Source organism: Hevea brasiliensis, chromosome 5 (genome assembly GCF_030052815.1).
Source record: "Hevea brasiliensis isolate MT/VB/25A 57/8 chromosome 5, ASM3005281v1, whole genome shotgun sequence".
NCBI classification, from domain to species: domain Eukaryota; kingdom Viridiplantae; phylum Streptophyta; class Magnoliopsida; order Malpighiales; family Euphorbiaceae; genus Hevea; species Hevea brasiliensis.
This window is the reverse complement of record NC_079497.1, coordinates 7,584,616-7,726,882: the sequence shown is the minus strand read 5'-3', so window position 1 is coordinate 7,726,882 and position 142,267 is coordinate 7,584,616. Positions and strand designations below refer to the sequence as shown.

The window sequence follows — 142,267 nt, the reverse complement described above, 5'->3', positions numbered from 1 at the left end:
GTCTTTATTTTAGTTGCTTAATTAATTAGTGTTTTTAACTTGTTTAGTTAATATTTTGCTTGTGTGCTTTTCTTTTACTTGAAACATTTGTTTATTCCGTATATTTTTAGTTTCTCATTCGTATATTTTTCCTTTGAATCTTTAGTACTTTGCTCACTTGCTTTTATGTGCTACTTCGGATTTACACTTGATGGTTATATTTTTGAGCTTAACTTCCCTATTTCAACTTTTTGAGTTTAATTGATTTAATGGATTACATTCCACTGTTTCTTTTGTAATGAGTGCAGCAGCTGTCCAAATTTTATTTAATTAAATTGGCTGCACCTTCAATGAGGTAACAATTTTTATCTCAACTTGTGTCACTTTCAACACAAGTTGTGCTATCACTTATGAAACAGGGTAATAATTCTTTATGCACATATAGCCAAATTATCCCATTCCTTGCAATCTTTTAACATTGAGGACAATGTCCATTCTGAGTATGGGGGAGAGGGTAAATTTTTTGCAAAAATTATTTTTCCTTTTCACTTGCATATAGTGACATACTCATTTATACACTCATACTTGTACATATTCACTTATATACACTGCATATAGCTTCATATATACTTAGTTATGCATACTTAGTTGCATATAGATTCATTATACATTTATAAATTCCTGCATTTCATTTATTCATTTAAAATTTTTGAATTTTTAAATCAGTCTTTGAATTCCATAAGTTGCTTATTCAAGCAATCCAACTTGCCTTTAGATGGTTAGTGGAATGAAAGTTCTAGCTGGGTACAAAGTCTTAAGCATTATTCTTTCTTTTACTTAATAATTGAAAATGACAAGATGAATCAACAAGGGAAAATGACAATAATGCTTACAGCGGCCACAGACATGCCCAGGTCTTCCATGATTCCGGACCGAGCAGGTGATGAATACCCTGTCTGCAAAAATAAATAAATGAAATTACAAAACTACGGGTTCAAAAAGTGATGAATTTCTCTCAAGAACCCAATTTCAAGTTTTACTGCAGCCACACTTGAGATTCGTATTCGAATTCCCGGAGAAACTTAAGCATCAAAAAGTCAGGAAATGTGTTTATAGAACTTCATATACAGTACTTACAGAACACCCAACAGCAAAGGAGCCACAGATGGCGACTATGGTGCTGAGAACCACAGCAGGAGTGGCCAAAGAATCGCTGGATGGTGGGAGGTCGTGAATGCCATGAGCATTGGGCTGAGATCTTGGATGTAGCAGTAGCTCGTCTTTCCTCCATAGTTTCTGTGCCCGTATTTCATTATTGAAGAAGGAAAAAATTTTGCACGAGCCAGGAGGCATAAGACCGACGCGGAGTTAGTGCGTGGAAGCAAACAAAACTTCAACAGTAATAGATTATTGAGTAAAAATTTATTAAAAAAATTTTAATTTTTCTTACGTTGGTGTATTTTTTTAAAATGAACAATTGGAAAAAAAAAATTAAAACATTCTTCAATTTATAACTTTATCTTAACTTTTCAAAAAAAAAACTTTATGTTAAATTTAATTTTTATTTTGTTATCTTACATTTATTTTAACATTTTCAATTCACACTGACAGCAATTATATCTAAATATTTTAATTTTAAATTATAAATTATTAATAATATTAAAAATTATAGTTAGAGTTTAAAATTAATTTAAAAAAATTTAAATTTTATCCACTAAATTTATAATTATAAAGATTTGACTATAATTACAAATTATTATAAATATTTAATTTTTATATTCATTTAAAAATTTAATTTTAGAAATTAAATATATTTACATCCAATATTAAACATTATAATGTCCAAATTAAAATTAAAAAGTTAGAATAAAATTATTAATTAATAAAAGATTTTTTTTTTTTACAATTGGCCTTTTAAAATATATTAACTTTTTTAAATATGCTTCTTGTTTATATTAACTCTTCTATTTCATTTTAGGCTCATCCCTAAGTTGATAAATTATTAGGTACAGCCAGTGTATGTACACATTCACTAATAAAATATTGGGTCTCATTTTTCTATTTTTATTGTGTAACTATTTTGTGAGTATGCGGTGCACTATTTTTTAGTGTATCGGGTATACTCAATAATTTGCCCCCCAAGTTTCTCCATAGTGATTAGGCCTGGCCGCTGGACCAGTCCTATGGGCCAGAGTCAGTCGTTTTATTTAGCACACAACCAGCCGTCTACAAAGCCAACAATCTTAACAAAAGCTTATCGTTCAAGGTTAAACAAGCCGCGATACTTGGAAATAATATACGTTTGATAATGATGCGATGCGCAAGTTTATACCAAACCCAAAACTTGTATTTTCCTAATTTTACAGGATTTTTAATTTTAATTAGATTTTTTTTATATAGATTTTTTTTATAATTTTTTAATTTATTTAAAACTTTAAAATATTACTTTTATTTAATTTAGATTTTTAAATATTTTTTCTATTTAGATTAGGACTCCTTAATTCATTTTTATCTAAATTAGGATTTAGAACTCTATAAATACCCATTATATTTTCATTATATAAATAAATTTTCATATTTATTCAATGAAAATTTTCTTCTTCATAAAGTTATGTTTGCTTTATTTTATCATTAGATTCTAGATTAGAGAAAATGTAGGAGTGGTGCCAATTGAAGATAAGTTGAGAGAAGGGAGATTGAGGTAGTTTGGTCATGTGAAGCGTAGACATACGGAGGCTCCAGTTAGACAAGTAGAGCACATTAGGTTAGATGATATAAAGAAAAAAAGGGGTGGACCTAAATTAACTTGGAGAAGAGTAATACAACATGATCTAGAAGCATTACACATTTCTGAGGATTTAACCCAAAATCGTTTAGAGTGGAGAAAGCGAATCCATATGGCCGACCCCAAATTTTTGGGATAAAGACTTAGTTGAGTTGAGTTGTATTCTAGATTAATATTGTGTTTTTTAAGATATTAGATTAGATCTTATTTATTTTCAAGGGTTTAATCATGTGTCGATCCTTTTCTATACTACACACTGCGTTAGGAGCAGGGATTTTTACCTCATTAAGATGGCCTAGTGGTGGTGGGGGCAATCAACCTCATAACAGTGATCAGGGGTTGTACGCTCTTTGTTAAGCAATCAAAGAGTAGATGAACACTAAAAAGCAATTAAATATGAATATAGACCATTAATTTCAAGAGATTTGCCGCTTATTAGAAGTTTGTGATGTTAAGAAGAGAAACCATGAATTGAATCAAGTCGGAGGGATTAACTACGGTAGAGTCAATTATAATTTTGTTATCTTTAATCCTAAAAAAATTGATGTCCCAAAATATGTCCAAGAGGGGGGGTGAATTGGACTTTAAAAATAATTTTCGGTTCTTGCTCAAAACCTTTGAAAATTGCAGCTAGGTTCAACTAAATTAACTAATGTGAAAAATGAACAATATAGCTCTATTGACAAGTTGACTCAAGGTTAAGCTATATGCAATCAGTAAATATATCAGTAATCTGAATACGTTTTTAACACAGCAACCAGAGCAGTATACCAAATATTCTAACTGACAGCAGATCAAACAACATGCAGATTAAATCAGATATCAGCAGATTTAGCAGTAAAAGCAGATTTAGCAGTAAACTAATTTTCTCAGTCTGCAGCAAGGTTATCAGCAACTAATATCAACTTTCATATCAGCAAAAGCATATCAATCATAAAGTTAAATTGCATAAATGTAAAGAGCAAGGGTTGAGAAAATGAACACTGAAATTTTTATAGTGGTTCGGCTTTAACTAGCCTACATCCACTCTCTCAAAGATCCCACTTTGAGTCTTCTCTCCACTATTCTTCTCTTTTGAAGGCAAGAGACAAAGCCCTTTACAAATCTTCACACCAAAGCTTTTACAAGTAGCTTTACACTTCTACCAAGTGTTATCCCAAACAATTTTCACAACCAAGCTTCAATAGGTGCTTGAATGACCTCTCACAAATGATAATAATGTGTTTAAAACTCACTCTCACTCAATACAAAAGAATCTATAAAGAAGAGTTGAGTAAATAAGCCAATGAAGAGCAATAAATCACTTTGAGCACTTTGAATGAAAAGCTTTTATGATTTTGAACAGTAGAGGGACTTTCATTAAGTGCAAAATGGCTAAAGGAAGGTGTATTTATAGCTTTGGAACGTTTTTTACCGTTGCAGAACTCATTTGAACGTTACAGATACGAATTTCAAGAAAATAGCCGTTATTTTGTCGTTTTCTGCGATGTTGTACAGAGTTGAAACAGTTAGCATACTTGAGAAAATAGCGAACCAGTTAGCATACTAAAATAAGTAGCAAACCAGTTGGCATACCAGGAAAACTTTTCTTCATAACTTTCAAAACTATAAAGCTTTACACCAAATCATAGTCAAACACTTTTTAGGCCAATAATGATATTTAAAAGAAATCTTTTGAGGGATTGAAAATAAGCATCATTGACTTTTACTCCTCAATTCTTTTCACAAGAAATCCTAAAAGATAAAACTAACTCTAATACTATATGTACCTTCAATTCTGATTTTCAATGTAGTCTTGGAAGGTAACATTTTCTTTTTTGATCTCCTTTGATTCGTCCTGTGTTATCCTTAGAATGTCATCTTTTCTTCAAGAGCACGAATCCATCATGAAATCCTTAGTCTTTTTCACAACACTTAAAATAATGTTAGTTTGATTCTAGTTGAGCTTTGGTATCATCAAAATCTATGCTCCTTTGAGCTTGTGGGGTCAACAATCTCCCCCTTTTTGATGATGACAAAACTCAATTGAATCACCATGTAAATGTTAATAAGTGTGAGTATGTGTATGAATGTGTATGTGAGAATAACTCCCCCTATGTATGTGCTTATATCAACAATTAATCACAAATAACTCCCCCTTAATAATTTCAATAAGCATTTTCTTAAGGAGTCAAGTGTGACTAAAGATACTAACTAAATATGCACAATATACACACTAATCACAAACTGTATATCATTCACAAGTGATATCAACAATATGCACACCATAAAGTTATATCAACAATATACTATTCACAAACTATATCAACCATGAGTAATCACAAACTATATCAACCACAAGTAATATCAACAAGATTAATATCAACAAGATTACTCATTCATTACTTTTCTCCCCCTTTTTATCAGCATCAAAAGAATATGGGAGAAATCATGCATGTGTGAATAAGTCAAAATTCAGTTTAAGTGCAGTGAATAAACAGTCAAAACAGTAACTGATATAGCAGACTAATTTAAAGTTCAGAAAAACCAAAAGTAGCAAACTAAGTAGCAAACTAACAGACAGACTGTTAGACAAAATTCAATCAGAATTCAGTTTATCCTTTTAGCCTAGAACTTCTCCTGATTGGTTTTGGAGCAGCCATTTTCAGCTTTTTGGGCTTGACAGGTTTGTCACTCAAGGTTTGAAGAATTGCAGCAGCCAATTCAGTTCCGGGTGTCAAAGGAACAATAGGCCCAGCTGCTAGCTCGGATGTAGTACTGCACTCAGCTGTAGACTTTTTGCCAGTTTTAGCCTTTTTGCCAGAGGGTTTACCAGTTTCCTCTTTTTGTTTGCTTCTTTGGTCCTTTTGAGCTGTTTTTCCTTTTCCTTTTGCAGGAGCAGCAGGAGCAGGGGTCTCTGGTTCTGCCTCAGACTCTGAGTCACTCATATCCTTCCCACTACCTTCTTTGCTGCCTCCATTACCATTCTTATCATCAGAATCATCGTCATCTTTTTCAGCTTCAGCTTCTTCCTCTTCTTCCTTTTCTTCCTCTTTCTCTTCTTCATCTTCTGTTTCTTTCTCTTCCTCTTCTTCTGTTTCTTCTTCTTCTTCCTCTTCTGTTTCTTCTTCTTCCTCTTTTTCTTTCTCTTCCTCCTTTTCTTTTTCTTTCTCGGCTTGAGGAACAGAACCAGTAGCAGCCTTACTGGTTTCTCCAGCCTCAGTGGTTGAAATACCCAAATGAACTTTGATTTTAAACAATTCTTCCACAATCTTGTACATTAACATCAAAGTCCCATCAACTTTAGAATCAAGAGCATTCATAAGAACAGTTTGAAAACTTCTAAATTTCTGTAGCTCTCCAAGTTCCATTTCAACAAATTCCCTCAAGTTGTTTACTTCCTCCAAAATACCTTCAACATTAATAGTGCCGCTTGCACTATCTTTGGAACTAGCACCTTGTTCAAACCTAAGTTTTCTACCATCATCATCTTTTTGCAAACTTGTGATTGGGATCATATTGGTCCTAAGTTTCTCGGTTTCCAAAGGTATCCCAAAGTCTCTAAATAGACCATTTAGAAGATGGGCATAGGGTAGCTTGTAAGGTGGCTTCCATTTCATGATTTGCTTCAGCATAAAATAGGCAAGATTAAACTCAATTTGGTTCACAATATGCCAAATTATGCAGAGATCAAGGGTACTCAAATAGTTGGGACTACCAGTTCTAGGATTCAACACATAAATGATAAAACTATGAAGAATTTTAATGTGTTGATGAGCATGAGTAATGCTAGTTTTATCCTTCACTTCCCCTTTAAACACTTCACCCTCAAAATCTCTTTTGTTAAATCCACCAACAGCAAAAACATCTTTGTGGGAGCAGATTTTATTCCCACTGTTTGGAATTCCTAGGGCTTTAGCTAATCTAGCTACTGTCACTTCATAGATTTTCCCTTTCATTTTCACCTTAAAAGACTCATCTTTGTCAGAATCATCAACCCTCAAATTTTTATAGAATTCTTGAACTAAATCCACATACACTCCTTCAGTGTCAGAGCACAATTTATCCCATTTTTGATACTCAAACAAGGATTGTAAAGGAACAAAAACTTCAATAAAAGCAGGCCAGTGGATACACCTTGGCTCATGAATGGCCCTCTCCATATGTACAACTGGTGCTTTTGAAGTCTTTTTCTTTTTGGTTCCCTTTTCTTGAACTGGCTCACTGGTTCTTTTCTTGGGTGTTTCTTTTGATTTGCCAATTACCAGAGGAGCATCTTTTTGTGGAGGAGGAGACGCAGGAACACTTGCGTCAGTGGAGTCCGATGATGAATATGTGGGGATTTTGGCTTTTCCTTTTCCTTTGTCTCGCGCCATAACCAATCTTAGAAGCAAATTAGGCCGTAAGGACAGTGAGGACTGAGATTATAAATTCAGTGATGTGAGCAGCCAATATATATTCATATATATAATCAATCAAAGCATATCAACATTCATTTAGCACAACAGAGCGCAATGGCATAAAAAAAATTAGAACAGACAGCAAGAGATATTCGGGTTCTTACGAATCCATGGTAATCGATTTATTATTATATACCACATTTTACGAAATGTTAATGCCAAAAAAAAAATAAACAACTGAGTGCTAAAACAGAACAAACAAGCGAGAGCAAATCAAACAGAGTAAAAAAAAATTATCAGCATATTGCGAAAGCAAATAAAACAGGCATAGATAGAATGTAAAACACGATTCCATTAAAGTTTTAGATTTTATACCTGAGATATACTGAAACAGAGAGTGCGAATCGACTTAGGCAAAAGAAAAATATCCAACAGCAAATAATTTCTTTCTGCAGATTTAGAGAAATAACGGAAACGAAAAATTTTGGGGATTTTCTATCTGCAAACAATCGATTTAATCGATTCACTGCCAATAGGTTTCGAAAGTATTTAAAAATGATAAAGGGAGACGATTGCTTGGAATGGTGCGACCGAAATGGGTTTGCAAGTGGAAAGAGAAATGCAGCCGTTCGGGTTCTGAGATACGAAGCGACGGAAAGAGGAGTTTTGAATTTTAAAACTGAAAAGACACAACTGTAGGTTTTTGCAGAGAATAGGTAGCGTGTAGCAGAGGAGAGACGGTGAGAAGATTGATGGTTCAGAAAAAAAAATTGAATCCCGCGCAAATTTGAGTGTTAAAAGTCCATTTTGCCCTTAAATACATAAAGATGCAATACTCTAAGTAGAGGGGTATTTAAGTAAAATGGGCTTTAAACATGCAGAATAGGCGCTCGAAAATAATTTTAGAGTTTTAGTGCAATCAGACCTGACTTCCAATTTGCCAACGAAAAAGTAGGAGCAGTAGTAAAGCATTTAGCAATCAAGAAAATTAGCAAACGGATTAGTATGCCACTGAGATCAAATTCTGCAGATTACTGTTCATATCTGATATGATCCAGAATTGTTCAAATTGCACCAGAAATATCAGAATGCATTTTCAACACTGCAAATCAACATATATCACTTCATTTTCATATAGAAACATGAGAATGCATCAAAACTTAATCAAAAGCATCAATCATACCAAGTTCTCTTCTTATTTTGCAGAAAATTTCCTCATTAAGTGGCTTTGTGAAAATGTCAGCAAGCTGTTTTTCAGAAGGGACAAATTCGATTTGAATATCACCATTTTGAACATGATCCCTAATAAAATGATGTCTAATTTCAATATGCTTGCTTCTAGAGTGTTGAACAGGATTTTTTGATAGGCTTATAGCACTAGTATTGTCACATCTTATGGGAATGTGATCAAATTTAATTTCAAAGTCTTCAAGCTGCTGTTTCATCCACAAAATCTGTGCAACACAACTTCCAGCTGCAATATATTCAGCTTCTGCAGTAGAAAGTGCAACAGAGGTTTGCTTTTTACTGTGCCATGAAACTAATGCATGATCTAGAAATTGACAAGTTCCAGAAGTGCTTTTTCTGTCCAATCTACCACCAGCAAAGTCTGAATCACTATAACCAATAAGATCAAATGATTCACATTTTGGATACCACAAGCCAATATTGTGAGTGCCAATGAGGTACTTAAAAATTCTCTTAACTGCTACAAGATGAGATTCTTTTGGACATGACTGAAATCTTGCACATAAACATACACTGAAATGAATATATGGTCTAGATGCTGTTAAGTAGAGTAAAGAACCAATCATACCTCTATAAAATTTGTTATCTACCTCTTTACCTTTTTCATCTTTCTCCAATTTAATTGTTGAGCTCATGGGAGTTCCAACACTTTTCATATCCTCCATTTTGAACTTCTTTAGCATATCCTTTATGTACTTGGACTGATTTATAAAAATTCCATCTTTCATTTGCTTAATTTGCAATCCAAGAAAGAAGGTAAGTTCACCCATCATACTCATTTCAAATTCACTTTTCATCATGTTGGAAAATTTCTTACAAAGAGAATGGTTAGTAGCACCAAAAATAATATCATCTACATAAATTTGCACAATAAGCATGTCTTTTCCTATTTTCTTAATAAAAAGAGTAGTATCCACTTTTCCTCTTTTAAAATTATTTTGAAGCAAAAATTTACTAAGTCTCTCATACCATGCTCTAGGAGCTTGCTTTAAACCATAGAGAGCTTTAGTAAGCTTGTAAACATGATTTGGAAAGTGAGGGTCTTCAAAACCAGGAGGTTGAGCTACATAAACTTCTTCATCAATGTATCCATTTAAAAATGCATTTTTAACATCCATTTGATAAAGCATGAAATTCTTAAAACATGCAAATGCATACAACATTCTAATAGCTTCAATTCTAGCAACCGGAGCAAAGGTTTCATCAAAATCAATACCTTCCTCTTGGTTGTATCCTTGAGCTACTAGTCTAGCTTTATTTCTAACTACATGTCCTTTTTCATCCATCTTATTCCTAAATACCCATTTAGTTCCAATAACAGAGTGCTTTTTAGGTTTAGGAACAAGTTTCCACACTTTGTTTCTTTCAAATTGATTTAATTCCTCTTGCATAGCAAAAAGCCAATTTTCATCACTTTGAGCATCATCATATGTTTTGGGTTCAAATTGAGAAACAAAAGCAACATTACCAAAATATCTTCTAAGTTGAGCTCTTATCATCATTCTTTGTGATGGACTATCAAGAATGTCATCTTTGGAATGATTTCTATGGTACCTCCATTCTTGTGGAATATCTTGATGTTGAGGTTCCTCAATTTGTAATTCTTCCACATTTGGTTGGGAGTCTTCTTGAATTTTAACATTTGTGGAGCAAGGGAGTTCTTCTTCTTTGTCATTTTGGTCATCCTCCACTTGTTCTTTTGATTCAAGCTCATCATTATTCAAATTCTTTGAATTTAGAATCTGCTCAATTTCATCATCACAAGAATCTTTCCTTTGCAAGGAAGTGTTAGCATCATCAAAAAGTATATGCATTGATTCTTCCATGGTCAATGTTTTTCTATTGAAAATCCTATATGCTTTGCTATTTGTTGAATAGCCTAGAAATATTCCTTCACAAGATTTAGCATCAAATTTCTTGAGATTGCTGTCTTTGTTATTCAAAATGTAACATTTGCAACCAAAGACATGAAAATATGCAATATTGGGTTTTCTTCCTTTCCATAGTTCATAAGGAGTTTTCTTTATAATAGCTCTAATGGAAACTCTGTTCAAAATATAGCATCTTTGTATTTACACTTGTAAATATTTTGGTAAACTGTTATTCAAAGATTGTTCTTGCCATTTCTTGCAAGGATCTATTTTTCCTTTCAACGACTCCATTTTGTTGTGGAGTTCTAGGAGCTGAAAATGTATGATAAATACCATTTTGAGAGCAGAAATTTTCAAACAAATTATTTTCAAATTCTTTTCCATGATCACTCCTCAAGGATGTAATGCAATATCCTTTTTCATTTTGAGTTCTTTTGCAAAAAGCTTCAAATATATCAAAGGTTTCATCTTTATGAGCAAGAAAGAAAGTCCATGTGAATCTTGAAAAATCATTGACAATTACAAATGCATATGCCTTGCCTCCTAGACTTCTAGGTGTGATTGGACCAAAAAGATCAAGATGCAACAATTCCAATGGTCTAGACGTAGTTACAACATTTTTTTATTTAAAAGATGATTTTGTATGCTTACCAAGTGCACAAGCTTTGCATTGAAATTCTTTTTCAAATCTTAGCCTTGGAAGTCCTCTAACAAGGTTCTTTCTAGAGAGTTTAGCAAGTGTACTCATGCTAGCATGTCCTAATTTTCTATGCCATAACCAAGCACTATCATCTGAAGTCATAAAACATGTTTCACAATTTTCTTCAAGACTTGTTAAATCAAGTAAGTAAATATTATCTATTCTAGCACCAGCAAACATAACATTATTTCCATGAATTTCACAATGTGTAGAAGTAAAAATTACTTTAAAATCGTTATCACATAATTAACTAACACTTAAAAGATTATACTTTAATCCTTGAACTAATGCAACATTCTCAATGCAAGGATTTTTACCAATAGTTCCACATCCAACAATCTTAGCTTTGCTTTTATCACCAAATTTCACATAACCTTCTTCTTTCAAAGTAAGAGAGGAAAACTTGCCTTTATTTCCTGTCATGTGCCTAGAGCAGCCACTATCAATGTACCAATGTTCTGTTTCCAAAGATACTCCTTAGCGCACTGAAATCGCTTAATCGTTCTTAGGTACCCAAGCAACTTTGGGTCCTTGAATGTTAGTAACATTAGGTAGGGTTCCTTTAGGCACCCATACTTTCTTTGCCTTAAAGGTTCCTTTCCTAATAGGACAAGCATTAATCATATGACCATTGTGATTGCAATAAAAGCATGTAATACTCGGTTGAGAAAAGGATGTAGCTTTAACAAAAAATTGTTTGTATTTTCCATACTTCATAAATCCATCATATCCAATTCCAGATTTTTCATTTGTAAATCTTTGATTCCCAAGAAGTATATCAAGTGTTTCTTTTCCTTTTGTAAATTTAGATAAATCTCTTGTCAAAGATTCAACTTTTTCCTCAAGAATTCTATTTTTCTCAAGAAGTTGTTCACACACTTCTTTTGATCTTTGAAGCTCATTATTAACTTCCTTAAATAATTTCATTTGAGATTTATAAAATTCATTTTCCTTTGAAACCATACTCAATGAAATATTTTCTGATCTTAAGGCACAATTTTCATGAACTAAAATTTTGCATTTCTTTTTAAAAGTTCTATACTTATCATATGTCTTCACAAATGCAAGTTCTAATTCATCAACATTAGAAAGTTCAAGATTTACCTCATTTTCACTATCTTCGATGTGTGAGCTTTCACCTTTTTCTTCAATTGCCATCATACAAGTGTTTGCAGCCTCTTTGTCACTTGTTTCATCATTTGATGAAGAGTCACTATCACTCCATGTTGCCGCCATTGCCTTTTTGCTTTTGTCCTTTCTAAACTTATTTTTCTTCTTCAAAGTAGGACATTTTGGCTTAATGTGGCCTGGTTTGTTACACTAATAACAAACTATTTCACTTGAATGATTTGAAGTCTTTGGAGCATATTTCTTTGTGAACTTCTTGTATTTACTTCCACCTTTTCTAAATGCTCTTTTGAATCTTTTGACTATCATAGCCATATCTTCATCATCATCACTTGAAGCACTTGAATCATCACTTGAACTAGCTTTAAGAGTAACATTTTTCTTTTTCTCATCTACTTTTTTGGATATGAAAGCTATCCCTTTCTTTTTCTTTTGATCACCTTCATTCTCATCTTTCTTATAAATCATCTCATGTGCAATGAGAGAACCAATCAGCTCATCATAGGTGTATTTTCTGAAATCCTTGGTGTCTTGAATAACAGTAGTCTTTGCTTCCCATGTCTTTGGAAGAGACCTCAAAATTTTCTTTACAAGTTCTTGTTCTTCAAATCTCTTTCCTAGAGCTTTAAGTAGATTTACAAGGTCTGTAAATCTGGTACTCATCTCAGCAATAGTTTCACCAGGTTTCATCTCAAATAATTCATAATCACGGATGAGGAGGTTTGCCTTTGACTCTTTCACCACATCAGTTCCTTCATATGTGACTTCTAGTTTGTCCCATATCTCTTTTGCAGTTTGACATCCTGAAACACGATTATACTCATTAATATCAAGAGCACAATGAAGAATGTTAATAGCCTTGGCATTTGTAGAAATTTTCTTCCAATCATTATCATCAAATTCAACTTCAGCTTTAGGGATTTGTACAGTTCCTTCACTGGTTTTATAAGGAATATAAGGACCATCTTTAATTATTCTCCAAGCATCAATGTCAACAGATTGTATAAAGTTTCTCATTCTAGTTTTCCAAAAGTAATTTGTGCCATTAAAAAGTGGTGGTCTAGTGATGGAATAACCTTCAGCTAAGGGGCGGAGTATACAGTGAAATTTCTAGATGAACTAGCCATGTGTGTGGATCACTCTAAGGGGTTTAATCCTCAAGCAAGAGAGACACGCTCTGATACCAAATTGATGTCCCAAAATATGTCCAAGAGGGGGGGTGAATTGGACTTTAAAAACAATTTTCGATTCTTACTCAAAACCTTTGAAAATTGCAGCTAGGTTCAACTAAATTAACTAATGTGAAAAATGAACAATATAGCTCTATTGACAAGTTGACTCAAGGTTAAGCTATATGCAATCAGTAAATATATCAGTAATCTGAATACGTTTTTAACACAGCAACCAGAGCAGTATACCAAATATTCTAACTGATAGCAGATCAAACAACATGCAGATTAAATCAGATATCAGCAGATTTAGCAGTAAAAGCAGATTTAGCAGTAAACTAATTTTCTCAGTCTGCAGCAAGGTTATCAGCAACTAATATCAACTTTCATATCAGCAAAAGCATATCAATCATAAAGTTAAATTGCATAAATGTAAAGAGCAAGGGTTGAGAAAATGAACACTGAAATTTTTATAGTGGTTCGGCTTTAACTAGCCTACATCCACTCTCTCAAAGATCCCACTTTGAGTCTTCTCTCCACTATTCTTCTCTTTTGAAGGCAAGAGACAAAGCCCTTTACAAATCTTCACACCAAAGCTTTTACAAGTAGCTTTACACTTCTACCAAGTGTTATCCCAAACAATTTTCACAACCAAGCTTCAATAGGTGCTTGAATGACCTCTCACAAATGATAATAATGTGTTTAAAACTCACTCTCACTCAATACAACAGAATCTATAAAGAAGAGTTGAGTAAATAAGCCAATGAAGAGCAATAAATCACTTTGAGCACTTTGAATGAAAAGCTTTTATGATTTTGAATAGTAGAGGGACTTTCATTAAGTGCAAAATGGCTAAAGGAAGGTGTATTTATAGCTTTGGAACATTTTTTACCGTTGCAGAACTCATTTGAACGTTACAGATACGAATTTCAAGAAAATAGCCGTTATTTTGTCGTTTTCTGCGATGTTGTACAGAGTTGAAACAGTTAGCATACTTGAGAAAATAGCGAACCAGTTAGCATACTAAAATAAGTAGCAAACCAGTTGGCATACCAGGAAAACTTTTCTTCATAACTTTCAAAACTATAAAGCTTTACACCAAATCATAGTCAAACACTTTTTAGGCCAATAATGATATTTAAAAGAAAATCTTTTGAGGGATTGAAAATAAGCATCATTGACTTTTACTCCTCAATTCTTTTCACAAGAAATCCTAAAAGATAAAACTAACTCTAATACTATATGTACCTTCAATTCTGATTTTCAATGTAGCCTTGGAAGGTAACATTTTCTTCTTTGATCTCCTTTGATTCGTCCTGTGTTATCCTTAGAACGTCATCTTTTCTTCAAGAGCACGAATCCATCATGAAATCCTTAGTCTTTTTCACAACACTTAAAACAATGTTAGTTTGATTCTAGTTGAGTTTTGGTATCATCAAAATCTATGCTCCTTTGAGCTTATGGGGTCAACAAAGGAGAGATAAAAGAGAGGGAAATATTTCATTACCAGTATGCCAATGTACACTAGAATGGAAGTGGTCTCATTTGACTTGTTGAAGTCTTGCTCATACGAGAATTAAGATTTTCAGAGAATGACTTATATCTATAGGCATCAAATCGTGCCAAGTATCTATTTTGATTTGTTGTCAAACCTGCAAGCAAAATGCTAGTCTTATAAGGAAGCAGCTTAAGCACATGCTAGAGGCAGAAGCCTGCAAACATTTGAAGTAGTCTCAACACCTATTGTTTTATCAGCTGCATAGCAAACTTGAAATCAAATTTTGTGGTGTTCTAACCAAGAGATGTGGCTGCCTTCCAGCTCTATCTATTAATAGTACAGAAACAGCAGTAGCTGGAACCTGCAAAAGAAAGTCTAGCATGATGTCAAATGCATAAAACAGAATCCTTCCTTCATAGTTAAAATAGCAAGTACCCGGACAATGGCCATCGAAATTAGCCCAACATTACTTGAAAAATCTGTCATCAACCAGGCATTTATCTTAGTGTTCTTCAATTTTATGCATGGTTAACTATGGTGATGAATAAAATAAAGCCTTTAATTTTACCAGATTTTTTCAAAAATGGAGCTGGCATAAAATGCAATTGCATTGTTCCCTCCAAATTGTTGCAATAGCAATAGCTCGGCAACAGCCTAAAATAATCCATGGATTATCAGACCATTCATGAAGAGGAGACTTGCCAAACTTCAGAATTTTATTTTAAGACTCACAATGAGAGCAAGAGCATATCTTCCCTTGAACAAGTCCAAAAGTCTAGCTTCTGAATGTCCTTGAAAAGTCTTTGTATAATCCTGTACAACAATGAAAGTGAATCTTATGTCCTTATTCTGTGCCAACTGCCAACAATTTATACATAAAGAAAGAGAGAAAAAGGCATCCAAAGCCAGGAAGTTTACTCTAACATATGCTGCTTTGTGTTGAATATTGACATTCTTTCCTCTGAGGCACTGGAGAGCAACCTCCAATTGTTTTTCTCGACCAACCTTAGCCTATAGATGGTTGTACTCTTTAGCCAACCAATATGATGAATGTGCACCACATTATTTCTGCGTCAATAATTCTATTAAGGGGGTAAAGGAGTTTGCAAAGTACACTTTCTGTCTGTCCTCTATGCTAATGTTTGAATCGTCTAGGATCAAGTGAAACAATGAAAGCAGCAAAAATTTTGACTTTCTGTTTCATATACCACAACCAAAGAATTTTGACAAAATTTTAAGGGATTACCAACCATCTAGGAGACTCTGGAATGAAGAATACACCCACAACATGCAATGCACATGAAACATCACCTTAGAATCCGAAAAATAAAAGTTAGCAATCTTCATACTTTTCCAACACAAAAATCAGTGGAAATAGAGGCTGAGAAGATTTTACTAATTAGAGCGAAAGTGCGCCATGAAACAATAGTTCCAATGAAATATACTAGTGAAAAGCCACAGCATAGCATGAACTGCACAATTGTCAAAACATAAATGCAAGAAGAACGAGTTGATAGGATATAATTAAAGGTTTAATTAAAGTCATGGTGGTAGTATATTACCTGGTTAGCAGCAATAAATCCTCCACGAACGTTCTTAGGTGTTATTTCTGCAATATATACTGTTACCTGCTTTCAAGAAGAAAGGAAGCGATGTTACACAAAATATGTTCACACATAAACATTTGAAGGGTTAAATTCATAAAGCAAGTAGGAAGATGTTATTATTACCGCTCTAATCCAATTCCCATTGAAAGTCTTCCAAGATCCGGCAACCAAGCAACCTTTTAATAAGCATTTCAAATGAAGTCAACTCCATAGTTTTGAAATGAAGCCTAATTGTGGGGAAGATAAAGAAAAAAAAAAAAAAAAAAAAACAAACCGGTGCAAATGCTACGGCAAACCAACCAGTGATGCAGAAAAATTCTGATACCCACATAATCTACATTAAATTACAAGGTTAACAAATTGAAAAGTTGATTTTGCAATAGAAATTTTTATCAGCGCCAAGAGATAGTTTAAAGGGTGAAAGAAGATCCTACAAGTCTTCGACCAATGAGATCTGCCATCTTTCCATTTACTATCGAACCTATCACTCCTCCAATTGTAATTACAGAACCAAAAATAGAGTACTGCAAATTGAAAATTTATCATTAAAAAGATTAGCAAAACAAAAACAATAAATAATTTTTGCCCAAAACAGAAATGTTTTATGATTGCCGTAAAAGGAAACTAGGGCTTACTGATGCTACAGACATGTATGGGTCTTCCATGATTCCAGCCTCAGCAGGTGATGAATGCCCTGCCTGAAAAAAAGTAATAATTAAATCTATCAGCTTAGTCAAAGTTAGCTCATTTCGTGATCAAATGGTTATTGGGTACAATTTAATTCTTTAATGGGCGACAGCTTCTGGGCTGTGCTTTGCCAGTTCTTTAAAAAGGTGAAATCCAGGAGCGAACTAATCAACGCTAACAAGTTTACCCACTAAGAATATTCTGTGATTACGTAGAGTACTATTAATTATTAAACAAACTACTTTGATCTCTTGGGAAGTTAAGGTATAACATGTTTATTGCTATGCAAACTATCGTATTGCGAATTTTAGCCTTCGCTCGGCTTGGGTCCGCGTGATCCCTCCACTCCAGCTGGTCTGTTGCAGCTGATGGAGACGAATATGCAGGGCGTTTTCTTTAGCGTTTGTGTTTTGTAGGGTGCTAAGGTAAAAGGCCGACCGCCGACAAGCATTTCAATGGATTTGTCCTCAGAATCTATGACAAAAAGGTGGGCTGTGCTTAAGGCTTTGACAACCCCTATGGCCCATTCCAGCCCCGGAGACACTATTCCACATTATACCTGGCCAGATTTTGATTTGAAATCAGTCCGAAAGTGCTGGTTTTGATTCCTTGGGATATAAACCTGAATCAGCCCGTAGAAACCCTAAAATCTCGGTTTCAATTTTTATTCAGATTTCGATTTAGATTTTGGTTCAATCTATTTCCATCCAATTTTGATCAAATCCAACAGTTTTTTTTTAAATTTTTTAATTATCAAAAAAATTCAATTTTAATCTGGAGCCGAACTGTTCAATTCTGATTCATTCATCGTACCACGAAATTTAATCGATTTTAATCTAGTTTAAACCTGTCCGATTCTAATTCTCACCAGCGCGCACAAGGCCAGGTTTATTCTACAGGCCTAAATGAACTTGAAAACTCGTAAGTCAAACGCAAAACTGCACTAAAGAAGCAGCAGATGAGCTGACTGCGGAGCATAGAAATGAAGAAAATGTAATGGTTATAGAGTACTTACAGCACATCCCGTGGCAAAAGAACCACAAAGGGCGACTATGCTACTGAGAACAACAACGGAAGTAGCCCAAGATTGACTTGGTGGTACCAAGTCACTGATTGAATCAACTTGGAAAACAAGTGTAGACCCTAGTAGGAGCTCTTCTTCCGTGTTTGCTCTCTCCATAATTTCTTATTTCTTGAAAGAGAGAGTTTATAATGAAAACCACGGCTAGTTTAGTTAGAACATGCCCCAATATTGCTTTTTTTGATGATAATGATGGGTCAGAATCAATACAGTAGCAGCAGTTCAAAGATCGAGTAATTCAGCTAGTGAAAGTTCAATTCAGAAAAATTTTATTTATATATGTTTAATGTTAGTTTGGTGTGAGTGGCCGGTAAGTCTTGGTTTCATGGAATTTGCACACCCTTGACATCAAATTGTAGGGTTCAAATTTTTAGATTTTTTTTTTCTGATATAGTAAATTCAAATTTTGGAATTGTATTATAAAAAAAAATTTTAATTTTCTAACTCTGATTTAAATAATTTATCTTCAATTTAATGCAAAATTGAATTGATTTTGTTTGCCTTTGCAAAATACAATGTAATGGCCTTTTTTAAAAATTTTTTTATTATTGAAGTTATGTTTGGTCAAAAATAATTATTTTAGCTAATTAATCATTTTTAGGTCTATAATTAATTAAGTTAATTTTTTTAAAATTAATTTAATTAATTTTATTATATTAATTTAATTATGAGGCCTAAATATTAAATATTAATTATTATTTTGATAATTATCAGTTGTGGAAGTTAGAAAGTAATTGGAAGTTATTTACCATACGGGGAAGTTATTAAACCGCAAGAGAAGTTAATAGAAAGTGCAGGTAATAGATGGTAACTATTGAACATAGAGAATGTGAGCGTTGAGAATATACAAATATAAAATTCTCATATTTAAAAAATATGAGATTAGTGAGATACATAGAAATAAAAATTCATTCTTTTCACAAGGCTCATCAAGAAAGAATTTTCCTCAAACGCTTTGAGCTCTTCAAATCTCTAACAGTTGATATAGCTATAAATTGTTTAGTGCTTGCTATGGAAATACTCTCAATCACTCGAACAATAACAACTCAGCAGACTCCAACAGTTTTTTATCATTTATTTATTTGTGCTTAATTTTCCAAACCTTATATTTAATTTCTTTTAGCCTTGCAATAAAATATCAAGCAATCAATACAAGTTCATTCTAATTTATTATGAGGTTTTAATAAATTGCATTTAGTATATTCGATTTCCCATAGTTGTTTAACTAGAAGTCAAAAATATGTTAGAACGTCTGCACTTTTTAAGCTGTTAACTAATGCTGCCTAACATAATTCAATGGATTACATAATAATTTTATGATACATAATAAAAGGGAATTTTTCTCTTTCATAAATTTCATCATACTAATAAGTAGCGATCTTTCATCTGACACTTACTCTTTACTTCATTTTAAAAAGATAAAATAATTTACAATTACATTCAAAAAAAAAATAACTCATCATATGTCTTGTGGATTAAAAACCATTTTTGCTTGAATTTCTTCCAATGTTCGTCCTTTGGTCTCTGGCACCAACTTCCAAACAAATAAAACAGTGAAACCACACATAGTCGCAAAGATGAAAAATGTGCCTGCAGGGCATATATAAATTTAATCGTAATGTTCTCCAACTATAGCAAAACATTAAGGTGAGAGAGAGAGACCTGCAGAGCTCCATTCCATCATAAAGTTGAATGTGTAAGACACAAGCCAGGAGCAGGACCAATTGGTTAAGGTAACTAGGCTTCCGGCTGAGGCCTTGAAACTTACAGGAAATATCTGAAGTAAAAATTCATCTCTCAATTTAAGGTTCAAATCATCCGTTTCTCGAGTTAATTGATTAAAAAAAAAAAAAAAAGTAGAGTGACATCAAGAAAATTACATACCTCTGACATGATAACCCATGGTATTCCTGATATGCCTACTCCAAAAGCTGCGAGATAACCCTGCTCGCAGCAGTATCAATCGAGATTGTAATGTCATAACACAATTATAACACTTGAAATAGTATTTCTTTTTTTTTAAGATTTATTTGATAATATTTTAAGTTTTAATTTTCAGTTTTATCAAACACCAATTTGAGTTACCAATAAGCCAGCAAATGCCATAAATGGAGTGAGCTCCTTCAAATATCCATGTTCCTGGAGAGAGAGAGAGAGAGAGAGAGAGAGAGAGAGAGAAGAAATGTTTGTGATTCAGGAAAATGCCGATCAAAACCACATGCAAAATAATGGGAAGACGTATCTTAATTTGGTTAAACCTTCAATAAGAATGATAATCCAACTAGGCACAAGAACAAGCATGTTCCTCCAGAAGAAACCTACAAGTTTATATTCACCATCACCTCTCTATTTAACTACGTAAAATATTACACATTGAAGAAGAAGAAGAAGAAGACATTCTAACCATCAGGAGAGTTCGTCTTCCAAATATATCCATTAGGAGTAGACTCACAGTAGCTGCTACCAGCTGCAAAACATTTTCTGGGAGCTATAATATTTGAACGCGAGCTAAGCACAAAATCAAGTACATACCAATATAATAGCTAACGCTGTAGTTCCAAGAATTGTAGAAAAATCTGTAACAAACGAAAAAAAAGTCACCATTTTAAAAAAAATCTCCTAGTCATATGAATACCAGTCAAATTAATTAGTACCAATTCTCATACCAGCTTCCGCAAATATGGTACTGCTATAATATACCACGCCACTGTTCCCTCCAAATTGTTGCAGTAACATTAGCCCTACTCCAACCTAAGCCCAGTTCAAACAATCCAATGAAAATTCTAAATTAGTCATGAAACTGAAAGGAATTCAAAGAAATCACTTAAAGACTCACAATGATCGAATAACAATATCTCCTCTGGAACAAGTCAAGAGCATTGCCTTCTGAATTGTGTTGAAAGCTTTCGATAATATCCTATAAACAATGAAGTACATAATCATCTTCCAAAAAGATTCTTTCCATAAATCCTGTACATTCTTTCACTTTTCTGTGAGGTATGAAGGTTGAAATATTACTCTTATATCCATTGTTTCTACAGATACATCTGCATTTTTTCCCCAAAGATGTTGCAAAGAAGCTTCAAATTCTTTTTCTCTGCCACGTTTCGCCTGTAAAAATTTCAAATTTTCAACATTAAATATAAGAAGTGAATCAAACAATAACTAAGCTTTAATCTCATGAATTCTTTTTCATCATTATCCTTATTACACAATCACAAAAAAGAAAAATACCCTTGTTTTCAGTTGAACTCACCAGCCATCTAGGAGACTCAGGAATAAAAAATAAACCCAGAAGTTGCAACAGGCATGGAATAGAACCTGAATAATAATACAATAATTAATAGTAATAAAATTATATATACTTGAATCAATTAGCAAAGTAACTGATTAAAAGATAAAAAAAAATAAAATTACCAAGTAGAGCCAAGGTGCGCCAAGAAATTATATTTCCAATACAGTATGAGAATGCAAAGCCACAACTAGTTAACATCTGTGCAGTTACAAATTTTTTTTTTTTTTTAAATTGAAGTTCATGATAATATTAAAAAGAAAATTTTTTAAAATCTCAATTGGTTGTGTAGTTTCACCTGATTGGCTGACGTAAATCGTCCTCTGAGGCTCTTAGGTGTAATTTCTGCCACGTATACAGGTACCTGTCACTGTTAAAATTATTACCTCTGCCACATCAAGTCTTATTAGATCCACAGTCTGATGCTAAGATACAATTTTAAGTTGCCGGCAATTCAAAAAAGACATGACGTAAACCAGTAATCATACATTCTTGTAATAATTTGGAAGTTCAAGTTTCAAATCCTTTGAAACCAAATAATCTCACTGAAATTTTTAATTGGAAAATTAAATAAAATTAGTAAGAGAAAAGTGATATTACTTTATTATAGCATTCACACTAAACAAATGACCCAGTATTAGAGTAGTTTAATTGATTTTTATTTTGATAAATCTACAGAATTTTATTACTAGAAAAATAAAGAAAGGTGCTACCTTTTATTATATAATTCATTAATTATTGTTAGACCCATGAAAATTTTTCAAAATATTTTAAATAAAATTATAATGTTTAAATTCATTTTCTCGTAATAGATGAGACTGGGTGTTCAAACTCTGAAGATTTCCTTCATTTTAATAATTTTTAAAGCATCAAAGGAATAAAAAAGGGCATTACCACATAAGTAAGAAGCCCTACTCCAAGTCCAATCAACAGTCTTCCAATATCCAGCCACCATGCATCCTTTTGGACAAAAAGAAAAAAAATCAATCTATTTCAATGATTTAGTTAGTACTTGAATGTAGAATAGCAATTGCATGGGGAGGGAGGAAAATAAACCTTGGCAAAGGCTATTGCAAGCCACCCTGGAGTGCAGAATAATTCTGCTAATAACATTGTCTGCTTCAAATGAACACCAAATTAATTAACTGATTCAAGACTGCATGCAGATTTTAATTAAACTTAATTAATAGGGTTCTTGAAAAAGATTTAATTACTCGTCTCCGACCGACAACATCAGCTATCTTCCCACTTATAATTGCACCTATCATTCCTCCAATTGTCAGTATGGACCCAAAAACTGAGTACTGCACAGTTCACAGAAATAATGTTCATTCAATAGATAGGAGTACTTTTTTTATTTACATATGTTTTTAGTTGAGAGATTGGAGAGTAAGTACTTAAATTCGAGTTTCTTAATTGAACAATATGCCTATAGCCATTAAATTAAGTTTCACTAAATCGAAGGTATTTTCTTATCATCATCATCGGAAATGGTCAGTTACTAACTGCTGCCAAAGAGAGGCCTAAGTCTTGGATGATTCCAGATTCTGCCGGCGACGAATAACCCACCTGGGAAAGCAATTATATCACATTAAGTTAAACAATAATTTCCCGTTATCTAAAATATTCCGGCGACCAATAACCCACAAGCAATTCCGATCAGAACTCAGAATTCAAACAATTAAGTAATATACATATTACTTAAATTATTTAAAATAATTGGTGATGCAACATAGTCCTTCTATTCCAACCACCCCAACTCAAAGAAGTATATATCATTATAATATTTTATACCCAGTTAACTATTGTTCAAATTTCAGCTGCTTTCGTATCTGTGTTTGATGGAGAAATTCAAGATAATAAAAAAAAATTAAAATATAATAATACTTTCATTTCTTTTATTCCTTCTGTTGAAGAATCTAATAAGTAAGGCTAATACCTTTTATTTCTTTTTAATTTTTTATTTGTGAATGCTCAATAGGCCCAATCTTAAAAGTACTTCTGTTCTTGAAACTCCACTTTATGTCTCTATTAATAATTATTTCATTTGACATTGCAGATTAAATATATCTATAAAAAGGTGTGATGTAGAACTCACCTTCAATGCCCAACCTTCAAATTTCAACAAGTTCTCATTTATATTTCTCAAAAATAATTTTATTTAATATATAACACAATTATATTTGAGGCCCTTAATAATGGGGTTGGATTGTACGAGATTCCTTCAGTGATTGCTTATCGTACCCCAAGATATTAGAAATACTAAAATTATTATTTTTTAGGATATGTGATGTAAATATTTAACTTTTAAATATATCAGTAAATATTTGAGATCTTGTCTTCACTTGGAATCTAAGAAAACTAAAATACGAGGGTAAGTTCATATGAGATTTTCCTGATTTTTTGGAACTACATGCTAGACGTCCATGTTTTTGGGTTTTGATTAAAACTCTGCGTTTTCGACTGCATAAATCAACGGGACAAACATAATAATTATAGGAGTACTTACGGAACAGCCATAGCAGAAGGAGCCACAGACAGCGATGAAGGTGCTAAGGAAAAGAACTGAAGCGATGGAGGAATCTCTGGCCGCTCTGTTGAAGTTACTAATCTCATGAATAGTGTTGGGCGTCGGCTGTGCATCAAGAAGCAAAGGCCTCGTCGTCGGCAGCCCTTCTTCTATGCACCCTCTTTCCATATTTTTGTGTGTCTTGGAAGTGGGAAGAAACAGAGAAAGTGGGCGGCCGGGGCTGTGTGTTGATTCTATATCAGTGCACAAACATAATCTGTTTATGCAATAATTATATAGGTAGTAGAGAAGGGACTGTACTTTGACTTATTCATAGAATTTCATTTTGGAGAAATCATTGAATATAAGACCATGAATTTAATATAATAAATTAAATTTTAAAAAAATTAACAAAATAATATATTACTTTTATTTATTTATCTATAATTATATTATTATTATTATTTACAAATAAGAGGACAATTGTTAATGGACAAAATATATTTATTATATTTGTAAAATAACTATTTTAAATAGCGTTAATAATAAATTGTTTAAATAAACAAAAAAAATATAATTCTAATGTTTAAATATTAAAAATTTCAAGGTCACCAAAAATTATGGTTAAACTAAGATTTTTAATAAAAAAATAAGCAAAACTTCTAAATAAAAAACTGATACTTATAAAATTATTTATAAAAAAAATCTTAATATTAACTATTCAAATAAAAATATAATTCTGATACTTAATATTAGAAATGGGAATTATTATGAATCATGTCATAGGAATTAGGTTTATCAATTCATTCTATACAGTTATGGAAGAATCTGAACAATGGCCTTAATAAGAAAAAGAAAGAAATTATGCTATAAAATTCTAAATAAGAAAAAAAACACTTTTGTATGAATTTAAAAAAAATTAATTAATTAACTAATATAATATAAATACTGTTATAAAATTACTATTTAAATAACCTTAATGCTAACTATATAAAGAAACAAAAAAAATATAGAAATTTCAATCGAAGATATTTAATTATTATCTCATAAAATGTAATTAATCTCAATGTTTTAGTGTTTATTATTCCTTTCAATTATTATTCTGATAATTTTGACCTTTTTTTTTTATGCACATGAAACGCTATGAAGCCATAAAAACTACAAGTAAACCAAACAAGGCCTTACATGATCTGGTACTGAAATAAATAAATAAATTACAACCGTTCCTTTTCCCATCCATCGACACCTCACTATCAATCCACCGTGACCACAGCCTCGTCCTCCTCCTTAACCCTCACCTGTGAAGGACAATGACATAAAAAAAATAAAATAAAATAAAATATATATATATATATATATATATATATATATATATATATATATATATATATATATATAAATTAAAAAATATTGTATTAGAAGAAAATGACGTATTTGTAGTCTCTCTCAATTTTCCATTAAGATATAAAATTTGATAAAAATCAATTTACTTAAATTCAAAATCAGAATATTAATTATTCATTAATCTAGATTAACTAAATCGAAACCATTTTAAGAAAGATGAATAGTCTCTCTTTTTTGAATCTTAAACTTAACCAGAACTAATAATTTGGTTTTATTTCATACATTAATTTTTGAAAAAAAGAAAAATTTTTAAAATGTTTATAATAGTTAAATTATTTTAATTTAAAGTAAATTAAAAATATAACTAAAATCAAAATTTTCATAATCAAGACTTTGAGAATATTTAGTTTAATTTATAAATTAATTAAATTTATTTATAATAAATAAAAAGTCATGAATAAAATAATATTTGATTTAGCTTATAAGTTAGATAAACTATTTATTACTTAAAATAAGTAGAAGTTATGAGGAAGATGTCTCTAGCTTCTGATTATCTATGCATTCTAATTTTTTTTAGATAAGATTTGATAGTTTATTGATAAGAATAATAAGATGAGTACAATATAATGTTCTCATAAGAGAAAAATTATAAACATAAATAATTAAAATATTTTATTCAAATATGATTTGAATATAATAAAATAACCTTCCAAGTAGTAACATGTCTATTTTGATTTTGAACGATCAAATAAATATTCTATAATACTATTCTTTTAGGATCTTATTATCTTTGTAGTCCACAGGAAGTAATCAACCATTAAAAGTCAATAGAAGAACAGGTGCACTACTAGACTCCATTAATAAAAAATCTTTACCTATACCTGAATTTTCAACTAAAAAAAAATTAACGATCCAAGTTAACATTTTAATTATTATTTGATTAAGTAAAATATTATATTAATATTTTCCTAATACTTTTTAAAAATATTAACATTATCTCCATTTTAATAAACTCTCAACTACTTAAAAATTTAAAAAATATAATTTTTTTATCATTTTGAGATATTAACTTACATTTAACTATATATTAACTAAACACTTAAACTCTTAAACCATTTAAAAGTAACTTTCAAATAATTTTACTAAACACTCAACTACTTATTTATAGATTAACATATAAATTAAAAATTAAAAGATTTATAAATATTTAAAGAGTTAATCTACTATATTTTATAAAAATATCAAAATTACAACTGATAAACGATAAATTAAATATTTATCGGTTACAATTTACATCATCTTTAAAATATGAAATATTTTCTAGTTAATTTTATTTTATATTTTATTCATACTGTATTACTCTTTTAAAATTTATTATTTATAAAATTTTTGTCTTTAAATTATGTTTTATATGATTAAATTATTTATAATTATAAGAAATAAAAAAATATTAAAATTAATAATTAAACTAGTTATAATATTTATTATTATATATATAACTATATTTTTAATGAAAATTATTTTTTAATTCCTATATTGTTATATAATAAATTAATATTACAATTGATTGATAAGAATTACTCAATGTTCTAGAACCGCCAATTCCAAGAGAACAGGAGCGTAGGCAGCTGGACTACGAAAAAGGAGTTCCTCATGTCACGTCTCTTTCGAAGAAAACAAAAAAGTCACGGTTCTTGACGTGAGGGCTTGGATGAGGATTAAAGCAGTGATCTTGCTGTCCACCAAAAAAGGAAAATTGAAACGACGGAGTTTTCGTGCAAGCATGTTACCAAAGAATTCAGCACATGTATAATTTTAGCTATTAAATTTTTGAAAAAATTATTATTTAATTTTTATATATTAATAAAATTAATTATTTAATTTTTATATTTTAAAAAATATAATATTTAAAATATAAAAATTATACATGTTTGGCGGGTGCTTTCGATTCAGTTTGCTAGTGATATTCTTTTGCTAGTCTCAGGTACTAGCTTTGCAATGAACAGAACACCAGCACTATTAATGGCAGCATATATGATGAATGTTCCTGGAAAACAGAATAAAAAAACTTGAAGAAACATATAATATCATATACACGGTATAAAAGATGAAGTAAATTTGGCTCTGACTGTAGGAGTGGCATCACCTACTGGGCTCCATTCAAACAAAAAGTTGAAAGTGTAGGCAATAACCGAAGAACCAATCCAGCAAATTAAATTGACAAGACTTCCAGCTGAACCCTTTATGTTTATGGGTAATATCTGAAACCGTCACCAATTTTCATCAGAAGAACTAAATCCCCAAAATGAATGCAAGGCATAACATAGAAATCAAGAGAGAATCATATACCTCTGACATGATTACCCATGGTATCCCTCCCATGCCAAATGCAAAGGAACCTAAGTACACCTATTTAGTTTGAATAATTAAGCAACTAATAAGCAAGTGACCAAATTGAGAGAAACAGGACTAAGCTAGAGCAGAAAGATGAATAGGTACATTACCAATACACCCAAAAGCACCAAAATAGAAGTCAGATCCTTCCCCAGGTGGAGATCCTGTTTTGATTGCACACATATTATCATTGTTGGAAGAGCAATAGTTAGTCCTAGGAAGCTACTAAGATAATAGTTTTGAGAAAACCTGGAAGAAGTATGACAATCCTGTGAGGACGCAACCCAAGCAAGTTCGGACTGCAGATACCTGGAAACAAAGCAATGATTCAGTGTTAGTTTCTTGGTAATTACCATTACTAAAGAGATTTATCTTCCCTTTCTTACCAGCAATAACGGTCTTCTTCCTGACTTATCTATTAATATAACCCCCAAAGTTGTTATTGTAATCTGCAATGGTTCTTTTGCTGTCTTAGAACAATTAGCACCATGAATATACATGTACAACGCTAAACTCAATTAAGAACCTGAGCAACTGATGCTGCTATATTGCCAATTGTGCTCGAGAAGCCTGCCATTAGTCAAAAAAATTATGCCTTTATATACCCTTACTTCATTATCTGTTGCTTTACACTGATCTTCTCATCCAATAGACTATCCTATTATTTACCAGCAGAATCATAAATAATGGTTGTGTAAAATACAAAACCATTGAGCCCTCCAAATTGTTGGAACACCATCAGCCCAACTCCAACCTAGAAATGAATTCCTATTAGCAGTTTAGCACAGATAAAAAAAAGGCCTTCAATAGGTAACAGGCCACCACAGTTAATTTCTGAAGCTTACAATGAGTGAGTAAGCATATCTCCACTGGAACAGGTTAAAATTCTATCTACTGAGTTTTCATGGAGGTGGTCTGTGTACTCCTTGAAACAGAAAATCCGTAACTAATTGCTTTTTTCAAAGCCTATGATGGTAAATATATAGCTGAGAGATAATAGACTATTAGTATCTACATGTTCATAGTAATTGCACAAGATTTTACTTTGACATCTGCTGCTTCTTTTGATATATCAGTGCTCTTTCCCCTGAGACACTGCAGAGAAGATTCAAACTCTTTAACACGACCAATTTTTGCCTGCAGGAAATTACACTCGTTACTTCAGCTAATTTATTAACAAAATCTCATTTCACATTAAATCATGTCAGTAAGAATGAATTATATTTATTTAAAACACAAACAGAAATAGGCCTAGCACCATTAACTGAAGCCAAACTCACCAGCCATCTAGGGGACTCTGGAATGAGATATAAGCCTCGCAGCTGTACTGGACACGGAATAATTCCTGAAAATGTAATTACCCACCAGTCAATATGACTTGTAGGGCTAACTTTGGATTGTATCAACAATAAGTTATATTTCAAGAGCAAAAGGTTTGACCTTTTATGGCCAATGTTCGCCAATTGACAAGAGAACCAACAAGAAATGTAAGTGCCTTGCCCAGATTTATCGGCAACTGTAAAATGAAGCGTATGCTCAAATGAACAAAGATTTTACCACTAACACAAAGTCCATAATGAGTATGCGTACCGCGTTCAGCCGTGAAAATGCTCCCCTTGTATTCTTGGGTGTAATTTCTGCAAGATGTACAGGTGCCTGCATGGGAGTAGTTTGCTACTTTCTCAGTTTATTGCCTGGCTAGATCAATCAATCAGAAAGCAAATCTGAGTATGATTACCACATAAGAAAGAAGCCAAATTCCACAACCCAGTGAAAATCTTCCAAGATAAAGCCAAAAAGCATCCTGTTGCAGGCATTCAACTTTAAGTATCATTAACAAAGTAAAAGAAAAACAAAATAACAAAAGAAGCCTATTAACTCGGTTCAGGCTGTGATTTTTAATCAGCTTTTCTCTGTTTAACAGTTTGAACAAAATAAATACAAGGAGAAACAAAACCTTGGCAAATATAATTGGAAGCCATCCCAGGATGCAGAATATTTCTGAAATTGCCATGGCCTGTTCAACCAGGATAAAATAATTAAAATTTTACGAATTGGATAATATTTTCAATTGAAATTTAACTCTAAGCCATGAAAAATATAACTGTGACCTACTATTGCAGCTAACATTACTCCAATGGTTAGTATTGAACCAAAAATAGAATACTGCATCACAGAGCAAATAAATTTAGAGAGAAAAATTGAGTAGAGATATCAAAATGATATATTTTTAACTAAACTAGTTCGATTCAATAAACATTCCATTGTGTCAGTCTGCCAAGTCAATAATAATGGCTTACTCAACCATCATGTAAATCAAAATAATTAATTGAAGTCATGTTACTGTGAATTTGAAATAAGCTTAACATCTTTTCATTTTTTTTAAAATTTTTCTTTTTGAATATGTCTTGAATTTCCAACATTTCACTCGCTGAACTACCACATTTAGTGGCAAGTTTGTCTTCAAGATTTACTATGATCCACGAATCTAAAGCTTGGATAAAATCCATCACATGGCCTTGAAGAATGTGAAAATCATCTCATTCATTGCATACAAACATGTGCTTGAAGATTTGAATTAACCTTCCATGACCTTTGACTGAGATATGTGAGCAAGCGTGTGTTATTTGGGTGTAAAAGGAAACTTTGAGTTTGAGAGCTTCCACTCAACTATATAATTTGTACCCTTCACTTTGATAGTGTTACCTTCTATCTTCGTCCGTTGATGTCAGCAACATGCCGAACAATGCAAATTCCCGAAGAAAGTGAATTCTATGTTTGTCTGTGTGTTTTATTTTTATTATTCTTTAATCTTTTCTCAATCTAATTCCTAACATATTGGTATCAAAGCCATTCCTGTCTTCTTGTTGATTCATAATGGACTTATCAAATGTAGATTGAGAAATTTAACCAAACCAACAGTTTCAATTTATGGCAAGTCAAGGTAATGACCCCAAAAGGTCTGAAGAAGGCAATATTGGATATTACACAAAAACCAGAATCAACGTCCGCAGAGAAGTGAGAAGAGACAAATGAAAAGTCCTTAAATGCGGTACAACTTTGTTTGTCATATGCATTTCTAAGGAAAGTTTTGACAGAAAAAAAATCGTAGCTGACTTTTAGTCAAACTTTTTCACTGTAATAGTCAAAGTGCCATTCATTTGACTAAGGACAGATGTTTCGTGAAAGAATAAAATATATTTATTAGAATTATGATTCAAAATTGTAATAGAATTTGGATAGATTTTTTCCTAATTTGAGTGAGAAAATACTCTTATATAGAGGAATTATTTCCTATTTAGAGTAGAACTCTTATTGTAGTGTTATTCCTAACTTGAGTGGGACTTCTAATTAGATTATGATTGAGGTAATTAATACCATAAATAGGAGAATAATAAAAAAAGTTATTTAGCTTTCAGCTCATGAAATGAGGCTATCGCCCATTATAAAAAGGTGCTTTGCCAATTGCTTCGAATTTGGCTCCCATTGATGAGGGGCGCTTGCCCATTGATGAGGAGCGCTTGCCCATTGCAGTGGAGAGAGGCTTTGGTATAAGGTGGAAAAATCACATAGAATTCAAGAGAAAGGGATTCATAATAGTAAATATATTGGGTTATGTTTAGAGGAGATTCAGAGAGACAAACTAATGTATTTATTATGAGTAGTTTGATGTAATATAGGTTCTCTTTGGTGTAATTGGGTTTATGGGTAGTATAACTTTGAGTTTGTAATGATGATTTATTATTGTTAATAGTGGAAGATAGCATGACTGTAAATGTAGCCCTATATTGAGAGGGTGAACCACGTAAATATTAATGTTTTATATGTTTGTTTTCTTTTTTTGCAGTTTACAAGCTTCCGCGATGCACAACAATATTGATATATATTACCATTTTATTAGAGATACTATCATAACTAGCAATATAACTATGAAATAGATTTGTACTGTAGCTAATCTAGTTGATATTAGGACTACACACTATTTTTTGGAGAACTGAACCGAAGAACTGTACCGAACCGACAGGAACTATATTGAACCGAATTTATTTTGATACTTTGGTTCGATTCTGGTTCTTCATTAAGAATCGAATTAGAATCGTACCGAAACTGTACCAAACAGATAATCGAATTTATATATATATATATATATATATATATATATATATATATATATATATATATATATATATATATATTTTAAGATGTACTGTATACTTTAAATATAATTATATATATTTATGTATATATATATAATTATGAACTAAATATAACTTAATATTACATTTCATTCTTCTATATTTTCTTAATAATTTAAGTTATAAATACATTAAATTACTTTGTCATTCTTAATTATAAATATACTATTATCTTATATATATATATATATTAATTCTTAATTATATTTATATCTTATAGTTAAATATTATATGATTAATAAATAGTTAAAATGTATATTATATGATATACTATTATATTATATAATATATTTAATCCTAAGTTATATATGCACTTTATAATTAAAGATTATATAATTTAGGTATAGCTAAAATATATATATATATATTATGTATTATGTATTAATAACTCAATTCAAAACTTAAATGCTAATTCAAGTATGACTTTTAAGGAAATAATTACATAAAATTATTTTAAGAATCGAGAACCGAACTGGAATCATACCGAATTGAACCGGAACCGAAGAATAAAGAATTGTACATAACTGAACCGAAACAATAAAAAACCGAACCAAAATCGTGCCGAAATTTTGAAATTCTAATTCGATTCCAGTTCGTATGTAAATTTCGAATTGAACTGGAACCGAACACCCATAGTTGATATATTGACAAAACCGCTTCCATTGTCAAAGTTCAAGCATTGCTTGGACTTGATCAGTGCTTCTAGCAATTTTTTGAATTATCTCTACAAGCTTATACAGAGAAGGCGGAGAAATTTATTTTGGTTTAACAATTCAAGTTTAGGTGAAAATTTGTTGAGTAAGTCTTAGATTACCCACATTTCACTCATCGAAGAATCATATTTAACTAGTTATTTTATTTGTGCGTCATGCGAATTATTTATTATTTATTTTAATAATAATTTTGTATTTTATATTTTATTTTTTAAAATTATATTATTAAATTTTATTAATGATAAAATTTGTAATTAATTATGTTAAAAAATCATAATTAATGTGAAACAATCATCATATTGTGGCAATGCCATTATTAGAAATAGATGAGGAATGACTTTATATGCTATTTAATTTTAAATTTTAAAGTAATTTGATTAATAAATTAATTTTATTATTTCTTTAAAATTATATGCCATGTGGCGATTTTTTTAAGTCAAGTTTCAATTTTTAAATTATATATGTCATGTGGCAAAATTTTAAACGCTATTATTAAATTAAATGCCTTAATTTTATAAATTATTCTTTTAGTTTTAACTTTCTTATTTATACAAATAGATATATGTGTGTGTGTTTGGCAAGAATCGAAAGCTTTAAGATTTGCCATGACACAAGAATCTAAAGCTTGGCTAAAATTTGTCATGTGGAGAAATGGTAGCCACCATCTCTAATATCACTCACTTTTAACATTTTGTTATATTATTAGTCCACATCATCTATTTTTTAAAATTTTTTCTTATTTCTCTCTCTTATTTATCATTTAAAGATAAATGAGAGTTCTTTTTTCTCTTCCATCACTGATTCATATATCTGTTCGCCATTAATTGTTAAAGAAAGAAAGGTAATATGGACCAATAATAAGACAAGTGTTAAAGGTGTTAGAAGTGAGTTTCATTTGAGATAGTGGCTAGCATCAGCTCCGTTGAAGAATGAGAAAATCTTCTCATTTATTGCATATAAACATGGGCTTGAAATTTTGAAGGAATCTTCAATAATCTTAATATGACTTGATTCTGATTTAACATGTGCAGGACCAAATGTGCTTTGGTTCAAGCACAAGTCGTAGTTATAATAAGTCATCTCTTAATACTTCTGTATGTGTGTGAGCGAGTGTGAGTTATTTGAGTGTAACAGTAGATTTTGAGTTCGGGAGCTTTCACTCAAGTTTATAATTTGTTTTTTCAATTTCGCTTGTAAACATAAACAAGAAGCCGAACTATATAAATTCTGTATTTGTTTATGTAAGCAAGATAAAATTATATAATACAAATAGATAAGCAAACACACTTCTAATGCACAAACAAAATATCTTGCTCGATGATTTGGTGACTCGAGCCAGAAGCCAGAACGCAGGGAAAATGTTTAAAACTTGGTTCTCACCTCAGACGTGGTAACGCCAAGTTCATCCACAATGCCAGTCTCGGCAGGGGATGAATGACCCACCTGCATATCACCCACAAAATTATGAATTGGATGTTCCAATCTCCATGAATTGCTGATAAGAATGAAGTTCATTTGGCAACATCACAGCTACCTCTTCTACTCAGGGCATAGTTTTAGCATATGGAGGGAAGTTAAAGTATCAAAGAAAATGAATAGAAGTAAGAAGACAACTTACAGCAATTCCGAAAACATTGGATCCGCAAGCAGCAGCTGAGGTGCTGAAGACCAATATAGAAGTGATGGGCGAGAAAGGTTCTGTGTGTTCATCATTATTGCCAGGACAACTATTCTCAACAACTAGCCTTGTTACTGCTTCTTCCATTTCATCCGCTGTCCTTAACTTTCGCGCGCCCAAAAGCAGAGTTTGCTAGAACTGCGAAGGATCAATTATTACCACCACTGTTCAATCTAAAGGTTCTTTTACACCACCATTAGTTTCAATCATGAGCCAGTTTTGGTCTGGTTTTGAATCAAAATCAACGATTTTAGTTTGTCGAGGGAATGAACTTAAATTGAACTATAATCACCAGTTTGGTTCCTGGCAGTTTCAATTCTACTTTCATTTTGATTTCTATTCGATCTAGATTGGGGCTAGGGGTGTTCAATTCCAATTTTAAGCTTGTTTCTTCTTAATATGTGGAACCGGAATCGAATCCATGTTTCTTTGATTTTTAGGAACTAAAATTAGAACTGAGCTTTGATTTCTATTTTAGTTTGGTTCTAAGTAATTTCCATATAATTCTGGTTCTAATTTTGATTTCAATTTTAGTTTAAGTCTCAATTCTTACATTTAATATTACAACATTTTTATGTTGATTTTGAAAGAGTAAAAAAATCAAAATAGCAATAAAAATGAGGGAAAAAAATCAAATAAGTTCTTGTAATTTCAGTCAAGGGCCAAATCGGTTCAAAATCAAATTTTTACACTAAATAAAGACAAAACTTTATAATTAAGGCTTAATAGACCCAATTTTTAGAAAAAAAAAATTGTTTTCTCTAATTTTTTACTAATAAAATTAAAATAATAATTTTAATATTAAATATTTTTATTCATCATATTCTTCAATTTTTTAAGTTTATTTTAATTAAAAATAATAAATAATTTTTAATATTTAAAATTAAAAAATAATAATTTATTAAATAAGAACTTATTTAGCCTTAATTAAAAAGTTCAATCCTTATAAGTTTGAACTTATTTACTTCTCCACATGGAAGTTTTTCTTGTCTTTTTTCAATAAAAATAATAGTCTTAACGTAAAAATTAATGTTAAAGAAAATGAATAGAAGCATCAAAGAAAATGAATAGAAAATAATGCCTCTTCTACTTAGGGCGTAGTTTTAGCATATGAAGGGAAGTTGAAGTTTCAAAGAAAATGAATAGAAGTAAGAAGACAACTTACAGCAATTCCGAAAACATTGGATACGCAAGCAGCAACTGAGGTGCTGAAGACCAATATAGAAGTGATAGGCGAGAAAGGTTCTGTGTGTTCATCATTATTGCCAGGACAACTATTCTCAAGTCTCAACAACTAGCCTTGTTACTGCTTCTTCTTCCGTTTCATCCCCTGTCCTTAACTTTCGCGCGCCCACAAGCAGAGTTTGCTGGAACTGCGAAGGATCAATTATTACCCCCACGGTTGAATCTAATGGGTTCTTTTATGCTTGTCTTACATTATACTCTCTGCCCTAAACAGGCAAAAAGGACTAGGAATGTGGCTGCTGCAATTTATTCAGTTTTGTACTATGGTACTGTTAAACTTTGAATAAATTGAACCATTGAAAAACATTCTTCCAACAAGCTAAATTCACAGTCACGGCGGATACAACTACAAGTCAAAATCTTATTTTCACCTTTAGAAATCTAAGTTATTCAGAACCAGAAGTCTTCTTTAGCCTCTCCTTTACAAGGCACGCCAAGAAGCTCAAAGTTGTTGATATATAGGGACAACCTTATAAGGTATTTGATTGAGAGACGTAAGTAATTTAATTTTTTTTATAATGTTGGCCACAACAATATGATTTAAGGTTATTTTTATTAGGACGTAATAAAAAATATAAAAAAAAATTATGATTATATTGAATTATATATTCCATCAATTTATTTAATAATATAACAATTTATATCTAATCTATATATAAATATAATAAAATTGTTCTCAAAATGAAATTCACTAAAACGTGATAAGTAACGATTTATTAAATTTTTTTTCTATTTGCCCTTTTTGTTCCTATTTTCCTAATAATTTTAAGACATCAATTGATAATATATAGTAACATGTAAATATTAATAGACCTATAAGATATTTAATAAAAAAATTATAACAACATTATAAATTTTAATTAATAGTAAAAAAATTAAGGGTCATAATTATAAATTATATAAACCAAAGCAATCTTTTTATTTTCCGCTATAATTATGAGGTCATGTACTTAATTTTTTATAATAAAAAAATTTAGACAATAGTTACAATTTAATTAATATTAGGAAAACTAAAAATCAGCTATAAATTATATGAATCAATATCAAATATCAAAAATTAAATTAGTCACCTCCTAATACAAATAGAAAAATATAATGTCCAATCAAGATTTTTCTCTTAAATCTATCAAATTATATTTTAGTAAATAAGACATTAAGCATCACTAAGATAATCTTTATCTTATAAGAATTTATTTATATACATTTTAGTGATATCTTATTATTTATTTTTTATATTCATTATTCTTAATTTATATTTATTCTTCATATTTATTTTTTTTTCATATTTTCACAATTTTGTTTTTAAGCTATTCATAAAACATTTTAAATAAATTAAATATATATAGGAAAAACTATATAATTATATATTTATTTAATTAAATAATATATTAATAGTGATTATATCTGCACACTGCGTGAATAAAAATCTATTATTTTCATATAGTGAAATATCAATTACATGATGTAATTTACACTTTAACTAATATAATCATTAAATATAAAAATGTACATGATCATAGTTTTAATTTGTTTCTTTCGTTGTCACCATCGTTGCTTGCCTGTCACCAACACCACCATTAGTTTTGTCGCAAGGGATTTTGCGGTCGCCTGGACGATCACTCACCGAAGTGGGAAAAGTGAGGAGTCGCCACCTTAGTTTTGAGGGAAACTAAAGAAAACCATTTGGGAAGATAAATTAAAATGAAACCACTTCAAAACAGAGATTCCAGGTTTGGGGTCCGTAAACGGGTGGGGAAGGTGTTAGGCACCCCACCTCGTCCCTTAATAAGGGTAAGTAGATTTAATTTTGCATTCTTTATAAATTAGTTAAGAGGGCTCGGATGGAAATGTTAATCCTTTTTCATAAGGAAATTTTGATCTTTCACTAAATTCGGATCACTCAGATACACAAGTAAATGAGACCACCTTAGTGAATTGACGTTACGAATTTTTTAGTTATGAGATTATTTTGCGTACGGGTTAAGATTTGGTGTGAAAATCGGATAAGAACTCTCCTCCGATCTCTTTTAAGTTATTTATTAAAATTTTGAAGGGAGATCGGATAAGAACCCTCCTCCGATCTCCTCTAGATGTTTATTAAAACTTTTAAGTTGAGACCGGATAAGAACTCTCCTCCGATCTCTTTTAACGTTTATTAAAATTTTGAGGGGAGATCGGATAAGAACTCTCCTCCGATCTCCTCTAAACATTTATCAGAATTTTCGAGTTGAGACCGGATAAGAACTCTCCTCCGATCTTTTTTTAACGTTTATTAAAATTTTGAGGGGAGATCGGATAAGAACTCTCCTCCGATCTCTTTTAGATTAACAGAGCACGAAGGGACTTTTCCGATCTCCCGGATTTTAATTTCAGTTACATGACATAAGAGCCTAAAGCTAAGGATTCTGGCATTCAAAGATATTGGGGATAAGGCTTCTCGATACCTTTTGGCTAGGTGGGGAAAACTAGACTTGATTTACCGACCTTCCATGTATTCATTTTACCAATATCTATTAATGACCGATCTATTCTGTTTTGTTTATTTTGGTTTTATTCCACTTTATGACATCTTTGTCGAATTCTTTGTTTACGCCACTAATAGTTTGGCTATCTTCCCGACGCGTTATTCAGTTCTCTCTTTAAAAGAGATCCTTAAGTTGCGATTACTCACGCCTTACTGCACCGTTTACACGCTACTAGGAGCTAGAGAACTTGCACTCGTAAATGACGAAGATTAATAAAATGACAGACTAATCACTAAAGAGATAACTCGAGAGTAACATTCTTTTGGGTCCTTTTGCACAAAATGAACTTGGAGAAAATCACATACGTAAGAAGAACAAAGAAAGTGCGAAAAATAAACGTAAACACTTAGTAAAACAGCAATATGAGCTCTTACCTGTGAGGAGCCAAATCTACTGAAATAGCTACGGGGTGGCAAATAGAGATAAGACAGTGGACTGATTAGCCTGAGAGCTGATGTTCGTCGGGAAGTGAAGGGAGCTTAACTAAAATATGATCAGATTAAGATAAAAGCCGAGTGGAATGAAGTTTAGCTTAGACAGTGGGAATGAAAACAGAGATGATAAAGGGCTGAAAGTGAGGGTGTGACCAGATAATGAACAAACTGGAAATGTAGAGTTCCAGTATTCGTAATCCTTTTCAAGAAACACTTGAAAAACTAGTTTCAAAAGTTTTTCCAATCAACACTTCAAAGTAGCGGAATAACAAATCAATGAATTTTTCGAGTTCTTCCGCTATAATAATGACCTTTCTTTTTGTCCGTCCGCCCCCTTGAGCTTTTTCATGCGGTATTTATAGGAATCGGGCGCTCCCCGTGAAGGGTCAGGATTTATTTTGAGGGAGATGGAGGGTCAAGATTTCGAAGGACATGATCGGATGTCCAGGAATTAAAGAGAATCAAAATGAATGGCTGAGATCCCTCTTCAGAACGTTTGTCCTTTTCTTCTTTCAATCTGACGGTCCCAGATCTTCTTGTCCAGAATGATCTAAGGGCTAAGAGCGAAAGACGCTGGTATTGTCGTCTTCTCTCTTGATCCAAGGGTTCCGGGTTTGTCCTTACAAGTGAGATCAACGGTAGAGATTGGGATGTACAGGACTGTCATGACATACCCTGGTACACCACAAGATTAAGTGGCGATTCTTAGGCGTGCGGTGGAGATCTCGTCTGCATCGCTTTAACTACCTCGGCTCTGATTCTGACGACGGTTATTGGGATTTGTCTTATTCTTTTTGTCTTCCGATCCCTCCTCTTTCTGATCTCTTTCACATGCTCTTTTCCGATCTTTCATGCTGGTCTCCCATCTTCCGATCTATTATTCCGATCTTTCCCTTCCTCAGGTCCGGTCTGGTCAAAGCATTAATTGCCCCTCGATTCCCGAAGCGTTCGCTTCGTTTTCTGCTCAGCAATAAATGCTCATTTTCCCCTATATATACCCCTGTTGACAGAGACATTTCCTTCATCTGATTTTCCTCTCTTCCTTTCTTACTTTCCCTGTTCTAGCTGCTCCGGTGGAAGTTCCGGCCATGATTGTGGTTTTTGATCTCTTTCCGATGAGCTTCTTTAACCACCGGCTGAAAATTTACGATCCCGGTGATCGCATAACCCTAACTGACGATGGTGAGAGAACTGGATTTGACCGATCTGTATTGCGGACCTCGAGTCGCTCAACTGAGTTCATTCGGCTTCTCATCACATTGAGTGTTCCGACAGCGGTTTCCTCCCACATTGGGTGCTCCGACAGCGGATTAAGTTCCGATCGGCGGCAGTATCCTTGGGATCAGTTATAAACTGATCCTTAGATCAGCCTTTTGATATAATCAGATCTCCAATGTATTCCGATCCTTAGAGATCGCCCAAATGATGTAATCCGAACTTTTGGAAATAAAGACTTCATTTTGTCGATTATCATCTTATTATTTTTGCATTGATTATTTTCGATCTCTAATGTGATTATCCGATCTGGTTCTTTACCTGAATGACACTTAACTGATCAAAATATTCAACTTATTATGCCGATCTCCAATTAACCGATCTCGGAACATTCGAATATTTGAGAGAAGTGTCTGAACAGCTGTCGAGTCCCACCAATCGATGCGTTGCCTAGAACCTCGCGAGCATTAAATGCTCGGACTAGTATAAATAGGGGTGGGAGGGTTAGCCAGTTGTTCTCTCATTCCATTTTAAATCCCCTGCTCACAACTTCGAAGTTCTCTCGTTTTCTCAAGTTCTTCCGACGCCGATCAGACTCCGGTAAGGGCTTTGATCTTCTTTTTTAGTTTAAGTTCTTTATTTCTTTTGAAAATGAGCGGTGCCGAAGGTCAAAGAGCGGCGAGCCCTCCTTCCATTCAGTTCTCATGGTCGTCCGATGAAGAAGAAGTAGTCGGGCCAAGCACGCAACCTGAACCTCCTAGGGCTTCCGTTCCAGGGCGGGGGCGGGTCATACCATCAAGGCGTGCACCTGTTTCAGGGAGGGAGACTCTCCCTATAGATGAGCTACCATTGGTTCTTCGAGTATCCGATCTGCAATCGTTTAGCCAAGAATACAACATTCGGCCTGATTTGTACGAGCTAATCAAGTGCCACGGCGATCTTCGTGTCGATCACTCCTTTGAAGAGAATGACATGGTTATGGTGTACGAGGAACAGTTAAAGGCTGGTCTTCGGTTCCCTCTAGATGACTTCTATAAGGAGGTCCTAAAACTTCACCGAGCGTGCATTGCTCAAATTCACCCTAACTCGTGGCGGATCTTGGTAGCCTTCCGAGGTCTATGCCGATCTAAGGGAATCAGACCTACGGCTAAAGTGTTCGCCGAGCTGCACAGACTAACTCGCCGAAAGGATGACGAACACTGGTTCTTTCAGGCGAAGCCTCATTGCGGGCTCTTTTCCGATCTGCCCTCATCCCTTAAGAATTGGAAGAATCGTTTCTTCATTCTGAGGAGCAAAGATCCGAGCTGCTTTGAGGACTTCCCCCGTAGCTGGTGGTACCAGGGGCCTTTGCTTCCGAAGCATATTACCCTGAACCAGGAGGAAGGCTTAATAGTGATGGATCTGAAGAGTCTGGCCGCCACTCAAAAGTATTCTTGTTTGGATGCGGTGACTGCCGAGTTGCACCATTGGACTATTCAACTGCTCACTGGCCAAGACCGCGAACTTCCGCTCTCTGACCTCGGCATTGGTATTTTCTATATCTCAGCTCTCAGGACCTTAGCGATCTCACTGACCTTTTCTTTGTGCAGGCATGGCGGGTGGCGAGGGTTCTAGGAAGCGGAAGAAGGACAAAGAGATCTCCCGGAAAATAAAGGAGATGAAGCGTTCGGAAATGCTTCGAACGCCTGGTCATGAATCTGGGGAAGTACAAGGGGACCCGCCTCAACCTTCGGATCTGCCGATCGCTGAAGCTGTCCGATCTCCTCCTAGATTGGAAGAGCAGCCTCCGGCTCTTCCAGTTGTTCCAAGCTCAGAAAGGGGTCCTTCTCAATCTTTTGGGAGGACCTCTTCTCGTGGCGCTCAAAAGCTAATCGAGTCCCTGAAGAATAACCGGACTGTTCGGGAGAACCCCGGTTTTGCCCAAGTCTTGGGGTCTTCCATCTTTCTTCGGGAGGATCGGGACAGGCTATCCTCGAACAGCCTTGATGATATCTTGACTCAATCCATGAGCCTGAACGTGGAGTGCCTGGTGAATCAGACCATGGTTTGGGAAAAGGTTCAGCGTCTGGGTAAGGAGATCGGGAAGAAAAATCAGGAAGTGGCTTCCCACCGATCCCAACTCTCATCCGCTCAAGATTATATATCTCAAGTTGAGGGGCGGACGAAGTTTTATGAGGACAGGGTGGCCGAACTGAATCTTGTTTTGGCTGAAAGGAATCGGGTTCTCGGAGAAGTCTAGGCGCTACAGGCCAACGAAGCTGGTCAGGTCGCCCAACTCATCGAAGAGCTTAAAGAGAAAGACGGGGAGCTTAAGGAGAAAGATGAAGAGATGGTGACGGGAATAGCCGGGGCCTATGTGAATGCTCACAAGAACCTCTTGGCCGAACTCCAGAAGCGTTACCCAGGGGAGGACTTCTCTTGGATGGCCGACCTGGCTCCTGGGGGTGATGATGAGGACAGTGAGGAGGAAGCCGAGGGTGAGAGAGAGAGTGAGCAAAATGTAAATCAGGCTGGGGGTGACCCTCCAGCTGAATAGCTTGTACAAAAAAAAAATGAAATGAAATGGGCTGTCTCTTTTGTTCAATGAATGGATGTGATTGGAAAATCTCTGAATTGCCTAAGTATTTGATTGTATGAGCATAGCGAAACAAGAACTAGATGCAACTATTAATCTAAGTATAAGAGATCGGAAAGCACAATAAGCATGAGATCGGTGGGGAAGAAATACTGAATGGGACTTGATTAAAATTGAAAATTTAACTTGAACACTTAAGATCGGAATCCTCATTAAACCGAACCAAAACCTTAGCTCTTAATCTTTCGAAAAGGAGATCGGCAATAAAACGGGTAAGAAAAGATCTAGTGCTAGTTCATTTATCAGGAATATACTTGACGGGTCCTGAATTTCGACAATGGGTTTGAGAGATCGGTGAGCGATAGACTGGTAAAGCTTTGACTGATGCGAGAACTTAACAATTTGATTTAATTCTTTGCGGGGAGAGATCGGAATTGTGACAGCCTATCAAAGAGGGATCGGAAATGTGATTAGCTGTCCGAAGGAGACTTAGTACCGGGGATCGATTTCAAAGTTTTATTGATTATGGGGATCGGCCAAAATATGGTGTCGACAGCTGCCCCTCTTTACATAATTTCTATTAAAGGAAAAAAAATTTCCGTTAGGAATTACGTAAAGATTCAGACTCATATTTTGGACGATTAGGTGTACCTAAGTTAACGACCTAGAAATTGGCAACGGAAGTTAGAATACTTAGAAAATTAAAATCAACTTAGATCAAGGAACCAGAGGTTGATAACAGAAAATGTAAATTGCATGAAAATTAAAATTGCAAGAATTTAAAATCAACTTAGATCAAGGAACCAGAGGTTGATGACAGAAAATGTAAATTGCTGAAATTAAAATCAACTTAGATCAAGGAACCAGAGGTTGATGACAGAGAATGTAAATTGCAGGAAATTAAAATCAACTTAGATCAAGGAACCAGCGGTTGATGGTGGAAATGTAAATTGCATGAAATTAAAATCAACTTAGATCAAGGAACCAGAGGTTGATGACAGAAATGTAAATTGCATGAAATTAAAATCAACTTAGATCAAGGAACCAGAGGTTGATGACAGAAAATGTAAATTGCAGGAAATTAAAATCAACTTAGATCAAGGAACCAGAGGTTGATGACAGAAAATGTAAATTGCAGGAAATTAAAATCAACTTAGATCAAGGAACCAGCGGTTGATGGTGGAAATGTAAATTGCATGAAATTAAAATCAACTTAGATCAAGGAACCAGCGGTTGATGGTGGAAATGTAAATTGCATGAAATTAAAATCAACTTAGATCAAGGAACCAGAGGTTGATGATGGAAATGTAAATTGCATGAAATTAAAATCAACTTAGATCAAGGAACCAGAGGTTGATGACAGAAAATGTAAATTGCAGGAAATTAAAATCAACTTAGATCAAGGAACCAGCGGTTGATGGTGGAAATGTAAATTGCATGAAATTAAAATCAACTTAGATCAAGGAACCAGAGGTTGATAACAGAAATGTAAATTGCAGGAAATTAAAATCAACTTAGATCAAGGAACCAGAGGTTGATGACAGAAAATGTAAATTGCTGGAATTTAAAATCAACTTACATAGCAAGTCCAACCCTACACATGAAGTTCTTTCCCTGACGAAGTGTACTTAACAAGATACCGAAGGCCGATGAATAATGGAGGAGGAGTTGCAAGATTTGACCCATGATCCCATTCCTTCGGGTGCCCCTTTTCTATTCTCGACTTTCTCCTTATTTTACGGAAAGCGCCCTTACGGGTTTTTACTTTCTTTTCGTCCATTCGACCAGAAGCGCCCTTTCGGGTTTTCACTCCTAGTTTTTTTTTTTTTTTTTTTTTTTTTTTTTGAGGCCATTCCCTGCAAGTCTCATAATAAAGTACGTGAGGTTATCAATTTTCGAATTCAAATCTTATGGCAAAAATTTTAACTAATCAATAACGCATTAAACAAAGAGAAAGGATAGTATTTGAAAAGTGAGTAAATAGGAAAACAAAAGTAGAAGGAATAAAATATAATTTTATTATGTCTTTAGGAAAAATAGGGATATACTTTCAAAGGAAAAGGAAGGGTACAAGGATCGATCTCACATATTCCTTATAGTTGGTTTTGAAATCTTTTAACTGCCATTATCTCAAGTTTTCTGAAGCCTCATGCCGCGACAATTTCCTCTCCATCCTCGGTTTCATATCCCCTTCCTTATTTCTCCATTTTGGTTCTTGGGGCGCCCTTTCGGGTTTTCACCCCAAGTTTTTTTTGTTTTTTTTTTTTTTTTGGGACGCCCTTTCGAGTTTTCATCCTTCACTCATTTTATGCATAGTACCTCTTGACAGTGTCGGCATTCACAGGTCTCGGGAATTCGTCACCGTCCATGTGGGTCAAGATCAAGGCTCCTCCAGAAAATGCCTTTTTAACCACATAGGGTCCCTCATAGGTTGGTGACCATTTGCCCCGGGGATCGTTTTGGTTCGGCAGCACTTTCTTCAGTACTAGGTCCCCGGGTTGGAATTCGCGTAGGCGGACACCTTTATTAAATGCTCTAGCCATTCTCCTCTGGTATAATTGCCCATGACATGCTGCTGTTAATCTTTTCTCGTCCAGCAAGTTTAACTGATCCAACCTTGACTGGATCCATTCTGATTCATCAATTCCTGATTCCTTCAGAATCCTTAAGGAAGGAATTTCGACCTCAATAGGTAATACTGCTTCCATCCCGTAGACCAATGAGTATGGAGTTGCCCCGGTTGAGGTCCTCACGGAAGTCCAGTATGCGTGAAGAGCGTAGGGGAGCATATCATGCCAATCCCTATATGTGACCGTCATTTTTCGAATTATCCTCTTGAGGTTTTTGTTTGCGGCTTTCACCGCTCCATTCATCTGGGGACGGTATGGGGAGGAGTTGAGATGTCGGATTCTGTATTGATCACACAATTTCTGCACCTTCGGACCATTCAAATTCTTGGCATTATCAGTGACAATTTCATTCGGGAGGCCATACCGGCAGATGATGTTGCTTTTGAGGAATTTAAGAAACGTGTTTTGCGTGATGTGAGCATAGGATGTTGCCTCGACCCACTTGGAGAAATAATCGATGGCCACTAGGATAAATCTGTATCCATTGGATGCCTTGGGATTGATGGGACCAATCACATCGATGCCCCACATTGCAAAAGGCCATGGTGAGATGAGGTTGAATAACTTGTGAGGTGGCACATTTATTGGATCCGCATAAATTTGACACTTATGGCACTTTCGGAAATACTCGATGCAGTCCTTTTCCATTGTGGTCCAAAAATATCCCCGTCGCATGATTTGCTTAGCCATCACGTGTCCATTGGCGTGAGTTGCACAATTTCCCTCATGAGTCTCAAAAAGGATTCTCTTTGCCTCTTTTGCATCTACGCATCTCAATAATTAGCCGCTAGAGCTCCTCTTGTATAGGGTTTCTCCACTGGGGAAGTATCCCAACGCTAATCTCCGAATCATCTTCTTTTCATTTTTGCTTGCCCCTGAGGGGAATTCTCTGGTTCTGCAGTAGACCAGGATATCATGATACCAAGGCTTTCCATCGGGCTCTTCTTCAATCATGAAGCAGTAGGCTGGTTCATCCCTTGCTTTAACCCTCAATGCTTGAGTTGTCTGCCCTTCTTCGATTTGAGCCATAACAGCTAGAGTGGCTAAGGCATCAGCAAATTGATTCTTGTCTCTGCTAAGATGGGTGAAAGAGATTTCTTCGAATTCCTTGATTAGCTCCAGTAGGTACTTCTGATATGGGATCAGCTTGAGGTCTTTAGTTTGCCATTCTCCCTTGACTTGATAAATTATCAGAGCCGAGTCTCCGTACACCTCCAGCTTTCTGATTTTCATCTTGATAGCAGCTTGTAGACCCATTACACAAGCTTCATATTCTGCGACATTGTTAGTACAGTCAAATCTCAACTTGACAGCTATCGGGAAATGTTTTCCGTCCGGGGATACTAGTACAGCTCCGATTCCATTCCCGGATAAATTGACTGCTCCATCAAAATATAATTCCCATACATCGTTTGGCCCCTTTTCTTCGCAGTCTACTTCATTAATATGCTCATCAGGGAACTCAAAATCCAGAGCTTCATAATCCTGGATAGGGTTTTCCGCTAGGAGGTCAGCAATCACGCTACCTTTCACCGCTTTCCGGGTCATGTAGACTATATCATATTGGGAGAGTATAACCTGCCACTTGGCTATCCTTCCTGGCACGAATGGGCTCTCGAATACATATCTGATAGGATCCATCCTGGAGATGAGCCATGTCTTGTGATTCAACATGTAGTGCTTGAGGCGATTTGCTGTCCAGGCTAACGCGCAGCAAGTCTTTTCTAAGAAAGAGTACCTTGATTCACAATCATTGAACTTCTTGCTCAGGTAATAAATGGCCCTCTCTTTTCGGCCAGTATCATCATGTTGTCCCAAAACACATCCCATCGAGTTCTGCTGGACTGCCATGTACAGGATCAAAGGCCTGTCCGCCATACAGTGGAACCAATCTCGTGGATTTGTGAATCTTGTTTGATTTTCTCAAAAGCCTCTTGTGATGAATCCCATTGAGTAGAGTTATTCTTCCGAGTAATGTCGAAAATAGGCTCGGCTTTGGCGGTGAGATTAGAAATAAACATCGAAATGTAGTTCACTTTCCCTAAAATGCGCACCTCCCTTTACATTTTTGGGGCGGCATTTCTTGAATAGCTCGGACTTTGTCCGGATCTACTTCTATCCCTTTCTCGCTACTATGAATCCCAACAACTTCCCGATCTAGCTCGAATATGCATTTAGCAGGTTCACTTCAAGTGGTATTTCCTGAGCCTTTCGAATACCCTCCTCATCACCTGAACGTGGCTCTCTTCTCCCCTGGATTTGATGATCATATCATCCACGTATACCTCCACTTCTTTATGCATCATATCATGGAATAATGTGACCATTGCGCGTTGGTAAGTAGCCCCGGCATTTTTCAACCCGAAGGGCATGACCCGATAGCAAAATACTCCCCATTGAGTGATGAAAGCAGTTTTATCCTTGTCTTCTTCGTCCATTGGGATCTAATTGTACCCTGATGCCCCATCAATACATGAACACCTGCCCAATCCCGCAGCATTGTCAACTAACACATCAATGTGGGGGAGAGGGAAATCGTCTTTTAAGCTAGCTTTATTAAGATCCCTGTAGTCAACGCACACCCTGACTCTCCCATCCTTCTTCATTACCGGGACGACGTTAGCCACCCATTGGGGATATTTGACCACTTCCAAGAACCCGGCGTCATACTGTTTCTTGACTTCATCCCGCACCTTGAGCAGTGTGTCGGGATTCATTCTCCTTAGTTTCTGCTTCACCGGAATCGTTCCTGGAATTAAGGGGATTTTGTGCGTTACTATCTGAGGGTCCAAACCCACCATATCATCATAGCTCCAGGAAAATACATCGAGGAATTCTTTAAGCAGACTGATCATATCTCCCAATTCTTCACTCTCCACTACCTTAAGTTCCCTTTTTACTTCTTCCGTGCCCAAGTTTATTGTGTGCGTCTCGTCTCCACAAGGCACGAGGGAGGGCTCATCCTTTTCACTGTCTTCTTGTGTAAGGTCTTCCTCAGAATCACTTGAAGTAATGGCAGTTATGGGGATTTCAAAATTAACCAGAGGGATTTCTGAGTCTATTGGATTATTAGGTGTTAATTGATGAATGGTCCTGAATAAATAAAGAATAGAACGTGTTATAAGGATGGAATTAAAAAGGAGAGAAAGGGAGTATTGGATTTAAAATGCGCTATTAATCCATTAATATTAATGCCATAAGAAAAGGTCCATTTACAGTATTACACTTGTCACCATGGACAAAATGATCAAGTGTTGATAACCAAAGGTACTTTACTCGAGATTGAGTACAGGGATATCCTCTGTTGTCCAGTTGTCTAGCTCCTGCCCCTCAGCCATTGGCGATACTAGGGCCTCATACAAGGAGTCCAGTTGGATGACATCTATGGATGGATCATCGGGTGATTCTTCTGTATTTGCCGGATGTTGAATGACCGGTTTAGTGAAGATCTCCGTAATTCTCGGGACTATTTTCATCTTTCCCATCTCCTGGTCAAACCTCTGATCCCGAAGTATTTTCCTCATCCAGAACCGCCCATCCACGAGGGCATCCTCCTCATATCCCAAACCACAACGGCCTCTCTTCTGAATAGCCGGTATGGGTTCCACGATTCCTTGCAGTGCGGTGCCCAAGCCTTTCCCCTCTTGATACCCGTTCCTTGACATCACTTTGGCCACCATAGCCATAGCCCCTTCCTTCCCGGTATCTTGCAGTTCAAGGGCCTGGAAAGAACTCTCCAACGACTCCTCGGCCACTTCCACATAAGGAAGTGATTGCGGCTTGGTGACTAATAGGGCCTCTTCGCCCCTTACAGTGATGATTTTACCGTCCTTAATGTATTTGATCTTCTGGTGCAAAGTCGAAGGAACAACATTCGCAGAGTGGATCCACGGCCTTCCCAACAGCATAGTGTAAGCCGGCTCAATGTTCATCACCTGGAACGTGACATTGAAAGTACATGCACCGACTTGGATTGGCAAGTCAATGTCTCCCAGCACCTCTCTCCTGGTACAGTCAAAGGCTCTTACAACCATAGCACTCTGACGTATATATGATTGGTCGACCGGCAGCCTGGCTAAGGTAGCGCTAGGCAGTACATTGAGGGCTGATCCGTTATCGATGAGGACCTTGGCCACTATACAACCTTTACACTTCACAGTTACATGTAGAGCTTTATTGTGCCCTAAGCCTGCGGGGTCTACCTCCTCTTCAGAAAAGGCTACAAAGCTGGACGCTTGGATTTGTTCTACTATCTTCTCAAACTGCCCCGGAGTAATGTCGGGGTTTACGAAGGCTTGATCCAGGATTCTTTGTAAGGCTTGTCGGTGGACTTCCGAGCTCAGGATTAGTGATAACAATGAAATCCGGACGGGTGTTTTTCTCAACTGCTCCACCACATCATACTCGCTCTGTTTCATTATTTGGAGCAGCAGTTCTTCCTCTTCCTTGTGCTCAACAGGCTCTACTTCCCCTGCTTTCTCAACCTCCTCTTCTGTATTTCTCGATGACTCTCCCATTTTTACTTTCCCTTTCCTCCTCTCTCTTTCTTCGTTCCCGTAACACCTCCCACTTCGAGTTATAAACTCGACTTCTTGCTCAAGTGGAGAGGGCTTTGTTGTGATAACGGGTGAAGCTGATGCAGGAGTAATGTCATTGGCGAGTCGGCCATAAGTCATCCTGAAGTGCTCATGAGGAGCGAAACATGGTTTTGGTGGTGCCGGAGGTGAGGCAAGACTAGGAGCGGATGTGCTACTTGATGCTCCCTGAGTGAAAACTTGGAAATTATAATTCCATGGGACAGCGTGAGTATTGGTGACGAGGAGTTGAGGCGGAGTTCGGATAACCGTTACTGGTGGTGAGGCTACCGGGGGTGAGAAAGTGATTCTGGGTTTGGAGGTAGAAGCCGTTTGGCTGAATCTGGTAGTGTTCACTCCCTCTTCCGTCTTTGACTTTGTCTGGCACCTCAGAACCTTGAGAGACAATAAGTTCCGGACTTCTTGCCTGAACCCCTCACAATCTCGCAGCTCATGGTCAGCTGCTCCTCCATGGTAAGAACACCCCGTACTCTCTTCGAATTCCGCTACCTGAGGGCAAAGGTAGCCTTCCCTCATTGCTACAGCAAAAATCTCCTTGAAGTAAGGAACCAGCTTGTCCACTTCTAGTGTTGATCCTTCTTCTTCAGACTCTATCATATTTACACCACTGCCCGTATTATGGTTAGGCAGTGGGTTTGAGGTAATGTTGGGGAGGGAACCATTTCCCTCGATCTTCAACCACCCATTTCGGATTAAAGCGTGCACTCTCCCTCTGAGTGCCCCGCAGTTATCAGTTGAATGCCCTTGTGCCCCTCCATGGTACTCACAACGGGCAGTGGCATCATACCATCTGGGGTATGGTGGCTGGATTGGGTCTAAGGGGACTGGTACGATTTGGTTTATACCGACAAGGTATCGGTATATTTCACTGAGAGGGAGGGGGAGAGGCGGATCAGGGTTCCTTGGAGGTCTTGGGTTGCTTTGCGGTGGTCTTGGTTGAACGGGAGGAGGAGGTGGTCTTGGTTGGAAATTTGTAGGTGGGGGATATTGTGGGCGTGGTTGCGGATAATTAGGAAACGGAGGTGGAATGTTTGCGATGGTTTGGCCAGGAGAGGAAGGATACGGCCGGTAGTTGTTTTGGGGGAATGGGGAATAATTGTTTTGACGGGTGACAGAATATACCTCACCCTCCTTTTTCTTGCCAAAGCTGGCAGTCTTCTTTACAGGTTCTCTGCTGACTCCTGCAGTCGTCCCATTCTTAAATTGGCCTCGATTCTCTCACCCACCTGGATGATGTCAGAGAAGCTGTTGGAAGTGTTTCCAATCATCAGGTTGAAGTAGGGAGCCTTCAAAGTCTCGATGAACAAAGAGCATAGCTCATTGTCAGTCACTGGGGGATATACTTCCGCCGCCTTTTCCCTCCATCTCTGGGCATACTGCTTGAAACCTTCCCGGTCTTTCTGTGCCATGTTCTGGAGGTCTCTCCTTGTGGGTGCCGCATCACAATTGAATTTGTATTGCTTCAAGAAGGTATCAGCTAAATCCTTCCAGGAGTGCAGCTTGCTCCTGTCCAATTGTATGCACCATCTTAGAGCCGCTCCGGAGAGGCTCTCGTGAAAGAAGTGAATGAGAAGTCTGTCATCTTCTGTTAGGGCAGACATTTTGGCAATATAGGTTGCCAGGTAGATGCGGGGATCTGAGTTCCCGGTGTACTTGTCAAAATCCGGAACCTTGAATTTGGGCGGCACCACCACATCTGGCACCAGTCTTAGTGATGCCACATCCACAGAGCCATACATATTCAGCCCTTCAATTGCTCTCAATCTTTCCTCTAGAGCAGACAGTTTCTCATTTTCTTTTGACTTATTTTCTCCCCCTACTGCGTGGAATACTCCCCCAGTTGGGAGATGAGGGGTGAAGTGAATGGGAGGGATCACATTTGAAGGGTATGGGTCGGTGTTTTGAACGGTTGGGTAATGAGAGTAAGGTAGGTCATTATTTGTAATGCTTAGGATTGTGGTGATTGTCGGGTCAGGATGGGAGGCGAAAGGTAAAAAAGTTGAAGCTTGGTGAGGATCATTTGTTGGAGGTGGTGGAGGAGGTAATGGCGAGCTAGACTCTGCTTTGTCGGTTTATTCAGGACATTTCTCTCATTAGTCTCATAAGTTCTGAGACCTGGTCTTTCAATTCGGAAACTTGCCCCTGTAGGTTCTGTACTTGTTCCTGATCTTCCATTATCTTCTTTGTCCGAGATCTTGTTAAGTACACTCGCTTGGGCTGAACCGTGTGCTTGGTCAGACTTGCTTTGTTTGAAGCAATATTGATTTCCTGTGAGGGAGTAGAGAAAAAGGGAAATTTTAAATAAACTTCAAATTTTTCAAAGAGACTAAAAGTCCTGATCTGGACGAAGGATACAGTGGCGTTCGAGAGCCGGGTTGTCATTTGTAAAAGGATAATCGCGCCCACTTTATCATGGCATCGTTCGATGGTCTGACCGTGAATGACGGGATTGAATGCGCATTTTTGATACCTGTCCATATAGCGCATTCAATTTTTCACATAACCCTAGCGAGGGAGTTCCTACGGGAGTCATATTATTCATTCACAAATTTACTAAACAATGGTCCAAAAATCATTTCATTAACTGAATAATTTGTACACCATATTTTTTACATTGGCCTAGGCTCTGGGAGGTTCTTTATAATGAGATGACATTTTCTGAGATATTCATACAACCTTTCTTCTTGCTTGGCAGGATCGAATGCTTTCAGGGCATACTCGGATTCAGGTAATAGTTCTTGTTTTCCCTGTGCTATTGTTCTCTCCAGCTGGTCAACATTCTCTTTCAGTTCTTGGTAGAGGGCAGCTTGTTTTTCTTTCTCTTTCCTTTCCTTAGCACACTCTTTCAAGATATCGTTGATGAGTAGTGCCTGTTCTTTTATTTCGAGCTTCTTCTTTTTATTTTCTTGCTTATATTCTTCAACGAGTACCTCTTGGTATTTCATCCTTTCCTGAAGCTTACTATTCTGCCCTTTCATCTCTTTGACCTCAGCTTGAAGAGAGTCTTTTTCCTTTTCCCACCGTAGCTCTTGCTTTTCGAACTCCATCCTTTCGGCTCTTGCCTCTTCCTTGAGTCTTCTCACCCTCCTTTTAAGCTTTTGCTGTTGGTCCTCCAACTGTTTCATTCGTTCTTGCAGTTTTGAGTTCTTGGTATTTGCCTTCTGTAGCGAGTCATCCCGGCAATCATCAGCTTCTTCTAATAGGACGTTTTGGCGAGGGTCACTGTCCTTGGATTCTACAGTAGAGTGTTCTCGGTCCCTGTCAGCTCTCCATTTAAGATAATCACCCGAGGCACTTGGGCCTTTGGGTGATTTCTCTATCAGAGTGATGTTTTCCCAAGACTTGCGAGCCATTTTCAACCCTTCCTCTTCCTTGAGCTCATGGTAGAAGCGACCTTGGTGGTATCCTTTGATGTTGATCACGGACTGTGTTGAGCCAAACTGCCTCATTACCAATGCCGGAGTGTAACTTGTATACCCGGTTATTCCAATTAGGGACACCGCCTGATTACCCCCTGTACCGATCAGAATGGGTTGGTCTGACGTCCACAGCTTCCTCTAACAGTAATTATGGCCATTGAAACTCAAAATCCATTCCCACCACTGTTGTTCATTTTTCAGACTGATTACTAACCGGGTCATTCTCTCGATGGGAGGCTGGTCAAGGTACCAAGTCAACCCCTTTGTCTTCACGGGACACATGTGACTGATAATCCAGAGGTATAACAGTTGAGAACAACACTTAAGGGACCCTTTGCCCTGTTGTCTGCAGTAGGTAAGGGTTAATAAAGTCTCCGCAAGGATCGCCGGTATTGGATTGATCTGCTGCCTTTCTACTGTCCAGAACACTTCCACCGCGTTGCAAGTTATGATTCCCAATGGTCCTGGGAACAAAATCAGACCATAGATTCCCAAGGTGAGTGCTACCAAAGCTTGATCCCACTGTTTCTCTCGGAGGCATTGATCTAACCATTTCTGGAGATATGTCCAATACCAACCATGCGTGTTTCCTTTGGCGGTTTCTTTTGACTTCAATTCTTCTGGGGGAGTACCCAACATATGTGCCAGTCTTTTCCAGGTCTGCCTATGTTCGAGGTGTAGGTAGATCCGGTTCTGCAATGAGTAAGGAATCCCTAGCAATGCCTGATATTCTTCCATAGTGGGAACTGTATCAATATCATTGAAAGAGAATACCCCGTACTTAGGGTTCCAAACCGACAACATGGCTTTTAATGCCGGGATTTGGACCTTGACTCGCATTAAGGTTGCAATCCTCCCGTACTTCTCTTCAAATCGTGCCTTAACTTGATCGGGAAGCGACCTCCATCCATTAGACAAACCCTCGAGGTCGTTCATTCCGACCTCTATTTTAGTCAGATCTAGTGAAGGTAGGAAGCTAGCATGTGCCTCGGAAATATCATTTTGCGAGGGTACCGGACTATGAGCTGATTTGGACCAAAGTTTAGCATTCTGAACCTTTTCTGCCGACCGACTTGAGGATGCCATGATAAAAATGATGCCTATCCTTTTACAGACTCTTGGTTTGGTAACGCCTGCGGGAAAATACGTTAGCAAGATAAATTGGGGTAATTTTGAATCATCTTGATTGTGAGGACACGCATACACATTTATCAAAGTAGGAAAATGTGTAGGTGTTTTAGTAGGATTCAAGATTACCCTCAAAAAGAAAAATGAACAAAAGGAAATTAAAGCAGAACAGGATAAGAGTAAGTATGCCCCTTTTGTCCTATAGTAGGGAGACTCCTAATACCGGGTGAGCGCTACCTATCTGGATAGTTCTATCTTATAAGGTAGTTTACTGCGGCTTTCAGCTATTGTGATAGTTTAGCTCAGGATCTAATTTTCTAAAAGCCACAGGTTCCCAAATTGCCCCTACTGTAAACAGTAGAGCCCCAATCTACCCCCATGATACTGTCGGGAAAATTCCACGGGTATCACGGTAAGTAGAACTAGTTTCAATTTGAGCAGAAGCCTTCACGGATACTAACGGGGTAAAACCCACGGGTACCGCTACATGACCCCCTCCTACTTTCCTAAAAGGGTAAGAAAGCCCGGGTTAGGACCATAGTGTGTGAGGACATTGTGTGAGTGTTCAGTGTGTGAAGGGACACCTTTACCTCTTCCCAATTCAGGGGGATTTTATTTTTCCATTTTTCCCTTTTTCCCCCTTTTTTGAAATGAAGAGCACTGTGAGGAAATAGAACAGGCAAAACAAACAAAATAGTTAGCAGCAATAATAATTAATGTATAAAACATCGTCGAATGAGCCCATCTAACTATAATTTGATCTAACAAAATTAAATCTACTTTTGGACCACTTAGACCGGGGTTAAAATAATGTCCCCAGCGGAGTCGCCAAGCTATCGCAAGGGATTTTGCGGTCGCCTGGACGATCACTCATCGAAGTGAGAAAAGTGAGGAGTCGCCACCTTAGTTTTGAGGGAAACTAAAGAAAACCATTTGGGAAGATAAATTAAAATGAAACCACTTCAAAACAGAGATTCCAGGTTCGGGGTCCGTAAACGGGTGGGGAAGGTGTTAGGCACCCCACCTCGTCCCTTAATAAGGGTAAGTAGATTTAATTTTGCGTTCTTTATAAATTAGTTAAGAGGGCTCGGATGGAAATGTTAATCCTTTTTCATAAGGAAATTTTGATCTTTCACTAAATTCGGATCACTCAGATACACAAGTAAATGAGACCACCTTAGTGAATTGACGTTACGAATTTTTTAGTTATGAGATTATTTTGCGTACTGGTTAAGATTTGGTGTGAGAATCGGATAAGAACTCTCCTCCGATCTCTTTTAAGTTATTTATTAAAATTTTGGAGGGAGATCGGATAAGAACCCTCCTCCGATCTCCTCTAGATGTTTATTAAAACTTTTAAGTTGAGACCGGATAAGAACTCTCCTCCGATCTCTTTTAACGTTTATTAAAATTTTGAGGGGAGATCGGATAAGAACTCTCCTCCGATCTCCTCTAAACATTTATCAGAATTTTCGAGTTGAGACCGGATAAGAACTCTCCTCCGATCTTTTTTTAACGTTTATTAAAATTTTGAGGGGAGATCGGATAAGAACTCTCCTCCGATCTCTTTTAGATTAACAGGAGCCTGAAAGGGACTTTTCCGATCTCCCGGATTTTAATTTCAGCTACATGACATAAGAGCCTAAAGCTAAGGATTCTGGCATTCAAAGATATTGGGGATAAGGATTCTCGATACCTTTTGGCTAGGTGGGGAAAACTAGACTTGATTTACCGACCTTCCATGTATTCATTTTACCAATATCTATTAATGACCGATCTATTCTGTTTTGTTTATTTTGGTTTTATTCCACTTTATGACATCTTTGTCGAATTGTCGCTTACGCCACCTAATAGTTTGGCTATCTTCCCGACGCGTTATTCAGTTCTCTCTTTAAAAGAGATCCTGTTGCGATTACCACGCCTTACTGCATCGTTTACACGCTACTAGGAGCTAGAGAACTTGCACTCAGAAATGACGAAGATTAATAAAATGACAGACTAATCACTAAAGAGATAACTCGAGAGTAACATTCTTTTGGGTCCTTTTGCACAAAATGAACTTGGAGAAAATCACATACGTAAGAAGAACAAAGAAAGTGCGAAAAATAAACGTAAACACTTAGTAAAACAGCAATATGAGCTCTTACCTGTGAGGAGCCAAATCTACTGAAATAGCTACGGGGTGGCAAATAGAGATAAGACAGTGGACTGATTAGCCTGAGAGCTGATGTTCGTCGGGAAGTGAAGGGAGCTTAACTAAAATATGATCAGATTAAGATAAAAGCCGAGTGGAATGAAGTTTAGCTTAGACAGTGGGAATGAAAACAGAGATGATAAAGGGCTGAAAGTGAGGGTGTGACCAGATAATGAACAAACTGGAAATGTAGAGTTCCAGTATTCAGAATCCTTTTCAAGAAACACTTCAGAAAACTAGTTTCAAAAGTTTTTCCAATCAACACTTCAAAGTAGCGGAATAACAAACTGAATGAATTTTTCAGAGTTCTTCCGCTATAATAACAGCCTTTCTTTTTTGTCTGTCCGTCCCCCCTTGAACAGTTTTTTCATGCAGGTATTTATAGGAATCGGGCGCTCCCCGTGAAGGGTCAGGATTTATTTTGAGGGAGATGGAGGGTCAAGATTTCGAAGGACATGATCGGATGTCCAGGAATTAAAGAGAATCAAAATGAATGGCTGAGATCCCTCTTCAGAACGTTTGTCCTTTTCTTCTTTCAATCTGACGGTCCCAGATCTTCTTGTCCGGAACGATCTAAGGGCTAAGAGCGAAAGACGCTGGTATTGTCGTCTTCTCTCTTGATCCAAGGGTTCCAGGTTTGTCCTTATAAGTGAGATCAACGGTGGAGATTGGGATGTACAGGACTGTCATGACATACCTCGTACTGCCAAGATTATGGCGATTCTTAGGCGTGCGGTGGAGATCTCGTCTGCATCGCTTTAACTACCTCGGCTCTGATTCTGACGACGGTTATTGGGATTTGTCTTATTCTTTTTGTCTTTCGATCCCTCCTCTTTCTGATCTCTTTCACATGCTCTTTTCCGATCTTTCATGCTGGTCTCCCATCTTCCGATCTATTATTCCGATCTTTCCCTTCCTCAGGTCCGGTCTGGTCAAAGCATTAATTGCCCCTCGATTCCCGAAGCGTTCGCTTTTTCGCCAAAGAATAAATGCTCATTTTCCCTATATATACCCCTGACAGAGACATTTCCTTCATCTGATTTTCCTCTCTTCCTTTCTTACTTTCCCTGTTCTAGCTGCTCCGGTGGAAGTTCCGGCCATGATTGTGGTTTTTGATCTCTTTCCGATGAGCTTCTTTAACCACCGGCTGAAAATTTACGATCCCGGTGATCGCATAACCCTAACTGACGATGGTGAGAGAACTGGATTTGACCGATCTGTATTGCGGACCTCGAGTCGCTCAACTGAGTTCATTCGGCTTCTCATCACATTGAGTGTTCCGACAGCGGTTTCCTCCCACATTGGGTGCTCCGATAGCGGATTAAGTTCCGATCGGTGGCAGTATCCTTGGGATCAGTTATAAACTGATCCTTAGATCAGCCTTTTGATATAATCAGATCTCCAATGTATTCCGATCCTTAGAGATCGCCCAAATGATGTAGTTAGAACTTTATTGTAATCCGATCCCTAGAGATCGCCCAAATGATGTAATCCGAACTTTTGGAAATAAAGACTTCATTTTGTCGATTATCATCTTATTATTTTTGCATTGATTATTTTCGATCTCTAATGTGATTATCCGATCTGGTTCTTTACCTGAATGACACTTAACTGATCAAAATATTCAACTTATTATGCCGATCTCCAATTAACCGATCTCGGAACATTCGAATATTTGAGAGAAGTGTCTGAACAGCTGTCGAGTCCCACCAATCGATGCGTTGCCTAGAACCTCGCGAGCATTAAATGCTCGGACTAGTATAAATAGGGGTGGGAGGGTTAGCCAGTTGTTCTCTCATTCCATTTTCAATCCCCTGCTCACAACTTCGAAGTTCTCTCGTTTTCTCAAGTTCTTCCGACGCCGATCAGACTCCGGTAAGGGCTTTGATCTTCTTTTTTAGTTTAAGTTCTTTATTTCTTTTGAAAATGAGCGGTGCCGAAGGTCAAAGAGCGGTGAGCCCTCCTTCCATTCAGTTCTCATGATCGTCCGATGAAGAAGAAGTAGTCGGGCCAAGCACGCAACCTGAACCTCCTAGGGCTTCCATTCCAGGGCGGGGGCGGGTCATACCATCAAGGCGTGCACCTGTTTCAGGGAGGGAGACTCTCCCTATAGATGAGCTACCGTCGGTTCTTCGAGTATCCGATCTGCAATCGTTTAGCCAAGAATACAACATTCGGCCTGATTTGTACGAGCTAATCAAGTGCCACGGCGATCTTCGTGTCGATCACTCCTTTGAAGAGAATGACATGGTTATGGTGTACGAGGAACAGTTAAAGGCTGGTCTTCGGTTCCCTCTAGATGACTTCTATAAGGAGGTCCTAAAACTTCACCGAGCGTGCATTGCTCAAATTCACCCTAACTCGTGGCGGATCTTGGTAGCCTTCCGAGGTCTATGCCGATCTAAGGGAATCAGACCTACGGCTAAAGTGTTCACCGAGCTGCATGCACTAACTCGCCGAAAGGATGACGAACATCGGTTCTTTCAGTGAAGCCTCATTGCGCTCTTTTCCGACCGCCTCATCCCTTAAGAATTGGAAGAATCGTTTCTTCATTCCGAGGAGCAAAGATCCGAGCCGCTGAGGACTTCCTCAGAGCCGGTGGTACTGTGGGCCTTTGCTTCCAAGCATATTACCCTGAACCAGGAGGAAGGCTTAATAGTGATGGATCTGAAGAGTCTGGCCGCCACTCAAAAGTATTCTTGTTTGGATGCGGTGACTGCCGAGTTGCACCATTGGACTATTCAACTGCTCACTGGCCAAGACCGCGAACTTTCGCTCTCTGACCTCGGCATTGGTATTTTCTATATCTCAGCTCTCAGGACCTTAGCGATCTCACTGACCTTTTCTTTATGCAGGCATGGCGGGTGGCGAGGGTTCTAGGAAGCGGAAGAAGGACAAAGAGATCTCCCGGAAAATAAAGGAGATGAAGCGTTCGGAAATGCTTCGAACGCCTGGTCATGAATCTGGGGAAGTACAAGGGGACCCACCTCAACCTTCGGATCTGCCGACCGCTGAAGCTGTCTGATCTCCTCCTAGATTGGAAGAGCAGCCTCCAGCTCTTCCAGTTGTTCCAAGCTCAGAAAGGGGTCCTTCTCAATCTTCTGGGAGGACCTCTTCTCGTGGCGCTCAAAAGCTAATCAAGTCCCTGAAGAATAACCGGACTATTCGGGAGAACCCCGGTTTTGCCCAAGTCTTGGGGTCTTCCATCTTTCTTCGGGAGGATCGGGACAGGCTATCCTCGAACAGCCTTGATGATATCTTGACTCAATCCATGAGCCTGAACGTGGAGTGCCTGGTAAATCAGACCATGGTTTGGGAAAAGGTTCAGCGTCTGGGTAAGGAGATAGGGAAGAAAAATCAGGAAGTGGCTTCCCTCCGATCCCAACTCTCATCCGCTCAAGATTATATATCTCAAGTTGAGGGGCGGACAAAGTTTTATGAGGACAGGGTGGCCGAACTGAATCTTGTTTTGGCTGAAAGGAATCGGGTTCTCGGAGAAGTCCAGGCGCTACAGGCCAACGAAGCTGCTCAGGTCGCCCAACTCATCGAAGAGCTTAAAGAGAAAGACGGGGAGCTTAAGGAGAAAGATGAAGAGATGGTGACGGGAATAGCCGGGGCCTATGTGAATGCTCACAAGGACCTCTTGGCCGAACTCCAGAAGCGTTACCCAGGGGAGGACTTCTCTTGGATGGCCGATCTGGCTCTTGGGGGTGATGATGAGGACAGTGAGGAGGAAGCCGAGGGTGAGAGAGAGAGTGAGCAAAATGTAAATCAGGCTGGGGGTGACCCTCCAGCTGAATAGCTTGTACAAAAAAAAAATGAAATGAAATGGGTCTCTCTTTGTTCAATGAATGGATGTGATTTGAAAATCTCTGAATTGCCTAAGTATTTGATTGTATGAGCATAGCGAAACAAGAACTAGATGCAACTATTAATCTAAGTATAAGAGATCGGAAAGCACAATAAGCATGAGATCGGTGGGGAAGAAATACTGAATGGGACTTGATTAAAATTGAAAATTTAACTTGAACACTTAAGATCGGAATCCTCATTAAACCGAACCAAAACCTTAGCTCTTAATCTTTCAAAAAGGAGATCGGCAATAAAACGGGTAAGAAAAGATCTAGTGCTAGTTCATTTATCAGGAATATACTTGACGGGTCCTGAATTTCGACAATGGGTTTGAGAGATCGGTGAGCGATAGACTGGTAAAGCTTTGATCGATGAGAACTTAACAATTTTATTTAATTCTTTGCGGGGAGAGATCGGAATTGTGACAGCCTATCAAAGAGGGATCGGAAATGTGATTAGCTGTCCGAAGGAGACTTAGTACCGGGGATCGATTTCAAAGTTTTATTGATTATAGGGATCGGCCAAAATATGGTGTCGACAAGTTTCAATCATGAGCCAGTTTTGGTCTGGTTTTGAATCAAAATCAACGATTTTAGTTCGTCGAGGGAATGAACTTAAATTGAACTATAATCACCAGTTTGGCTCCTGGCAGTTTCATTTTGATTTCTATTCGATCTAGATTGAGGCTAGGGGTGTTGAATTCCAATTTTAAGCTTGTTTCTCCTTAAGATATGGAACCGGAATCGAATCCATGTTTCTTTGATTTTTAGGAACTAAAATTAGAACCGAGCTTTGATTGCTATTTTAGTTTGGTTCTAAGTAATTTCCATATAATTCTGATTTTAATTTTGATTTCAATTTTAGTTTAAGTCTGAATTCTTACATTTAAAATTACAACATTTTTATGTTCATTTTAGAAGAGTAAAAAAATCAAAATAGCAATAATAATAAGGAAAAAAGATCAAATAAACTCTTGTAATTTCAATCGAGGGCCAAGTAGGTTAAAAATCAAATTTTTACACTAAATAAAGACAAAACTTTATAATTAAGGCTTAATAGACCCAAATTTTAGAAAAAAAAAATTGTTTTCTCTAATTTTTTACTAATAAAATTAAAATAATAATTTTAATATTAAATATTTTTATTCATCATATTCTTCAATTTTTTAAGTTTATTTTAATTAAAAATAATAAATAATTTTTAATATTTAGAATTAAAAAATAATATTTTATTAAGTAATAACTTATTTAGCCTTAATTAGAAAGTTCAATCTTTATTTGATAAAAAACATAAGTTTGAACTTATTTACTTCTCGACATAGAAATTTTTTTTGTCTTTTTTCAATAAAAATAATAGTCTTAACGTAAAAAATAATGTTAATATCTAAATTATATATACTACTTAATAAGTGTATCATATTGTTTTCTACCTATTTTTTAATTATATTGTCTTTAACTAAAATATACATATATAATTATTAATTAAAAACTAAAAAGTATATTATATGGCTAAAATGTGATTTAATCATATAATTAAGCGATTTAATGCATTATGACCAAAATTATTTAAAAAGTAAAAAATATTATTACATTATATATATATATATATATATATATATATATATATATATATATATATATATATATATATATATATATATATACTTGCATTACAATTTTAATTACATATAAATATATAATTTTATTGAAATTACATAATATATCTGAAAAAATATATGTATAAAATCGATTTTTTGATTTTGTTATAGTTTGCTATTATTTTGGTACAATTCCAATTTAATTGTTAGTAAAAAATAAGAATTGAACCAAAACAGTACATATAAGTGATCCATAGTATTTTTATAATTTTTATCTATGTTAATTTTTATCATTTTCTGATTTTTAATTAATTTTTATTAGTATTTGTTAGAGTAATTAGCTTAAAAGCTATTTTCTTTTATTTGATTTAGTTTTTATTGTTTGTATGTAAGGGATGACTAAAAGAGCTTGTTGGAGATTAAAAAGTTTAGAAAAATACAAGTTGAAGGTTAAAGTGAGCTTTCCAAGTAGTAGATTTCCCAACAAGCTTTGGAAATTAAAGAATCCCACAACCGAGGAGAATTATATGAAAAAATAGAGGCAAAACATCCCTTAACCTGCCTTGGGGATGGATGTCAGGCACCCAACCAGCCTTGGAAATGGTCAGATGCGCCTAAGCTGTCTTGGGGAAGAAAGGAGGCTGCTGAATAAGCTCTTGGCACCCAAAAGCTCTATTGTTGAGAGAGAGCAAAGATTTGGAGAGGGTTTTCTTAGAATATTTAAAGGCTATAGCAAGGGTTTTTCATCAAGCACACTTATAATTTATTTTGTCTTCTTTTATTTTCTTTAAGTTTTGTTAAAAACCCATTTAGTGATTGATGTTTGGTCTTAATTTTATTGATTTTGAGTTGAGTTTGAACATAATGAGCGATTAAATTTTATTGCTAGGATATTGATGTAACTTAACTTGATTTTAATTTGAAGGTTTTGATTTAATTTTTCTATCTCGCAATTAGTTGTTATTTTGATATTAATGTTTTTAGGTATTATAATTGACACTTAATTGATCTGTAATTTAAAATTTTGGCTAAAAAGCATTATTATAAATTTGATTTGCTAGCAACCATTTTATGATTTTCATCTGAGAGTGAGAATTTAGGTTGAGTTCATGGGGTTTTTATAATAATATTTGTTAATTAATTGATTAGTTCTTATTGAGAAATAGAATTACCTCTATTCAATAGAAGGTTTGATAATGCCAAAAAGGAATTATTAAATAATTTTTTAATTATTATATTTACAAAAATAATTAAAGTTATTATTAGACAAAATTAATTGATTGAGTCAAGTGAAATCAATATCCCTAACACCTTTTCATTGGTTTTAACTTTAAATTTTTATTGCCTTAGTAGTTAATTTTCAATGGTAGTTAATTTCATTTCTAATTCAATTTTAATTTCTTAAATTTAATCTATTTTGATTGTCTATATGTTAGTAAAATTGACATATATTTTAGTAATTAAAGATAATTATCATGAAAACAATACTCTACTCATTCTATGTTAATCGTGCGATTTCATACATTTGCGAAAATATATCAATAACCAATTGGATACGGTTTGATTCCTATAGTAATGGTTCATTTTGGGTTATAGTACGATTAAGCTGAGACCGCAAGAACCATGTGCAACTCTCGTTTGAAATAATACAATGACTGAAATTTTTATTTATTTTTTATTTTTTTAAATAAAAACATGTTCGAACCGGACTAGACCACTGGTTCATGATCCTAAGGGAGAACAACCAAGCCGGGTCCTTAGTATTCCCAATTCCGATCCAGTTTGGACCAGGTCTAGTTGCCACCAACAATACCACCCAACGACCATCGTCACTGCGACACTCGGTCACCATCACAACCACCATCTAGGCACCGATCCGAACACCACTCAACTGCCACCACCTGGCCCACCGATTTAGTTCAAATTCGTCCAACCACAGACCAAAAACTGTTGGTTATGGCCCAAAATCAGACCGAAATTGACTTATGGCCGCCTCTAGCCTGTAAGTCAAAACTTCCAAAGCGTAAAGTATTTGTGTGTTTCCTTGCGCCAAACATGAAAAAGCATTGCAAAAATATTTTAATTATTATCCATTTGAGATCCTCCATGATCGAACAAAACTTGCATATTCAATGGTTGTACATTTAAATAAATTTTTCCAAAGATGATAGAGTGTTGATTAAGGATCCATTTTACCAGGCGGTCGTTTGGTTAGCAGGTTTAGTATGCCAGCTCTCATATACTAAGCTCCATAGGATCCTAATCAATTTTAATCAATCTTGTTACTCAAAATATTATTACTAATGCACCTATGGGGTTAGGGCTTCAACTTGATGAAAAGAAGCAACTACTTTACAATAATATCCCCAGTACAAGCTCCAATACCAGGTTCAGATGAAGTTTTTACAGGTTTAGTTTGTTCCAAATTTAGTTCGCTTCAAATTTCAAGCAAATCCAAAATTTTCAAGTCATTTTTGGGTTTAATTCTATTATTTAGGCAAGCTTCGACCTTACTTTGCAAGCAAAGTTTAGATTGGATAAAAAAATACCAGTTTAGTTTGGTTTTATTAGAATTAAAAGGAAGGGGAAAGAACTCATTTCTTTTCTTTAGAATTTTACAGGGGGGAAACAATAAATGTAATGGACTAAGAATACAAAAGGTGAAAAAAAAGAGATTCATTTACTGTCAAACAATTCACTTGAGAACTGTCAGTGTGAAGCTTCCCGGTGTATCCTTATTGTCCAAATTTTGATCGTCACTTGTGATGGAAGAACAGGACATATAACTTGGGCAGAGAGAGCTAAGCCCACTGTTAGAACCACCAACATAAGCTGCAAGAGTTGAGGGAACCAGCTGCAGATTGGTTTCCAGTAGCTTCACAATCTGATACATTGTTGGCCTGGCAAATAATACTGGATGAGCACAGATAACAGCTATGTGAACATATAGCTCCATCACTTCCGGGGATCCCATTTCAGGCATGTTTTCTTCGATGACATCCAATGCTCTGCCTTCCTTCACAAGCGTCCATGCCCAATCTGTCAATAGAGAAACTTTTTCTTCGTCGTTTTCATATGCTTTTCTTCCACTCAGGAGCTCAAGAAGCACAACGCCGAAGCTGTAAACATCGCTTCTTTCGGTTAACTTGCCGTATAAGGCATATTCTGGAGCAACATAGCCAAGAGACCCTGCTACCCTGGTGCTCAAATGTGACATTCCTTGTGAATTGAACCTTGCGAGGCCAAAATCTGCTACCTTTGCCTCAAATGTCTCATCCAGAAGTATATTACTAGCCTTTATATCTCTATGTATGATTGCAGGTTGCACCCCATAGTGTAGATAAGCCAATCCGCGAGCTGTTCCCAGGGCAATATTCTGACGAATTGGCCAGCTTAGCTTCTTCATTCCTGATCCGAACAGATAGTCATAGAGGCTTCCATTATGCATTAGATCACAGACAATAATTCGTTGGTGACCTTCCATAGGAACTGTTGCAGTACAGTAGCCTCTTAAAGCAACAAGATTGACATGCTTAACACTTGCGATGATTTCCACTTCATGTGCAAAGATTGCATCACCAGAAGCAGAACAGTTCTTGAATCTCTTGAATGCAAGTTCAGATCCATCAGCTAACATCCCCTTGTAAACATTCCCATAACTTCCCTTCCCAATAATATTATGTCTTGAGAAATTCGTTGTAGCAGTCCTGATTTCACCGATTTTAAACTTGACTAAATTGGGACTTCTAGTTCGCAGTCCTAATCCAAGGTCCAAACTAGTCTCATCTTTATTACCAGAATTGTTCTTTTCCCTTTCCTTTCCACATTTCTTGTGCAGCATCCAGAACAACCACGCTGCAATTGAAGCCCCCAAGACCCCAATAATGCAACCTAAAACAACACCAGAAATTAAAGACAGGCGCTTCTCATTGGAGTTCAACTGCATAGAAAATTCAAGCCTGAACAAGCATTTCGCTGTTGCTTGATCGCTCGGTCCAAGTTTATTGCTAAAAGCAGCCGCGTACATAAACAAGTAATCAGAAGAAATTGAAGCATTCTCAGTTTCAGGACCCTGGAGGGACAGTTTCTGAATACTCGACAACTTGTGGATACAAGATTGACAAACAAAGCCATTTTCCAAAGACTGATTACAAGAAAGCCTCAGTTCCTGTAATTCGGACCTGGGAAATAGGCTCTCAAACTGTTCCTGAGTTGTAATGTTGATATAAGTGTCTGAAATCCATTCAGGATGATACCCACAAGTGGATTGGATATCAAAACCGTGTAAGAAATCTCCAACTAAGCTCCTATATGATTCCCAGCATGCCTGATAAGTGTCAGGAGGGGGAACAAAGTACCCATTGGTTCGAAGGTATTCTGATCGAACGAAAAGAATTCCCTTCTGAATGTACAGACATTGAGTAGGCACATCGATAAGAGCAGGCCTTATTTGAGCTTCAGCGGCGAGTTGTAGAAGAACATCGAAGTTCAATGGACAGGAAGATTCAGTAAGGTTTCTATTTGAGATTTTGTAGCGAATAGCAGATGAGGTACAGAAGTTGGAAAATGCTAAAACTAACACTAATGGAAAGAAAGTGGATGGAAAGAGGGACATGTCTAAGCTAAGGTTTGGAAACCATGATTTTTGGCTTAGCCCTTCATGAGAATTGGAAACCATAACTTTAACCTGAAGCAATTCATCTTCAATCAGTGGCCGGTTTTGGCAGGTAGCGAATGGGCAGCAAGTGAGAGTTGGAATGGGTCTAAACAAAATTTTAAAAGAGAGAAGAATCTTCATTTGTCAGCATACTGACCATTAAAGCTCTTGATTTGGAGCCCACGTGACCTTGTAATGAAATTTTGACAAGCAGCTGATGATTTGTTTGAATAAATCAAATGAGTTATCAAAAGGGTCCGTCTTTTCCATGCATTATAAAACAAGTTGATTGTCCCTGCTTGTGAACATTAGGTGAAGCTTTGAACCCTTCTTTAGTAAAACAAAACTAGGGATCATAACACAGAGTGAATCAGAATTTTGACGACTATCTAAAAATGTACTGAAGTCTTTATCCATACAAGGTTTTTGTTTAACCGTCAACCAAAGGAAAGTATGTGGCAAATTCTTGGTTCATGACAGGAGTAGCTTCTAGGGTATGTTGTCCTGTTTAATTCCAGTACTTGTTAGCAACTAGAAACGAACCAAACATAGTGAGATTCCCCTCTCTAAAAATTTTATACGATTGCTGCCATAAAAAGTCAAACCTAAACATCATTTGAATCCGTTTGAACTATATGAAGTCTTTATATGAAATACATTAAAATTAGCTTTTCTATATCTTTACAACATTGTGAGTCAAATACGTAAAAATTGTATCCAAATACTAATATTTATTTTTAAATAATTTTATCTTTATCATTAAAATAAAAATACAATTTAATCAAATTTAATTTTTTATTAACTTAAATTAATTAATGTGTAATTGTTAATATACAAACAAAAAGAATGAGAAAAATTTTTAGACATAACTTATAATTAGTTATAATAAAATCAATTGCTCATATATTTAATCACTATCTAAAATTATAGGTTATAATAAGTAAGATTTCTCGAACTTAATTGATTTTCTCTTACCTAACCCCAATCTCTACATTGTGCAGGGTGTGAATGGGAAGACCTTTTTCCCACTCTAAATACTGTAACCCACTCTGCACATAATATATTATTATTTTTTATTAAAAATAATTTATTTATGACATTACCGATGAGTGGTGAAGGATATACCGTGTACTGTGATATCTCCAGAGTTGGCTTAGGGTGTGTTTTGATGCAGAATGGAAAAGTAGTGGCTTATGCTTCAAGGCAGCTAAAGAGACATGAGCAGAACTACCCCACCCATTATTTGAAAATGGCGGCTGTAGTCTTTGCACTAAAGATCTGGAGACACTACATATATGGTGAAGTATGCAAGATATATACCGACCACAAGAGTCTGAAGTACATCTTTCAACAGAGGGATTTAAATTTAAGACAGAGGAGATGGATGGAGCTTCTGAAGGACTATGATTGTACCATCCAGTACCACCCTAGGAAGGCCAATGTAGTAGTAGATGCTTTGAGCAGAAAATCTTCTGGCAGCTTGGCGCACATATCAGCAGAGAAGAGACAATTGATTCAAAAAGTACATGAATTGATGGATCAAGGGTTGATCTTAGATCTTTCAGATGAGGGGGTATTGTTGGCCCATTTTTCAGTGAGACCAGACCTGCAAGATAGAGTCAAAGTTTCCCAACACAGAGACCAGCAATTGATGAAGATCATAGAAAGAGTACAGCATGGTGAAGGTGGTGAGTTTGGATTTGCCAATGATGGCGCCCTTATGCAAGGTTCCAGAATATGTGTGCCCGACGTGGACAATCTCAGAAATGAAATCGTGTGAGAGGCACACTATACACTGTACAATGTCCACTCAAGCTCCACCAAGATGTACCATGATGTGAAAGATAGTTACTGGTGGAATGGCATGAAGAGAGACATAGCAGACTTTGTGTCCAAGTGCTTGACTTGTCAGAAGGTGAAGTTTGAATACCAGATGCCGTCAGGGAAGCTGCAAGAGCTCCCTATCTGGGAATGAAAGTGGGAAATGATTACTATGGATTTTGTGACTGGGTTGCCTCATACCACGGGAGAATATGATTCGATATGGGTAATTGTAAACCGTCTGACTAAATCAACTCATTTCTTGCCTGTGAAGACCACATATTCTGTTGCACAGTATGTCCGGCTCTATATTCGAGAAATAGTCAGATTGCATGGAGTTCCTGCTTCCATAATATCTAACAAAGGGCTCTAGTTCACTTCTCAATTTTGGAGGAAGTTGTAGGAGGCACTTGACACACAGTTGAACTTTAATACTGCTTTCCACCCTCAGACAGATGGGCAATTCGAAAGGACAATCCAAACACTGGAAGACATGCTTCGCATGTGTGTTTTGGATTTTGGAGGTCAATGGGATGATCAGCTACCCTTGGTGGAGTTTGCCTACAACAACAGTTATCATTCTAGCATAGGGATGGCACCCTATGAGGCACTATATGGTAGAAAGTATAGGTCTCCTCTGTGTTGGACAGAAATGGGAGAAGCGAAGGTGCATGATGTGGACTTAGTGCAGTACACTTCCGAGATAGTTCCTTTAATCAGAGAACGATTGAAAATAGCTTTCAGTAGGCAGAAGAGTTATGCAAATCCCAGATGAAGGGATGTAGAGTTTGCAGTAGGTGATTACATATTCCTGAAGGTTTCTCCGATGAAGGGGGTCATGAGATTTGGGAAGAAGGGCAAGTTGGCACTGCGGTATATTGGACCTTTTGAGGTTACTGATAGAGTTGGAACAGTTGCCTATCGGTTGGAGTTACCACCCAACCTTTCTCATGTTCATCCTGTATTTCACATCTCCATGCTTAGGAAATACATACCTGATCCTTCTCATATATTACAGCCAGATGTAGTAGAGCTGAAAGAAGACTTGACGTTTGAGGAGCAACCTGTAGCCATAGTAGACTACCAAGTGAGGCAGCTAAGATCAAAACAAATCCCTATGGTTAAGGTTTTGTAGAGGAGCCAGTCAGTGGAAGAGTGCACTTGGGAGTCAGAGCGGGACATGCGTAGCAAGTATCCTTATTTATTTAATGTGTAATTTTGATCTTTTATTCTGCCTTGTGTAAAATTCGATGACGAATTTTCTGTAAGGAGGGAAGAATGTAACACCCTTAATTTTTAAATTTATTATTTTATGGGTAATTATTTATATTTTATTTTATTTAAATTTTAGGAAATTATTTGAAATTTTTAGGATTTTAGAAATCGTATTCGATTTTCTAAAAATATAAAATTTTGATGATTTTTAAAAATTAATTTAAAGACCACGTGGCAAAACTAAAAATATATTTGGACTCTACGAATTTTTCTGAGTTTTCTGAAATTTTTTCAGAATTTTTAGGCCTCGTTTTCGATCCAAAGCAGAGTAAAAATTCAAAATTTTATATCCTGAATCGGACCGGCCGAATCCAACCCGACCGAGTCAGACCGGTCGAATCGGACTGGCCCTCTTTCTCTTCTCTTTTTCTTCTCCGCGCGCCCAACACCCCCACTTCTTTTCCCTTTTTCTCTCTCCTCCCTCCACCCCTCGCAGCCAGCCACCTCCCTAGCCTCTCCCACACGCCGGCGCACCTCCATGTGACCTCCCCGCCACCGGCTGACGCTCTAGGTGGCCAAAAAAGTCGCACGAAGTTCCCCCTGTGCGTGCACGTCATTTCGTCTTCCCGGGCTGATTCTGACTGATCCAGCCACTAATCGGATTGGGTCTTGTGTCAAAACCCATCTACAACTCGAGAGCTTTCCATAGACACTAAGAACACTAAAATCTATCGAGCGGTTTGCCCAATTTTTGTCCGTGAAGTTTTAGCCCATTTCGACTGTTGGGCTAAATTTCTCGCAAACTGTGAACCCTACAAGAAAACCGAGAGTACTAGAGTGCTCTACTCGTCAAGAGCTTCGCGGCAATACCAACCCCCGTGTTGTGGGCTTCGTATAGGTACCTTCAATTCGCGAAAATTCAAGGGTTGCCCGAGTCTGTAAATTTCTGACTGGGCAGACAGGCTACCGAAAAGGTCTTGGAATTGGGTCAAGATTTTGGCTACCCCACCTTTATCAGACGTCCCGCGCATTCCCGAGGTCGGAATCAGCATAGGTAAATCCGAACCTGACTTTTTCTTAATTATCTAGTACTTAAATTGGATTAAAAATCCATAGAATATTCGTGGTAGCTTAGAAAATTAAAATTTCTTTTGCATTAGCTTAGTAATATTGCTAAGGACCACGAGGCAAAGTTTTAGAATTTTTAGAATTCATTTGGTTAGTTTTTGCAAAAGGGTTAATTATAAAGACTAAACTGTAATTTTTCATATTATGATTGTTGACTGTTTGGATGGGCACAGAAGGAGCTATATAATGTGATTGAGTTGTGTGTGTGTGATTTGTGGGTATAGAAGTGCGTTTTAAGCCCTTTTTACAAGCTGGGTAGGTCTTAAGTATAAGAGAGAGTCTGCCGGATTTTCGACACGACTTCGGACATCTTTGGTCTTTTTCAAGCTTGTATCGAGTCAAATATATTAAATAATTACTATAAAATTGTCATGTGAGCTAGGGCAGCCTTCAATCTCCGCCCAACTGCCGCAGTGACTTCGGCTAAGTCTGTGAGTAAAATATTAATTTTAATTATAATTTCGATATTATTATATATTTAAGCATGCCTATGCATCACTTATAAATATGTATCTATGTAGTTAAATACTAAGCATATTTTATATTACATTCATAATTATTGAAGTATCATGGATGTTGTTTGTGGTAATTTGGAGCAGTGTGTATGCGTGGCGTGCGTGTGGTATGGTATTGGATATGGACAGGACCGGTAGACACGACTTGAGAGACACCCGCTGGGACCTAGTCCTTCGAGGTAGACACGACTTAAGAGACACTCGTTGGCAGAGGTTGGATTAAGAGGGCTGGATAGGGGATCAGCTCCCATATATGTATTGCTTGACAGTGTTGGGTGTGTGAGTGCTCCAAAATTACTTTTTTGCTGTTATGATATGAAAATTATAATGATGTTGCATTTCACTCTACATTATGCATTGGTTTTAGATAATTATAGAGATTATTATTAAAATTGATATTTTACTCTCTGAGTCGAATGCTCACTCCTGTTCATCTATTTTTCCAGGCTACAGGAGGATTATTTGTTGTGACTAACCTGCTCTTCTTCTTCGCACGTCCATTGATAGTATTTAATGTATTTTGTACAATTGAGTTAAATTTTAGACTCTGCATGTGTTAGAAGCACTTATTTTATTTTGGACCTGTATTATAAAAGTTATGTTAGACCTGTAAAATTTAACTGTATGCATAATGGGATTGGATGAGGAAGCTGAACTCCCATTTGAGTTATGACATTTTGATTATGTGGAGGGTGAACTAAGTTCTCTAATTTATTATATATTGTGTTTACAGGTCGGACGAGTCAAAAACTCCTCGTTGAATGGTTCATTTTATGGCCGGACTCTGTCCGGTTGAATTCTTGAAATTTGGCCCAAATGAGCCTTGGAATTGAGTTGAGGAATAGTTAGGTTTACTACGGGCTTCGGGGGCTTTAGGCTAGCCCAAGTCCTAGTGCCGGTCCGGCCCATAGGTTGAGTCGTGACAATTTTTTTAAAAATTACATATAGAAAAACTAAATCACAAAAATCATAAAAACTAATGTGCATATAAATAGGGTGTATGGGTAAGGGTGAAGATTATTTGATTTTGTTGCTAAACAGTTTTAACTTCATTTAGTCTAATTTGATTTCATCCAACATGTACCTTTTAGTTCCGTCCCTGCCAGCAGTTGAAGGTAATATCACTCATTTGGTAAATATAGATTCGAATCCCCATTTTCTTAATCTCTTATTAAAGAAAAAGAATATTCATCTACTTTTTTTTTTTTCCTCTATTAATGTTCTCTTTAGTTACATAACAAAATATTAAATATTCTTATTAAACTCAATGATCATTTTATATCTTAAAAAATATTAAGAATTTAACCTTTGATAAATTTTAAATATAAAAAAATATCTAATTAAAATTGAAATTAAAAAAAATTAACAATGAATTATAATATAATTTTTAAAATATTATTTTATTAATAAAATAGTCTCTTAATTTAAATTTTATATTTTAAAATAACTTTTTAATCTTTGTGTAAACTTGTATTGTCTAGAAATTAATTAAAAAATGCATCTTAGGTGAAGAAAATTTTATTATATGAATAAATTAGTACGATGTTAAGATAATTAATTACTACACATATTAATCCTTTCTTAAAAAAACTACGCATATTTGTTAACATCTTAATATTGATTAGATTGAGAAGAACAATTTGCATATATTATCTATATTAGTAAATTTTAATGAAAAGGGCGACAGCTATGGAGATGCGGCCATGATGCATATATCATATCATCGGCATAAGATACATTATTTATATAATATATATTTATTATAGCAAGAGTTCATTTATAATAAATATTTATTATTTATTTCATTTACTTATATTTATTATTTTTATAAAAATTATTTTATTTAAAATTATTTATTAATTAATTTTTTTATAATTTTTTTATTATTTTGGTTAAATATAATAATTATTTTTATAATTTTTTTAAAACTCATTATATTACCTCTTTTTATCTATTAATTAGATAATATAAAGGATAATTTAATAAATTTAAAAATATTTTTTATTATAATTTAAGTAATTTAATATTTTCTTAATTATTATATAATAATAATAGTAAAAAAAATTTAAAATATAATAAATATAAAAATTTAAGTTAAAATTTTTTTTTATTAATAAAATAAAATTTTAAGGATTATATTATAATTTATTATTTCAAAATTTAATTTAATCATTTAATTAAAATTGTATCTAATTAAAAATATTAATTTTTTTGAACATAATTAAAATTTTAATTATTACTATAAATTCAAGCAATTATTTAATTTTTTGTAATAAACTTTTAATAAATTGCATATGTCCAAGTGGACTTTTATAATAATAATAATAATAATAATAATGAGGTTAATTAAAAAAAAAAAAAGAGTAGATTTTTCTTTAAAAAAAAATTGGAAAGTGGTAACATTGGAAAGACGCGTAAATGGGTTTGGCTTGAGAATCTGGAAATGGATACATTTCCTTCCTTTAATTAATCCTTATTTTGTGTTTTTCTCTCATATGGGCCCCACCCTTTCCCTCGTTACTGTGGTATTCCCCTTTTCCCACGCTGTAAAAACATAATCTACGGCGCTGTAAATTCGCTCACTTTCAAATTTTTTATAGCTGTAATTTCGCGTCTTGTTTATTTGTTTTGAGATTTTCTCATTCTCATCGCTCCGCTGTCGTAACGTAACCGATGTCCGTCTCTCCTTTTCTCTAAACCTCTTACTCTTAACTATTCCCCTCAATTTCTCATATTTTCATTTTCGCCCCCTAATTTCTCACAATTACTAATTAATTCTCATATATTCAATTAATTATACTAAACCTGCACCGCATTCTCAAAAAAAAATAAACCTTAACTGTAATTTCAAAAACTTTAGTGGCACGGATGGAATTTTTCTGAAGTTTATAGGAGGCCTCTGACATTTGCCAAAATTTGCTCACAGTGCAATCGACAGCCGATCTTACAGAACTCTAATCCCAAAGCAATAACATTTTAATATTTATTTTGGAAAAAAAAAACATTTCCATCAACAAGAAAGCACAACACAAAAGCAAAGAACCGTTTCTCTTTCCCTCTCTCTCCCTCGAGAAGGTCAAAACCACCACACCAAACACCATCCAATCCAATCCAATATCTCGTCGGAGCTTGTCCAATTTCTATTTTTGGGACTGTACTCTTTGTGCTATTACCGATCGCAGTGGCGACACTTCCTGTTTCCCGGTAACTTCCCGGTCGCCGTTTGGCTGAACATTGTTTTGATAGTTTGATTTATTATGAAGAATAACAGCAAGGGTAAGAATAATAGTAAGACCAACAGCAATGGCTTTATCCCGAATTCTTTGAAATTCATTTCTTCTTGCATTAAAACCGCCTCTTCCGGTGTCCGCTCTGCCAGCGCTTCTGTTGCCGCTTCTATATCCGGTGATAATCAAGACCACAAGGACCAGGTTCTCTTCTTTTTCTTTTTATTTCTTACTTTAATATATGTAAATAAATTTACTCTTGACTTCAGTTTATTATTATTATTATTATTATTATTATTATTATTATTATTATTATTATTATTATTATTATTATTATTATTATTATCTGCGCTATTTGTGAAGTTTTCTGAGCTTGTTGAATCGGTTTGGTTGCTCTAGAAATGAAAATTTGGACTTTATTTATTTTAATAAAATCAATAATTTTTAGATGTCAAATCTGTTTGGTTGCTAAGAAAGCTGAAGCAAATAAAATTTAAAAAATGTAAATAGAATTTTAGTTTCTTGCAGATGAAAAATGTACTTTGACTAACTGAAATAGTTGCTGATGGCTTAGTTCAGTGGAAGATTCTAGTTCTATTGTAAAGTTGAGTAATGAAACTTTTTATTTTTTTTCATTTTCATTAGTTTTGCTTCATTGAAGGTAGTTAAAAGCACACTCAGAGGGCATTACCCCATCGCTTAAATTGCAAAGCCCAAAAAGTGCAAAATTATTAAAAAATTAACTAATAATATAATATGCAAAGAAAATGTAAATTTCTATATAGATTTCAAATCCGTCAAGAAATCATCAAACATTCAAAAGTTTTTAGCATTTAAGTTCATAGTCATGAACTAGAGACATTGTAGTCAAAAGCGCGAAAAATCTCACTAAAGCACAAAAGCGTGCGACAAATCAGGAAAGTGCATTTACATACACATTTAGTGAAGCGAGGGCTTTCAAGAAAAAGAGTTAAGCAGAAATAGCCTCAACTTCGAGGCCAATATTGGAAGATGTTGAGATTGATCTAGATAAAGATATTAATGGAAATGGATCTTATTTTGGAAATGAGGATGAAAGTGTTGAGACTTTGATGGGAAGTGTAGTGAAGATCTCTAAGTTATGGCTATTAATTTGAATGCTAAAATCTTTTGGATGTTTGATGATTTCTTAAAGGTTTAAATTTTATATAGTGATTGTATATTTTTGCATATTATATTATTAGTTAAATTTTTAATAATTTAGCGTTTCCTTCAATGAAACGAGCGCTCTTTCTGCGTTTTGCGCTTTAAGCGATGGTGTGATGCATCAATTTGAGTGCACCTTAGGCTTTTAACTACCTTGCCTAGAGAGCTTCACTAGATTTCCCATCAAAGTCCTTGACACTTTCATCCTCAGCTCCAAACTAAGATTCATTTTCATCAAAATCTTCATCTAAATCAACGTTAGCCTTAAAGTTAAGGCTTTTTTTCAATTAAATTTTTAATAATTTTGTGCTTCCTTCAATTAAACGAGCGTTTTTTTTACACTTTGCTCTTTAAGCGATGGGGTGATGCATCGCTTTGAGTGCACCTTAGGTTTTTAAGTACCCTGCCTAGAGCTCTTCACTAGATTTCCCATCAAAGTCCTTGACACTTTCATCCTCAACTCCAAAATAAGATCCATTTTCATCAAAATCTTCATCTAAATCAACGTTAACCTTAAAGTCGAAGCTCTTTTTTAGTTAAACTTTTAAAATTTTGCGCTTCTTTCAATGAAGCGAGCGCTTTTTTAGCACTTTAAGTGATGGGGTGATGTATTGCTTTGAGTGTATCTTAGGCTTTTAACTACCTTGCCTAGAGAGCTTCACTAGATTTTCCATCAAAGTCCTTGACACTTTCATCCTCAACTCCAAAATAAGATCCATTTTCATCTAAATCTTCATCTAAATCAACGTTAGCCTTAAAGTTGAGGCTCTTTGTGCTTAAGCGCAAAACGTCCTCGCTTCACTAGATGTGCTTTGCTTAGCATATGTAAAAAAGCTTTCCTATTTGTTGTTGTGCTTTTGCACTTTTGACTGCACTGACTTCATTAGATGGCAAAATTTTAGGGTTTGATTATGACTTAGATTTATTTTTGGATTAAGAGAATCTGAGAATTTGAACCTTGTAATCTCTCATGAAATTAATTGATCAATTGCTGAGCATTGTACGGCCTAGCCTTTAATATTCTGTACCCAATAGGAAGCAAATGCCTGTTACTCTATTATAATTTCATTTATTAGAAACTAAAGGGCATGACATGGAGCCGATGCTCATATCTTTTTATTCATTCTCTTCCTTTTTTTTATTTCTTTTAATTTGTAAGACTTCAAAATTGTTTGTGCTATTGCCTATTTTTGAGCCAAATTAATCATGAAAGTTATTTATTTGAATCATCCACAATGTAATTGATACTGACTGTTTCCTTTTAAATTGTCCAATTCAGATGGACATTAAAAAAAAGTCAATGTTTTTCCTTTAATTTTTTGAATGATTGTTGACTCAATATTGAGACTTACTTTTAGGGGCTAAAGAATAGTGTAAGAGGAGATAAGGAGCACTGCCCTTAGGGACATTTTAAGACCTTTGACTTGTAATTGAGCAAGTCCGCTATTCTTTTATTTAATGAATCTCTAAGTCAAATTAGAAGCCTTTTAAGGTCCAAATTTTATTTCGACATCCTCATTTTATGTGCAGGAGCTTGATATGAATTTTTATGGCCAAGCAGGTACTTTGGGCTTCTTTTGACCGACTAGAGCTTGGTCCATCTTCCTTCAAACATGTTCTCTTACTTGGGTACTCCAATGGCTTTCAAGTCATTGATGTTGAAGATGCTTCTGATGTCATTGAAGTTGTTTCAAAGCGTGATGATCCAGTTACATTTTTACAGATGCAGCCCCTCCCTGCCAAATCTGAGGGCCGTGAAGGATTCAGAGCATCACATCCTTTGCTTTTGGTTGTTTCTTGTGCTGAATCAAAGAGCTCAGGTCCAATGCTTAGTGGGAGAGATGGGTTAGTCAGAGATGGCTATAATGAGCCTCCAGTGGGAAACCTTTCCATCTCTCCTACTACTGTGCGGTTTTACTCGCTAAGATCCCATAATTATGTTCATTATCTGAGATTTCGTTCAACAGTGTTTATGGTTAGATGCAGTCCACATATAGTGGCTGTGGGCCTTGCAACACAAGTAAGTATATGATTATGTTAGATGTTTCACAAGTAACTCCTAATACAGTTGTATATTAGGTTAGTTTATGTGGAATGTTCACCAGTTGTTTTGAAAGCCAGAAGAGTCAGATTAAGATAATTGTGGGACTGGTGCCATTTGATTGAGACATTGGTTGCTGGAAGTTCTTTTTTGTCTAAATGTGATTATGCTAGTTTAATTTGACTGATTAACATATGGACCTGAGCAATTTAACGCCTCTTCATATCATGTTGGCAGATATACTGTTTTGATGCTCTGACTCTTGAGAACAAATTCAGTGTCCTCACTTATCCAGTCCCTCAGTTGGGAGGCCAAGGAACCAATGGAGTTAATATTGGATATGGTCCAATGGCTGTGGGTCCCAGGTGGTTAGCTTATGCTTCTGACAATCCGCTGGTGTCAAACAGTGGCCGCTTAAGTCCACAAAGTCTTACTCCTCCACTGGTTGTCAGTCCATCGACTTCCCCAGGCAGTGGGAGTTTGATGGCCCGTTATGCCATGGAATCTAGTAAGCAGATAGCTACTGGGTTAATTAATTTGGGTGACATGGGCTACAAGACTCTGTCTAGATATTGTCAAGATCTTATCCCTGATGGTTCTAGTTCTCCTGTATATTCAAATTCAAGTTGGAAAGTTGGTCGGGGTGCAACACATTCTGCAGAAACAGATAATGCTGGAATGGTTAGTTTTCAACAAGCTAAGAACTCAAATTTTAAATAAAGCATAAAGATCACATGACTAGGAAATGATAATTAATTGCTTTTACCTTGACTTGTACGTTCCATTTTGCCATGGGATCATGCATTTAATTTAAAAGTTCAAGTTCTCTGCAAAAGGATCTTATAACATTTTTAATATTGCTCTATAATTTTGAGATATTCCTACTGCCAGAAGAATGTGGTGGATTTCAAATGTTACTATTTAATGCATGTCCTGTTAGTTCTTTGAATTGTAAGAATTTCCTTTCTCTTATGTGTATTGCAGGTTGTTGTGAAAGATTTTGTTTCAAAAGCTGTGGTATCACAATTTAGAGCTCATACTAGTCCAATTTCTGCTCTATGTTTTGATCCAAGTGGTACACTTTTGGTTACTGCCTCTGTTCATGGGAACAACATAAATATTTTCAGGATTATGCCATCCTCCTCTCGCAGTGCATCAGGCACTAAGATCTATGATTGGAGCTCTTCTCATGTGCATCTTTATAAGCTCCATCGTGGCATCACATCAGCTGTATGTTCTGGCTTCCTCTGTCTTTCAAACACCATTATTTTTTTATATTCACAGAGATTTTTCTCTTTGTGCTTATTATACAGGTGATACAAGACATTTGCTTTAGTCATTATAGTCAGTGGATTGCCATTGTTTCTTCCAGGGGCACTTGCCATATTTTTGTGCTCTCTCCTTTTGGTGGTGAGAATGTTCTTCAAATTCACAATTCACATGTTGATGGGCCTAGCCTTTTACCAGTTTTATCCTTGCCTTGGTGGTCCACTCCTTCATTCATGGTAAACCAGCAATCTTTTTCTCCATTGCCACCATCACCTGTTACCCTGTCTGTGGTGAGCAGAATAAAAAATAATAACACTGGCTGGCTCAACACAGTTAGCAATGCTGCATCTTCAGCAGCAGGAAAGAGCTCAGTTCCTTCCGGTGCTATTGCTGCTGTTTTTCATAGTTGTGTTGCTCGAGATTTGCAACCTTCTCACTTGAAAAATGTTAATGCTTTGGACCACTTATTGGTTTACACTCCTTGTGGCCATCTAGTTCAATACAAATTGCTGTCATCAGGAGGGGGAGAGTCGAGTGAAGTTTCTTCAAGAATTGGACAAGGTTCTTCGGTGCAGATACAAAATGAGGAATTACGAGTGAATGTTGAATCTGTTCAGTGGTGGGATGTTTGCCGAAGAGCAGATTGGTCGGAAAGAGAGGAATGTATATCTGGAATTACTCTAGGCAGGCAAGAAACTACAAACACGTCCATGGAAACTTCTGATTGCGAAGATAATGATAGTGAGCATGTGGAATCATTAAAGTCCCATGATCCATCTCACTTGTATCTTTCCAATGCAGAGGTACAGATGAGCTCATGGAGGATGCCACTTTGGCAGAAATCTAAGGTATCAGTCATTGTATAATTGTGAAATGCTTCCACATGTCATATTTCAATTTTGCTTACGTTTGATCCATATACTGTTAGATGTATTTCTGCGAGATAAATCATCTTGAAGCTGCAGAACAGAATGTCATTGGAGATCATGCTGGTGGAGAGATTGAAGTAGAGAAGGTTCCCATTCAAGAGGTTGAAATTAGGCGGAAGGATTTATTACCTGTTTTTGACCATTTCCACAGAACTTTCTCTACTTGGAATCACAGGTGAATTCACATGTTTTTCATGTTCTTGTAACTTTGTAATAACTATATTAGAGGTTGCCTCAGTCGTTGATTTCATTCTGTCAACAATGCATTCAATTTTGTCTGTGTGAAGTGGTCAGTGCTCTTCTGGTATACTTCTTCCGCTTTAGAGCCTTGTGCTGGCACTCCTTTTAATTGGTGGTGGTTTTGGCCTTTCATGGTTACTACAACTTCAAATAATTTTCCTCTCTAATTTTTTTAGTCAGAAATATCCTAGTGAAATTTTTTTATATATAAATTCTGTCACTATTGGAAGCATGAAATTCTGCTGGAGCCTGGAGGAAATTTCTGAGTTGTAGGTCATTAAGATTTGAAGTTGTCTTTAATGTTGTTTTGCATCTGATTTTATATATAATTATTTATTATAGTCCAGTTTTCTTAGTATCTGTGCAATACTGTGACAAAAGGCATTGGCTTGAACAAATTTATGTTGATTCTGTGATATGTTTATATAGCTAGCTAAAATTTTGAATTTTTCTATTGTGTTTGTCCTGAAATTCCTTCAAGTAGATGGGGGATGTAAGGGGAATGTTAGTCATAGGATTAAAGCCGGATGATTGAGGTGGAGAAGTGCCACGGGAGTTTTACGTGATCGCAAGATTCCTAATAAGTTGAAAGGAAAAGTTTACTACGACCGGCCATGTTATATGGTAGTGACTGTTGGACACTGAAGGAGTCGTATGTGTCTAAGATAAGAGTTGCGGAGATGAGAATGTTAAGGTGGATGAATGGTCATACTAAACTAGATAAAGTCCGTAATGAGAGTATTAGAGAAAAGGTAGGAGTGGTGCCAATTGAGGATAAGTTGAAAGAAGAGAGATTGAGGTGGTTTAGTCATGTGAAGCGTAGACATGCGGAGACTCTAGTTAGACAAGTAGAGCACATTAGGTTAGAGGATAGAAAGAAAAGAAGGGGTAGACCTAAACTGACTTGAAGGAGAGTAGTACAACATGACTTAGAAGCATTACATATTTCCGAGGATTTAACCTAAAAGCGTTTAGAATGTAGAAAGAGAATCCATATAGCCGACCCCAAATTCTTGGAATAAAGGCTGAGTTGAGTTGAGTTGAGTTTGTCCTGAAATTATCTCATTTAAGCATAGGCTGGAATAAAAGGATTTAGTTCATTGGCACTTTATTGTCAATTGTGGTTCAGTATATCGTTCTCCCTTGGTATGTGTGTTAGTAACCCTAGGCGGTTGGTGCACATCAGAAATAGTTGGGTTTGTGATTGGCCCACTGCAGCTACTGTTTCTAAACTGGAAGACTGACAGCAATTTTATTCCCTTTTTTTTGAATTGCAACAGCAATTTTCTTCCTTTCTCACACAAAGCTTGTTGTCTGCAGAAGAGTGGAGGAAAAAACAGATACAAAGCTTGTTCTCCACTGGATAATATGATTTAACACACTATATGCCCAACAAACAACAACCCTTGTCAGTCTTGTGGCCCACTGAATAATACAATGCTTGCACTCTCTGCTTAACCTTATATTGAAAAATAAGCCCCATGTCAGTGAGTACATAGAAAGTGCCAGCATTTATCATTTTGTTGGATGTCCAAATATTACTAGCTCAGGAGATCATTTGTGGCATCTGAAGAAAAACTTTTGTTGGTGCTGTTTGGGGAACATGGAATATCCACTAAATGATATCAAAAAAATATTACTTTATCCATATTTCCTTAATTAATCTTGATTTGCTGTTTTGTGTAGGGGCCATAGCAGTGAAAGATACTCACCTTCATCTGCTGGTTCTCAAGAAGTTAAAGACTCAGAAGATGCTGTTATTTCCCACTCTGAGTCAGTTTCAAGTGGCTCAGTTGCAAATTCTGATGGTGGTATGGTGATTTTTAATGTTAGATATTGTTTTTTTTTTTTTAATTTTAGCAATGATGTTCCTGATTTTTTTTTTCTTGGCATTTTCACCAGGATCATCAACAAAGTTTTATCCACTCATTCTCCAATCTAGTAATAATACTGTTAGCAAAGGAGAGATTTCCGTTTCGGCATTGCCCATCCAGTATAAAAGTTCTATTAACCAAGATAGCAATTCAATTTCTTTTGAACAATCTCAAATGGGTATATCCCCTGAGGATAGTAATTCTATGGATAGTAATGTAGCATCTGTAACGAATGGCTTTCCTTCTGCTGGAAGAACAATTGCAAAAATTCAGTCATCAAACAGTGTTGTGACAAGTGAAGCTTCAAACACAAGCTCCAACCGTTCTGACTTGAGTATGAACATTATAGATGAAGGGCCAACTAATGATTCATTGGATTTTGAGCAGTTTTTTCAAGAGGGTTACTGTAAAGTGTCATCCTTAAGTGAGTTTCATGAATCAGCAGAAGTCAGTTTTGTGGACAACAACATCAGTCCTGGTGATTTAGAAAAATCTGAAGAAGATGGTGACAATGATGATATGCTTGGAGGTGTTTTTGCTTTCTCTGAGGAAGGTAGAATACTGGAAGTATTATATGAATTCATTCATATTATCTCATGAAGTATCACAAGAACTTTTGGATGCTGGCAGTCCATGTCATTTCTGAACTTTGTGTCTATGTAATAAATTGCACATTTGAAGAGGGCCCATCAATCAAACATTTATAGAAGAAAAATTGGTAGACTAGAATTTAAGTAAAATTCAATTTTAGAAGAAGTAGATCTGATTTAGGATTATTGGTTCTTTTTGTATTAGATTAGACAGAAAGTCAAGCCATTGTGTTTGGTCATAACTATATTTATATGAAGTGGAAATCTCAAAGAAGGGTCAAGCAAGGTGAATTGTCAAGTTTCTTGAAGTATTTGAATTGCATATTTGCATCTACATAATGATCTTAAATATAGCTTTATTGTCTAATTTATACAATTATTTTCACTTGTTAAATTTGTATTTTAGCATGGTATATTCTTGTTTCTTCAGATTTTATTGTTTATATTATATTTTTGTTTTGTTGCATTTTAGAATTCTTTTATATTGCTAGGACTGAGAATTATTAGTTAAATTCTTTGTTCACTAATTGAAATTTGCTTTCTGTCTTTGCTTTGCAGGTTGATGTGTGTCTCCCATTTTCAAGTTCTGCTGAATTAATTGCACCTTCTGTTTCATTCAATTTATTATTATGCAAAGTCTGCTCCAGCCTAACGGAGGGTTAGATGCTAATTGATAAAAGTTGCAGGTAATATCCCCTCAACGTTCCATTGAGAATGTTACTGACTGATTAATACAAGATCACTGCCAGTGCAAATAATGCCTGGCTTTTTCTCCCTTTCTAAATCTGATGTACATGCTGTAAATTGATATTCATAATAACAATGATTTGTGTGGAAGGTTCGTTCTGTGCTTTGTATTCATTCTTCAAAGAAAAAGAAAATAGAATAAAAAAAATTGAAAGATGTTACTATTCCTACACTTATCATTCTTTTGTCCGTTCAGGTATTTTGTAAGATGTATGGAACTTTCAATACCTGTTTTTCAAGTGTAGATATTCTCTTGTAGGTTGGAATTGAAAGTTTTTGGTTTTTACTTCAGCACTTGCTGGAATGTTTGGTTTCTTTATTAAACTAAAACGTTATCTCAACCAGAGAAGTATGACAATAAGGCAGGAAATTTTCTTGTCTTCTTTTGCATTTTCTAGGGCTTGACAAGAACATTTGGTTTTGCTTCTCTTAGTTATTGTCTGGGCACTGACGCTTACAATGCATGTGAAGATTGCTGTATGGAATATGTGTTTCTAGCATGTGGTTAAGCCATTTTTAGCCAGAAATGTCATGAAAATTTTGTCTGCTGCCACCTGGTATGAAAGCAAAACTATATAGCTGGGTTAGACCCTTCCACAAACATAGAAAGTACTAATTAAACCGAGTTAACGATTGAGTCAATCCTAACGAGTTGCAATTAAGGTTGTGCCAATTGCATCATTCTATGAAAGTTAATGTCCATTGTCTTGTGATCCCGTACAGTTTATTTATCCCTTGAATTGTGCTAAACCAATAATAACGACTGTGACAAGGACGGATCCCAACCAATTCATCTTTGTTGATGTCTGTCTCTCTCTCTCTCTCTCTCTCTCTCTCTACTCATCTTCTCTATTTTTTTTTTTTTTTTTTTTTTGAGAGAGAGACAGAGAGAGAGGGAGGTGAGCCAGAATAAGACAAGAAATTATGACAGTGCAACAGTTGTGGGTATTGAGATAGGAACATTAATTCAATTCTCAACTTTGGATACCAAGACATCCCGCATCTTTGTATTCTTGTGGCCTGCTGCAATGGTAGCTCCATTCATGGCAGGAAATCTGATAAAAATTACTGGCCCCCACTTTGATCCCTATCATATCAAGATTAGAGGCACACAATGGAGTGGTCCTTCCTTTTCCAACCCAAAACTCTTTTTAACGGTCACTAAGATATCCTATGTCCATTTCCCAATTATTCCCAAGCTTCTTAAAATTTTTCAATCAAAATCAAAATTAGAGAACATGGTAACATTCCATCAAGAACTCAATCATGGCCAATGAAATTGCAGTCGTGATTTATAATATGAGGTTATCAAACTCAACAAAGTTGTGCGGTGAATGCCCACTTGGAAAAGCATAGAATGACAAGGTTAACTCTAAGTTGGGCCAAGGTTTCGATTCACGCCCACCCAAAAATCATTCGTAATGGACCGGTCATTGTCAGGACTAACGCGAGACCACACCAATAATTTCACCTTATAATTTCTGATTTGTGTTTTTGGAAGGTTGGCAGGTTGGTTAATTACACTCGCAATGCAACTAAAACTTTCAGACCTTTTTTTTTTTACAGTGTTTTTACATTTATTTATTTACAAGGTTTAAGGGCTAAAATATAAGAGGTCAGCAAATATTAGGCTAAAAAGCCTAAGACTAGCCCATACAAAACAACCCCAAACCTAGAAAACATAACTCTAGAAGACCAGATAACTAAGCACTCGAAACCCTTGCAGCGCGGGCGATTCTTCTAGCAGTTGGAGCTGGAGCGAAACAACAGGAAGGGACGAGAAGGAAGTTTCCACAACAAACAAGAGAAACTGTCTCCTTACTAGAGCCACCACCTTAAACTCGAACCCAGCCAAACTCTAAACCTCTAGAGTCAACAAAACGCCACTAGCAACAACAACCATCAAACGGGTTAATGGCTGATAAGTCACGGCCTTTAGTCTCATATACCCTAAAAGGGGTGTCAGCACTGAATGAGACTAGCTTAATATCCCGTGATACCCATTACCACAAATATAAAGAACCCTCCTAAAGGAGGGCAACCACTATCATCAGCAAGTGGCGTGGCTCAAACCAACCAATACAAGCTCCACAGATCTTCAAACAAGCGCTCACTTTGTCTCCAGATCTACAGAAACCAACAAAATCAAAACCCTATATACTCCCAACCCAAGTGGGAGAGAGCTACCAGCAAGCCAAGCTAGGAAGAGTGACGTCTTCCCCGGTCCTATTGAAAAGGGACGCTCTGCTAAACTGCGAAAGTAAACAGTGGGAAAACTTTTTAGGGAAATTTCTCTCTCTAAAACTTTAGAGAGAGAAAATCCTGTGCAAGAATTGTATTGGGAGAGTATATTTAGATAGAAATTTAGATGCATTCTGATATAATTATCAAAAGATAGTTTAAGAACATGATATGTATTAAAACTTAATTATGGTTATTTTGTGTTTATTTTTCATTAAAATTTATATTTAAAATTTTATAATCATATGAGGAAGACGTTAATATTATTAAATTAAAATATTATATCTATCAAATAATTTATCATTTCATGATAATTTATTGTTTGATAAAAGATTAAATGCATTAAAAAAATAGAAATAATTTATCATTCCATGATAATTAAAGAAGATATATATATATATATATATATATATATATATATAACAGGAAGAGTACAGAGCGAAGAACCTGGCAAAATTGCTCCTTTTGAGTGAAATTGATCTATCAAATTGCTAAGTTAGCCAATCGGAAAACACCATCACATCAACAACAGATTCAAGAGGGGCGGCAAATTTGATAAGATTCATATGAGGATTGAAAGCACAGAATGATATCAGTGAGGACAAGAGAGGAAAATAAAAAAAGAAAAGAGAAAGAAAGCAGAGAGTAGGTACTAGGTAGGATAGAAATAGATATCCTCAATTATTGTTAAGATCTCAAGATCTCATATTAATTTGGGATAGTATAGTGCCCTTTATTTAGATTTATATACTTTTTTTTTTCTTTAATTAACTTTTGAAGATAGGTTAGAATCATTACATAGATCTGATTCTGAGAGATTTCAAAACAGTGTCCATTGATTTTTATTGAATAAATATAGTGACTATCTGAAATAATTGCTCAGATGGATACTATTTTTTTTATTTATTTCGATATCAGAGTAATATTCATTAACTGAAAAATGAACAGAGAGCTTATAGAGTTTCTTGCTAGTTGGAATGTAGTTTGGACTGTCCCTTGTTTTTGAAAAATAATTCTGTAATATGGATGGGTTGAGAAGTAGTATTAGAGTCTTTTTAATAAATATTTAAGCCTTTTATAAGTATTTTATGCTTAAATATTCAGTTTTAGACATAAAAATAATGTATTAAAATTTCAAATTAGTTTGAAATAAGTTAATATGCCCTTCATAGTCTAAGGTACCTCTCTCTCTTTGAATTAACTTTTAGATATGAGTTAGGTTCGATTTATTTTTTTTAATAATTATAATTCCATAAATGGAAGAAAGTGATTGTTGAATTTAAGTATTTATATTTTTTATGCCAACCCATTAACATACAGAAAATCACAAGAATTAGGTCAATTCTTTTTTTTTTTTAGTTAAGAGTCAAATAAAAAATTATTAATTATTATTGAAAAATTCTCTGTTTAATTATGTTAATTAAAAGATATTATCTGTTTAAATATGCCAAATCATTAAATATGTTTACAAATTTTCATATCACTTTCACTTGCTCTCATGTGTTCAGATTCCCCTTGAGTTTACTAATATTATAATTAATTTGAATGCTATTTTCAATTTTTCATGGGATCATATCTGTAAAATAATTGAGAAACTAAAAATTCCAATAAATTTTTCAGTGAAGAAAAATAAAATAAAAATCTAGTGGGTCCAAAGTTATGGTCCTTCCTTGAATATATGAGCAATGAATGGCTTGGAAAAGCAGATAAGACATTGTTATGCCTCTTTGGATAGGTTAGCAACTTGGAGTGGAAAAACAAACCAAAGAAAGCGAAGAAAATAAATATTATACAGAGAGAGAGAGAGAGAGCAATAATTACAGAAGGAAAAATTATGGAAGGTAAATTGTACATGGTATCAAGTTTTGGATCTTATGATGGTTTTAAATTTTTTATATTTTTTAGGAATGTTCAGGGAAAGAAAAAAAACCTGAGGAACACTAACCTAGAAGAGGGAAAGTAAAGATCAAAGAGAGAAAGAGTGACTTGACATTCCTTATTTATATTGCCTAAGTCATCAAATCCTTTTCTTGGTTTTGCATTTCTTTCAAAGAAAGAAAGAGATGCAGTGATTTCTATAAGATCTGCAAGTAACTAGAGAAACTTAGAGAAGAGCTACAATGGATGGTGTGATTCAGTTGCAAAGGCAGTTAGTTGACTACACAGCTTCACTGTTCCATGAGGTGAGGAATATTTATTTGCATACCTAAGGAAGAGTAGAAGTAGAAGTCTTTATTCGGACTTCTCTTTTGCTTTTGCAGTTTTTAAACCTTGTGTTCTTTCTTTCTTTGATTAATTATGATTTCTCATATATTGTGCGTGAGAAGGGATTCTTGGATGAACAGTTTAATCAACTTCAGCAACTGCAAGATGAAAACAATCCAGATTTTGTGGTTGAAGTCGTGTCTCTTTTCTTTGAAGACTCTGAAAGGCTTCTTAATGAACTGGCCAAAGCTCTGTGAGATTTTTTTGTTTTTTATTGTTACCTTTTTTGGAATTCTTTTGAAAATAAAGAATATAATCCCTATTTGTATTTCTTCTTCATAGATCTAATGTGGTTGGTTTATTGTCTTCTTATATTGCACAGAGAGCAGCAATGTGTAGATTTCAAAAGAATAGATGCTCATGTTCACCAGTTGAAGGGCAGCAGCTCCAGGTACTAAACTGGCTTTCTCTATATTTCCCTTCTTATGACCAGTGAATTTGAAACTGGAAAACACCTGTTAGTTTTAAACAACTATTTATTCAGGCATATTTCCTTCAGTTGATTTTAATCTAAAATGCAGCTCACAGAATGTTCTATCAGTTTCACTCTGAATATAGTGGCCGCTTTCAGATGATTTTTTCTGGCACAAGTCTTTGATATCAGTTAGTTTTGTGTTTTTTTTGGTCAGTTGATCAAAAAATAGTGGCAGATAGTCAAATTTCATACATTCCAAATCATCTTGGTCTGGCAAAATTGATTTTCTTCATATTTTCCCATGAATCTATAAAGGGTAAATAAATTGTTGATGATTCTTCTCTCAGTTATTCTAGTATGAAAAATGTCTTGAAATAACAGCATAGGTGCTCAGAGAGTTCAGAAAGCCTGCATTGCCTTCCGGAACTATTGCGACGAGCAGAATACTGAAGGGTAATGTTCTTTAACCTTAATCTCACGTAATATCGAGCTTAATCTTAATCAAAAGGAATGTATTTATGAATAGTTTCATGTTCTAATGCAAAACTGGTCTGCTACAGGTGCCTAAAATGCCTGCAACAAGTGAAACATGAGTACTCCCTAGTGAAAACGAAGCTCGAAACTCTGTTCAAGGTAAGTCAAAACAAAAAGAGTAAATGGATGCTTCTTGAAAACTTAAATTGTTTCACAGCAAACTGAAATCTACTTGTATGATTTTAGCTTCAGCGACGGGTCCTGGCAGCTGGTGGATCAATTCCCAAGCCTATCTAATGAAGTGATTACAAGTCATAGCAAGCAGAAAGGGATTTTGGATATTGTAGAGGAGATTTCCTTTTCTATCTTCATTGCTTCTTTTCCATTTTCAATTGAGGATTCCTTCAACTTTTGAGCATAAGTTTGTATCATATGCAAATGCAATGTATGAGCAACAATGAAGAATGTGAATCAACCCTCCCATTGCACCTTGTTTAATTTTATTTTACAGTAGAAAAAATTCTGCACACATGAACATCATACAAGTTACAAGATAATGGATCTATGCATTGGAGCCAAATCTATACAAGAAAATTTTAACCTCTATTAAAAAATAACAATGCAGTGTGAAATTGTTTGTGCAACAGTCAGTCACCAGAAAACTAAAGAAATACACTTGCAACCAATCTTGGTTATCCTCCCACACCACCCTGCATCTGTGTACTTCACAAAAAAGGGTTTCGACTACCAAACATTATTTCTTTAAGAAGGAAGAGTGATTGAATAGGTACTTTTGAGTATCCAAAATAAAGAAGAGACCCCCACGTTGCAGAGATGATATGTTAAGTACTGGAAATAGTATTATTTTAATCACCATTAGTAATTTCCATTGCATTCAACGAATGGATGCATTTTGTCAAGGTCAACTGCTTTCATGTGGGGTGTGATGTCTCCTGGTCCGTGGGTATGTGCAACCAAGCCCAAAATGCATGCTGTAATGGCAGAGGCTTATCAATAACTTCATTTTTTTTTTTGGGTTAAACTTCACCAAGGTTTATTGATTATTGCTTGTATATTGTAGGAATTTTTTTTTTTTTTGGAAAAAATTGTAGGAATCAATTTAAGTAGAGTTTGTGATTACCACCTAATCAATTGTTAATCAATTTAAGCAAGTCTCACGAGCTAATCAATTCAAGCAAATTTCACGAGTTAATCAATTGTTACAAGTTGCAAGTAAACTAGTTTTGAATAATTTCCATGAGTTAACAGTATTAGCTTAACTATTAAGAAACAAAAATTTCAGTGGCTAGCTCAATCATAGAGTTGAAATAGAATAGGATCTTGCTTTTAAAAAGAATGACAATCTCATTTTTCATGTTTGGTTCGGATTTTTTTTTTTTTTGCTAGACCTGGTATGGGACCAGTCCCACTTAATTACGTCATGGTGCATCAGGTCTAGGCAATAATTTTATTTAAAAAAATGTAATTAATGGATTGGAAAGCGAACTTTTGAGAGAGTCAAAAGAATTTGATTGATGGAAAATGAGGTGAACATGACCAAAAACACCAAAGAGAAGCAAAATAAAACGATTAAATTTGATCTAAGTCCTAAGCAGATTTGGTGGAGTAAGTTTCCAGCTAGGCAGATTCCTCTCTATCTGTATTACAAAATACATGCAAACTGAATAATCTATAGTCATAAATGCAAAAACTGAGTAATCTGTGTAGACATAATTAATGTCTTGGTCATATTTTTTCTTTTTTACATGCTCAGGCGGAGTGGAGAAATTATTCCATGCAATAGATTTTAACCGTGGATTATGATGAGACTCTTATGAGACCCACCATGATCAATAGCTATAATTAAACCGTTGTAATTCTTGATTAGGTGATATTACGGGTCAACTTTTATAGATGCATCGGTGACGAAAGATGCAGACAACTAAACATGTAAACTATTGTGATTTGTCAGGCATAGATAATTTGAGAACTTGGAATGATCTGTTGGAATTATCGATTTTCTATTTTGAGTGCATTAGTAGAGCACAGAAAAGCAGGAAAAAGATGAAATCAACGGCAACAATATAAGAAAAGTGCATTATTTTCAGCTATAAACCTTTCTGTTAAATCCACTGTTTTCTCAGCTGCCTTAAAGATGGATGGTGGCAGCTATTATGTTCCTGCTGTAATTTCCAAAGCCTTGAAAGTAAATGCTGAGAAAATTTCGCTTCAGGAATATCATTTGTTAACTGTGCAAGTTGTCAAGCATTTCAGAGAAAGAACTAACTGTCCTTTGCACTCTCATTGGAATGAGTGTGATGTTCAGGTTAGGCTTTGCATGCAGCTGAAGGATCGAGATACATGTTGAATTCGGCAATATTAATTTGAAGGAATGGTAAATAGATTTCCTCTTTCATTGGGCTTTACCTTTGTGTCTTCCAACAATGTATACTTGCTGCATCAGAAATACTCTCATTGAATACTAGAACAACTGTTTGAACCATTAAAGCACAAACCAACACCACTATTTCCCTGCCTCACAAATAGGAGATTTTCCAGCATTTAATGGGGTTTCAAATGGGGTTTCAGGCTGCCATGCTATAAGCCTCTCTCAGAAAAACCTCTCAAAGAGAAACATAGATTTTTGGGAGGCAGCCGACAGTCCCTCCCCCTCCCCACTTTCAATCTCTTTTTTTAATCTCTTTTTTTTTTCTCCTTTCTTCTCCTTCCACCATTCTCTCCCCTTTCTTGAAATCTTTTTTCAGATTTTTTTTTTTTTTTTCAAGTTTTGAATAACAGGCAAGGAATCTAACCAATAACCAGGAATAATACCGTGTGTTAGTTTAGATTTTATACGTTAAGTATAAAATATAAGTATAAATAATTATTTAAATATAAAATATATATTTTTAGGATAATATTTATAAATTTTATATATTATATTTTAAATAAAAAAAATTTAAATAATTTATAGAATTATTAAATTTTAAAATATAAATCATTAATAAAAAAAATATTTTTATGTAAATTATTAATTAAAATATATAAAATTAATAAATTTAAAATAAATTTTAATTAAATTTGATACAATTCAAAATTTTCATAAGTATTTTATTCACTGTCATCTCTAGCTTAGATTTGAAGTTTCATTCTTCTAATGTTCCATTTTTTACCTTCTTCATCGACTATAGTTTGATTAAAAGTATTTGGTTCTTATGAACGAAGGAATTTGGCAAAAGCTTGAGAAGTAGATTGAGATACAAAGTTCCACCCATGATCTTTGAAGAACAGATCATAACTCCAAACAGGAGTAGAAGTTGAATCTTAAGATATTAGCTGAAATTCTCAAATTTTCAGTGTAAATAGCGTGTTTCAAGAGTTTCCATGATTTTTGCATATTAATATTGTAATTGTGTAAACAATTTTGCATGTTTAACGCTTTGCTTATTTTATTACGTAATTTTTATGCAATTAAGCATTTTTAGGTAATGAGAGTGAAATCTCTTTTCATATTTTTATAATTTTCGTTAAGGAAATAAATCTATTTTTAGATAAAAAAAAATTATAAATTTATTAAATGAAAAATAATAATAAAACAACCATAATAACAATAATAGTACATAAAACATTTCTAAAATTTTTATTATTATTATTGTATTATTATCATAAAATCAACATCTTCAATGTTTTATGTATTATTATTATTATTATTATTATTATTATTATTATTCAAGCATTATAAGTAGAGGCAGCTCCGCAAACCAATCAGATTCCCAAAGCCTGAAACTGTGGGCCCAAAATTTAAACTCTCGACAGTCTCTCTCTCTCCCCTCCATTTTTTCTGGCTCTTCCTCTGCCTTGTATATCTCTCTCTGATTTCTCACACCATAGAACCCCTAGCAAAAACCCTAACCCTAAATTCTTAAATCCTGTCTTCCTTACCGCAACAAAGTATGTCCAAAAAGAAACTCTCCCATCTCTTTCAAAACCCCAACCAAGACATCCCACACGAAGATTCGCGCACACCAGCCCTGAATCGCCATCAATCCTCCATGGAAGACCCTGAAGAGAAGATCCAGCACTTGAAATCCCTCAACTCTATGCTTCTCAAAGAGACACTTGAGCGCAGGCAGCAAATTGAGTCTTTGGTGCAAGCTAAACGTGGTTTAGAGACTGAGTTAACTCGGACTAGTATAGAGAAGACAGATTTGGAGAATCTGCTGACTCGGTCAACTGAGGACAGACTGAGTTTGGAGATAGAGAAGGGGCTGTTTTGTGTTTTTATTGAGACGAGGATGAATGAGATGGGGGTTGTTGCGGAGGGCTTGTTAAGAGAAAAGGGAGAGAAAGAGATTGAGAGTGTCTTCTTGAAGACTGAGGTGAATGGGCTACTGGAAAATCTTGAAAATGAGAGACAGAAATTGAGCTGGGCTTGTCGGGATAGGGATATGTTGAGGTTTGATCTGGACAACTGGGTGAACGAGGCAAATGGCTTGAGGGAGAAATTGATTGAAATGGAGGAGAAGGAAAGAAAGACTGCGGAGGATATTAGGATATTGAAGGTGCACTATGCTCAGTCGATTAAGCAAAATAAGGAATTAGAGGAAGAAATTGAGAAGGTTAAAAATTTAACGGATTTTGCTGAGAAGAAATTGGCAGAGAAAGAAAAAGAGATTGAAGATTTAAACAGGGAGATGGACGATATTGTAAGGAAGAAGACTGAGATTGAAATGGAGAACAGCGGGCAAAAGGTTAAGATTACTGGCTTAGAGAAATATGTTTCTGAATTGAATGAGATTATATCTAGTTTACGTGGGGAGGAGGGTGTTTTACGTGAAAAAGTCTTGGAGTTGGAGAAGAGCTGTCACGAGGCAATAGAGAAAGCCAAGGTGATAGCAATGGAGGTTGATGTGTTGATGGAAGAGAAGCAACAGAAGGACATAACCATTGAGACGTTGATGGAGGAAATGCATTCAAGTGACAATATTATAAAGACTATGAATATTGAGGTGAAAGATAAGGATGGATTGATTGAGAAATTAATGAGAGAGAAAAAAGAGACTGATGATGTGAAGGTTAGTAAGGAGAGTGCAATTGCGGAGTTGCACAAGGAGCTGGCTGGATTAAGGGATGCTACGTCTGCAATGCAAAAATCCATTAAAAACCAAGAAGACAAGAACAAGCAACTTGCATCTGAGGTTAGCCATTACAGAGATGCTTTTGAGCAAGTGAGACTTGAGAGGGACAAAGCCCAGGTTGATTTGGATGAGGAGAAAACAAATAGCATTAGTTTGAGCTCTAAAGTTCTGGAAATGAAGAAGAGGATTGAAGAGACTGTAAAAGAGACTGCAAAGAAGAAAAAAGAGCACGCAGGTCTTTTCGAGGAAAAGAAGGAAATGGAGCGCCAAGTTGGTTTGTTGAAGAAGGAAAAGGACTTGATGCAAAAGAATCTTTATGAGGCACAACAAGAAATTGATGATTTGAGGAGTAAAATGGAATCAACTGCCATTAACTCAGAAAGAGCGCTGTCCATGTTGAAGAACACTGCAGCATCACTAGGTCTATCAAATGATGGAAAGGAAGAAGTGATCATTATTGAAAAGAAGCTCGAGGGTGTAATTGAACCATATGAAACAGAGCTGGAAGTTATCAAAGATGCATTTAGAAACAAGGAGACTGTGGTGGAGGAGATGAAGCAGCAAGTGAAATTTTTGCAGAATTCTCTGGCAGATGCACATAAGAAGAAGAATTTATGGGCTATAGTGTCTTCAGCAGCAACATTTTTGGCTGCAGCCTATGTTGCTTATGTTGCTAAAGTACGCTAAGCATCTTTGTTTATTTGTCTGACCTTTGTTTCTAGGCAAGGTGCTTTTGCTATGTGATCAAATATAACTTAATTTTGTACTTGCTCAAATTCGGATTAAGATAATAATGGCTTCATTCCTATCCCAACAGGGGTTCTTCCGACAACAGCAGATTATCAAGCAGGGGATTTTCAATTGAGATTGCAGCCTCAGACAAGGTGGTTTTTTTTTTTTTTTTTGTAATTGTTGTTGTTTTGTATGATCCTAGTGTTCTATGAGACATTTTGTATTTTGGGGTGATTTCTTACCCTTTTGCCATTAAACATCCCTTAGTCTAGTTCATGCGTGCACAGAGCTCATGCAATCATCTTTAAATGAATAGATAATAGAATGCTGGAATAAGTGATAATAATCAACAGAGTAAATAAACATAAAGGAAAGAGGCTCTGTCCATCTTAAACCAGTGCAAGTAGAGTTGGAAATTGAGAGGAAAGTTCTTCAGTGTCAGATTAGGTGCCAACGAAGATTCTGATGCAGATGGTCGTGATTATTTATCTCGGAGAAAATAGCTAGAATGAAGATTCATTATTAGTGTATGAACCAATGAAGATTCTGATACAAACAAGTGAACAGATTTTGGACATTGTTGCCCACAACGGTTATTATATTAGCTGCAGCATCAGTTGCCTACCTATAATGCCAGGCAAGACCAAGCATTTACTGAGCTTGTTTGATGGGTCAAGTTGATGTTGTGTTGATTCCGAGGTGATAGTGTTTTTCTTTTTAGCAAAAAGATGTGGTTCGGTTCTTTCTGATAATCTTTCCTACATGAGAAGAGAATGTTCAGATCCTATTCAGACAGTTCTCTGTTTTTTTTTTTTTTTAGCATTTATCAATAAAGTTGATGTTGAGTATCCAGTTAAATGGAATAATTTACAAAATGAATTAGTTGGATGGCAATCATTCATCTGTTTTCGTTCTTGAATTCCTCTCGTAATGAGACAATCAGTAATTGTTAGCTGACGAATGGAATTAGTCACTCGATATTGGAGGTGTGTTTGATCAGCTATTTAATACAATTGATAATGTTTTTTTATGATAGTTATAGCTAATAAATATTAAAACTACAACAACTAATAGCTAATAGATATTTAAACATATATAGTTTATATTAACTTCATTTTTAAAATTTTTTCTCATCAGCCAGTTGATTTGAGCTTATTTTTTATTTAGATTATTACCCTTTAAAATTTGTTAATTATATAATTTGTCTTCAAATAATTTCTTATATTAATAAATTATTTAGAATTATAAGAAATAATAAATAAAAATAAAATATTATAAATAATAATTAAACTAGTTATAATATTCTTTTTTATATGATAAAAATATTAATATACATAAAAAACATTATATTTTTTAAAAAATATATAATAAATTAATAATTATATGTATATTTCAATAATTAAAATAAATAATATGATATATATACTTTTATTAGTCATTTATATATTAATAGCAATAGTTAAATATAATCTTATAAAACACTTAATATATCAATTGCAATCATTTATCAGCTATTTGTTATCAACGAGAATTATGAGCTATATTCAACATCCTAACTCTTCATTAAAAAAAAATTAACAAAAATCATAAATCTTGAAAAACCCATCTTGCTTTTCCTTTTTCCATTAATATAAGCAAGCTAGCAAATCTAATCTACATGAGGTTTCAAAAGCCAATTAAACAAGACTTGATGACTTTATCAAGAGCTTAGCTGTTCTTTGCCATTATGCAAATATTCTTCTTATCACTTTGATAGCAAATCCCAACAGCTTAAAATGATTGCATTTGTATGTCGTTTTTATGTGGTCGTCTTGAACACATACAAATTCCAACCAACAAGAAATGGAACCAGCCAATTTTTGTATTTTCTGCCATTCTAGCTGTAAGTTATTCATCTAGATCAAGAACCGCCAAAGAAATTGTTAAAAATCAATCTTCATCTTCCAATCATTTGTTACAATGTGTCTGCATCCGTTGATAGAGGATCGATGGATTTGAGGTTGATGTAATATAACACAATTAGTGGACGAAAAGACTGCACGCACTGATCCTTCCTTTCAATTGTTTCACAATTACCTTGCAGTCTTGAGCTATCTATGCTTTGTTCTAATTCTCACTTAATGCCTAAATCCACTATAACCACTCCCTGGTCCACTATTATAATCGCCTGGCCTGTGCCAAAGCAGGATTGATATGAGACATTTCCTAGATCTACATGCAATTGTGACTTTTCTTTGTTCATTAGTTAGTGACAAGCTACCTTGAGCTGCAAACATTGAACTCATAAATCAAGCTACAGTCCAATTTTCCAATGGAATAATCACATGAGCATTCTCCACTCTTTTCGCAAACTCAATATGAAACTGCATTAGGGCAAATATCTATTTCCAACACCGACTGGTGGCTAATTCAGACCTGCAAATGGAATTCTGAGAAATGACAGGCGGGAAGCTTCAGGTAGCTTCTTGCCCTGAAAGATCATTTCTAAAGCAGAAACTATACATGGAACCACACGAACGTGCAGCTTCTTTCAGCACTTAATCCAGAAACCTCCGAATTTCTGACATTTAAACAACAGGAAAGCCTGCCTGCTGTCCAAATGGGCCCCCAAAATCCAACGAAGGCCTCAAAACTATAGAGGAGCATATCTGCACATTTAATGCACCAATAATAGACTTATGCACTTTAAACTTTGTTAGAGGCGATAACAATGTCAAAACAACAGAAAGAAGAATCTAAAATAACATCTAGTTCGAGAATTCTAAAGTCTAAATGACATAATATTTACAATTGCCAATAAGTCAAGCTAACAAATGAGAGCGCACAAGATAACAAAAAGGAGAAAGCAAAATTGAATGACAAGAAGTTAATATAAGCAAACACCTTTATACATACTAAAAGCATATGTATGAAACATAAAAGATCATAATTGATAATATCATGGATTGTTTTCCCATCCGTGTTCTAAAATTAGCTATATAAAATTAGCAAGGCACGACCCAATAAATCGGCCACCAAAATGCTACCCTGCACTCCTGTCTTCCTATCTGTTGTAACTGGAAGTCAGAACGGGTAACCTTAAATTTGGTGGGTCTGCTAAACTTAGTCAAACAGCTTCCTGCTGCCTTCAAAGCTTCATCAAACTACATCACCCAGGTCCAGACAACTGGATGTATAACAGATACATCCCAAACCAGCTAGATGCTAAATCACCTTCTGCACCCAATAAAAAAGCCTAGTCATGATGAACCAGACCCCAGAGTAGCAGAACCCAACGACACAAGATCAATGAAACAGTAAGTAGTAATACTACACAATCATATAAGCAGCAAACCCTTAATTACCCCCAAGCAGAATGTCAAGCTTCTGTCATGGATAGCTGCCAGCCAGTAAAGTTACGTATATTAACAGTTAGAACTCACAAATTTACTTATCTCATCCATGACAGTATGAAAGTGATTGTTATTGGGCAACAAGTAGAAGCCAATTGTTGCTTGCTCAAGATATAGAAGTTTCACCACTTGGCCAGCCTTCTTAAGCCCCTCAACATAAGCCAATTGCCAATCCTGAATAAGGTCCAAACCAGCCACCACAACAAGACTCTTAGGGAATTTCACTCCTTTAAGGTTTTTACCTTTGGGACCAAATGGATTACATGCTGGATGATCCCTATCTGCCCCCTCAGGCAGGAAAGCTCGCCAATACCAGTCCCGGTCTTGGAGAGTGACAAAATATTTTCCATCTAGTCGCTTCTCTGATTCTGTTCTCTCTTGCCCAGCAAACATTGGGTTTAGTAGAATATTCCCCAATATGTCAATACCTGATTCCACTGCTCTTAATGCAACATGATGTGCAATGTTACCACCAGAGCTATCCCCTGCCAAGTATATATGAACTTTGGAATCTTTCTTACTCTCAAGCCATGTTCTTGAGTTAACCCACTTAAGAGCTGTCCATCCATCATCATAAGCACAAGGGTATCGATTTTCAGGTGCACGCCTATAATTCACAGAGACTACCACTGCCTTGCAAATACCCACTAGTCGGCGGCACAACGTGTCATATATAGCACTGTTTGCAGAGGAGTGTGCAAAGCTTCCACCATGAAAGAAGATAATGACAGGGACAACCTCAGAGCTTACAGGCTTCTCAAGTTCAGCCATATTTGGTTGTGATGGCTCCCCATCAGTCAGTCGATATATCCTGCTAAGGAGGCTAGTCCCACGGTCAATGACAACATCAAAAGAGAAAATTCCATCAACTGGTTTTGCATTGGCTGGAACTTTCCGGTCAAGGAACTCTGCCAAGTGGCGATTGAAAGTGCCATCAGGGCGACGAAGAAGATTGTAAGCCAGCTTGAAATTGGATATGAGGACCCACGTGTTCAGTGGAACCACCATCTAAGCAAATCAGCAAGGATCAATTTTCGTGTCATGAAATAACATGGCATGTACCAAATATTCAAACTTTAAACAAGGATCTTTGCCTAGATATGCAGCAACTACATGCATCATATGCGAACCGAATAACAAGGTGAAGAAAGAAACTCTTCAGAACTCAAAAAATAAGCAAGTAGGAAGTTTGATAAGGCAGTACAAAGCCAACAATAATACACCAACAAGTAATCTAATTAGTCGTCACCAAATGATATTCTCCAGGTCAAATTAATCTACAAGAGAAATCAAAATGAAACTAATTCAAACTTCAAATAACCAAATCAGAACTCTAAAAACAGACATCAAACAACCAATAAGAAAATAATCAACTAAGTCCTTCCACATGATCTTGAAATCAAATCAAAGATCCAAAACCCAAAAACCAATCAACAAGCTTCAAGCCCTTCACAAAACCAAAAGCAGAAAATCAAAAACACAAATCACAAGGAACTCAAAAAAAAAAAAGGGTTAATTAGCATATCCACATTTGAGATGAAAACCGATAACACTGGCCCGAACCAACCTCGTTCGATATCAAAATCACGACCCAAAACCCATCAAAACTCCCATATTTAACATCAAATCCAAACTAAAACTAGCTGATTTTCAACTTTTAAGCATTCTCCTATAAAATTAAAACAAACCCATCAAAAGACTCCATCTTTGATCGCCAAGCAAGTCGACTGCATTAAAAAAAAATGAGGAAAAAAAAAAGGAAAAAGAAGAGTACCTTGCTTTCATTGATGTTAACTTCATTACCCCCAGCCATGAAACTATGCTCTTTCAAAATTCAAAAGCAATAGCCAATAACACGAAACAGATCCTTTTAGAGACCAACCAGCTTCACATACTGAAAACGAACATAAAAGAATTGATCTTCACTCAGACTCATGATCGAAGATTATAAAACCCAAAAACGAAAGAGCAGCCTTTTAAAATTGCTAGTCTCTCCAGCTCTTTTTTCTTTCTTTCTTCTGCTTCCGAGTTTTTTTAAACAGAAAGATCGATAAACGATAACAATAAATGGTAAATCTCACTGCGATAAAACTGTTTAAGAGAGAGACAACCAGAGCAGAAATGGGCTAAGGATAACGAAATAGGCGCAGTTTAGCAAATGACTAGGTGAAAATGCTAAATTACTCTTGGGATTTGATGTGGGACGAGAGAGACGACAAAATGATCGGCCCAAAGATAACTGTTGAATGGGCCCGGTTTGGAATGAACAGAAAATCGATTATAACCCAAAATATATCAAATCGAACGATTGTATTTTAATTTTTCAGTTTTTTTTTTATTATTTTAATTTGATTTGATTAGTATTATTTAAAATTTTTAATTTGATTATTTTCATAAAAAATTAAAAAAAAAATTTTGACTCGATTAATTTTTTTAATTTATGATTTTTTCTTATTTCATATAAAAAGTATGTGCAATTTATTAAATTTATGCTAGGCACAAAATATAAAAATATATACTTAAAAATGCTCAATAAAATAAGTCTAAATTAATAAACCAAATTAAACTTAAATTTTTTATTTGATTTAATTTCTACTTTAATTTTTTTAATTATTACGTATTTAAACCAAATCTATTAGTTGTATACCTTTAAAATCAGTTATATAAAAATTATTAGTTTTTAAAATATTTTTTTATTTAGTGCTCTTTTAAATATAAAAATTCTCATTTTTATTTATTTATAAGAGAGTCTGATATTTATAGAAAAGGAAAAAAGAGTATGTGCTTCAAGAGCCACAAATAAAAGTGGATTTCTTCTCTCCCCATCTGTGTGAATAAATTAAGGAGCTTTTTTTGAAGACAAATCCGATGCAAAATAGAAATAGATTTGGGCAGATCAACCGTTTGTTGTGTTCTTGCATGAAGGATCTGAGTGAGTTTCTTTGTTTCTTCATGTAAGTGAGAGATTTGGCCTCTGGGTTTTGTGCTTTAACAGTTGTGTTTGGTGGAAAAGAATGCTTAGGGTTAAAGAGCTAATGACCATGTCGCTGCCCCTTCTAACTACATGAGAGTGAGAGACTATCAGGGCTTTCTTTCTTCCTCCACCTTCTTCCCCTGAGGTGTTGTGTTCTCAGATGCCATGATTGTGTAGTTTTCGATGTTGTTTCTCAGTTTAGATCTGTGTTGCTCAACACTTAGGTGTTATTGTGCTAGGGTCATCTTGTATGACCCTAGCCGGAGCTTCAGTACTTTTGGTCTCCCATCCGTCCGATGAAGAGGTGATTTCCTTAACTATGTTCTTCTTGCAATGTTGGTTGTCTTCATCTGTTCGAATTATCGAGTTGAACACTAAACCTATTTTAGTCAAGATTTCTTTGAGTGCCAGTTGGAATTTGGATTGAAATTGTAATGTCTAGGCTCTTTTAGACTATTGGGTTCTTATCTTTGGGTATTAATGCCCTCTTGCAATGACCTTCGCATCTCTCTCTCTCTCTCTCTCTCTCTCTCTCTCTCTCTCTATATATATATATATATATATATATATGTATAACACCGCCACAACTGTGATAAAGATGCTTATTAGCCTACACAATAATAGAGACTTTCTCCCATTTTTCAAACCTTTTTAATTTAAAATAATAATACCTATAAAATAATTTAAAATACAATAAATTAAAAAAAATTAATAAATTCATTACATCTAACTAAGAAAGTGTAACTTAACAAGTCTCATTTATGTAAGTTACTTCCCTTATATAAGAAAAATAAATTTTTTTTTTATAAAAAATTTATTTGATAATACAAATTAAATAAAATTATTTTCTACACTTTTCAAAAAAAAAAAAATTAAGACTACTTTCTTCCAACCAAATAAGGTCTAAGTCAATTAATATATATAAAGCATAAAGTTTTCCTTGGTGCTACCACGAATGGTATTTTAAGAAAATACTTTATTATGTAGATATATTTTTTATTAATTTTATCACGTGACATTTATCATATAAAAATTATTATATTTTATTATTATAGTAATTATTCTAATAAATAGTTATTATTATTTAATTATTATAAATATTTAAAAAGCTTAATTTAATTAAAGATAGAAAAAATTAAGAATTAATTAATCTAATTCATTAATTATACTCAATAAATATAAATGCTAATTTTATATATGTTCCATGTTCATTTGAGGTGGTTTAGATTTTTGTAAAATAAATTCGGGAGTATATAGGATTTTAAATCAATTACATTTATGTCAAATAATAATTTTTAATTAAATTTATTGATAATAATTTTTTATATACTCCTAAACACTTGTGATATATAATTATTATATAATTTAATTTTCTAAATACAATTATTAATTCATTTAATCTTTCAAATTTAACTAGGAAAAGTATTAATTACTAAATATTTAAATAATATAAAAATACTAATTACTAAATATAATTATCATTCACTATGAAGTTTTCTAATTTTTAATTTAAAAAACTTAAAATCAAGACCCATATTTATTTTAAAGGAAAATCAAAACCGTTTAATCAAATATTTTTAAATGCGTTTGCTACTATTAAATTTAATATTTAATTTTTATGATTTACCAATAGAATATGTTTAATTTTAAAATTTAACGAATATTATCGTGACTCTCTAATTATTATCATACCTAAAAGTTTAATGATTAAATTTTCTTTTAAATATGTCTAATAATTAAATTGTCATATCTATTAGTTTTTAATTTCTTTTTAAAAAAGAGAAAAGTTAACATTGATTTTTTTTGTATTTCCTAAATAATTATAATATATAATTACTAAATATAATTATCACATATTATTATGTTTCCTAATTTTTAATTGTAAAAAGTCAATGACAGTAAAATTAAGACATATATTTACTTTGAAGGAAAAATAATACTTAAAAGTTTTTTGCTTTCCCTTATGTATATTAAATAAATATTAATTTACTTTAATAATATTTTATTTTTATTATTTTTTAAAATAATAATAATAATAATAATTATTATTATTATTAACAAAAAACAACTTATGGGCATTAAAAAAAAACTTATGACCATTAAGATTACTGATTTGAGAGTAACTACTAACTTATTTGATCAAAATTTATTGCTAACATTTTAAAATCTTAATATTTTAAAGAAACATTGAAGTCCTTTTATTAATTTTTTATTATTTTAAAATTATTATTATTATTATTATTATTATTATTAAAGAATAATTTATGAGCATTAAAAAAATTTATGGCATTAAAATTACTAATTTGAGAGCAAATGTCAATTTATTTGATCAAAACTTATTGTTAACGTTTTAAGATCTTAATATTTTAAATGATAACATTAAAATTCTTTTAATATTTTGCTACTTTCTATTAATATCAGAAGCTATTTCCATTCCACCTCTTTACTTACAACCTTCTAAACTTTTTATTTTCATTTAATAGCATTCTTGTTTCTTTTCTCATATTATTTATAATGAAAATAGCCATTAAAAAATGAAAAATTACATGAATAAGAAATATAAACAATTTGAGCTGTGAACCAAACAATTACTTGATAACTTTTAGAGTGTATTTGGTATTACTATTTAAATTATTATTGAAAAAATTATATTTTTTAAATATATTAATTAGAGAGAATTAAAAAATAATTAAAAATTAAATTTAATTAATTTTAATTATAAAAATATTAAAATAATAAAATAAAATTTTTAATAATATTTAAAATTATATTAAAAAAATAATTTTATACCCTAAAATTCAATGTTAAACAAGCTTTAATCTGAGGTCACTATCTATGAACATCACAGTCAGTTCGATAGGCTTTTGGGGCACTTCGCTAATCTTATGGTCAACAACTAGGTACAGTTTTTGGATTGTTTTGGGTTGGCCCTTTTCCCGTTCAAGTGAACAAAACATCACCTCTTCTCTCTCCATCTCCAACTCTAGGGCAAGCTGCCCTTTATCCCTTGTGCATGGTACAAAATTCAACAACCCATCTTCCTTTTTTCATATTTTGCCTTTAACCTCTTTTGTCTTTTTTATGCATTTTGGTTCTCTCTCATAAGTCCCACCTTCCCCATCTTTTATTGCCTGCCACTCTCCATATTCTCACAGCCCCACAAGCAAGAGGAAATGAGTCATTGGGTTTTTGTGGGCTTGGTCTTATTTTGTTCTCATTTGGGTAAAAATTTATGGTAAAAGGAAACCTTGACCCATTCTAATTCAATTATTATTTTTGTTTTTTTTTTTTAATAATAGCATAAGGAGAATTCTACTATCAATACAATTTTTAAAGGGTTTGACTCCCATTTTTAGATAAGTTCTATACTTATAATTAATGTTAAATTTATGCCATGTAATTAATTAAAACTGTCTTATTGCAAGCTTATGTTTGTCTTGAATGTTTTGAAAATTTCATTGAATCTATTTTCCAATAAAAAGAATCCTAAACTACATGATTAGCAATGATAATCATTGCCTTAATTTTAGAGTGATTTGATATACACCAAAACAATATTTCTATTTGATGTGTCTAAAAATTTTCAGTAGAAGCAAGTTCATGAGAGTTGTGAAAGATAAATTATTGTCTTAAATCAAGAGATACTTATCTTATTAATCTAAAATCTTATGGAGCAAAAGTTTGTAGAAAATAGGCATTCAATAGGATTAAGAACATGTTTGGTATTACTGTTAAAACTGTTGTTAAAAAAAATATATTTTTAAATATATTAATTATATAATATTAAAAAATAATTTAAAATTAAATTTGATAAATTTTAATTATAAAAAAATTAAAATGATAAAATATTTTTTTTAAATAGTTTTATTTTAACAATATTTAAAATAATATTTTTTATTTTTATTTTTTTAAATAGTATCAATCCTTAAAATATGATGTCAAACAATTACTAAGAAGAAATGATGGGAATGTGGCCACCAACTGCGTCAGTCTCTTCATTCAGGGCCTGTTTGGATTAACTGTTGAATACAACTGATAACTGTGATAGTATTTGATATATATTCTTTGTTGGTGATAGTGATGATAAACATTTTATATTAAGTGTTTGGTAAAATTATATTTAGCTGTTGCTGTTAATATGTGAAATGACTAATAAGGGTATATATCATATAATTTATTTTATTATTTTAATAAATATAAAATTATAAATTTATTACATTATATTATTTATTTTATTATTAAATTAAATATATAATTATTAAATTAATATATTATATTATTTAAATAAATATATAATTATTAATCTTTTATATTATATCATTTATTTTATTATTGAAATAAGAAAATAATTATTTTTTAAGATAATTAAATAATTTTAAAAATATAGATAAAATAATAAAATAATTATTATTGTTAATAGAAAAATTTATAAATAATTTTAAGTTATTGGATATAAATAAATATTTTATATTTTATGTTATTAATAAAAAATATTTTAACAAAGTTGAAATATATTAATTAAAATATTAAAATTATAAATAAAAAAATAAAAATATTAATAATATTAATTTTAAAGTTAAATAAAAAAAGATAATATGATCAAAATAAAAAATAAAATCGATCATTTATCACCGATGAGAAATAAATTTCTAAAAATAGAGCTGATACAAACTGCAGCTGATGGGTATCATATCAGTTGTCCATCAGCTATCAGCTCTATTTATTTAAACTTGTCAAACACCACAATTTACCTATTTAATTGTCTATCAACTACCAGCTACACCCAATAGGTAAACCAAACACCCCCTAATACAATGCAACTAAACGCGTAGGGGACCAATTATTAATGCCATTTACAACTTATTATAGGCCAAAAAGCAAATCCATCTTACCCATTTTCAAATACAAGTTGGCAAAGCCAATGAAATGATTTTATTTTTTTAAAGAAATACATAATAAAATGAAATTCTCCTTATATTTGATGTGATGGGAATAGTTGTATTCAGTCCTCGACGACAACAACAGAATAGACAAGGCCCACTTGCCATTGGTGAAGGCTTTGTACAATTTCAATTCAGTCCTCAAAATAATGGGTTGCTGAAACTTGGGCTTATGTTTTTTTAATTTTTTAAAACCAAACGTAAGTTAAGCTTAAGCCCATCCATTTCATACGACGCCGTTTTTTATCCATCACACAGTCGCGAAGCAGAAGCGCGAAAGCGAAGCAAAAGAAAAGCACAAAATTTCCCGCCGGGAACCTAATTCGAGTGCCACGTTTGCAATCCTTGGGAAGCCGAATCCACCAATCAGATCAACCCTATACTTCCTATATATACCCAAACTCTTCCATTCTTCAAAATAGTGGTGCGTCTCTCATCTTCTCTGCTACGCTTTCACTGTGTGCGAAACAAAAATTAGGGTTTGCGTTTGGTTATAATTTTGAGATTAGTGAAAATGAGTTCTACTGGGGGATCAACGAAGGGAGGGAGAGGAAAGCCTAAGGCGTCAAAGTCTGTGTCGCGCTCGCAGAAGGCTGGGTTGCAGTTCCCTGTAGGGAGGATCGCTAGGTTTCTAAAGGCCGGAAAGTATGCTGAGCGTGTTGGTGCTGGGGCTCCCGTCTACCTCTCTGCTGTCCTCGAGTACCTTGCTGCTGAGGTAATTTTGCGGCTTTTGATTCCATTGTTCTTATGCGTCTTGTTCTTCGTTTGTTTTGGTTAGATCAAGGGTTTTTTCCCCCCAGTTTTTGTTATTGATCTGATGTTCTCCCTTGATTTGGGGGGTTTTGTTTAATTGGTTAGATTTGGATTTAATGGAGGCATGCAAGGTTGAATGTTTGGTGTCCTTCGTGGGTGCCATTGTTGTTTTATGTCAATTAGTCACGTATTCGTCTCTCTTTTTATTTTTTATGGGAAAGCTGGTTCATTTATCAGCCTTTTTTTGGTTTTTGTGCAGATGTTGTCGTTTCTTGCTTGTTGATTATTTCTCTATTGAGATGTTGCTAGGGTTTACTAGATTAGTGTTTGTTTTACTTATGGAGGATTAATTTTAGGTATTGGAGCTTGCTGGGAATGCAGCGAGAGATAACAAAAAGAACCGCATTGTGCCGAGGCACATTCAGCTTGCAGTAAGGAACGATGAGGAGCTGAGCAAGCTTCTAGGCTCTGTAACCATTGCCAATGGTGGTGTACTGCCTAACATTCATCAGACTCTTCTTCCCAAGAAGATTGGCAAGGGCAAAGGTGATATTGGATCTGCTTCTCAGGAGTTCTAGGCCTTTTCCTTGGTCTCGGATTGTTTTGCTTATGGATTCTACAGTTGTAAAATATTCTTTTTTGGTTTTTCTACTTGGAATACAGTGGTATCTTTTTGAGTAAAGAGGATTTTGATTATTCTATGGTTCTCTTAATTATGTTCTTTTTTTAATTCATTTTATTTTGATAGACTAGTGGGAAACAGATTGGATTTGGAATGGGGGTTCACTTGGTTAGTAAACTTAAATGGTGGGTTTCTAGGCTGTTCTGTTTTTTGGTCATTGAAGATTTTTTGTTCTTGTTAAATTGGGTAGGGTATTGCATACCCTCTTAAGGGATCAAGTATATTATCAGCTCAGTCCATATACGATTGGAATAATCCAAATGAGTTTTAGATGTTGAAAGGAATTGGGTAACAGGTAGAGGTTTTTGGAAAAGGAAATTTGGTTTGCCTTAATTCTCAACTAGGCCCTCTGCCTTCGCCATCTGGTAAAGAGAAATGTATAGATTTTCCAATTGATAATTTAATCAACCAATTGACTTCGGGGCGATAAATCTTTACCGTTGAAGTCCAGTTGATCCAATGCAAGTCCATTTTTGGGTACCTGCTCGCTATCAAAATATTGCAAGTACAGCAAGTAAATGATAATACCTCTCTTCTGAAAAAAAAAATGATAATACCTCTCTGTAGGAATAAGAGACAGAAACTTGTTTTGGCTGTGCCAGGGCCACGGAGGCCAAAGGCTTGCCTTGCGATTAGAGCTCTCTGTTCACTCTTCTGCATAGCAAGACGACGTTGTACAGCATAATTGGCTTCCTGCAGTTTCGCTGGAGGTAGAATCCCTCAGCGGGAGGCTGTAGTTGGAGCTCAGAAGCCAAGTTTATTCTTTTTCTAGAAAAATGCAGTCATGCTCACGCATGCGATGCATTTGAGGGAAATAAACGACGGCGTTTTTGCGTTGTAGTTTAGCTATTAAATTGTCCTTGACTATTTTGCGGTTAATATTCTGTTTGTGTGGTAGACGATTCAGGACCAAAAAACTGGCATTCTTAAGCACCAGAAAATCACCTTTAAGAATCGTATCGCTAGTCAAATTCGGCTTTTTGGGTTTTCCTTTTGATGGGCACAGTGATCTATTACACGGGCTTATTTTCTCCTCTGAGAACAAGATTCTGCTCTTTTAGGATTGTTTCTTCATCTTCGTCAGTGGGTGTATCGAGACAGCAAGCGTTGGAGCAAGTGGACAAGGAGCTTGCCAAGGGAGATGAAAGAGCAGCACTCTCTCTTGTCAAGGATTTGCAGGGAAAGCCAGGTGGCCTTCGATGTTTCGGAGCTGCAAGGCAGGTACCCCAAAGGCTTTACTCATTGGATGAACTGAAGCTGAATGGAATAGAAACAGCTTCTCTTTTGTCCCCTGTGGATGCAACAATCGGTTCTATTGAAAGAAGCCTGCAAATTGCTGCTGCTTTTGGTGGGATTGCTGCTTGGAATGCTTTTAGGTTTAGCCCACAACAGCTATTTTATTTTTCTCTGGGATTGTTGTTTTTATGGACATTAGACGCGGTAAGTTTCTTATGCTTAACTAGGACTGTCTCTAGGCTTATAAGGGATTCTTGTTAATATGGATTTTGCTTATAATCAAATTTTTGTCCTTAATCACGATTTATTGGTTAGCTAGCTATGATCTGTTTTTTTGAATTTTATTGAATGTTCTTGTGCAAGTTTGTGGTTATTTGAAATAATACTAATGAACTTGAAACTTCGAACCTTTATTCTCTAGCCATTAGTACTGCCATCTTTGCTCTAATGCTTATAGTGGACACGAGTTCGTAGATACCTCATCTTCCATGATGTGCATTGTTCTAATATCTCATCTAATGGGTTATCTAGGTCTCTTTTAACGGAGGAGTTGGGAGCTTGGTTCTTGATACTGTTGGTCACACATTTAGTCAGAAGTACCACAACAGGGTTATTCAAGTAAGATCTGTCTTCCTCTCTTTTATCACTTCACATTATATATTTGATGACATTTCTGCTATTCTTATTTCAATTTATGCAACATTTTCAACTCCAGGTCCAATTCTAAATTTCTAGCACATATTCACATTATTTGCTTCTCTATCAGAATTACATATCTTTGTCAAGTTTAAGCATCTTATCTCTTATTAATGGGAGCGATTTCTAGTGCTATGAAGTAAATGTTTTTTATTTTCCATTTTCTTTTTGGCTGTAGCATGAAGCTGGGCATTTCTTGATTGCCTATTTGGTAGGCATTCTTCCTAAGGTTTATACGCTATCTAGTTTGGAAGCTTTACAGAAGGAAGGATCTCTCAATGTTCAAGCAGGAACTGCTTTTGTGGACTTGGAATTTCTTGAAGAAGTAGGTTGTTTTTCCAATCTGAATTTATTCCCAGATATTTCACTCTTCAGTATTTCAATTCTATTCTCTCTGCTGCCATTCTAGTGTTTTCTTTGAATACCTTTAGCTGGGGTGGAGTGGGAAGTGCTGGGTCATTTTCTCCTTGTAGTTTATTGGCTGCTCTTGGCACTTGATGTTGCCTGGTTTTCCTGCAGTTACTACTAACTCTGCAAGGAATTCTGTTTGACTTTTCATTAGAGCTTAAGGCTCAAATATGTTGTTACAAGTGGAGTTTGTTGCTGGTAGCATGATTATGTGTAGCTTTGTAGAACATAGAAATGTTCTACAAAGCTACACATAATCATGCTACCAGCAACTTTGCAAATTACTCTCTTGATTGGAAGAGTGTGTGCTGTCTGATAAAGGAAAAACAAACAAGAACTTAAAAACAAGAAAAGTAAGCCTCAGATATAAACTTAAGGCACTATAATCCACTGAAACTTACCTAGTGCTTTATGCCAATTTCAGTCCATTAGGTAGTAGCTGTATGGATGCTGGAAAGCATTAACTTCAAACTTACCATGTTGATAATTGATGAATATGTATAGTTGTAGCTTTCTGCTGATAAACATTTCAGATTGAAAGCATCTTTTTTAAAGTATTGTCTGTTATACCATTTTGACTCTTAGTTTTGTGCCATATAGGTTAATGCAGGGAAAGTATCTGCTACGGTATGCTATTCAACTTCTTAAGTTCAAATTTTGCTTGTTGGAAGTGAACGTTATCAAACTGAATGTTGCTGTACAAATAAAACCCCTTGGTAGATAGATCAATTCTTATGTCTGGACAATGTTCTGTCAGACTTTGAACAGATTCTCATGCATTGCACTTGCGGGTGTAGCAACTGAGTACCTTCTATATGGATATGCAGAGGGAGGCCTTGCTGATATAAAAAAGGTCTAGACAATTGAGTGCCTTCTTTATGTATTTCATGCCAAGTATGTAGGAATTATGCAAGTATAGAAATTACTGGTTAAAAGTTCTCTTTTGATTATTGCATGCAGTTGGATATGCTGCTCAAGAGCTTAGGCTTTACCCAGAAGAAAGCAGATTCTCAAGTCAGATGGTCTGTCTTGAACACTATCTTAATTTTGCGTCGGCATGATGGAGCCCGAGCTAAACTTGCAGAAGCCATGACCATGGGAAGATCTGTAGGATCATGCATTGCCATCATAGAAGATACTATAGATGATGCAGATATTTAACTGAACTGGGCCATTGATTGTTCCTAAAAATACAACCCTTTTATATTTTCATTCTTTTTTCTTTCTTAAAAAAATGTCGCACTTATTACTTTTAAAGATATGTTTTCCTTAGGTGGCATTACAAGAATATGTGTGGAGGACTATGAGCTCAAAAGGAAATAATTAAAACTGGATTATGTCAAAAAGCATTAAACAACCCAAACAAGTGATAATAAACAAATAATACAACAAACCCAACATCAATCAGAGTACAACCTAAGACATGAAGAATCCTGGGGCCTCAACTTTGCCACTAGCAGTTTGTTTTAATGATTTTTTTTTTTTTTTCATTTTTACCCTTATTTTCGATGCATTAATTAATTATTAGTATTTTTTTAATAAAAAGGAGTCTATTTAATTATTTTTTTAATTTGTGTAAAAAATCTTTAAAAACACTTAAAATGGGATGGAAGGAATATATATATATATATATATTTTAATTTAACTTTAATTAGAGTTGCATATGAGTATAATGTGGGAATATTTTAATTTGAACTTGTTGATTTTAGTTTTATTTTTATAAATTCTTATTTGGGTTAGCTTTTATAGTCTAAATGTATAACTACATAGTCTCATAAAAGTTTAATGGACTAAGTCCAAACATTATTTTAATGTGTTTTGCATTCTAAGTGTGATTTATCTTATTTGAATTAAAAAATTTATGAGGTTAAAAGTTTAATGGACTAAGCTCAAACATTATTTTATTGCGTTTTGAATTCTAAGTGTGTTCTATAAAGAACCGTGAAAGAAAACAAGACAAATTATAAGTTATTTAATTACAGTAATTTTAATTATAAATTATTTAATTACAGTAATTTTAATTTTATATACATAAATTCAATAATTTAATTCTTTTAATATCATTAAATTAAAATTTGGATGGGCAGCTAAATAGGAAGGATGCCCACGAGCCAAAATTAGACTTGGAAATTTAATTTTTAATACAATCATATCCAATATTTGATTTTTTTTTTTTTAAATTCTCTTTTGACTTGAAATCGGACCGAATATATTGATTCTATACCGATTTAAAATCAATTTTGATCAATCAAATTTTTAATTGAGCTAATTTCGAACCGAATTGTAGCTGAATCTACTAGCCTGGAGGAACCAACATCGGCGCAATTGGGTTATTGGACCACTGAAAATTTATTTAAAAAAAAAAAAAGAGTATAATGGTCTTTGCAAATCTACAAATTAAAATGAAAGCCATTTCTCTTCTATTAAGCAATTTGTTTAGGAACTTAACTAGAAAATAAAATAAAAATTTCTAACTACAAATAGATTATGAATTATTTCTTATTTTAATTTTCAATAATAATTTAGAGAATTTAATTTTTAACTTAAGATTTTCATATTTAATTTTTATATTGAAATAATAACAATAAATGAATTTATAATTATTGTGTTTCTAGGCCTTGCTTAAGTTCATTCACTTTCATTGTTGTTTAAAATTTTTTTATAATAATTAAATAAAGAATTAAATCATTTAAAGAAAGGGAAGATATTAAAATGAGTTTTGAAAAATTATATAAATTCATAATTTGATTTAAATTATATTATTTTTTTTTATATAAAGTTACCACGAACTTTCCTGAATTCAAAGTCAAGCCCCTTCCTGAATTTCCCAACCGCAAGAGCCCATCTCCCAAATTCTCCCTCTATAAAAGTTTTTTCATTCTCGAATCTTTAAAGATAAACGATGGCAGAGCATTGGGTTCTGGCATGCCACGGACTGGCCACACTGCTAGCGTTGGTCTCCTTCCTCTGCGGCCAATGGCCTATCTTCCAGGGCACTCCCATCGAGCGCCTCCACTACTTCCTCACCTTTGGAGCCTACGAATACTTCTTGTAGGCCTTCCCTCTCTCAATTCTCCCTCCTTTCCCTTTTTTCTTTCTGTACAATCACTGTTTGATAGGAGGGCTGATTCCGTTTCACTTCTTTTGATGTTTTATTTGGAGTTTTTCTTCAGGCGTTTTATAGGGACCGTGTTTGGGAGTAAGGGCACGAATTTCATTCTCTCCATTGAGCATTTTTGCTGTGATCGCCCTAACCCTACCTTGCAGGTTTTTCCTTCACAACTCCACTTTTTATCATTAAGTCAATGATAAGGTTTTTGGATTAGATGGTTAATTTTGGGTTCGATGTGTTCAAATGTGACTTTATTGGGTGTTTTGTTGATTGGTGTTGGTGAATTATTGCTGAGTTTTCCTGTTTTTCTGGCAATGTTATTGACTTATTGCCGATGTTTTATGCTGTTTCGATAAAGGGACTGGAAATGTTTCTTTTGTTCTTTATTCTTTGAAATGAATCTGTGCTGCTTAATGTCTTTTTAGCGCAAGTGCAAGTGCAAGTGTAAATTTTTCTGAATCCTTGTTTCAAGCAAGATAAAGGAGAATTGATATCAGATTATCAGTTATTGAGGATTTTTTTTGGCTTTACTTTTTATATTTGGCTGTAGTTGAAAATCTTATGCTTTTGTAAATTGCATAAGAGTAAGAGATTGCTTAAGAGAGAGAGAGAGAGAGAGAGAGAGAGCCCAGGAAATATAGAAACAAATGACAAGGGGAAGGTTGTGGAGTTATACTTAAATTTTAAAGTATACAAGCTAGAAAGATAATATTTGTAGGTTTTACACTTAGTATGGTTGTCAAGTTGAAAAATGATTCTGTATTTTTCTCCTACATTAGTTGTTAAGGAAAATACAGAGCTTCATTCCTTTAAACTGCTCTGTTAGTCACTGCCCCTTCTTATATTGTAGAGAATCTATCTAGCACTTAGACTTCTATATTTGATTTCAGGTTTTGTATTTGGCAATTATTGGAGGAACTTATTACTTCATTGTAACTTCATCTTTTACCTATATTCCTGGGTATTATTTAAGTGAAATCCACAGGTATGTAACTATGTACCAAATCATGGACATTAAACATATGCTGCAAAAGAATTATTTTTGTGCGAATGAATCCTTAATTTGATTGAATATTCTATGTTCTTGCAGGTACACAAGCTTTTTGGCAGTTGCTGTTGGTGTTCTACTCTTTCTATTGACTAGCTTTTCTGATCCGGGAACTGTGAATGTTGATAATGTCTCAGAATATCTCTCTGCCTATCCATATGACAATATCATATACGCAGAGAAAGAATGTTCTACTTGTAAAATTCCCAAGTGAGTTCTTTGATTTTGTTTTTAAGTAATTCTTTTAATTTCATCTTTTAAGGGGAGCTTTTCCACCTTGATGTAGACCTGCTCGGTCCAAGCACTGCAGCATATGTGATCGCTGTGTTGCGCGGTTTGACCATCATTGTGGATGGATGGTATGTATTCTATTTCTCTTTTTTGTTTTACAATTAGTTAGTCTGTTGACTCTGTTGTATTTCTGAATCAAATCTTTCTTTTTCCCTTTGAGCTTTTTTAATTGCAGAATAATTGTATAGGGGAGAGAAATACCAGATACTTCTTAGCTTTTTTGTTATGGTGAGTTCACATGATTGGTTAGCAGGCTTTATCAATATTTTCTCCTTCACAACTTTGTTTGATATCGACTGCAATGAGTTGCTTTATTTTGCTTCTTTTTCTTCATTATTAATACGTTTTACTTTAAATACTTTGTTACCGTTTGCAGGCATTTCCTTCTTTGTGTATATGGAACAATCGCACTAGGTTTGGTTCTTGCAGGGCGGTTGAAAGAATTAAGGGTCATATATATTCTGACAGGTAAAATCAACTTGCAGTTAAGAACTAGTTGGCAGTATTTTTTGTGAAAGTAATGGCATGCCTGTTCATTATTTGCAGTTTACTATGGCATTGAAAATTCATTCCGTAGTTTAGCTCCGCATGTTGTTCAGGTGGGTATAGTGAATGCGACATCATTCTTCTCTGACTTTTTGGTTGCATTTTTTCATTTACCCTTTTGATTAATTTTTATTTGGTGCTTACAGTGGCTGTTGGGCTCATATAACACTCAAATACTTCTTATGGTGTTTCTTGCCATAGTTTCTCTCTTATTGGCAGGATTTATCGGATACCATGCCAACCTGTGTCTCATGAACACCACAACAAACGAGGTCTGCTTTTTTTGACTTATGATTTGTCAAACTGATTTTTTTTTTCCTTATGTTTAGTTACAATATACTCTCTCCTTATAGTCTAAAAATGGAAAATCAACTATGCTTTTAAAGAATAAATCAAACACCAATTTCATTTCTGTTTTATGAAGATTGACGATTTGAGAGTTCGCTTTCAAACTGTTTCTGCATTTGTTTTGAAGGATTGAAATAACGAAGGGGATTGGATTTTCAAAAAGTTGTTTCTCTATTTGTCTTCAAGAAATTGTTTCTCCACTTGACAGCACTTTGTCATGTATTGCGTGCTGTTGGAACTTTAAGTGATGAAAGGGAATTTGGTGATGCGTTTTGCTTTACCATTTTCTCTTCCTTATTATTATTATTATTATTATTATTATTGGTTCTGATGTTATAGAGCTGCTATGCTGGTTTGATTTTTCATATAGCTTTGCGAAATATTTGTGGTTGCTTGCTTTTTGTCCATAGCCAGTTGGTCTCTTTTTTCTCAAGGCTTGGTTAAGAACCCAGCTGCAAAGAAAATAAAAAGGGAAAAAAGAAATAAGGTTATTAAGCAATGTCTTTTATTTGGCATTGTGGCACAACCATTTTGCAGTGTTGTTAAAAGTGCTAGGCTCCCTTAAGGCGAGAAGGTCTTCCATTGTTGAGGCGCTAAGCGCTTGGCTAGGAGCTTGTCTGAGCAAAGTGAGGCGCTAATTTATTCTAAAATAATAAATAATTAAATATACAATGTAAAAAAATCTTACATATTATACAATCAATGAATTGCTCGCCTTTTTCTCGTCTAGGGGCTCCTGGTGACTCTTCGCTTGGGCACCTAGTTGAAGGCACCTTGCCTAGAGGCTTCCTAGGCAAGGTGTCTAGATTTCGCGTTGCCTGGGCGCCTCTTGACAACACTGCCATTTTGGCTGTGGCAATAGGGATCCCTAAAACTAATGTTCGGATTTGGACTATCATTTATGGTGCTCTTTTATTGATTAAAATTTGCCTACCCCTTGAAGGTTATGCATTCTTAGGTAATTTCCCTTGCACTGCTCCTAGAAGTTCTTATGATGAGCTGTTTTCTGTGTTTATATGATGGCATTAATTAGTTTACTATTGCACTATTTAAATTATTTGTAGTGTTTCACAAGAATCGTTTAGAACAGAGAAAGCGAATCCATACAGCTGACCTCAAATTTTTATGATAAAGGCTTAGTTGAGTTGAGTTGAGTTTTAGTGTTTCACAAGCAATTAAGGCCATAACTCTGGACTAGTGTGTGGGTAGGTGGACCAAATTATTACCTTCATTTTAATCTATATTTTTGGGTAGGTTCACTTTATTGCTACACTTTTTTTTTTTTTGGGTTGGTTTTTTGTTTGGGGGGGGGGGCGGCGCGGCAGGGGGGAGGAGAGGAGAGGTTTCTTTGAAACTAACATCATTTTTTTTTTGGTCGGAAATTATAGACCTTCAAGTGGCAAGAGTACATAAACTGGCAAAGGAAGCTAAGTGAAGCAAGAGCTAGCGCTGCAGCACTTAAAGCAAGCATCAGTGGGATGAGTAGCGAAGCAAAGCGTCCAGCAAGCAAATGTAAAGCCTTTTTCCAAAGATCCCCTCTTGAAGATGTTGAAGTGGTTGGTAAGAGAAACATGTACGATAAAGGATATTTTCACAATCTTTGTGAGATAATCTTTCCGCTCTCAACAAGGCGATCATTTTTGCAAAAAAAGTCTAAGTAGGGGTAAGATAGTTGTAGAAAATGTAATCATTTTGGCAAAAGTATATGTCTGGCTGAGATAGCTCTAATCAGGTATTCATTGGGCTTCTCCATGGTTTCAGTCTTTCTTCAGCATATGGTTGGTCGGTGCCTCAAAGGAAATCGTTGATAGATTGTTCTGGAGCTGGAGCGCCTCATATTTCATTGTGTGTGCAGGCTCATATAAGGTAAGATAAGAGTTTGCTATGTTGGTGAAATTTGGTGGTTACTTTATCAGATGGACAATATATAATTTTTGTAAGAACAACATTTTAAGAGTACATAAATTTTCTCGTCATAAAATATATCTTGAGTGAATTTCCCTTGCGCTAGGAGCAAGTTGAATCAATTATTGATGTTTTATGTTGGAATTATTGGTGTGAAAGTGAGTATAGATGATACATTAAAAGCAGCTAAGATCGTGTTTGATTTGGCTCATAAAATAGTCAAATATACTTGTAACTATAAAAAGTTACGAGTATATTTGACTTATAAGTTAAAAAACTACTTAAAATAAGTTAGTAAGTCATAAAGTAAGGTATCCTTTACTTAATTTACCTTTTGACTATTTAACTTTATTATTTACCTACTTATTTTATAACCGAATAAGTAAAAGATTATTATTCGAATAATTTTTGAAAATGTTAACAGAGTTCTCATTTTAACAATTACACTGTTCAATTGCATATCCTTTTTTGTTATTTTATTAATTTAAATTATTTTTAAGTATTTTTTAATTAAACATTTAAATTACTTAAAAGTATTTTTTTTAGTAATTTTGTTAAATAATTATTAATTACATATTTTTAAATTGACTTATAACTTAAAAAATATATTTTAAGTCAAAAGTTAAAAAAAAAAAGTAATTAAATCAAATGCACTGTAAATGCTTATTCTAGGTGTAATGTATCTTAAATATTTTAATATATCTTGTATTTTTTTTTTTCTTTAATGTGTTTTAGAAGCAAATAATATAGTTAATAATAATTAAGAAAATTATTTTAAATTTATGCATGTATTTGTAACAAATATTTTTTTTTCTCACTATTTATAGTATTTTAATAAAAATGTATTACTTTTAAATATCTATCAATAATTTTGTTGTATAAAAACTAATTTTGAAAAAAATTTATTTTATTTATTAATGCCTTAATATAAATAAAAAATAAAATTAAAATATCCACTAATAAAGAAAAAATTAATTTTGAAGTTATTGAATTTGATACTTGTTGCTAATATTTTAATTTTACCAATTGAATCGACTTAATTAGAGTTGGATAATTTTATAAACCGAATGAAACTGAACTAGAATCGAAAAATTTATTTTCTTCAGTCCGCAAAATACAGAAGATAGATTTCCCCAATTGCCCATGCACAAAATTATGTTAAATGTAAAAGAAGAGCTAGCTCAAACCTCTAAATCCATCCGCAAAGCTACAATCACATCTCATTACATTACGCTTTCATAATCATATAAAACTCACAATCACACTCAAAAATAAAATATGTCAAAGCAAATCACACATTAAGGCTCTAGAGTTTGGACATGCAGCAAGAGTTACCCATTTTACTTGGGAGTGTTAGACATGCAGGAGCCGCCTTCGTCAGAGACTTGGAGTTTGGACATGTAGCTGGAGCCATCTTCATTAGTGACGGTTTTGGACATGCAGATGTAGGATGAGAACCTTGAAACCATGAAGAGAATCCAGTGGTCAAATCTTGAGGAGAGGGAAAGGGAATACAGCATAGAAGAGAAAAAAAATTCAGCACACCCAACAGAGTATAAATCCTAGTTCGATTAGTTGGATTTTTTATTGAATTAACTGAATTATTATTATTATTATTTTTTTTTTTTATCAAATATAGAGCTTCATTAAAGCCAACCAGGCAAAATAGAGAGTATATAATTAGTTTGATACAAGTGGTTCAAAAGAAAGGAGGCATCATGACACGCTTTTGAAAATAATAAATGAGCGTCCCTATTACACTGCCTCTTAACTAGGATGTGCGGTTCCAATTTGTTTGGGGTTTGTCTAAAAACTATAACCAAATTGAAATTTCAATACAATTTTAATTTGATTCTTCATTATTTTGATTTAATTCTTGATTCTTCAGTTTCAATTTAATTAGACATGATTTTAATTCGATTCGATTCTTAATACAAATTTATATAATTATTTATTTAAAAAAATTGTATTTGAATTAACATTTAAATTTTAAATTGAGTTATTAATATATAATATATCATATAATATATTTTTTTAGTTATTTCCAAATATATCATTATTAACTATGTAATTTAAGATTAAGTACATTATATAATATAATAGTATAAGTATATCATATAATATATATTTTAACTATTTATTAATTATATAATATTTAATTATAAAATAGTATAATAATATATTTATAATTAAGAATTATAAGATAATTTAATATATTTATAACTAAAACGATTAAGAAAATATAAAAAAATAAAATATAATATTGAGTTATGTTTAGATTTAGTTTATAATTGAACTTATATAAATATATATAATCACATTAAAAATATATAATATATCTAAAAAAAACATAAAAAAAACATATATAAATTATATTCTTAATTAGATTTTGATACAGTTATGATTCAGTTCTTAGTGAAAAAATATAATCAAACTAAAGTATCAAAATAAATTCAGTTTGGTATAATTTCAATTAATTCAACAAAATTATTGATTTCGTTTGAAACTCCTCGGAACCGTGCACAACCCTACCCTTAACATGAAGAAAATCAGAAAAGTGATTAACATCAAAGATGTTCCGAATGGCAAGAGGAGTATTAAAACCCTTTGCAACTACGATGACTGATAAAGAATCTCCTTCAAAAAGAACACCAAGCAAGTAAAATTGCTTCACGACATGTCAAGCTCTCGATGACTAGGGGATTAGTGATACCTGGAAATTGACGCCAGGTTTAGCCAAGAGGGGTACCTCGCCAATCTCTCGCCAAACCAGACTTTTAAGGCAGAGGATAAAAAGGTGCTTCATTGTCTCTACATTGCCACAATAGGCACAGAGAGGGGAGTGATGTCCAATTCTACTTCTTAAGGCTATAGGGACTTTTTAAACTTGTATTCTCTGCTATTCAAGGCCTCCTAACGAACGAATTATTATATCTAAGAAAAGAAAAAAAAACAAAAAAAAACTATGGCATTCAAGAGAAGAGGTCTCTCTCTAGTTCTTTCTTTAGCATTTCATTTTTCTGCAGGTTCTGACCGCTCTTTCTTGCTAAGCCACAGCTGTCCTCTGCCCCTTTCGAGTAGGGGCGGCCTCCTCCTTGCTCGGAGAGTGAGTTTTCTTTTTTAAGGAACTTCGGAATAAACCCCCTCCTGCTCCCAATCAAATCTTCAAGTTCCATGGCGAGCAAATGGTTTGATATCTCTAGACCGCACATAGGATAAAAACTGTCCAGGCAGCTCTTCCAAAAGGGCTTGAACCGCAGACAGCTGTCCACCTGTCCACAACATAATTAACCTGTTAATTAAGGTCATAAAAATAAAATGGCTTTAGGGGAAAGGGAGTGAAAAAAAAAAAAAAAAAAAAAAACCATGTAACACCTTTTAAAGCCAATACCAAGTGTTAAAGTCCAGAGTAAAAGAAACACATAGCACGCTTAACTGTTCAAGTTACATGGGTGTTTCAAGCTGCATCACCTAGGTCCAATAGGAACACTAATTTCTCAACTCAACTCAACTCAACTAAGCCTTTATTTCAAAAATTTGAGGTCGGCTATATGGATTCGCTTTCTCCACTCTAAACAATTTTGAATTAAATCCTCAGAAATGTGTAATATTTTTAGGTCATGTTGTACTACTCTCCTCCAAGTCAATTTAAGTCTACTCCTTTTTTTCTTTCTATTCTCTAATCTAATGTGCTCTACTTGTCTAATTGGAACCTCCGTACGTCTACGTTTCACATGATCAAACCACCTTAATCTCCCTTCTCTCAACTTATCTTCAATTGGCACCACTCCTACCTTTTCTCTAATATTCTCATTACGGACTTTATCTAGTCTAATATAGCCACTTATCCACCTTAACATTCTCATCTCTACAACTCTTATCTTAGACGCATACGACTCTTTCAGTGCCCAACACTCACTACCATATAACATAGCCGGTCGTATGGTTGTACGATAAAATTTTCCTTTTAACTTATTGGGAATCTTGCGATCACATAAAACTCCCGTTGCACGTCTCCACTTCAACCATTCGGCTTTAATCCTATGACTAACATCCTCCTAAAAGAATAAAAAAAATTTGTAAACATCAGATAGCATAACAATTGGAGTAATAGCGACCTTCCAATATGAACATTGCAGTCAGATTGGGAGGATTGTTTCTTATGTTCACATGTGAGGAAGCTCCTCACGAAAATCGTGTGAGAAAGTGTGTACTGCAGTGATCTTATTCACAGCATCAAGAGTTACCAACTCACTGACTCTTGTCATGCTTTGGCACTTCTTTAATCCCATAAAAGCCCTTCCATGCCATTACAGTTATGATCATTTTCACGTCTAGGAGTTGGTTAACATCTTATTGAATAATAAGCTATTTAATTTCCAGCTATTGTTATTCATTCTGTATAACTAAGGAGGGGTAAAGCATGGATCAAGTCCTAAAACCAAATCTACACCCATAATCATAATTAAATATTGTACAGCTCTACCTTCAGTTTGTCAATCAAGACAGACGTGGACCATGCAGCTTTGGGTTTAATTTTCAGACCAAGAGACACTGTGCCACATTCTCAACATTTCATAACTCACTTCAACATCTACAGAAACTTGCATCTTTAAATTCATTTAAAATAATTTGTAGGGACAGATCCCATTTGTACTCACTGTGCACTTCTCGCATTGGAACAAATTGTACTATATCTCGTGTAGCCACCCTACCAGTAGAACTCTCGAGTCTACATCCATGATCAGCATCAAGGATCTGTATGAAATTCAGATTTACTCCAAGTTAAAGATTTTCAATAGGTGCAAATGGCACTGTCTTATCCAAAAGGTAAAAAACTGTTACAGAAACAATTAAAAATACAAGTATAATGTAAGGATAAATAAAACAAGTCACACCTCCATTTGTGTAAAGTCTGCACCTCCTACTCCAACTATAAGAATTGATAGTGGAAGATCAGAAGCCTTCACCAAAGCATCTTTAGTTTCCTGAAGATCTGTGAGTACTCCATCCTAGAAAAGGTGGCAGCTTATTTATTAATTGGATAAAAGAAAATAAGAGAGAAAAATGGATGTCCAAGTCATAGTTCAATTACCGTTATAATGAGCAAGACAAAATACTTGTTGTTATTGTCCGAGAGAGACTGACCAGCAACTTGAGCAGCTGTGTTGATCACTTGTCCAAATAAAGTGGGTCCTGCCAGAGCAACATTGCGTAGACCAGTTTCATAAGCAGCCATGATGCCTTCAATGCCCTCAACCTGTTAAACAAAGGAACAAAAAGAATTGGCAAGATGCTGCAATTTGTAGTAAATTTTCCCATTCATTGGACAACATTAGAACATAACCCAACAGCAGAAGTGGGGAGAAAATTCCAAACAGTAATTATTCTAACTTAGATAATAAAATAAAACCATCAATTTTATTAACTAGGATAACATTTACAATCAAGTAATGAGACATTATATCAACATATTTATACACACAAAATCCCTGTTAACTGGAACACCCTGACCTAAGCCAAGGGCATCAATGCTTGATTTACTAATTTTTATCAACAAATATGCAAGCAAATGATAACTGCACAAATACATGTGATGTTGCCAGGATCTAGATGATTCTTAAATAAATGAAATTACTCTTATTGTGAAGTGAGATGGTGTATTACTCTTAATATTGACAATATAGTCTAAAATCAAGTTGCATATCACTAATTCGGAAGTCGATAACATAGGATTTATCAACATAAATTCAAGGAGAAAAGAAAAAAAAAAATCAGTTGTACAGAAACCATCTACCAATATATGCGAGTCAATTCAGACCATCTACCAATAAACCATAATGCAAGTTGTTAAGTTTCTAGAAAGAGAGAATAAGAAGAAAAAAGAAGAAAGGAGGAAAGAACATAAAGGCTACATTTTCATTTACTTCACTCTTTTTCACATTCACATAATGCATAGTCCATATTTATAATGGAAAGCACGACATATTTCATAAATTAAGAAAGGATTCAAAACATCTTGAATTATGAAATTTTCTAAGAATTAAGAAGAAATCTCATCTCATAAATTAAGGAGGAATCTTATCCCTCAAATTATGGAAAATCTTATCAATTCTAATACTCTTCCCTTGATGAGATTTTTATAAAGTTATGGAATCAAGAACTTAAAAAAAAATAAATAAATAAATAAGCAGCTACTGTTGGAAGAGGAATGAAGCTCCAGCGAGTTTCAGGTGAGAGCAAGTGGTTAGGTAGGATCATCTTCGTCAAAGAGGTGCTGGCAAAACGCTGTCTGTACGTCCCTCACGCATCAACGCGTGGATTGTGGGCAGAAAACTTGTAGAGGCGCGCGGAGGCTTAGATTATCCTCACTCATATTTCATCACGCGCTTGGCTCTGACGTTAGGGTTTCTTTGAAGAAGGTTGCCGTTGATTGCAATTTCACGGGGAAGGTGGTGAGACTTAGATTATCCTCACACACCTCCTATAATAGGGACAATGGAGTTCTCAGCAATAATGGCTTAAGCAAGAGAAAAGAAGAAATAAAGAGCAGGGACTCAAACCCTAGACTCTAATGAAGAAGAAGAAGAAAATAGGGACTTCAACCCTTGGCTTTCAAATCATGAAGAAAGAGAAGAAGAGAATGATGAATAGCTTATGACTAAAACCCTCAGCCTTAGAACTTAAAACTGTAGCTTTGTCAAGAAGGAGGACAATATAGAATCCCAAGAATTTTCTATTGGCCCTTAAGTTTTTAGAAAGAGAAAATAAGAAGAAAAAAGGCCACAAAGGATACATTTTCATTTACTTCACTCTTTCACATTTACATAGTACATAGTTCATATTTATAATGGAAAGCACAAGACATATTTCATAAATAAAGAAAGAATTCAAACCACCTTGAATTATGAGATTTTCTACGAGTTAAGGAGAAATGTTATCCATAAATTAAGGAGGAATCTGATCCCTCAAATTAAGAAAACCTAATCAATTCTAAAACAAGTCAATATAAACCCTGATTCTATTACCTCAAAGCCACTAGGACTTCCATTCAAGTTAAAACAATGTGATATTGTACCAGCAGGTGTCCTTCCCCCAAAGCCCCAAGCAGGAAAACGCCTATCAGAATCATAAAATTGTATGACCTCCCCCACTTCCATTATAGCCTGCGAAAAGATTTAGCCAATTCATTCATGAATGGTGTTTTCTGCTGAAAATATATGAAAGGAAGTACAACCGTCAAAGAAAAAGGAAAAGGACAAAATCTGTTCTATAAACCTTAATAGCCATTAGAAAAATAATATGGCATGCCAGATTAAACAATAATAGTTGTTCATCAATATCGGACTAAGACAAATTAGAGCAAGTCAGAAGTAAGAACAGCTTTACCCGCTGATAAGAATTCAAACAGCCCGAAGGATCAATATAGTGCAAGGAATCTGGATTTTGAGGATTTCCATTTGAAGCTGAACATTCAAATAGCAAAAGAACAAATCAGCAGGGGCAGAATTATGTTAAGGAGTGAAGAGGCTGTGGCCCCCCAAAAGTTTTTAAAATTAAAATTTTACCCATAAATTTTTGTGTATTTTTCAGAAATATACTGTTTACACCTTTAATATTCATTTGTTTGGTGCCTACACTTTCATATCAATTTTATTCACATTCTTTAAATTATTTAACTTTGGATGATCTCTTAATATTTCACTTTTTTATTTTGGTCCTTGTATTTGAATCAAGATTTCATTCATTTTCTTTTTAATATTCATCTTTGGCCCCCTCAAAGATGAATTTCTAGTTATCCTTGCAAATTAGATACCAAACTGGAAAGCCGGTAGGCAAGGGGAAGAATAGGAATGAATAATGAGACGAAGTCAAAGGTTATTTACCTGTAAAGTCAACAGCCACCATAAAATTTAGCTCAAAGCCACTTGATATATAATCCAGAAAACTGTGCTGATCCCTCTCCACAAATCGATCCACAAACAGCTGACCCTTCAGAACCTATAAGGTAAAACAAGGGATTAGCAAAGACAGTGGCATGGTAGAATATACTAAACTTTGCAACAAGCAAGAACTAACACCTTCTCATGGCCTCGATGAGATGGCGAGATGAAATTTGCACCACTTCCTTCTCTATGAAGCTTTTCCAGCTCAGCAACTGATTTCTGAAGCTTCCTGAAGACAAATTAAAATAAATAATATCAGCAGTGGTCCAAACCACTAAAAATAATTGACTAGCAAAAAAGTAAAACAAAAAAAGGAAGAAGTAAACAATTACCCAATAAGAACATGATTGCCGTTGCTGTTAAAATCAAAACACTCAATAACCAGTGGATTATCCTGTATCAAAGTGAAATACAAAATGAGTTTTTTCCACCTGAGTTACTGATACTACCAGAAATGCTACTAATTCTAGTCCACAATTTAACCAAATTAAGCTTGCCTTGCTTCCGAATTGCTGCATGCTCAGATGTAGGGGCCTCCACAGTGGATTTAGATTATTGTTCACCACCTCACTCTTACATATTGGAATAGAACCTCCAGTCTCAACTATTCTAGAGATTCTTAAGAAAGGGTCCTGTAACAAAGCTATAAAAATTAAGAATCCGACACGGTAGAAAAACAACAAATGAAAGTAACATCAAACTCTGAAAATGACAGCCTTTCAAATACATACACTTAGAGAAAATACATCTTTGTTGTCCAGGTTGGAACAACGAAATGTTAGCTCAATGGCAGTTCTGGAGGCAACAATTTCCTCAGCATGGATAGTAAGTGTCCCTAAATTTCTCAAAGCTTCATGCCCATTTTTGTTATGGAGATTCAGGGTTAATGAATGATTATGTTTGGTCGCTATCTGCCACAAAGAAAAAAAAAATTATATATACATGCATCAGCATCAAGAGTATGATCACAAATCTTTGTAAGCCTGTTAGATCCCATAAATTCGAAACATATAGGTTGTCCACAGGCTTTACTTGAAAATCATTAAAGCATGAAGTAGTTCAAAAATTATGTCCCTCAAAGCCCGAATGAAAATATTAATGAACTACAAAGACAAATGTATCACAAGATCCATATACCAAATCGTTGGTTCATTATAAATACTTCTAATAAATTTAACAAGCAATATACATAGCATTGAAAGCAAACTAACCTCAGACAGAACACAAGTGGCTTCTCCCAAAAATTGTTGATCCTCCAACTTCAATGACTACAAGGCAATACAAAATAGAGTTTAAAACACATAAAACTTAACCTTGAGCTAATGCATCTCAATGTTTTGAAAGAGATAGTAAAAACTTATTGTTGCGAATTTAAAAAAAAATTATCGTTGCCAATTAATCCAAATAACCAAAGATCATCAAAAAACTTTCATCACTTTAAATTCTTTGGTTGCTTTCCATTTCTTTTCAGATTTCTCTCAAGTCTCCTTTGAACTTTTTTCTGTGAGGTCGGCCCCAAAAAGTCTGTGCTTGTCTCTCTTTTTCTTCTTATTTTTTTTTTTTTTAAAAAAAAGGACATGGTTTGCATGTGTCATGTACCTCTGGGAATCTATTTACTGAATGCAACTACTGACTAATGTGATTATCAACCAATCAAATTTTCATTGTGTCCATGAAATAGATTTTTATGTTACAACACAATCTTAGCACTTAAGGATTAGCAGAGATGTGAGACTTGCTCTAAACTTTTCCCACTACAAAACTGGCATTGATATTATAGGTAAATGTCAGCGACACAAGATGTACCTTCACTGGTAAATTGTGATATTTGGTGTCTACATCATAGATGTGAAAGCTGCATAAAAGGAAAAGAGAAGTTCAACAAGGAAAAATAAATTTAAATACGTCAAGAAAACTGGTATTAAAGAGGATAAGAGAAACCCACGCTAGTGGCTGCACTATCTCAAACTGATAAGCAAGTCTAATCTTTTCAATCCAAGAAGGATTTAAGTTGTTTAAAATGACTTCAGTGCGACCGATCTCCTCAAGTTTTCCATCCTTTTTCTTTATGTATACAACTGCCATCGGGTCACTCTGAAAATAAACACACATTTTAGACCAAACCAAACAAGAAAAAGTGTCAAACTTTGAGCACAATTGAGCAAAAACTCCTCTTTATTTTTTATCCAAAAAAAAAAAAAGTTGCATATGTATTCTTCTATCATCCCCTTTTATTTTCTTTCTAATTAATTGTAGCAATGAGAAGATGATACACCCAAATAAACAAACTTAAAGACTAGAAAAATGAAAAGGGAAAAGAGGCCGTATCCACAGTAAGACAACACAACAATCTAGCAGCACCAGCACACCAAAAGATTAAATGAAACAGTATCACATGATAAGGGAGCAGTCTAAAGAAACAAGTTTTGATGTCATGTCAATCACATAATAAGGTAACAGGCTAAAGAAATAACCTTTGATGTGATGTCACGATCAAGTAACTTCGAAGCTGATAACGCCAACTGCAGTGCATATTTGAAAAATGTGAATATACAATAGTTCAAAGCGAAAACATGATAAAAGGATAAGTTTATAAACATCCATATGAATAGCCATGCTAAGATATGCTGTTATGCCATTAAATTATGAGTTTTGCATGTATGACATTATTGCTTATTGAACCATATATAAAGCATTCAAGCATCACAATTGCGTATCGAATAGCTTAGCCAATGGTCCATACTACAAATGAAGCACCACAAGGCCAAATGAGATAACAGGGAAACAAATGATGATTCTTTTTTCCTTTTTAGCAACAAATGAGATTTAAGAATCAATGTTTTGTCCCATTCCCGTAAGCTATGCAAGCATCTAAAAAGTGAGAATCTTCAAATGATGACTATGGAATAATCCCAAGGGCAATTTTCAATACTGTGAGCTAATTTTAAACATGTGGAACAAAGACCATATGAAATAGTCAATGTTCAAAACACATGTAAAAATTATTAGTCACATCAATTAACATCTCAAAAATATTTTTACATTTCTTAAAAACAACAACACACCATTTATTCAGCATCGTAACTAATCAAAGAAAAAGGTCTGAAACAGCACTATTATGGGATTTTATCAAATAATAATAACAATAATAGTAAATACTTCCTTTTTATAAGAAATCTCAATCTAACATCAAGAAGAAGAAAATATCTTTGTTTCTAACTTCCCACATAGTCCTCAGCAGTACTCCAAGAAGGTTGTGAAAGGGTTTCTAGACCTCAATTTTTTTTTTTTAATCTTTACATAAAATATTACAAAACATCAAAAAAGTTGCAGCGCAAATATTTATATGTTGTTGACTTCTTGCTGCCAAAACAATTCCATTCATAATAATTTACATTCATGAATCAATTTAACTCAGAAATTTGATATCTATAGAACTTCAATACATAGTTGGAACTTGGAAGCGGAGGTTTCATGTTTCATCTTTTCTTTTTTTTTTTTTTTAAATATCTTTGGGCAGGGCAATCTATTTCAAATATTCAAATAAAAAAAGACCACCACCATTGTCATTTATTCCACTTGACTATATGTTCCTATCCTCCCATTGCCCATTAAATGACATTCATTTACGACTTCCTCACTTGTCTCAACGCTAGAGTTCTTTAAACCAGAACCACAAAAACTCACACTTACCATCCATTGGAAATAGCGATTGGAAAGTTAAAAATTTGATTTTTAAGAAGTACCATTTTAGACGTGAAAAAAACAGTTAGAGAAAAACAGTTTAATTATTTTAAAATTTTTATGAATAAAATATATTAAATTTAATTTTAAATTAATCTTTAATACCTTCTCTAATTTAAAGATGTGATTCTAATAGCAATACCAAAGAAAGCTTAATACACATATGCAAGTACAAAGGGAGCTTAATACACACATGCAAGTACATGTAGAACTAGGAAGCAATACAAAACCAATAAAAATTTCGGGAAAACAAAAAGAAAATCCAAAAAATTTCCTCTTCTCTCTCTTTCCTCAGTAAACAAACAGAGCATTTACAAAACCCTAAACGCAAAATTAACATAATAAATTACGACCTCCACCAGATAACAAACACAAAGCACATGGTGATAAACTAAAGAAGAAGACAAATAAAACAAAATTAAAGTGCTGAAGAATGATAAAAACAGTACAAAAGGAATCTTTATAAAGTTTTGCAAAATGGCAAGCACAAGTACTATTCAGACACAAATACATGCATGGTTATATATATCTATGTATATACACCTCAATTTGGGTATAGAGCGCATGGAGGCCACGAGAACGATAGAAGAAATCGACCGCGTCATTAAGGCCAGAATCGTTGGGTGCCTCTGTGGGCCTCTGTAGGGCCCCTCCGATGGCTTGTTTCCCTCCTTTCAAATCACCCGATACACATCCTCCCATCTCTCCCTGTATCTCTCGCTAAACTAGAATCAATGTGAAAGAAAAACCAGAAAAATCTCTTCTAAAGCGCTGCAACAACCTAATTCTCGCGTTCTACTGTTGTATTAGTTGCCAAAAATTCAAATAAAATCCCTCTTTCTGTTTTATCAATGTGTTCATTGCGCGAACGTATATATAGACCCTTCCTATCTTGTTTGTTTCCAGGAAAACTGCCGAAATTTTCAGGGGAAAAAACTGCTGGGTCTTTCTCTAAATTTGAAAATTGTTATTTTTTATTTGAAAAATGTTATTGGTTGGTGGTTCTGTTCCTTGTCAGTGTGGCTCAATTACGTTACTACATATGCTTTGCCAAGGCATAAAAAAATTAATTCCTTAATAAATTATATTGATATTAATAATTATATGGTGTATAAAATTAATTAAAAAATATATAATTAAATAAATAATATATAAATTTAAATTTAAATATTTTAATTTAGTAATTACTAAATTTATTTTTATAAAAAATTAAATTTGTAATAATCACATTAAAAAAATTAAGAAATTTATTTACAAGGAAAATGACAACCTACAGAATAATAATAAGATAGGACTTGGGAGGGAAAATATAATAAGATTAAATGGTGACTTCTCTGTGCGAATTTTTCTTTTTTCTTTTTTATTTTAATTTATTATTATATAATATAAATTTATTTATTTATTTAAAAATAAATTATGAGTAAAGAATATAAATTTTTTAATTTTAATAATACATTTTTATTTTATTTAAATTATAATATATAAAAATAAATTTTTAATAAAAAATATACCTTTCATCGGTAAATAATAGTCATATTTAATTTTTTATTTTATTTAAAATTATTTGATATGTTTTTAAGATCACAAAAAATTAATTATTTTTATTATTTATTTTTATAAAATATAATAAATATTTATATAAATTTTTAAAATTAATATTATCTCATTTTTTTAATAAAATTAACTATATATCATGTTAATATTTATTTTTTTATGAAATTGAGATTATAAAATTATTTCTTTAATTATCGTTAAAATTTTTAAATGTAATTATTATTTATAAATAAATGGAATAATATATTATTATACAAATATATTATGAGATTTGAAGCAGAAAAAATTTTTACCCATTCTTATTCCAGTAATATTAGAATTGAAGCAAGGTTGAACAAAATTAATCGAGTATATGGCAGACTAAATTAGTCTTGAACAATTACCATCTTTAAATGGGATGAACATCCACACATATTGGTGGACTGGTCTAAAGTATTTACGCGGCGAAACTGTTTTTATTTTTGAAGGGTTCAAGGTCTCTCTCGCTGGGGCTTGGGATATTGGAATGCACGGGTGATGGAGTTCTTATCCATTTTCTTGGCTGTTTCTCTCCTTTTTTCGTATTTGCTTCTTGGAGAGACTCCTATTATGGACGGCTATCATAAGTACTCGAAGAATACGGAATTATTAAAACGTTTTTTTTTTTAAAAAAAAAAAAAAGAAAAGGAATGGTATTTCATTAATTATAAACAGAATATAATAATTAAATACAAATAGATTGCATTACATTTTACACCAATGACGTTATCCACCCAATGTAAAATATAATAGAGGTATTTGATGGTTTTCCAATCGAGTTGATTAGCATAAAATTTGTACTTAGTTAAATGTAAAATATAATTTTTTTTTTGTAGATAAGAATCTTTCACTGTCATTTTAATATTTAGACTTTAATGAATACCATGCCCACTGAATATATTATATTTCCAAAGTATGATATAATTACGTGTGTTTGTGGAATTCCATGCAGCTAGCTAGATTTAAAATTGAAGTCATTTTGTCATGAAACTTCACATCAAACTTTGAAAGTTTGAACATCTCTGCAATTGATTTTTGCCTTGTTTTAAGGGAGTAGTCTTTTAAAGAATTAGAATGACAATTCACAACAATGAAATATATTATTCCCATTTTCATGATCTTAGTTGACAGAACCAAATCAACAGGTTTGATGTTTACGCGCACTTCGTATATAAAATTATATTATGTTTGGTAGACAGACAGATATGCCTACCCAATAAACTTCAAGGACTAAAAATAAAAAATGACCCCCTAAGGTATGAAGATTCATTATAATTTAATAGCATAGAGTTTCGTGTAATTAATTAATTCGATATTTATTATATTCATATTTTAATTTATTATAATTTTTTTTTTACTATAATGGTCTAAAATGTCAATCAAATAGATATATAGAAACTGAAGCAACTTTATCTTATAGGTTGTTCATTCTTTTCATCATAACTCACACGCTTTGATGTAGTGTAAATTTATTATTATTATTATTATTATTATAAAGCTTGGCAATAAACATCAGATTGGGCAAGCACCCTTAGCCCAGAAGGTACCTCTCAAAGTCGCATACAATCACTCTCCACCACCAAGTCTTTAAAAGACAGATCCCTTGCGAACCTTGGAGAATGGCCATAGCTAGCTTCTGCTTTCCGTATCCCTAATCTTTAAAAATTCCAGCGTCCGTATTCAATTTGACCCATTTAACATTGAGCAGGGAGTCCATATGAGAATTTTTTATAATCTAAATGAAGTGTCAAAGCAATACTCAAGACCTGAGAGATTGAAGAAACCTTGTTCTTAAAGTATAACAGCTTTCGGGCATGCCATAAAATCCATTTGCATGCAACCATGCAAAAGAGCTCCAGACTATCAGAATTGGCAGCCTGTTCTCGAAGCCAAGAACCCGAATTTCTAATAAGGAGATCAACTTTAGAATTGGCAGCTATATTAGGACAAGGAGAGATGAGATCTTGAAACCATTCTGACATGGAATAAAACTGTTTTCTTTGATTTCACCTGAAGAACCACTGTCAATGGACCAGTATGAACCTTTTTCCAGGAGCCACTTCGCCTTCATCATGCTACGCTAAGTATAACTAGGTACTCGAGCATGAAGAACAAATATATTATATTTTTTTTTTCTGGAGCCAATATGCATAAAAAATAAATAATAAAATATTATTAAAAAATAAAAAATATAATAAATAATTAAACTCAATGAAATATGAAATTAATTATATAAAAAAATTATTATTAATGCTATATCAGTTCTGAGATCTTTTCTCCAAGTAGAATGTAAAATCATTCAATCCTTGAAAAAATTATCAAGATAAGTAAAATCAACAATCTCAAACTCCGGTTCATTTTGTAACAACTCATTCAATCCTTGAAAAATATTAATAATCAGTAAAATCACAATCTTGAAAAGCTCAAATCCTTTAACCGAAAGGCAGATAAAGAAACAATTACAACCAAGCTGAAATTATAGGATGAAGAAATGAAATGAAACATAACCAACCCAAATTGTCCAGAAAAATGCAAGGCCGATTACTGCACTGCGAGAGGAGGTGAGCAACATGCAAACAACAACGATGGCGAGATCACCGAATAGAGGCGACAACGATGGCGAGATCACCAGTGACAAATTAAAAAACAAAACGTTGAATCTAACCATTTTAATTTTATTTTTTCGGTTTATATAATTTGTTATCTAAATGATTTTATTCGCTAACTTTTGCGCTGTCATTTTGATTCCACATACTTCTTTGTTTTATTTTTTTTTTATTTTAAAAATAATTTTAATATTATTAAATTAAAATTTATTAAAATTAAAGTTTAATTGTTATTGTGAAAATTATTGATATTCTAACAATTTTATAAAAACTCATACAGTATAATTAATTTAATTTCGATTAGGATTTGCATGTAAGAGTTTATAATTTTGGAGAAAAAAAATTAATATAAATAAATTTATAAAATTATGTCACGAGATTAAAAAGATAATTTAAAATTTTATAATTTGTCATTTTCTTGATAAAGTTATCATTAACATCAATTAACATATATGTCACTCGGTAAAAAATATCACATATTTAAATTAATTTTATTTAAAAATATAAATATTTAAAATTTAAATAATATAAAATATTTAAATTTTTTTTAGCTAACTTTTTACCTTTCTTTCAATTATTAGTTATAAAAAAAATATATTTGAAATTTAAAAAATAAAAAATGTTATTGAACAAAAATATTAAATGGTGATTTATCTAATCATTCAAAAATACTTTATTAAATTTAATTATTAATATTAGATAATATTTGACTTAATTATTTTATTTTAGTAATTATTAATATTACACCTAATAAAAACTTCCACTTATGTCCTTTATCATTTAATGATGAACTAATAATACTAATGTTCAAAATTTTAATAAAATTTAATTTGTATTTAACATAATTAATTAAAAATTTTAATATTAACAAAATTTTAGTATGATTTTAAAAATATATAATATAAAAAATATTATTAAAATAAAAAAATAATTTACACAGTGCACGAGCAGTATTGGTTCATTATTAATGTGCATTCGTTGAAAAAATAAATTTACTATTTGAATCACAAGCAGCTAATATGATAAATGTAATTATGAAAAACACCAGTTGAAATTAAATTTGGATAAGAAGGAATCTACAACTTGGAAAGAAGGTGATCAAGTTACTAAATTAGTTACAGAAATTATCATGAAAATGTAATGGAGGAATCTTTTTTCATTTCACACACAAAATAATATACAAATAATTTCTAACTTTATCTATTTATCCTAAGGTTGAATGGATAAGAAGATACGCATTGACTGAAACGTTGGTTTCGTAATGCATGCTCGAAGCTTTGGCGACGCAAGAAACGCGTAATACTTACGACACTTTACACTGTAGAGGTAAGCGTTATCCGATTTAAACTGAATAAATCAAATTGAATCGCTTTAACTCGATAATTTGATTCGATTTTTAAAATAATTTGATTCGGTTCGGTTTCATATTATATAAATTTTAGTTATTCGATTTGGTTCAGTTTTAAAGAGAAAAAATCGATTAAATCGAACTGAATAGTTTTATTTAATTTTGAATTGATTTATTTTTATAAAGAATTTATGAATTATATGTAATTTTATATGTATATAAATTGTTTAATTCCATTGATTAATAATTTATTAGGTTCAAACTAAGGTCAAAATCAGACCAAATAACTTGAAAATTAAGTCAAATAAAAAATAATCAAAAATCAAAATCGATCTGTTTCAACCGAACCGAATCAAAATAGAGCAGTTCAATTCGATTCGATTTTTTATCCATTTCAGTTTGATTTTAAAATATATAATTTTATTTTCATGATTTGATTCGATTTAATTCAGTTTAAATCGAATGTTCAAAAATAAAATTGACAAAGTTAAGAGAAAAAAAAAAAAAAGTGAATGAGGATTCCTACAGGAGAGAGAGAGAGTCAGAGTCTCCTCATTTATTTTTTTTAGGATTATTTATTTTTGCCTAAGAAAAGAAGAGAACCACCTGTCGTTACGTAACTCAGCTCATCAGTTGTAACTAGTTCATTATGCATCCATTGAAAGGATTTTTTTTTTTTAATTTTTAATATAAATATTTTTATTTTAATCATATTTTTTGATGGAATTAAATTTAATTATACTGAGAAGACTCAATACCATATAATAGAAGATATCCATAATTATTTACATGATGAAATTATAAAACAAATAAATAACATATTTTAATTGATAAATTCAATTAGCAGCAATTACCAAAGAAAGAAAGTAGCATTAGAGCATAATGGTTGGTTAAGCTGGAAATTGCTATTAGGGGTAATCAAATGCAGAGAATGAGCAAAAGATGTAAATAAACCAAGTTTTCTCTAAACAGGATGCAAGTCTAAAATGGACTGCTGCATTCTTTTTGCCAGAAAAGTAAGAAATTCTTTGATCTACGAATATAGCAAAGCTTCTTCCAAGAAATTGAGAGGTTAATTCATAATTCAGACCCAAGTCTTTTCTTGTTTTGCGGGTCTTAGAGTATGGGCCCTCAATTTTTCTCAAGCACGCTTAAGAATTCCATATACACATTTCACTGAAAACGAGTAGAAACGGATAGAAAGTTTAGAGAAATTATTGTTTAGCTTGTATATTTTAATGAAATTAATTATTTTATTTTATATTTTAAAAAATATATTATTTAATTTTTATATTTTATTTTTATTAAACTACTTAATAACTTTATTAAATTTTTTATTATTTATACTATTTAAATTATTATTTAATCTCATTATTACTATTTAATCGTTTTATTTTAATAAAATTAATTAATTAATTTATACATTTTAAAAAATATATTATTAAATGAAAATAAAAATTTCGCTATGTAAACACTAAATTTGAATTTACTATTTTTTTTTAATTTTCAATTATTTTAATATCATTTTTGTATTTTTTTCTACTATGAAATAATTTTTCTTAATTATTTAAGAAAATTAATTAACTTTTTTTATAAAGAAAACATGTACCAATTTTATTAGTAGGTAAAAATAAAGAGAAAATAAAGAAAAAAAGGGTGTTTTCATAGAAGAGGAAAAACATAAAAATAGAGAAATAAGAAAGATAAAAAGAGAAATAAATGGGATAGAATTAAAGTATTTTAAGTATAAAAAATAATTATAAAATTAAATAATTAACAAAATTAAATTATAAAAACATAATATATTTTTTCAAAATAATAAAATTAAATAATTAATTTTATTAAAATAAAATTAAATAATTAATTTTATTAAAATAAAATAATTAAATAATAATTTAACTAATATTAATTGATAAATAATTATTCGATATTAAATAATATAATAAAAGTAAAATATAAAAATTAAATAATATTTTTTTAATATAATAATTAATTTCATTAAAATAGTAATATTAATTTATCCAAAAGGTTTATGCTCGAGAAGGCAAATTTCAAAGATTTTGGATCCAAATTCCATTGATATCGACCTAGGGTTAATTTAAAAGTAGACAGGCCGGAACTCTCACAAGCTCCTAGTTGAGTTCATACCCAATGGTTCAAAACATACTTGGGCTGAGCTCAAACTTACCTTAGCCTTGCTCTCGTTTACATCCTTAATTCTGATTTTCTTGGAAAACCTTGCCACACTTCCCAAAAGTGATATGAATATGATCGACTGATAATTATTGATCTAATGCAAAGAATATGGTATAATAGAGAATTAAAGAGCATAGTTTATAGATAATGCAAGCATTCGAAAGAAATTAACAGTTCATAACTGAATTTTTTGTCACATGAACTTAGCGATATGACAGAGATGAACCAGCAAAGGCGTAACGAGATGAAACAGGCCTTGACAAATTTTCTGGTTGGACTGCTTGGCGTGCCTGGTTATAATCTGATGGCGGATCAACAGCATACTTCAAGTACAAATTATCCACTTCATCAGTATCTCTCCTACGCAAATGATCAGCATCAGCTAAGTAAGTCTCCCTCCTACCATTAACATTATAGGCACCTGATGAAATTTCCTCCCTCCTTGGAGGCAGCAGATATGCATTTACAGATGGAGCACCATATCGGTAAGAATAAGATGGATCCCTTGAATAGGAGTCCAACGCAGGAACAGCAGAACTAGATGCTGCCACAGGTGGCAATTCACTTCTACCACCAAGATTGTAAGTCTGTAACTCTCTCTGGCTCAAGTAATGGGGATCAGCAAGAAATGATTCTCTATGCAAAGGAATAGTATCACTGTTGTATAGAGGGGCTGGCTGTCTGAGAAGGTGCTCTCCTTCCAGATCCCTCTTGTAAGGGTCTAGAGTACCAGCCGCACCATGTGGAGAGGTCATGTTTCTTCTCTCTCTCTGAAGACCATATGTACGATACTCCTTTTCACTCATGTATAAATCACGTGGAGCTTCCTCTCTATACGATGATACCAACTCCCTGAGCTCAATATGCTGATCCCTTTCACGAGAGACAACAGGATAACTTCTACCATCACCATTGACTCTGGTAAATGTTTCCCTGTCTGAATGGGGCCGTGACTCTCTTACACCCTCATAGGCTTCCCTATCCCGAATAGTTGCCATTGAAGGGGAATGGAAAGGCACTGCAGCTGATGGCACTGACTGGTATACAGCAGGTCGGAAAAGTGCACTGAGCTTCCTAACCTGAAACGGAAATTTGGGGAAAAAAATGAATGCCAAGTCACAAAAGTAAACCGCCGCCAAACTGCTAAATTAAACCAGTAATTCTCACCTGTTGAACAGTAAGTTCTATTTTGAACTTGTTCTTTTCATCATAATTGTCCTTTATGGCCTTCTTGAAAACACTCTCAGGGAGTGGAAAACAATCTTTGTGAATACCAAACCGTACCTGAACTTCAAAAATATCAGTGCGCAATCTGACTAAATTGATGAAGAAAACAAAAATTATTATCTAGAAAAGTAGGCAGGATAAAATAAAGCATAACCTGAACTGGGAAGGACCCGCCAAAAGCCTTTGGCTCCAATTTCATCCCGCCAGAAGATGATGCTTTGTAGATTCCATACATAAGTTTGAGATCAAAATCATACAGGAAAAGCTTAAGTCCAGGTTTCACACCCAGCACAACATCTTTTTTACTTGCTGTCACACCCATGACTCGATAATGAAAACAATCTGGTTTGGTCTTTGCATTACACATGAAGATTAAACCACCAAGCTTCTCTTTCTTTCTTTCATCTCCTTTATTCTTTTCCTCATCAAGCTTTCCTTTGTCCTTTTGACTCCTTGAGCTCTTATCAGGACCACCTTGCTTCTCATCATTCCTTTGGCTATGTTGGCTCCTACTTGAACCAGCAATCCTTGCTTGGCTCTTTTGAGTCTCTATTCCCCTCCCAGTGTGCTCTTCATTGGCACCATTCTTTTGTAATTTCCCTACCCTTGAATTTTGATTCTGATCATTCTTGTTCCCATTTTTGTTACTTTCCTTGTTCTCTTGTACTACACTCTTATTCTTCCTCCTCCTGTTTCTTCGCCGATCACCTAAAGCTTTAGTGGCCTTAAAAGAGCTGCTAGCCAAAGACTTCTTTTTTATATTAGATTTTGCCTTCAGTGACTTGGGGGTTCTTTTATGGGATGATTCTGCTTTATCTGGCATTTCCCCAGCATTCTCAGCTTCCACATTGTTTTTTCCAGACAATAGTGATTTGGATGACGCTTCTGCAAGATTTTCAGCATCTTTATTGCTATTCATTTGTTCCATAGACTATGAAGTTATCAGACTCTCCTGCAAGCAAATATATCAAATGACTTAATTATTGACTGATTTTACTAACAATAAAATGCTTTCCATCTTTCCATGGTAAGTGCTGCCATTTTCAGAATCATAGATGCATTGCAAATGCCTAATCATTCATTCATTTATAACAATTGCCGCTTCAAATGATTTGACACCTGTAAGTGCCACTAAGAAATAATGAAGCAAAAATGTGAAAGTATCCAATGTTTGATCCTACGCTTTAATATCTGACAAGACTACATACTTCAAGTTGCATTGATACTTGTATTTTTTAAGTTGAACAATGAACTCCTAAAAGTATATCACAAAACAAATTATGGGTAGGAAATGGACTTCGCGTCAGCCAAACCAGATTGAATGCAATTCATTTGCCTAAGCCTATTCATCAGTGCAAAAAATTTTCTCTACATAAATAAGAAAAAAAAAATAAAGGGAAGAAAACACACCAAAAAAAAAAAGAAAGAAACATAGACATGCTGGGAATAAAAGAATGTCATCTCACTTTGAAGGGAAAAAGCCCTAGTCACACATAAGCAAGGATGTACGCATAGGTTGAGCTAAGACAATTCCCTAGGGGTGAGCATCTATTGGCTCATCAGTTTTACTCGTTCTTCTGTTTCACTTCTTCAAACCAATTTTGTTCTTCGTAGAAAGGTGAATAAATCAAATCAATAGGTTAACCTCTTCAGGATTTTAAATAGACAAAGACATTCATTACAATAAAAATTCAAAATATAATCCATACCACAAGAAAGGAAGAGAAACAGAAACCCAAGCAACAAACAAATTCATACAGATCTAGTTTTCAATTCTAATATTATTTTTCAACAACAGAACACAAAAAAATAAAAAACCCAATAAATCCATACAGATTAAGTTCCTCGCAGTCGCTGGTAGTAATGGAGACCCCTTCAGACTGCAGCAATCAACATGCAAAGAGAGATAGAGGGACGGAGAAAGAAACGCACACGAGAAAAGGAGATCGAAACGCAAGGAAGAGAAAATTTGGGGGATAGGGTTAGAATAAGCGATGAAGGTATTTGTAGAGGTGAACGGCTCAGATCAAATGGAATGTATGGAGGAGATTAAATGTTAAAATTTATGAAACCAAAAAAAAAAAAGCAATAAGAAAAGCATAGGACTCTAACACCGGACCTTAGACACATTAATTTTATATCAGCACTTCATATTAAATGACAAATTAATTATAGAAGGATAATTAAATACAAAAATAATTATAATTTGAAAAAAATTATTTTTAATGTATAGATAAAATTAAATTTTATAAAATATATTATGATTTTATTATGATTTTATTATTAATTTATCACTTTATGTATAGGTACCTGAATAAAATAATCTATTCATTATATATTTTCCACGTTAGTTTTTATTTATATAGATTTGTTTCAGTTTAATTGATTTTTTCTCTAGGTCTAGGTTTATCCTCCAAACAATGTATGTTATTGGATTCTATGTGAGTTTGAATTCTTATCCATTCAATGTTAAAGTCATGCCTCAAGCTCAAGACTTACTATACTCTAAACCAAATAATTCTATAAAAGAAAGATAGACAACAATTTAATAAACACTTGCCTTATGCGTCCAACAATTTAACAAGCACTTTGCCTTATACGTCTAGGCACGTGCCTTGTTCCAAGCACAAGGCTTTATAATGGCACGCTTTCTTTATTTCCATTTCTGACGAGCACTTTTATTCACAAAGCACAATATCACAAGTCACGAAATTTTCTAATCTATTAGAATTCAGTGTTAACACACTAGTAAGTTGTCAAAATCAGAGTCTTGATGGTAAAATATCACTGAAATCTCATCAAACTACCATGCCCAAGCTCAAAAAGTGCACATATTTCCATTTTCAATATTCATGTTCCTTTAATCCCTCTCTTCTTACCCGTTCAGATCTTCTCTCATTATCTATATCTTTAATTCTTGTTGCACTCCTTTATATCTAGTTTATCTAAAATTGTACTCCTTTTAAAACCATTAACAATGCTATGTGAATATTTTATTTTAGGATTTTCTAAGATTGCTTCTTTGTTTTTTTTTTTTTTTTTTGAAGAAAAAGACACTAACATACTACTTAGGTCATTTGTTTATTGATTATTTGCCCTCTTTTTCTATTAAAAAAAAAAACTAACATGTTGTATAGTGTCATTGTTTCTAGGTTATCTAAAATTGCTCTTTTCTCCTTTTTTTTTTCCTAAAAACACAAACAGTTATTTAAATTTGTTTGTGAATATCAAAAGTTTGGGATTTTTTCTTAATGTCCAAAATTTAGATTTATTCTATTTCCTAACAATTTCTTATAATATTCTCCTACGAGGAAAAAAAATAAAACATTAATATTAAAGTCTATATTTATTTTAATATATTTTTTCTATGCTTATTAATGTTGCATACTGTTAAGATTTAAGAATAAGAAAAAGAAAATGAAAGAAAGAGAAGAAATGAAGAGAACGGAAAGAGCCATAAAAAAACCACATTTTTATTTTTCTCATTCATCATATAAATAAAAGATTTTATATATATAACTCAACTCAACTCAACTAAGCCTTTATCCTAAAAATTTGAGGTCGGCTATATGGATTCGCTTTCTCCACTCTAAACGATTTTGGGTTAAATCCTCAGAAATGTGTAATGCTTCTAGGTCATGTTGTACTACTCTCCTCCAAGTCAATTTAGGTCTACCTCTTTTTTTCTTTCTATCCTCTAACCTAATGCGCTCTATTTGTCTAACTGGAGCCTCCATATGTCTACGCTTCACATGACCAAACCACCTCAATCTCCCTTCTCTCAATTTATATTCAATTGGCACCACTCCTAACTTTTCTCTAATACTCTCATTATGAACTTTATCTAGTCTAGTATGGCCACTCATCCACCTTAACATTCTCATTTCTGCAACTCTTATCTTAGACGCATATGACTCTTTCAGTGCCCAACACTCACTACCATATAACATAGCCGGTCATATGGCTGTACGGTAAAATTTTCCTTTCAACTTAGTGGGAATCTTATGATCACATAAAACTCCTGTGACACGTCTCCACTTCAACCATCCGGCTTTAATCCTATGAGTAACATCCTCCTCACATCCCCCATCTACTTGAAGGACTGAGCCTAGATATTTAAAGTGATTACTTTGGGACAGTACCACTCCATTCAAACTAACTCCTTCCCTATCACCAGTTTGACCTTCATTGAACTTGCAATGCATGTATTCTGTCTTCGTTCTACTTAACTTAAAACCCTTTGACTCTAGAATACTTCTCCAAAGCTCTAGCTTTCTATTGACTCCTTCTCGTGTCTCATCTATCAAAACAATATCATCCGCAAACATCATGCACCAAGGAATACTCTTTTGTATATGTTTTGTCAATTCATCTAAAACTAATGTAAAAAGATAAGGGCTTATGGCTGATCCTTGGTATAATCCAATTGAGATTAGAAAATCTCTTGTGTCCCCTCCCACTGTGTGCACAATAGTAGTTGTTCATATATATATATATATATAACTACTCTACTTAATTAGAAATATAAATTTGACTATAATTACTCTACTTTATTAGGAATATATTTCCTTAAAAAATCTATTGATTAAAAATCTACTAATTGGGAATATAACTAAATATAAATATCGACTTTCCATAGCACTCCCCCTTAAAATGGAACCTCATCAATTCCAATGTTTCCCTTGATGAGATTCTTATCAAAGCCAAAAACTATAACAAGTCTAGTAATCCCTCAGTTTCAAAAACACCTACGCAAAATATCGAACACCAAAGGTAAACCTTACCAAAGGCAATGCTAGTGAGGAAACATCACTACAAAGCAACTCACAGGTTACACTTCCCTTTCTAAAGGCAATGTCAGCAAGGAAAAAGATAAAACAATAAGTGAATCTTTATCTTTAATACTGGTAGAAATTCCCAATAACAA

General features: G+C 34.1%; 12 protein-coding genes, 2 long non-coding RNA genes and 1 pseudogene across 20 annotated transcripts; 6 read left to right on the top strand and 9 right to left on the bottom strand.

Annotated features, from left to right (window-relative positions):
* Positions 1-5,358: 5,358 nt before the first annotated feature.
* LOC131180059 (major latex allergen Hev b 5-like) lies at positions 5,359-7,119 on the bottom strand. The gene is made up of 2 exons (XM_058147658.1): positions 6,881-7,119; positions 5,359-5,713 (listed from the first exon to the last, which is right to left on the bottom strand). Exons 1-2 carry the CDS (start codon positions 7,117-7,119, stop codon positions 5,359-5,361), a joined length of 594 nt encoding a protein of 197 aa, XP_058003641.1.
* Positions 7,120-14,771: 7,652 nt separating this feature from the next.
* Positions 14,772-18,231, bottom strand: LOC110671457 (uncharacterized). Its single transcript, XM_058147657.1, has 12 exons — positions 18,067-18,231; positions 17,013-17,058; positions 16,799-16,888; positions 16,639-16,698; positions 16,488-16,540; positions 16,320-16,385; positions 15,676-15,785; positions 15,490-15,570; positions 15,326-15,411; positions 15,193-15,236; positions 15,000-15,118; positions 14,772-14,911 (listed from the first exon to the last, which is right to left on the bottom strand). Exons 1-11 carry the CDS (start codon positions 18,229-18,231, stop codon positions 15,011-15,013), a joined length of 909 nt encoding a protein of 302 aa, XP_058003640.1. The 3' UTR covers positions 14,772-14,911; positions 15,000-15,010.
* A 1,228-nt stretch (positions 18,232-19,459) lies between these two features.
* Positions 19,460-24,241, bottom strand: LOC110671451 (sugar transporter ESL1). The gene is made up of 18 exons (XM_058146809.1): positions 23,934-24,241; positions 22,931-22,993; positions 22,639-22,728; positions 22,481-22,540; positions 22,319-22,384; positions 21,723-21,788; positions 21,550-21,625; positions 21,389-21,453; positions 21,151-21,243; positions 20,969-21,049; positions 20,799-20,883; positions 20,665-20,708; positions 20,537-20,599; positions 20,391-20,450; positions 20,218-20,271; positions 20,017-20,076; positions 19,795-19,909; positions 19,460-19,722 (listed from the first exon to the last, which is right to left on the bottom strand). The coding sequence occupies exons 1-18, from the start codon at positions 24,120-24,122 to the stop codon at positions 19,592-19,594; spliced, it is 1,461 nt and encodes a 486-aa protein (XP_058002792.1). The 5' UTR covers positions 24,123-24,241; the 3' UTR covers positions 19,460-19,591.
* A 2,969-nt stretch (positions 24,242-27,210) lies between these two features.
* On the bottom strand, positions 27,211-29,685 carry LOC110656892 (sugar transporter ERD6-like 5; annotated as a pseudogene).
* Positions 29,686-33,780: 4,095 nt separating this feature from the next.
* LOC110656886 (uncharacterized) lies at positions 33,781-35,752 on the bottom strand. Its single transcript, XR_009148805.1, has 3 exons — positions 35,424-35,752; positions 34,199-34,396; positions 33,781-34,023 (listed from the first exon to the last, which is right to left on the bottom strand). It is a non-coding gene; the product is annotated as an uncharacterized LOC110656886 (long non-coding RNA).
* A 28,496-nt stretch (positions 35,753-64,248) lies between these two features.
* On the bottom strand, positions 64,249-66,502 carry LOC110656918 (probable LRR receptor-like serine/threonine-protein kinase RKF3). The gene has a single exon (XM_021813908.2). It carries the CDS (start codon positions 66,463-66,465, stop codon positions 64,363-64,365), a length of 2,103 nt encoding a protein of 700 aa, XP_021669600.2. The 5' UTR covers positions 66,466-66,502; the 3' UTR covers positions 64,249-64,362.
* A 7,446-nt stretch (positions 66,503-73,948) lies between these two features.
* On the top strand, positions 73,949-83,277 carry LOC110656916 (autophagy-related protein 18h). Of its 2 annotated transcripts, none has more exons than XM_058146805.1 (9): positions 73,949-74,434; positions 76,977-77,435; positions 77,694-78,137; positions 78,441-78,686; positions 78,770-79,573; positions 79,654-79,829; positions 81,581-81,705; positions 81,797-82,321; positions 82,917-83,277. In XM_058146805.1, the coding sequence occupies exons 1-9, from the start codon at positions 74,261-74,263 to the stop codon at positions 82,919-82,921; spliced, it is 2,958 nt and encodes a 985-aa protein (XP_058002788.1). In that variant the 5' UTR covers positions 73,949-74,260; the 3' UTR covers positions 82,922-83,277. The 2 variants fall into 2 exon arrangements, with proteins under 2 accessions (XP_058002788.1, XP_058002789.1); XM_058146806.1 differs by having other exon boundaries at positions 74,296-74,434; positions 76,946-77,435.
* On the bottom strand, positions 77,590-85,993 carry LOC110656917 (uncharacterized). Of its 3 annotated transcripts, none has more exons than XR_009148803.1 (2): positions 85,794-85,993; positions 77,590-78,111 (listed from the first exon to the last, which is right to left on the bottom strand). It is a non-coding gene; the product is annotated as an uncharacterized LOC110656917 (long non-coding RNA). The 3 variants fall into 3 exon arrangements; XR_002495242.2 differs by lacking the exon at positions 77,590-78,111 and adding an exon at positions 84,636-85,381; XR_009148804.1 differs by lacking the exon at positions 77,590-78,111 and adding an exon at positions 84,636-85,357.
* Positions 85,994-87,032: 1,039 nt separating this feature from the next.
* Positions 87,033-88,998, top strand: LOC110656915 (histidine-containing phosphotransfer protein 1). Its single transcript, XM_021813903.2, has 6 exons — positions 87,033-87,529; positions 87,674-87,804; positions 87,934-88,002; positions 88,408-88,479; positions 88,587-88,659; positions 88,747-88,998. The coding sequence occupies exons 1-6, from the start codon at positions 87,467-87,469 to the stop codon at positions 88,795-88,797; spliced, it is 459 nt and encodes a 152-aa protein (XP_021669595.2). The 5' UTR covers positions 87,033-87,466; the 3' UTR covers positions 88,798-88,998.
* A 3,250-nt stretch (positions 88,999-92,248) lies between these two features.
* LOC110656914 (uncharacterized) lies at positions 92,249-94,641 on the top strand. Of its 3 annotated transcripts, none has more exons than XM_021813902.2 (2): positions 92,249-94,316; positions 94,456-94,641. In XM_021813902.2, the coding sequence occupies exons 1-2, from the start codon at positions 92,454-92,456 to the stop codon at positions 94,501-94,503; spliced, it is 1,911 nt and encodes a 636-aa protein (XP_021669594.2). In that variant the 5' UTR covers positions 92,249-92,453; the 3' UTR covers positions 94,504-94,641. The 3 variants fall into 3 exon arrangements, with proteins under 3 accessions (XP_021669594.2, XP_058002786.1, XP_058002785.1); XM_058146803.1 differs by having other exon boundaries at positions 92,249-94,360; XM_058146802.1 differs by having other exon boundaries at positions 92,249-94,365.
* Positions 94,642-97,236: 2,595 nt separating this feature from the next.
* Positions 97,237-99,915, bottom strand: LOC110656913 (gibberellin receptor GID1C). The gene is made up of 2 exons (XM_021813901.2): positions 99,537-99,915; positions 97,237-98,770 (listed from the first exon to the last, which is right to left on the bottom strand). Exons 1-2 carry the CDS (start codon positions 99,573-99,575, stop codon positions 97,775-97,777), a joined length of 1,035 nt encoding a protein of 344 aa, XP_021669593.1. The 5' UTR covers positions 99,576-99,915; the 3' UTR covers positions 97,237-97,774.
* Positions 99,916-105,900: 5,985 nt separating this feature from the next.
* LOC110656912 (histone H2AX) lies at positions 105,901-107,130 on the top strand. Its single transcript, XM_021813900.2, has 2 exons — positions 105,901-106,391; positions 106,786-107,130. Exons 1-2 carry the CDS (start codon positions 106,191-106,193, stop codon positions 107,005-107,007), a joined length of 423 nt encoding a protein of 140 aa, XP_021669592.1. The 5' UTR covers positions 105,901-106,190; the 3' UTR covers positions 107,008-107,130.
* A 177-nt stretch (positions 107,131-107,307) lies between these two features.
* On the top strand, positions 107,308-110,721 carry LOC110656911 (uncharacterized). 2 transcript variants are annotated; one of them, XM_021813898.2, is made up of 6 exons: positions 107,313-108,551; positions 108,879-108,965; positions 109,222-109,368; positions 110,052-110,078; positions 110,209-110,304; positions 110,412-110,721. In XM_021813898.2, the coding sequence occupies exons 1-6, from the start codon at positions 108,108-108,110 to the stop codon at positions 110,610-110,612; spliced, it is 1,002 nt and encodes a 333-aa protein (XP_021669590.2). In that variant the 5' UTR covers positions 107,313-108,107; the 3' UTR covers positions 110,613-110,721. The 2 variants fall into 2 exon arrangements, with proteins under 2 accessions (XP_021669591.2, XP_021669590.2); XM_021813899.2 differs by lacking the exon at positions 110,052-110,078 and having other exon boundaries at positions 107,308-108,551.
* Positions 110,722-112,241: 1,520 nt separating this feature from the next.
* LOC110656910 (probable protein S-acyltransferase 17) lies at positions 112,242-116,823 on the top strand. Its single transcript, XM_021813896.2, has 11 exons — positions 112,242-112,502; positions 112,625-112,718; positions 113,454-113,548; positions 113,654-113,821; positions 113,898-113,970; positions 114,078-114,130; positions 114,279-114,370; positions 114,449-114,501; positions 114,595-114,720; positions 116,185-116,459; positions 116,558-116,823. The coding sequence occupies exons 1-10, from the start codon at positions 112,354-112,356 to the stop codon at positions 116,455-116,457; spliced, it is 1,176 nt and encodes a 391-aa protein (XP_021669588.2). The 5' UTR covers positions 112,242-112,353; the 3' UTR covers positions 116,458-116,459; positions 116,558-116,823.
* A 2,232-nt stretch (positions 116,824-119,055) lies between these two features.
* On the bottom strand, positions 119,056-139,359 carry LOC110656891 (uncharacterized). The gene is made up of 21 exons (XM_021813871.2): positions 139,174-139,359; positions 137,495-138,292; positions 137,281-137,397; positions 136,320-137,192; positions 136,106-136,207; positions 128,935-129,111; positions 127,122-127,169; positions 126,593-126,741; positions 126,454-126,502; positions 125,859-125,915; positions 125,379-125,558; positions 125,145-125,279; positions 124,980-125,041; positions 124,783-124,876; positions 124,588-124,702; positions 124,091-124,167; positions 123,730-123,867; positions 121,797-121,961; positions 121,600-121,713; positions 121,363-121,459; positions 119,056-119,973 (listed from the first exon to the last, which is right to left on the bottom strand). The coding sequence occupies exons 2-21, from the start codon at positions 138,266-138,268 to the stop codon at positions 119,867-119,869; spliced, it is 3,630 nt and encodes a 1,209-aa protein (XP_021669563.2). The 5' UTR covers positions 138,269-138,292; positions 139,174-139,359; the 3' UTR covers positions 119,056-119,866.
* Positions 139,360-142,267: the final 2,908 nt, after the last annotated feature.

Bases quoted from the DNA above. Each gene is read 5' to 3' on its own strand.
- LOC110656911 (XM_021813898.2), top strand. From the start codon at position 108,108: ATGGGCACAGTGATCTATTACACGGGCTTATTTTCTCCTCTGAGAACA. The intron at 109,369-110,051 runs GTAGGTTGTTTT...TGTGCCATATAG, and splicing joins ACTTGGAATTTCTTGAAGAA to GTTAATGCAGGGAAAGTATC. The intron at 110,079-110,208 runs GTATGCTATTCA...ATGTTCTGTCAG, and splicing joins CAGGGAAAGTATCTGCTACG to ACTTTGAACAGATTCTCATG.
- LOC110656910 (XM_021813896.2), top strand. From the start codon at position 112,354: ATGGCAGAGCATTGGGTTCTGGCATGCCACGGACTGGCCACACTGCTA. The intron at 113,971-114,077 runs GTATGTATTCTA...TTTTAATTGCAG, and splicing joins ACCATCATTGTGGATGGATG to AATAATTGTATAGGGGAGAG. The intron at 114,371-114,448 runs GTAAAATCAACT...CATTATTTGCAG, and splicing joins GGTCATATATATTCTGACAG to TTTACTATGGCATTGAAAAT.
- LOC110656913 (XM_021813901.2), bottom strand. From the start codon at position 99,575: ATGGCTGGGGGTAATGAAGTTAACATCAATGAAAGCAAG. The intron at 98,771-99,536 runs GTACTCTTCTTT...TGATTTGCTTAG, and splicing joins TTAACATCAATGAAAGCAAG to ATGGTGGTTCCACTGAACAC.
- LOC110671457 (XM_058147657.1), bottom strand. From the start codon at position 18,231: ATGGAGAGAGCAAACACGGAAGAAGAGCTCCTACTAGGGTCTACACTT. The intron at 15,786-16,319 runs GTAATATACTAC...GGTTGGCTAAAG, and splicing joins GATTTATTGCTGCTAACCAG to AGTACAACCATCTATAGGCT. The intron at 15,119-15,192 runs GTACTTGCTATT...TTTCTTTTGCAG, and splicing joins TTTCGATGGCCATTGTCCGG to GTTCCAGCTACTGCTGTTTC.
- LOC131180059 (XM_058147658.1), bottom strand. From the start codon at position 7,119: ATGGCGCGAGACAAAGGAAAAGGAAAAGCCAAAATCCCCACATATTCA. The intron at 5,714-6,880 runs GTGTATCCACTG...TAATGGAGGCAG, and splicing joins AGGGCCATTCATGAGCCAAG to CAAAGAAGGTAGTGGGAAGG.
- LOC110656915 (XM_021813903.2), top strand. From the start codon at position 87,467: ATGGATGGTGTGATTCAGTTGCAAAGGCAGTTAGTTGACTACACAGCT. The intron at 87,530-87,673 runs GTGAGGAATATT...GTGCGTGAGAAG, and splicing joins CAGCTTCACTGTTCCATGAG to GGATTCTTGGATGAACAGTT. The intron at 88,480-88,586 runs GTAATGTTCTTT...GGTCTGCTACAG, and splicing joins GACGAGCAGAATACTGAAGG to GTGCCTAAAATGCCTGCAAC.
- LOC110656914 (XM_021813902.2), top strand. From the start codon at position 92,454: ATGTCCAAAAAGAAACTCTCCCATCTCTTTCAAAACCCCAACCAAGAC. The intron at 94,317-94,455 runs GTACGCTAAGCA...CTATCCCAACAG, and splicing joins ATGTTGCTTATGTTGCTAAA to GGGTTCTTCCGACAACAGCA.
- LOC110656912 (XM_021813900.2), top strand. From the start codon at position 106,191: ATGAGTTCTACTGGGGGATCAACGAAGGGAGGGAGAGGAAAGCCTAAG. The intron at 106,392-106,785 runs GTAATTTTGCGG...GATTAATTTTAG, and splicing joins TCGAGTACCTTGCTGCTGAG to GTATTGGAGCTTGCTGGGAA.
- LOC110656891 (XM_021813871.2), bottom strand. From the start codon at position 138,268: ATGGAACAAATGAATAGCAATAAAGATGCTGAAAATCTTGCAGAAGCG. The intron at 125,559-125,858 runs GTTAGTTTGCTT...TCTTTGTGGCAG, and splicing joins CCACTTGTGTTCTGTCTGAG to ATAGCGACCAAACATAATCA. The intron at 124,877-124,979 runs GTAATTGTTTAC...ATTTGTCTTCAG, and splicing joins GGCAATCATGTTCTTATTGG to GAAGCTTCAGAAATCAGTTG.
- LOC110656916 (XM_058146805.1), top strand. From the start codon at position 74,261: ATGAAGAATAACAGCAAGGGTAAGAATAATAGTAAGACCAACAGCAAT. The intron at 77,436-77,693 runs GTAAGTATATGA...TCATGTTGGCAG, and splicing joins CTGTGGGCCTTGCAACACAA to ATATACTGTTTTGATGCTCT. The intron at 79,830-81,580 runs GTGAATTCACAT...TGTTTTGTGTAG, and splicing joins TTCTCTACTTGGAATCACAG to GGGCCATAGCAGTGAAAGAT.
- LOC110656918 (XM_021813908.2), bottom strand. From the start codon at position 66,465: ATGAAGATTCTTCTCTCTTTTAAAATTTTGTTTAGACCCATTCCAACT.
- LOC110671451 (XM_058146809.1), bottom strand. From the start codon at position 24,122: ATGGAAAGAGGGTGCATAGAAGAAGGGCTGCCGACGACGAGGCCTTTG. The intron at 22,729-22,930 runs GTTAGTAACTGA...TGAACTGTGCAG, and splicing joins TAGGCCTCTCTTTGGCAGCA to TACTCAGTTTTTGGGTCCAT. The intron at 21,244-21,388 runs GTGAGTTCAACT...AAATTTTTACAG, and splicing joins CTGAGTCTCCTAGATGGCTG to GCGAAACGTGGCAGAGAAAA.